This window comes from Porites lutea, chromosome 2, assembly GCF_958299795.1.
Source record: "Porites lutea chromosome 2, jaPorLute2.1, whole genome shotgun sequence".
NCBI classification, from domain to species: Eukaryota; Metazoa; Cnidaria; class Anthozoa; order Scleractinia; family Poritidae; genus Porites; species Porites lutea.
The window spans coordinates 49,760,789-49,903,387 of NC_133202.1; the positions used below are offsets into that span (position 1 = coordinate 49,760,789).

The 142,599-nt window shown below is 39.2% G+C and overlaps 13 protein-coding genes across 17 annotated transcripts in view; 2 read left to right on the forward strand and 11 right to left on the reverse strand.

The window, feature by feature from the left end:
• Window positions 1-17,387: 17,387 nt before the first annotated feature.
• Window positions 17,388-27,960, reverse strand: LOC140928928 (aquaporin-7-like). Its single transcript, XM_073378730.1, has 7 exons — window positions 27,843-27,960; window positions 23,293-23,385; window positions 22,108-22,234; window positions 20,405-20,542; window positions 20,163-20,281; window positions 18,829-19,046; window positions 17,388-18,415 (listed from the first exon to the last, which is right to left on the reverse strand). Exons 1-7 carry the CDS (start codon window positions 27,843-27,845, stop codon window positions 18,256-18,258), a joined length of 858 nt encoding a protein of 285 aa, XP_073234831.1. The 5' UTR covers window positions 27,846-27,960; the 3' UTR covers window positions 17,388-18,255.
• A 4,410-nt stretch (window positions 27,961-32,370) lies between these two features.
• Window positions 32,371-45,476, reverse strand: LOC140928926 (aquaporin-9-like). Of its 3 annotated transcripts, none has more exons than XM_073378726.1 (7): window positions 38,545-38,670; window positions 38,287-38,379; window positions 36,247-36,373; window positions 35,789-35,926; window positions 34,704-34,822; window positions 34,108-34,325; window positions 32,371-33,070 (listed from the first exon to the last, which is right to left on the reverse strand). In XM_073378726.1, the coding sequence occupies exons 1-7, from the start codon at window positions 38,632-38,634 to the stop codon at window positions 32,914-32,916; spliced, it is 942 nt and encodes a 313-aa protein (XP_073234827.1). In that variant the 5' UTR covers window positions 38,635-38,670; the 3' UTR covers window positions 32,371-32,913. The 3 variants fall into 3 exon arrangements, with proteins under 3 accessions (XP_073234827.1, XP_073234829.1, XP_073234828.1); XM_073378728.1 differs by lacking the exon at window positions 38,545-38,670 and adding an exon at window positions 42,244-42,364 and having other exon boundaries at window positions 32,374-33,070; XM_073378727.1 differs by lacking the exon at window positions 38,545-38,670 and adding an exon at window positions 45,388-45,476 and having other exon boundaries at window positions 32,376-33,070.
• A 2,345-nt stretch (window positions 45,477-47,821) lies between these two features.
• On the forward strand, window positions 47,822-50,558 carry LOC140928929 (glutathione peroxidase-like). The gene is made up of 2 exons (XM_073378731.1): window positions 47,822-48,281; window positions 49,686-50,558. The coding sequence occupies exons 1-2, from the start codon at window positions 47,829-47,831 to the stop codon at window positions 49,884-49,886; spliced, it is 654 nt and encodes a 217-aa protein (XP_073234832.1). The 5' UTR covers window positions 47,822-47,828; the 3' UTR covers window positions 49,887-50,558.
• Window positions 50,548-57,586, reverse strand: LOC140928927 (aquaporin-3-like). Its single transcript, XM_073378729.1, has 7 exons — window positions 57,466-57,586; window positions 55,355-55,443; window positions 55,132-55,258; window positions 53,997-54,134; window positions 53,578-53,696; window positions 52,198-52,415; window positions 50,548-51,128 (listed from the first exon to the last, which is right to left on the reverse strand). The coding sequence occupies exons 2-7, from the start codon at window positions 55,433-55,435 to the stop codon at window positions 50,954-50,956; spliced, it is 858 nt and encodes a 285-aa protein (XP_073234830.1). The 5' UTR covers window positions 55,436-55,443; window positions 57,466-57,586; the 3' UTR covers window positions 50,548-50,953.
• Window positions 57,587-59,305: 1,719 nt separating this feature from the next.
• Window positions 59,306-68,296, reverse strand: LOC140927149 (transcription initiation factor TFIID subunit 8-like). The gene is made up of 7 exons (XM_073376799.1): window positions 68,168-68,296; window positions 65,905-66,003; window positions 63,955-64,017; window positions 63,150-63,274; window positions 61,759-61,844; window positions 61,129-61,196; window positions 59,306-60,323 (listed from the first exon to the last, which is right to left on the reverse strand). The coding sequence occupies exons 1-7, from the start codon at window positions 68,292-68,294 to the stop codon at window positions 60,115-60,117; spliced, it is 777 nt and encodes a 258-aa protein (XP_073232900.1). The 5' UTR covers window positions 68,295-68,296; the 3' UTR covers window positions 59,306-60,114.
• Window positions 68,297-71,074: 2,778 nt separating this feature from the next.
• On the reverse strand, window positions 71,075-74,172 carry LOC140927150 (uncharacterized). The gene is made up of 3 exons (XM_073376801.1): window positions 73,910-74,172; window positions 73,316-73,677; window positions 71,075-72,189 (listed from the first exon to the last, which is right to left on the reverse strand). The coding sequence occupies exons 1-3, from the start codon at window positions 74,081-74,083 to the stop codon at window positions 72,096-72,098; spliced, it is 630 nt and encodes a 209-aa protein (XP_073232902.1). The 5' UTR covers window positions 74,084-74,172; the 3' UTR covers window positions 71,075-72,095.
• A 2,016-nt stretch (window positions 74,173-76,188) lies between these two features.
• LOC140927151 (uncharacterized) lies at window positions 76,189-79,732 on the forward strand. Its single transcript, XM_073376802.1, has 2 exons — window positions 76,189-77,192; window positions 77,616-79,732. The coding sequence occupies exons 1-2, from the start codon at window positions 76,199-76,201 to the stop codon at window positions 78,992-78,994; spliced, it is 2,373 nt and encodes a 790-aa protein (XP_073232903.1). The 5' UTR covers window positions 76,189-76,198; the 3' UTR covers window positions 78,995-79,732.
• Window positions 79,733-84,891: 5,159 nt separating this feature from the next.
• On the reverse strand, window positions 84,892-87,198 carry LOC140926354 (uncharacterized). Its single transcript, XM_073376107.1, has one exon. The coding sequence runs from the start codon at window positions 87,196-87,198 to the stop codon at window positions 84,892-84,894; it is 2,307 nt and encodes a 768-aa protein (XP_073232208.1).
• An 8,150-nt stretch (window positions 87,199-95,348) lies between these two features.
• On the reverse strand, window positions 95,349-97,643 carry LOC140926355 (uncharacterized). The gene has a single exon (XM_073376108.1). The coding sequence runs from the start codon at window positions 97,641-97,643 to the stop codon at window positions 95,349-95,351; it is 2,295 nt and encodes a 764-aa protein (XP_073232209.1).
• Window positions 97,644-104,644: 7,001 nt separating this feature from the next.
• LOC140928930 (uncharacterized) lies at window positions 104,645-111,140 on the reverse strand. Of its 3 annotated transcripts, none has more exons than XM_073378733.1 (2): window positions 111,015-111,140; window positions 104,645-107,980 (listed from the first exon to the last, which is right to left on the reverse strand). In XM_073378733.1, the coding sequence occupies exon 2, from the start codon at window positions 107,950-107,952 to the stop codon at window positions 105,718-105,720; it is 2,235 nt and encodes a 744-aa protein (XP_073234834.1). In that variant the 5' UTR covers window positions 107,953-107,980; window positions 111,015-111,140; the 3' UTR covers window positions 104,645-105,717. The 3 variants fall into 3 exon arrangements, with proteins under 3 accessions (XP_073234834.1, XP_073234833.1, XP_073234835.1); XM_073378732.1 differs by lacking the exon at window positions 111,015-111,140 and adding an exon at window positions 110,761-110,978; XM_073378734.1 differs by lacking the exon at window positions 111,015-111,140 and adding an exon at window positions 109,870-110,113.
• A 1,193-nt stretch (window positions 111,141-112,333) lies between these two features.
• Window positions 112,334-114,714, reverse strand: LOC140926356 (glycine amidinotransferase, mitochondrial-like). The gene is made up of 3 exons (XM_073376109.1): window positions 114,502-114,714; window positions 113,698-113,835; window positions 112,334-112,603 (listed from the first exon to the last, which is right to left on the reverse strand). Exons 1-3 carry the CDS (start codon window positions 114,688-114,690, stop codon window positions 112,334-112,336), a joined length of 597 nt encoding a protein of 198 aa, XP_073232210.1. The 5' UTR covers window positions 114,691-114,714.
• A 3,964-nt stretch (window positions 114,715-118,678) lies between these two features.
• On the reverse strand, window positions 118,679-121,107 carry LOC140928849 (uncharacterized). The gene is made up of 2 exons (XM_073378650.1): window positions 118,959-121,107; window positions 118,679-118,770 (listed from the first exon to the last, which is right to left on the reverse strand). The coding sequence occupies exons 1-2, from the start codon at window positions 121,105-121,107 to the stop codon at window positions 118,679-118,681; spliced, it is 2,241 nt and encodes a 746-aa protein (XP_073234751.1).
• A 5,587-nt stretch (window positions 121,108-126,694) lies between these two features.
• LOC140928932 (uncharacterized) overlaps window positions 126,695-142,599 on the reverse strand; it is a 17,439-nt gene continuing 1,534 nt past the window's right edge. Inside the window, exons 2-10 of the mRNA XM_073378735.1 lie at window positions 141,266-141,541; window positions 139,204-139,545; window positions 137,808-137,956; window positions 136,269-136,425; window positions 132,633-132,715; window positions 130,931-131,168; window positions 129,705-129,825; window positions 129,291-129,333; window positions 126,695-128,580 (exon numbers count right to left, since the gene is read on the reverse strand). Of these exons, the coding sequence (XP_073234836.1) occupies window positions 128,485-128,580; window positions 129,291-129,333; window positions 129,705-129,825; window positions 130,931-131,168; window positions 132,633-132,715; window positions 136,269-136,425; window positions 137,808-137,956; window positions 139,204-139,545; window positions 141,266-141,541 (1,505 nt within the window). The 3' untranslated portion in view covers window positions 126,695-128,484. The remainder of the gene's footprint in view (window positions 128,581-129,290; window positions 129,334-129,704; window positions 129,826-130,930; window positions 131,169-132,632; window positions 132,716-136,268; window positions 136,426-137,807; window positions 137,957-139,203; window positions 139,546-141,265; window positions 141,542-142,599) is intronic.

Sequence of the window (142,599 nt, forward strand, 5' to 3'; positions counted from 1 at the left end):
AAATGATGTGTTATAAAAGAGCATGACAAAACCAAATTCGTCTACTGTGTAATATCACAAAAACAAATAAAAAACAATACAGACAATAAGTATTTGCTGCACATTCGACACAGCTTCATCATAAAATGAGGTGTATAGATAAAAAGTAAGTAGAATTTATTTACACCGGGCTGTGTATTCAGTGACAAGTCTAGTATCCAGTGAGGTAATCGAACAATAAAAAATACAAGTAAAAAAAACCTGGAGCTAGTTTTGTTGCTGTTTTTCCTGTACATAAGCTTACATTGTCGAGCAAATGATACACAATGCGAAACCCTGAGACAAAAATTTAACAGATTTAAAAAATATTTTATCATCTATTTCATAACAAAACTTTGACACTAGACTGGTTTGTTGCCTTTTCGAGTACTCAAGACACAGCGTGCAGCAAATAGTATTTTACAGCTTTACAAAATATTTGGCTTCATTTGACTGTTGCAACAATTCTCAGCTCGCCATTTTTCACTTCGACTGAAGAGATCGTTTCATCACTGGGGACCTTAACAGAAACGATTACTAACTTACTAACTTTCCTGACCGGCTGTTACCTTGGCGTGCGGCAGTTTCATTAAATTAAAGGCAATACTGTCCCGTCCGCGGCTAGTAGTTTTTCGATATAAAGTTCGGTGGTAAACATTATGTAGTTCGGTAGTAAACATTATGATGCTCGAGTCCAATGTGTGGGGTGAAAACAGCTTCCTCTTCACACACACGACGTGGATAGGCAATGATTTGCTCAAAATTCGCAAATGAACAGGGCTGAACTTATTTTAAAAAACTGCATATTGGTCCGCCATTACACTAGTAGCTAAATACAGGAATTGCACCGACCTGTGATTGGAAGATAAAAATAGTATGTCAGTGGCGATGACGTGACAATTCGTTACGTTAACCGTTTCAAGAGTAACGGTTTTTATCACAGGAAAATACAATATAATATTCAGGCGCGGATCTAGGATAAATACTGACCGATTTCCTAAACGAGCGCCAAAGGCGCAAGTTTTAGGGGGGCCCGGAGCTTTTTTAGATTTTAACTCCCTAAAGTCGCCTTTCCTGCGTTTTCGAGTCATTCGGACAGGATATTGGCTAGTTCCATTCACCTTGGATGAAGCCCCCCAACTTGGAAAGTTTTGTTTTATTTATTAAAAGTATATCGATTTTGAAAAATCTGACCGATTTCCGTAAAACCGCGGAAACCGGTGTGGATCCGCGCCTGATATTAAATATTTCTCAAAGACAAACAGTGCAGTATTCCTTTGAAGTCGGCTGAAGTTGAAGTTCAACTATCGCAACTTACGTATTGAAGAAAAGCCATAAACAGAGCTTCAATGTCCACGTGCACCCGACTGAACCTCGGTGCGATTCCTGCAGATACCGCTGTTCATACTAAATGCAGGAATTGCACCGGACGCGTTCTCGTCCCCAGAGTTTTTTTTGTTTTGAAACCGCGACAAGACATCGATCCCTTTTCAATATAGTCTTGCGACAAAGGTCTGTATTAAAAAAATTAATACTGTTGTTGGAGGGCATGCAATGAATCATGCTAAAGTTTCTATTGGGAACACGAGATAGAGGTACCAGGGAATCACAGGGAACAACTGTGTAAGTGACATAACTTTTTATTTAACTTTGTAGCTAGTGTGCCGGGGGGGGGGGGGGGAATGGCAAAGAACAATCAGCCCGAGGTTTAGATGACCTTTAGTCAGGATCCTATAACCCCTGCTTCAGTATAATTTAACTTCGAATACAAGTGATGTGTTATTTCCAGTGGCCTAAGTCTTGTCCTATATCAAGCGAAAATCAAAACGCGAGAAAATCAATTAAAGTTTCCCGCGGCTATTTCATTTATGCCAAGTTGTGCATTCGACCAATGAGCGTCCGGTGTATTCTCGTTCCCAGAGCCCGTCTTTCTTGGTCACGTGCTCTTTTGTTACAACTTAGAGTGACTCTGGGGACGAGAACGCGTCCGGTGCAATTCCTGCATTTAGTATGAACAGTGGTATCTGTAGGAATCGCACCGAGGTTCAGTCGGGTGTACGTGGACATTGAAGCTCTGTTTATGGCTTTTCTTCAATATGTAAGTGGTAAAATCTAACATCAATGTGGATGCAGACAAAAGGTTTCATCTCAGAATCACTCAGTGAAGTTATCCGATTCGCGACAGTTGAACTTCAACTTCGATAAGACATTGACTCTTAGCGAGTCAGCCGACTTCAAAAGAATACTACACTGTTTGTCTTTGAGAAATATTTAATATTATATTGTATTTTCCTGTGATAAAAACCGTTACTCTTGAAACGGCTAACGTAACGAATTGTCACGTCATCGCCACTGACATACTATTTTTATCTTCCAATCACAGGTCGGTGCAATTCCTGTATTTAGCTGCTAGTGCCATTACTCTTGCCGCCATCTTGAAAACAAGATCTGCCAGACGTCTCGCCCGTTGTCTCCTTCCCGCCTTCCTTTGCGCGCACATTTTCATCAAAAGAGAGACGTCTGGGTACGAGCCAGGCCCGACACGTTCATCAACGCATTGCTAAACACAAGTATTTAGCTATCGGTAAACGTTAATGTTTTTTTAGAAGCTCACGGTGACAAAAATCTTCTTAAAAAGGACCAATATTTTCAAGTAGTGCCACGAAAAATTTGACTGCCTCATTTATAAAATGCTACTGACTCATCAAAGAACTGAGGCCTAGCCTTGACAGCCAGAGTTACTCCGCCAGTGCAAAAGTCTTTGACATGTTTAACTTGTAACATATTTTTATATGTTACTTTTCTTTTTCTTAATGAACTATAATAATTGTTTTTCTTGTATTTATATAACATACATATTTTATTTCTTTTTACTTGATAATGAAGTCCGGTAACGTCGAAACGTCGTGTAAGTTAAATTGCGACAAAACAGTTCTTAAAAACATTTAAGAAAAGTTTTGTCGCAACTTTTTATAGCTAAATGTTTTAAAAGTCGCTTTTTCTTAACAATAATGATATTAACGATAATGATAGTGATAATGATAATGATAAAGATCATGTAAAGAAGATACATTTACAACTATCAACCTATTATAAACAGTCTGGGAGCAAAGCATAAGCTATCCATACAGAAACAAGGTGGTGGGTACGCGGCTTTTGAGGGCTTCCAAGCGTTGAATTGAATAAACGTTATCATTTAGATAACTTGATTTTTTACGTATCACATCTGCTCAAGTATCGTTGAAAAAAAAATCGGTTATACTGGACCCAAACTTTCTAACTGACTTCCTTTAAGCCCCTACAGTGTTCACTATTTCATCGGTTTCACGAAACGTAAGTCAGTAGACAAGAAAATCCGAAACCAATTGTTTTGCTTCTCATTTGAATATAATATAGACACTCCCGTACACTGACTCTCCGAATTAGAAGTCTGATTTACACTCTTCACACAATAAATGAGTTGTTCAGTGTTGTTACATTGGTGTGTAGAACTTAAGTAGCTAGGCGCGACGACCAATGTCACACTTCATGGTTGCTACATGCAGTTGAATATAACATCCCACAACTGGTGAGTGAATCATTTAATGTTTCATGTTAGAGGGTCTCAATGCAGTTAACCGTCAGCCGTCGAACGGCTTCAAATCTTACTATTTAACCTAATGTTCACGGACTTCTGGCTCCTGAAAAATCTCTAAACCGGAAAAACCAGTTCTCGTGTTCTCAAGACCACTCTCTCTAGACACTAAAAGACACTTGAACTTGCTTATACCTGAAAATATTTCGAAATTTGATAAGTGAAAGGCCAATGCAAGAGAACCTCTAAACCACAACAGTTAGTATTTGATTAATACAGAAGTTAATATTTACTTACTTCCAATGAACCGAGTATCGTTAAAAGCTGTAAAGTTTAACCGTAAACCGTCAAATTTGGCAAAAAAAATATTTAATCGTCAGCCATCAAAGCTACCACCCCATTGGGGCGTTTATGCGAACCAATTTCAACGAAACCCTGCCTCATCATTTTGTATCGATAAAATTTTATTCTCGACCTCACGCGCACTTCGCAAAGTTTGTTTTTAACTGACTAATACGATGTATTAGCATTCTTTCCAAAAGGCTTACTTTTGTTATTTTCGAGATAGTTACATTTTTATATAATTAACAATTTTTTTTTGAAATCGAGGGGAATAGTGGCAAAATATTTACCGAGCCACGAAGTGGCGAGGTAAATATTGCTAAAGCCACTATTCACCGAGATTGAAAAGAATAATTGTTTTAGTATATACACAGGAAGTGATCGCAACAAAATTAGAGAGGAAACCATTAGAAAGTACGATTTGATTGACAGATCAGATCAGCTACTACGCGACAGTTTAAAAATAGGTCTTTGTAGAATTTTCAAACATAGCAATTCACAAGCTTATTACTTCGCAAACAACAGCGTAATGACTTAAATGGAACTGCTAAAAGTTTGAATTGTTTCCTTACCTGAGAAGAAAAGAAGAGCTTTGTTGTTTTCTGTTGATTCGCCAAGTTTATAGCCGCAAAGGTTTGTTGTGTCGTTCTTCGCATGAAGTGCTGACAAAAATGGCGATTCGGTTCCTCGAGGTAAGACGTCGTCTTCATGTAGCATTCTTTCTCCTGTTTTCTTGAAATGTAGAATTTCTGCAAACATTTGCTTTCAAATTTGTTTGTCATAAATAAACTTCGTTTTTGGGCCAGATTTTTCATGTTACGAAACGCTGAGTTCACCAAACGGCCTCTTCTAGGCGAATAAACGGGAGTTGTAAACAATCCATCGACCACAAAACTCAACAACAGTAAATGAAAAGACGCCGTTTTGAATCCTTCGAAGTCTTTTTTCGCCAGAAAAAAAGTCAACCCTAGGATTTTGTCCACTTTTAAAAGATCTTTCTCTAAGAAAATGGGGGAAAAAAAGGGCGCTCACACATTATCCACTCGCTGGGAGGTGAATATTGTTGAATAGTCCGAGATAGCGAACCAATCAGATTGCTTAAATCACCAAGATCACTCAGTGTGTATATACCAATTAGAATTATGACGCTTATTATCCTTCTTTCCTTTGTCCTTGGAACTACCATTATATCACGGATAACAAAAACAAGTAGTGACCAATTCATTCATCCTCACACAGGGCAGTCTTTTGTTGTATAGTGGCTGTTGAAAAGGAAACATTCCTTCCGATAACTAAGAGTATCTAGGTGAGCTACAACGGTCTTCAAGCGCTAAAAGGTATACGTATGACATTACAGGCCGGTTAAGCTAAATGCTGAGAGTTCCTTGAGCTTAGGTAAGTTTTATAAGAGCGACCGTCAAAAAAAAATCGAGCAAAATCTTATTTCGTGGCAAGAGTCGAACTGAAATAATTCAAAAATGAGGAACAGGTTTTCATAACTTTCTAAGCTAAATGCTGAGAGTTCCTTGAGCTTAGGTAAGTTTTATAAGAGCGACCGTCAAAAAAAAAAACGAGCAAAATCTTATTTTGTGGCAAGAGTCGAACTGAAATAATTCAAAAATGAGGAACAGGTTTTCAAGCTAATTCCTTGCTCCGAAGCCACACGGAAACGCTTGCTACGCATGTGGTATAACGCCAAATTCTCCTCAACCTAATAAATTTGGGCAAAGTTAGTTTTTAAAGATGTCTCCATGTTTATATAATTATTTTAAAGACCTGAATATTAACCTGAAGTAGGCGTAATAATCCAGTTACATTTCAGTGGTTGCTTAGCATATGCATGTGATGAGTAATTTACTTATTTGCAGTTTTTTTTTTTTGTTGGGCACTATACTGCACTGCACTAGCTGAAATGGACTATTTCCAGTCGAGAATTGATTAAATAAACTTTCGCATAACTTTCTAGAAGCATCTCCTCTCGAAGCCTGGCAGTGTATGGCAGTAATAGCAATGGGTATTGCCTGCATAGCAAGCGTTTCCGCGCAAGTTCGACTGGAAACTCTTGCTACGCAGGCTACAATGGGTATGAAAATGAAGAAGTGGCTGACTAATTCTCAGTTTGAATTACGAGAAAAATCTTAATTCTTTTAAAAAATCTATCAAGCGGTTTAAAATTATTCGCTAATTTGTTAAAAATCCTTCTTTCGATTCTAGCAATCAAGCAGAGCTACCTCCACGATCTTTCACATATGTTTTTAAAAAGATTAAAACCACTATGAGGTGAAATTGCAGTTCAAAAGCGCTTCGTTTTCTACAGATAACGAGCTTCGTTTTCTACAGATAACGACCAAAAATCAAGATTTTCCTTTTCTTACCGAATTTCTAATAATAAAAACTTCATTGCAAAATATCTCGATAACGCTCTTAAGGTTTTGCTTAAACTTCACAAACATCGAGGCGACCGTATTGGAGAAAAAAGCTCTTGTGAACGATTTTGTAAGGTTCCCGTGCCAAGAATCATTGCTGAAGTAAAATAGGTAATGGAGTTATTTCGTTGCTATGACATCTCCGATGTCATTGCAACCCTAATGTTGACAAATTTTCATCTTAATGCAACTGTGGTCGCAATTTTTCTGGACTGCAAAACAGTCGGTCTTTTTCTCAAAATCAGTAAAGAAATCGGTAACGCGTGGCGTAAGAGTCTTACGCGCGCGAAGCGCCCGAGCCTCCAGACCTTTTGTTTGACTGCTCGCGCGTACTTGAATACGCAAAAATACGGACTGTTTTGCAGTCTACAATTTTTCCAAATGTTGGTTTATGGCGACGTAGTTTATACTCAGACTTGGTATTGACCCTGAAAAACTGTATCGAACCACCTTCATATGCCAGGACGGCCTATGTTGTTGCAATATGGCCCTCATTTCTTTTCGACTTTTTCTTAAAAATTTGGGCAACTTGCGAGATATTTTTGGGCAAATGGTTTACCGCCCCCCCTGGCAAAAAATTTCCCGTACGCCTATGCATGTTGATCACTCATTTAGACATCCATCTTAAACATACCTGGGAATTAGCTTGGTTTCTTGAAGGAAATCTCTAATTTAAGAAGTGAGGAAAACAGTCAAAATGGGTCAATTCAGTAGCAGCGGCCAGCGGGAGTAACAGTTTTGAAACGCCGAACTCTACTAGCTGGCTGACGATCTGTTCCGTGACTGCCGTGACGTAACGTACGGTGCATTTAAAAGGTCAGTCACAGAGTAACGCAACTTAAGTCTATACATTTCGATGGCGATGAAACTCAACCGCGCTAGAGGTCTGGTACTTTTTTATGGAGAAAATAGGACTTTGACAATGGTAATTCACTAAGGATCAAGAGAGTAGAAGATATTTCGCTTTGTTCCTGACATTACGAAACAAGGAAACTTGGAGCCGTTAAATATTAAGCTATTTTGGCCCGGCTTCACTAAATTTGTCGGACTTCGACATTTCTTCTTGAACTTGAACTTGAACTTGAACTTTATTTTTATTTAAACACGGTAAATCTATCAGATAAAATAATAATAATAAAAAATTACAATCTACTTTAATCTATATAAACATGATCTAAAAATTTAAATACTAAAGATAGAGAAAATAAAGAAATTCTGCTTTACATAGATGCCGTGTGCGTTTTATCGATTCAGTCAAAGAAATCGCGACAACCATTTCGAAAAGATTTAAGTGATTTTGCTTGCCGCAATTCAGGGGACAAGCTGTTCCAGATAACCGCACCATTATAGCTAAAGCTATTTTTCAAGAAATTGGTGCGGGGCAATGGAACAGCTAGTTTGTTTTCAGAGTTCCTTAAATTATAAGGTGGATTATATTTAGTGAAAAGAGAACCAAGATAGTCGGGCGCAAGACCATGTATAAATTTATAGACCATGGTGGCCACTTGTATTTGTCGCTGAGTATCCAACCGTTTCCAGTTGAGTTGCTCAAGAGGAGGATCAGCGCTTGTGTCATAACTGGAGAAGGTTAGAATACGGGCAGCCCGGTTTTGCAACTTTTGGAGCTTATTCGAAAGACTTTTGTTACAATGCCCCCAGACCTCGCTGCAGTAATTAAAGTACGGTTGAAGTAAGGCATTGGCTTCGTGAACGTACCCTCTTACAGAGGGTACGTTCACGAAGCCAAGCAAATTCCCAGGTATGAGTCAGATGAATGTTTCGTGTGATTTAACTAGGATGAAGAAAATTTGGAGTTATACCACATTTGAACTATTGCGGTCGAAAATGAGTAATAAGTTTCAGTTTTCGTTATCGTTTTAAACCTACTCCTCTTTTTTGAGTTATCTAAGTTCGACGGGTCTTGCTATTCTGGCTATTGCCCTAAATGTATCTTCTAGTGAGAGAAAAAGAGTTGTTCCGTTGATGGCCTGAAGTGTCCCAATTTCTGCGAACGGCTTTGTTTGCGTACGTGAGGAAAAGTTGACGTTAACGAATTTCGGGTTAAAAATTAGACCATTTTTACATCGCGTTTCTCATCTACCTAAAACGCTCTCTATGGACAAAAATGAAAAAAGAAATCGATTTTTCAACTTCTGCCACTCAGTGCTCCATATTTCCTGACATTCGCTCTCCAAGTGTGTTGTAGACGCTAAACGTCTGAAAGCACGAACCTTGATTATCATAAAATTATTGATATATTTTTCGCTTGTTGGATTATCCGCAGAACTGCGGTTCAATAATGTCAATAATCACTCTGCTCTTTTCGGTGGCAGTTACGTAGAGTTTGCTTAATTTATGTTTCATTCATTGATTTACATGATCGCGGTTTTGTTTATATCAATTTTTCTAACTACTATTTCTGAAACAAAGTTTAAGAACATATCAAGAACATCTTCAGGCTGATTTCTCACTAAGCACCCAGTAAATAAGAAATAGATCAGCCTGAACCCCGAAATCATATGTTGTTATATGTGAAGGTTTACTCCGTGCATACGCTTTCAATAAATGCATAATAATGAGCCCAAGGTGTCCCCCGCGACCTTAATAACTCGTCTTAATTTTTTTTTTTTTTTTTTGTTTGTTAGTTTTTTTTTGTATGGGGGAGGCGTACAATACATTTGACCCCTTACGTTCTTTTGGTAAACGTGAATGTGGCAGTTCCTTAACGGACAGCTTATTGGAGAGGGGAAATTACCTTTAGTTATGGATCTGTCCCTAGGGCCTGAGGTAAATCCGTTAAGTTAATTACGAGGATACTGTTGTGAATTTCCCCACTATTCCCCGGGGGTTGGGGGTTCGGGGTTGTGCAATTGACTGGTGTACTGATACCTAGACCTTTTTCTTATTCTGACGCGAAAGCGGAGCTCAGGTCCTTCGCGTTTTCCTGTTTACTTCGGCGTTTTTTTTTTTGTTTTTTGTTTTGTTTTTGTTTTTTTTGTTCTTCTTTTTGTGTCTGTGTGTGTGTCTTAAGTTCAGTTTATTTACGTTTCCTCCTTCTATTTGTGTTTTCTTTTTCATTTTTCATTTTGGGTGCGCCAGAAGCTCAAACTTAGTCGCGTTTTCTTTTTTTTATTTGAGTTTCCCATTTTTTTAATCCCGTTTTATTTTTTATTTCCGCTTTCTCTTCTTTTCACCCTTTTTTGCGTTGTCCTTTTTTATTGGCGTTTACCTTTTTTTCTCTTTTGCGTTTTCCTCTTTTTATTTGCGTTTTCTTTTTTGTTTGCGTTTAATTGAGCCTTCTAGGCCACCGTAGGTTTATTAATGTTTATCTTAATGGGCTCAAATTATTATCCTCTTTTCCATTGTCCTTGTGACTACCATTATACCACGGATGACGAAAACAGTATCACCATACAGTGACCATACTTTAGCATCCTCACGCAGGGCAGTCTATTGTTGTAAAGTTGCTGAAAAGGAAACATTCTTTCCGAACCTATATCAGTATCTAGGCAAGCTAAAACGGTCTTCAAGCGCTAATCGGTACACAACAGAAAAGGAAGGTTAAAGCCAAATGCTGAGAGTTCCATTGAGCTAAAGTAAGTTTTCGAGTGTGCTGTAGATGCTTAACTTCTGATCAATATTAAATAATACAATCATTAAGATCCGCGGACCAATAATGTCAATAATAAATCTAAATATTTCGGGGGTAGAAGAGGAATCATTTGAATCTTGATATTCATGATTCCTGCCGTTTTTGCCTCGATGATTCATGATTCCTACAAGAATTTTCCTCCAGATTCATTATTCACGAAGACTTTTGATCACCTATTGACTTAATGATTTTCTCAGTGGCAACTTAGTCTCCTTTCGTATAGTTTCTTCGGTGTTCAAACTTCTACTGCATCCGGACTCGGTATCATCATTTGTTTGGTCTAGATATGAATTTTTTTTTTTCGTCACTGAACGTTAAGCACCAGATTACTGGACTGAACAAGCGGACTATCAGCCCCGATTACACGAATCGCCCAGCCTCGAATAAGCGCCCACCTCGAATAAACGCCCTCTCTCAAGGTCCAAAAATTTAATAAGCGCCCAGGGCGGTTAATAGAATAAATACGGTATATTTTGTAGCAACTACCATAATTTGCAGTCTGTCCACTTTGAATTAATAAGAAAGAGCTTTCTTTCCAAACCATTTTTCTATGTCCACACTTAAAGTCTTACACATCTCTTTCACCTTAACTTTCCCCATTTTCGAAACGTCTTTGAAAAACTTAAACTTTCAATTGTGAGGTCCTGCTCTCTGGGTGTTAGTTTTGACTCAAATTAACCCCCGAGACACGAGGCATTATGGGATCGTGAAACACGAGAATTGCCATTGCTGTGTGTGGTATGATCTTTTGTCGCGGCGCGGTTGTTTGACCAATCTCTGAAAGGCACGATCATCCGTAAATTCAATCGACATTCGACACTATCCGTGGCGTGATGAACACTAGAAGTATTGTAAGCGGCAGAAACGTCACCATCAGTAGCAAAGGTGCGATCTTGAGACAGACGATCAAAAAACCAGGACTGAACGAAACTACTCAAAAATAAATCTCAAGTACCTTTCATGGCAAAACTAAATGTGGCCATTTAGAATCATCAAGTACATACGCCTTCTTACTGAAATGAAAACATCAACGAGCAATTCTCTCTTGGGCGTTTTAAAAAACTGTTTTTCAAAAAACCGGAAATCGGTATAACGTAACATAATTTGTTTGTTATTTCATTAAAATTTATCTTGTTATTTAAATATTACAATTTTATACATACTGTAAATCATCCATAGAAAAAAAGGAAAAACAAAATTAAAGAAGGAAGAAAAAGATAGTCATAAATTAGGTACGCTTAATAAATCATGAAGCAGAAAATATCTTTATACAGGTAGTCTTACCTTACTTCAACTGAGTTGACATTAAATTGAAGTATTATACCGAGCAAAGCAAAAGGGTTTTCACGATTAACAAAATATCACTCCGTTATTAGACGTAATTTACATAGCTAATTATTCCTATTTGCCTCTTAATTTGTTAGGTTTGTATACTTTCTATAAAGTTACTTGTTAGTCATGCTATTTATTGTGTAGCGTCTGTGTGATATCTTAACTATTTTATCTACTCGATAAAATGTTAATGGAATAGCCCATTTAGCCTGTTCCAGGCGTTCACATGGTATAGCGCGGCGGTCAGTGGGGATCGAGTTAAACTGTGTACCAAGGAAACGGGGGGGGGATCTGAACGCCTGGAACAGGCAATAGCCCATTTTACAGTTGTGTACTCAGTGCCCTGGCCTTTGAATAGAAGCGAGGCTGGTGGTGACCTTGTTTTGTTACAAACCTTCCTGCTTTTCATCGGCAAATCGTTGTATTCTCATGCTAACAAGGCCGTGAACATGATCATTTACGTATGAAGTCTCGCTTCTATTCAAAGGCCAGGGCACTGAGCACACAACTGTAAAATGGCCTATTGTTAAGCGGAAGCCGTAACGTGTTTTACTTCTTCGTGAGTGCGCTGACCTTATTGCCTCTTCTGTTGGTTGTATTTCCAATCGTTCCATTACAATAGGTATTTTTCCTGAAGAATGGAAGTGTTCTAAAGTCATTCCACTCTTTAAGCAAGGAGAACGCTCCTACTTAAATAACTACCGTCCGATCTCTATAATTCCTGTCCTAGCGAAAGTCTTTGAGAGAATGGTCTATGATCAGTTCTATATCTACTTAACAGAACATAATTTAATTTCCAGTAAGCAGTCAGGATTTCGATCGCTTCACTCAACTGTCACTGCCCTGTTAGAGACTGTTGACAGCTAGGCTTTTAATATTGATAAAGGCAATGTTAATGGAGTCGTTACCATTCCATCATTTTAGTTAAATTATATAGCTATGGTGTTAGAAATTCTTCTTACAACTGGTTTAAGTCCTATCTGAATCTTCGGGAACAGAAATGTATTGTGAACGGTTCCCTCTCTGGCGATCAATATCTAACTTGCCCCCATACACACCCTATTCCACAGGTAATTCGTCTCGAGTTATTTTTAGAATCAGGATAAAGTTACCTCGCGCGCTGCGTGGACGTTTCGTGGAGGTTTCGCATGACTAAACGCCGTGCAAAACATGTCGGGCGAAAGGCAATGAAAGCGTTTAGAGATCGAGAGCATTTCTGAATATTGAAGGGAAATGAGTCGGCGCTCACCTGGGAAAAAGGAATCGCTGGACTCTTTGACAACCCGTGAAATCAGTTTAACTCAAAGTTGTCGTAACCTCAGTGCTTTAATAAAATGAGAAATTTCGCCGGTCTATTGAAACCGTTCGTTTGTACAATAAAGCAAGTAGGACGCCAAGTGTTATTTATGTTGAATAATAAAAGACTAATAAAAGAATAAATATCAAACCAGAAATTGCTCTCTTCAAACTGTAAATTATAAATGATTCTGAGAGAAGATTCAGTGTGTTAAGGATTTTCCTGCTGTACTGTTAGCTCTATACAAGAGAGGAAGGGCGATTCTTTTTTAATTTCCATTTCGCTGACACCGCTTTAGTAGAAATCTCTCTCTTTAGTCGTTTTCGTCGACAAAACGAATAGCAATATCGCTCTCCGCGTCTTCCGCCATTTTTTTCAGCGTCAATTTGTGAAGGACGCGTGGCTCTGAGCGTGGGTCATCCACGAGGAACACATTCGCGCTATGTGATAGGCTGTTGTCTAATCCCCCTTGGGATCTGTGGTCTTAAAAATAACTCGAGACGAATTACTTATGGAATAGGGTGTGTATGGGGGATGCCTTCTCTGTCCCCTTGACCCTCTCTTGCTTTTGACCACTTGTTCACTTCTATCGTTCGGACTTGTTCAATAGTTTAGCAATTTCTGTGACTGAATGGCCAGAAGACCGTAAAAAATAGATGCCTGAGAGTTAGCACAAACAGTGCAGGCCTTCATTTTCGTGAAAGAGTACAGAAAATAAAAGAAAAAGGCAAAACAAGGAAAATAAAAACGTACAAAATGGGCAGGGAAAATATGGCGGGAAAAAAACTCGCGTTCATGCACATTTAGGGCAAAACTCCAAAAATATTATAATTTCTTCAAATTTTAGTTTAAAATTGCTTTGAAAGGTTATTTAGATAAATTTCTTACCTGAATAAGTTTACATTTGCCTAAAGAAACATTAAAAAATTTTCGAAAAATACAATTTACAATCAGAACGGACTTTTGAAACACCCTGTAATGTTGTATAGAATCACTGAAGGACTGCGATCGAAAATACCGCAGATATGCGTAAAATCCATACGAAATCCCGCAAATTAACCAAACGTATCGCGTCACTTTAAACCGAATATAAATATGTAAATGAATAGATAAGTAAATAAGTAAATAAATAAGTAAAAAAATCAATAAAATATTTTAACCCCATAAATAGAATTACGTCTTTTTCATTATGTCTCCTGCAAGGTTAACAACTCTGAGGTTTTGGATCAATACATTGCCAGCCACTTCGAGAGAGTAGAGTCCGTTCAAAGATTGCACCAGAGCGGAAGTTATGATATCTTAGATGTCTACAACTCTGAAATTATTTCACGTCCGCGTGAAAACCTGAGGAAACTATGCAGCTTTCTGGAAGTAAACTGCGACAAAGAGTATATCGATGCAGTGTCAGCTATAATGTACCAAACGTCTTCCAAAACAAGGAATTCTGTTGTGTGGACCAGCGAACAAAAGGCAGATGTTGAAGAACTGATACAGAAATATCCCTTTTTGAGACCATTTACATTTTATAGCAATTGGAGAAGATTCATGTTATATCTGGTGGCGCTCGTTAGCGAGATTTTAGTACTAGCATATGGAAAATCTATGATGGAAAATCTACTAAAATTTCTTGATATGTTAGATTGCAAGCATGTAACTGGTTTATATGATTATCTGAGATAACTTATATGAGAAGTAAATTCCATACTCCAGTGTCCAAGGGTTATTTCAAGGTTTTTTCTGAGAAGCAAACAGTTTTACATGATTAAAAGGATTACATATGAATACTATGAGGAAGATCATAGGAGGCCCCTAAGTGTATACAAATACAAGGTCTGCAATGTGGGATTCAGTACCTTTGTTGGTCTCGATTGCTTTCAATTGCATGTTATAATTATTTGACAATGAGAGGCTTTAATACAAACTTGGTAAAGCAGAAGGACAGTGTAAACGGTCATAAAGGTGAGGAGGTAGTATGAAATCAGTATAATCAGCTGGCAAATCGGTGTGAGTAAATTGGACACTAGAGAGATTAAGATTCACGTTTACGCCAAACGGCAAACGTGAATTTGTACCACGTGACCAAGTTTTCCCCTTAGTTTTCGTTTACTGTTTATTGCTTCTACACAAAAATAAGTGGTTTTATGCCAGTTTTATCCAAAGGAATCGTTCTGGACTGTTTTTATCTGCTTATTTTCTATTTTGAGAAATTCTCAACTGACGTTTGCCGTTTGCCGTGTGCCGTAAACGTGAATCTTAATCTCTCTACTAACACTAGCAGCACGGCGAAATGACTACAAAACGTATAATACTCAATTATGAATTCATCATATTCCACACAGGCTACCATGATGCAGTGCCTTTTTCTTACAAAAAAGCTAGTCAGTATTAGGCTTAAAGCAAGACGTCAAGTCTATTAGGCTATCATCGCCCCTTATTTGCAAGTGGCGACTTTTCCGTTGGCAGCGCAAGTGGCTCAGCGTGGAAAAAACCTTAATTTCTAGTAGTGCAGTTGAAGGCTAAGCCATGAATTCTTTCGAAACATATACAAGTTGTTACAAATTATATCAGCAGAACGTGAGCGATGGCATAACACATTGCGCATACTTAAAAACTACTTGGCAGCGAAGATGACTAACGAGCGAGAATCCGCTGTACTTGCTCTGATGAACAATGCATTACGCAAATTGGCCTAAGTCTAGCGATGGACACCTTTGCACGGAAGCAGTCATGATGTATCCTTCTTGCTAATATATTAGCTGAGTAAACGGCAAATCACAAGACTACAATTATGATGTGCGTTTTTATTTAATGTATTCAACGATTAGCAACATATACATTTTTAAGTCTATCACACTATCTCTTCACTGAAAGCGAAAAACATGCTATTCGTAACTGTTATTGAAAATTTGTGCTCAGAATCACAAACGGAATTTCTGAGGACCTAAAGTATTAAAATTTTGCGGGAGAGTATCATATACCCCATGCTTTCCGCAGGCCATCTAGTCAATCTGGACAAAAGTACCACATTAGGAACCCCTCTATGCAAAAATGCTGGCTACGCCCCTGGTTTACGAAGTTAACATTATTAGGGACGTGCCATTGAGATTTTCGTAGGTGGGAGTTCAAAACAAAGGAGAAAGAAGCCAGGAAAAAATTCCTACATTGGCAGACTTCATGAAGGAATATTCATTCACTACATTTTGACAAAATATATATATATATATATGCAACGGAAATAATAACGATCCTTACACAGTAATTTTCAAGGAGTTATAATAACGGCTGCTCTAGTGGGGCTAATTTAACTCCTTACAGTGGAGTTATTTTTGGGGAGTTATTTTAACTCCAAAAAGGAGTTTAACGAACTCTTTTTCAGAGTTAAATTAACTCCAAAAAGAGTAAAAACAACCTATGTAAGGAGTAAAAATAACCCCATTTCGGAGTTATTTTAACTCCAGACTGGGAGCAAAAAGAACTCTTTTCAGGAGTAAAAATGACCCTAAATTCGGAGTTAAATTAGGAGTTAACGTAACCCCCAAAAAGGGGGTATCCTGTGCCTAAAATTTTTACTCCATTTTTGGAGTTATAATTTATAACTCCTTAAAAATTTACGGTGTACCTACCTATAACTTTGCTAAAAGTTATGTCTTTTTGTACGACGTATTATTCTTCCTATAACTAATTTCAAAAATAAACTTGAAACCTTTGCGAAGAAATCCACAAACAGAAGTAACTTTAGAGGCGTATCTGATTGACTTCTTGGCGAAGGCGGTAGGCGATTTTAGGGAAACAATTAGTAACACATAAATTAAAATGAAAATCTGCAATCAGACCTGGAACGAGCAGAAATTTTTGTTCTTTTACTCCTTGTATTTACTCCCCACAAATTAGGAATCAATTCGATCCACTGACCTTATCCCTGGCCCTTCACTGGCCTTTGGAATTACAGTCGACTCTATCCCTGCTAACTCGAACCGCCCGCTAACTCGACCCCCTGCTAACTCGAACATCCGCCAACTCGACTCCCTGCTAACTCGAACCTCCCGGTAACTTGAGCCCCTGCTAACTCGAACAAAATCGATTTTCCCCTCTGGATTTCCTTCATACTTTTTACCCTCTAGACAAATCCAGTCGAACCCTCAATTACTCTAAAATCCCGCAAACTCGAAGCTATTTTCCTTTCCCCACAGATCATTTCTTTATTGTAAGTTACCATCGATTCCTCGGAACCATTTTTAAGCAAGTGACACGTCGGAAAAATAAGCAGTAAACTACATTGAACTTCTTTCAAAACAATTGTGTATCCTTTGTCCTTACTTTTTTGTCTTTAGCCCTGTACTGATTCATCAAGCTCATTTGCTAAATATTCTTTTTTCAAAATATCGATACATTCCTTGCTGCCGTGGAAGTGAGGTGTGCATGATACTTGCAATCCTCCCTCATTCTATTTATTTATTTGTAGTTATTTGCTTCGAATTCCTGATAAGTCGAACTTTTTCCGATTTCCCTGGAAGGCTCGAGTTTTCGGGGGTCGACTGTATAAACTTTAAAGCCTAAAGCAAAAGGAAAAATTGAGCCTGGCCCACTCTTATCTTAGGGTCTCGATGAGTAGACCTCCTACCTCTTGGAGTGGTGCCCCACCTTTTCTCTCTTACAGGGAGCGTTAAATGAGGAAGTAGTCTCGACTGAGCAACCTGTATCACATTGCCTTAATTCATTTGTGCGTGACAAACTGCAAGAAAAATGTCTAGTCTAACTAGGTCTTTATTTCTTGTTTTGCTGATTGTTTACACAGTAATGTTATAAACAGTATGTAAGATATTCTATCATATACTTTGCGGGTTGTATGTCAGTATAGAAAAGGTCAAATAAAAAGTTTTTTTGCTTTGCTTTTTTTGCTTTGGTTTATGCTTTTGTTGTTGTTGCTTTTGTTTATTTTTTTATTGAGAATATCTTGCAAGTTTTTTAACAAAATTCCATCAAGAAAGTTCATTACTGCATGTGAACAAAATTTCTAAAACAAGCTTTTAATTATTTTCTTAATTGTTTACAGTTATATTTTTGTAAGTTACGTAACAAGAGGCTTTTAAGTTTAGAAACGGAAAATTGCAAAATATAATATTAGAGACATAAATCATATTTCTAATAACGCCGAAAATAGGTATGACATAGATAATAATTGACTGCCGCCACTCAGATCCAGTGACAAGCCTGGCGCTGGTTCTAGCTAGGACTAGCTAAACTCAATGCAACATTAATGCAAAACAGATCTAACCTGAAAGGTTAACCGAATAATCTCCGTAGCATTTTAAGTTTTCTTTTATAGTTGTGGGATTGCGAAAGTTGATTTGTCTAATGCTGTCAGCAAAACTCAGAAGTCTGCACCGTCTTTTGCACTATTATGTCAAATAAAAGTGCAGATATTTTATAAACAGTATATATTTTATAATGGCTTTGACTTGCCATGGAATCAAAAAAGTATACATGACTATAGACGATCTATAGTTAAAATCAATAGAAGACAAATATGATGCAAGGTTATATCTTCGTCAGGTCTCCCTGTCCGGATTTGTCCAACAGACTTGGAAACTTTTCCTTGTCGTCTGCAGTGTCTTTACTCACTAGTAATGATGCTCTCGAGTTCCATCGGCTTGGTCTCCTCTCCTTCCTCCAAATCGTGGTGCATTTCAATGAAGAAAACATAGATCAAGGCACCGAGGACACCGCCAAGGAAACATGCAAAGATTGGAACCCAAAACCAGTTATTGCTTGCCCTGTGAATTTAGGTTAACGAGGTTTTAGGCTCTAGTTCCATTTTGTCCAGGCAGGTTACCTTCGGTTGCCTGTGATCAGGCTCTCTAGTTGACAAGGGTAGGGATGGAAGAGGATAAGGCAAAAAGAAGTGAAAACGTGCGTGGTGACTAAAAGAGAGAAAGGGGAAAAAACGGGGGGCGGGGGCTCCACCTTATCCCAGTTTCTTTACTCCCCACTCATAACTCATTACATCATTATTCTGTTGTAAAAAAAATAATAATAATTTGTTGTAGTTGTTGTTTTTGTACTTTTTTATTATTATTATTATTATTCTGTTTTGTTTTCGTCGTTGCCAATTATGTTTTATGTTTTGCTGGATAAACAAGTCATGAAAATTTAATACTGTTCAGAAACTAATGCTCCAGTTACTCACGTGAACACTTCGCCGCCCCATCCTGCCATGGCAGTGAATATCCTTGGTCCCAGATCCCTAGCAGGATTAATTGCATAACCGCAATTGAATCCAAATGTTGTGCCGATGACGAATACCAACAGTCCGATAATAAAAGGTGCTACTCCTTTGTCGGGAGCATTATTTTTTTTGTCGGTGATGGCGAAGACACAGCCCACAAACAGCGCGGTACCAAGGACCTAATGAACAGTGCGAGTAAGTGGCACATTTTTATGACAAAATGGGAATAAATGTGATAGGAAAGTTTTATTTTAAAGCTGACTCAAAATCGTTAATACAGCGGTATATGCTAAGGAAAGAACTGTTCAGACCTTTTTGCATGACGTCACGGCGGCCATAATGCTGTACAAAACAATGAAACGGTGGCCATGTTAGGGCCTGTTTACATGGAGGTGGGGGACCTCATTTGAGTGAGGTAAAATGTGACGGGTCACCCCACCTATCATGTAAACGTGCTCAACAGGCTACTGAAATGAGAGGTTACATGGACAGGCGGGTTACCCCACCTAAGCGGGTTACCTCGTCTACCTGGGGTCCCCCACCTCCATGTAAACAGTCCCTTACTGTGCAGAAAACTGTGGGGACTTCTAATGTAAAGAAAAATAATTCTTTTGTTCCAAGAAATTTGCATGGCTGCAAAGCACGCGAGTGAACACAATCTAAAGGCGAATCCTACTAGTTTCTGGAAAATCCGTTTGGAAAGTAAATGGAAAACGACTTTTTAGCTCGTTCTTAAGGAAAATTTCCGGGAGCAACGGAACATCTGAAAAGGTTGTCTTGTTTGTTTGTTGTTTTTTTTTCGGATGAAACATTCAAACCAAGCCATCTTTGACACCAGTTCCACGCCTTCGCGGCCGTTTTTCGGTAACTGAAACTGATTTGTACAAATGGTAAACGCAATCCGGGACAAAATTAACCACTGATGAATTGCTTACCATTTGCCCACACCGCGAACCAACCCATTTAACCCATTTAAATGAATAACATCCCTTAATAGATTCTCTTGGAAAAACCCCAAACTAACTAAGCATGTATGAGCTGTTTTTGCTGCCCAGAAATTTCACAGTTTTTGATTGCTGCTATTTCCTTTGTTACTAGTTGCAAAGAGATGCAAATTGCATATACTGCTCAAATTATTAACCAGCTCTTTCATCTTTTGAACCTAGCTTGTACATACGGCGACGCCTTCTATGGGTTAATTCCTATGCTAATGAGCAAAAATGTAAACATTGACGTCAGCAAGGATTCGCCTTTTCATACTTTTCAGCTGCCCCTGTTTCGTCTCCCGTATTTACCTGATCACCGAAGCCATTTCCTGTTGATAAGAAGGGCTGAGGATAAGTCGCCCAGATCCCTGCTGTGCCTTTTGGACCAAGAACGTGACGAACACCACCATCGAATTCATTCAAGGCATCTGTTAAGTTTAGATACAGGAAATAAAATATAATTAAGAAATTTAAGAAAAAAAAACATTACTAAATATGCCAACAACTAAGAAGATAACAGTCAATCCATCAAATTATTCCCTTGCGCTCACCGTAATATACGCCATAAACACACGCTGAAGCCACAAACGCCCCTAGCACCTGCGCCGTCCAATATACGGGAACTTTCTTCCATGGCAATCTCTTAGCGGCCGCAAAAGCCAGTGTCAAGGCGGGGTTCATGTTAGCACCTGAAAGGGGTGCAAGGGAAAATGTTTACTATTAAAGGATGACCAGAATAGGTGCTTACGTACATTACTTCGCACATCGTAGCCTATTAACTTGAATCATTGATCACGGACAACTTGTCAAGTCACTCTTTTGGCACCACCAATGTATATAATTGTGTATATGAAAAACTCTTTTTTTTTTTCCTGTGTTTATTACATTCCAAACATGCGGAAGTAATATACCTGATTGAAAACCGTAAACCATGAACGATAAGGCTTTATGGTTATACGTTCATTAGCAAAGCAAATTCAGAGTTCTTTCAGCGAAAGTTAACATTGTTACGAGCTGCTCGGTGCAGATCCAAATCCCTTGATTATTAAGGCATGCAGTGGTCTTTTTATGTCTTTTCTGACGATTTTCAAGTGTGCGTTAGCGATATGGCTACGCTCCTTAACAATAGAAATCTCTGATGTGCCCTGCGCAGGTGAAGATGAGAGCATCCCGTCGCGAATAGCTTCGATAATATAAACTTTTCTGGAAAGAACTTTTAAATTTACAATGCTTATAAAGTTCTGCCCATGAATCTATGAGGTCCCATCGTCCATGGTTTATTCTTTTCAAGAGACAACGTTTTTTAAATCAGTTGTATATACTGTTAGATCATTTTTCACATCACATCACGGCAGCCTTTTTCATGTAGAAAACAATGAAACGGCGTCCATGTTAGTGTGAAAAGAAAACCCTGTGTGGATTGTTCTCTTTTCGCATGTAAAAATTTAATCCTCTTGTTTCGAAAAAATTTTCATAAATGCTGATCACGTGAGTGAAAACGATTCATATATGATGATTATCTATCAGAAACGCAAATTTATTTAACTGTGCAATGTATCTGATTCGCCAAATTTTAAAATTAAAATAGCAAACTGATACTTATAGCAGGAGGAGTGGTACAAAAAGACAAATAAAGAAAACAAAAATAAAATGGTGAATTTTATTTGCCCGTTATTTCGGTCCTTAAACGGGGCCTAAAAAAAGAAAAAATTTTATTTTTATTTTTTCCATCAAGCTTCCGGCCGTAAGGATCAGTTTACCGTTTCGATTTTAAATTTGGTGTTGAAGTTTTTACTTATCCAGGTCTACTAAGGATCTGGCTGACCCTCACTGGTTTCTGGGGGTGGTTTTCCCCAGATAACTAATATGATCCACGTGCTCGATTATTAACACGAGCTCCATTACTTGCCGAGCACGGTCAATGGAGACCGAGTAAGAATGGATTCAAGCTTGGTTACAACATATCGACAAATCCGGTACGTTTTCCCGAGGTACATTGTTTATCGCGCTTGTTTGACATGTCGAGCTCGATGAACCTGTATCGAGCTCGGTTGCCCACGTACTGCCAGATAACTACAGTACTATGATCCGAAGACCTCAATATTTCCATTCTCCAAATAAAAAAAAAATTATCCAATTCAGTTTAGTTGTTCAAGCCAGAGACACTGCCTATTAATCATATTTCCCGCACACACGTTTGTCCAGGCTTTTCTGATCGATAGAGTGTTTGTTACGTACAAGTGTATTTGCATACCTGAGATTCCCCACGCCCAGTAGCATCCCATCGTTACACCCATGCCCCCGCCGAGGTTAACAGAGAAGAAATTTCCAAACCTCCAGTCGCTTAGAGTCATCTGAGCTCCTGACCCCACAGCAAAGATCTGAAATATTAATTCGAACCGTTAAAACCAATGAATTTTTTTTAAAGTTGAAACTACTTTAAAGAGGGACTCATCTCTCTTGGGAGTCTTCTGGAGAGTACGAATTTGGGTTAATTAAGCATCATTATCTTCGATTTTTCAGGAACCAGGTTTACTATCCGATAATATTTTTGCACAGATGGCATACTCAGACTGAGGACCAGAAACATGCTACCCCATGAAATTGATAGTTGCGTTTTCTTACTTTTCTCTGCATTGTCTCTTTTTCTAACAAGTTAAGTTAAGCATCTATGCTATTCCAAAGACTCGAAAGCACGTGATAGTTTCTATCATTTCATGGGAAAGGCCCTGTTCGCACTACTCAAAATTTTGTTTGTTTTGCAAAACAAAATCTGTCAATAGGAAGCCATTTCTAGTGCAAAAGATTTTCTTTTCACCTAACAAAGTGTCACCAAACTTCAAAGATGCTGTCGAGATAGTTTGGAGGCCTACATGGCCAATCGAAGTTCCTTCAGTTGACGTTTCTGGTTTTACGAAAACTTTGTAAACAAGATTTGGAGATTACAAAATTTTCAAATTTTTTGCAGGCGCCAAACTCTATTTTTTGTCGTAGCGTGAACAGGGCCAAAGGCATCCATTGTTCATAAACAAAGAATTCCGGATCAGCAGGTTTCTCTCTTCTTGCAGTAGCGAAATAGCCGAGTAGATGTTCAAGACAAAAGTAAACCCATACGACGTTGATCACCCCTTCAACAATAACGACGACGACAACGACAAAACTTACAGCTGCACTAAAATATACGCCCCATTCTAAACGAAGCTAGAACACATGTAAAAGGTGTTTAGGTTTCTGTTTCAAACTTTCCTTTATCATGTTTTTCTCGTTAGGATACGAAAAGATTCCAAGGGAAGAGGCCAGTGCGGCTGCTCTTTTTCCCGCTGTATCCAAGTTTTTCTCCTCCTCGCCCTATTCACAGGGGCCCATGTGAACGCTGCCTGTATCTACGAGGTTTCGCCCACTTTTTCACGGTCACTTCACTTCTTTGTTGGATACTTACTACAAGGATAAATGTGGCCCAGAATTCCGCGGTGGCTTCTCTCATTAAAGGAGACAAGCGGAAACCCTTGGCCTTGGCAAGGAACTCTTTGCGCTACAAAAGGAATAAATGAAGTTAAAAACTGATAATCTGTTCCGTTATAACATGGTCTGGTTAATTATGACACGGTTAAATCACTTATAGAAGATTTTTTTGAAATTATAGGGAGATGAAATTGGAGCTGTTTTATCCCTAAATTCCCTTCGATTCAAGAAGTTGGCTAACACATAAATAAACCTTAACAATACTATTGATGTCATGATGACGTCATTTATTATTAAGAAAGGAATTGAAACCATCCGCATTCTTGTACCCGCCATATTGAATAAAGTAAATGTATTCCATTTTGCTAAAAATAAGTACAAAACGAGGTAGGTAGGAAATTTGATGTGAGTCCGTAAAACAATGAGAATGGAGTAAAAAATCTACAAGTTATGAAATTCCGAGAGAAATAAACAGTGGTGAAAATTAAACCCAGCGTCTGCCATTTGGTTATATCAAACTCATGTTTAATTTGTTCGTTTGTTTGTTTGTTTGTTTTTTCTTAAGTTAGTCGCTTAAAAGCCTGGATTTCATTTCCAGTTATAAGAATAATAATAATAATAAATCAGTACGGTAATAATGATAAGTCAATAAGTAAAAATAAAAATATATTTTGGGAGAAAAAATGCAGTTTTTGAAAAACATGGCTGTTTACTTTACACGTCACGCAATCTCTCTTAAGCGCTTCTTTCTTATTAAGTAGATTAAAATGGTAAAGAGGTGATATTTTTAATGGAATGGTATACTCAAAACTATTCTGATAAATTTCAAAATAAAAAACTACAAAATCGTGCAGCCCGGGTCCAAACCTTCTAGAATTATGATGCCGACGCATCACAACTAATGGATAACCTAAACTGGAAAAATCTTAGCACCCATCATGACATTTAAAAAGCCTTGAAGGTTTTCAAATCCCGAGTATTCAAGTTTTTTCATTAGTCGATCTGATACAACCCCTTATACGTTTCGAGATTCTGTAAATGAATTAACTATTCCATTACATTGCCACGGACAAATTATCGACGAAATAGTTTCCGCTACAGTGGTGCTGTTATTTGGAATAGTCTTCCTTAACCCCATTCAGATCGGGGGGGAGCTTTTGAGGCCCCCCTTCGCTAAAAAGTTGAATAACTTCAAAACAGTTCAAGCTAGGACCACCAAACTTAGCGGACTTTTCCTGAAATTTAACTGTGAACATTTTGATGTCGCCGTGACGAGTACGTCAAAATTGATGTTACCATGGCAACCGAGTTTTTCCAAATTTGCATTTTCTCTAATAAATAGGTGTTATTTCTATTTTTATTGACTGAATTATTACATTAAACTTAATTTATTTAATGAAATCCAGGCCTTTTAATGGCTAGTTTGAGAGAAAAACATGAGTTTAATATGACCAAATGGCAGATGCTGAGTTAAATTTTTAACGGTGTTTATTTCTCATAGAATTTATATACATGTATTTTGCTGATTTTTTGGCTTTCTAAGCATCCTCTTATACTCAGATTAAGTTTTCTGTTAAAAAATACCTCGATTTATCTTTAAGTAAAATGGATTGGATTTAAATAATTCAAATTAGCTAATCCAAGATGGCGAATGCTTTCAGTTCCTTTTTTAGTAATAATGACGTCATCACACCATCACTGCTATTGTTAAAGATCATTTATTGTTCGCCAACTTCCTTGTTTTATCAGATTATCAGAGACCTTACTATTTAGGTATTTAATGTCTACGTTGAGGGAAATTTGGACTCTGCCAGTAAATTCAACACTGTGACGTAGTAATGACTTCAGACAACGTCATTGTGTCAATCAGGTTATGCCCAGAAGTTGGAAATGATGAGTCCATTGTTGTGTGTAATTTTGGTAGCCATAGGATGAGCGGTTTTGAAGTTTTAGAGGGGGGCCTCCGAACCCCTTCCCGCCGGTGCGCAGGAAGCAAAAAAAGACCGGTCGGAATAGGCAGGCAGAATCTCTGACAAAATATGTTCAAGAAACTTTTGAACGATTACTATACGAATAACTAGAAGCACGGCATTCATGTAAAACAGGTTTTTTAGCTTTCGTTTTGGTGTATTAATGATAATAATGTAATTACGATTTAGATTCTGTCTTGAAACTAACTTGTAACTAGGTGTAAATATATTGACCCTTTTCTGTATACCTGAATGATTTTCTGCCGTGGATAAATGTAGATTGGTGTTGTTGTTATTTGTTGTTGTACCTTTACCGTTAAAAAATGGAGTAAGGGGTAAGGGCTTGGAACTAGGGGCGGATTCTCCCCCTATAGAGTCCAACGGGCTCGAAGGGGGGGGGGAGGGGGCGGAGGAACTGTACTTGAGCTTGACTGGTTAAATGGTTTAATTAATGATTCGCTATTTTAACGTATACGAAATTAACAAGAATGTTTCACTCCTTAAACTGACAAATAAGCGCAATATTATGATCCATTATGCTTTATCCAACAGAACTTGTAATTTACTACCTGGCTTGATGACTGACAGGATCGATCTACTGGCAACGGGCCGGTGTTCATGATTAAGGACTTTGTCCTTTTTCGCAAAATAATCTTGGTTTGGTGCGTGTGATAGGTGTTAGGTTTCAAGGCTTTCCGAGCCAAACACCTGAAACGCTATTAACTTGAAATATAATTGACTTCCGTAATGTTACAAAGTCCCGGTTTTTCACGTGAGCAAACACTATGAAATGTCATCTGTCTCTTTGCCCCACCCCTCCACTGGCGAAATATGCGAGGACGAAAATAAAAGGCTTTATTTCAGCAACAACAGCAATAGGCCATTTCCGAGTTCCACCGGGCCTTTGTATCAAACACTCACTGCTCCGCGACAACTAAAAAATGTTTGAGTGTGAAATCCACAGTTGTTCCCGTGCTGGGTAGAAAAAAGTACAAGGGTGAACACATCCATGAAGAGGCCCTTCCAGTTGCAGGGCCGGTATATATAAAACCATTTAGTTTCTATCAATGAACACCTCAGTAACAGTTGATCCCTAGCGTTCTTTATCTTTTTCTATGTATGGTGGCTGGTATCTCTCTGAAATGGGCGCTTGGTGCCATTCCCAAAGGTCTCCTTACTTAAAAGATCAAGATATAATTGATTGCATTGCAGTTCTAGACAGGTCTCATAAATGAGTCTCTGGAAACTGAGTACTGCATCCTCAGCTGCTCTTGCTGCACTTACGCTACCTGTTATAATTTCAAGCGTGGACAGGTGTATTACACCTATATTAATTTATATACACAGTAATCGATTTACCTATAAAACGCTAAGTATAACCATGGTTGAAGTAGGAAGCCTTCGATGCAGAGTAGGCTAAACAATTCAAGCTGGTTCGTTCCAATGATGATTGTCTGTTTGTGTTTCATTTTTTTGGACAGGTGTTACATTTTAAAGTTTCCGGGCCAGAAATGATTTACTTCAAAAATAAATATCTGTAGGTTGCAGTATGTCTCCACATCCTTTTTTTTTTTTTTTTTGGCTTGCGCTTCTGGTGGGAAAACTATTGAAAATATCGAGGGCCCAACTGCATGCTTGTAAAACCGGCTTTGTATAAGGTACACACTTATGAAAATCGAACGCCATACACTTCTTTGTACAGACGTACTCAGTTCTAAACCGCTTTAATGATTTAAGAACTCGGACCTCGTTCACCGACGGACGTGTACTCTAACGTATACACTTTTCTTTGAACTTGCATGGTATTGTTTCGGAATACTTACTTTGTTGACAACTTGAATTCACCATATTTCAAAAGGTCATAACACATTGGCGGGGGCATATAAAATTCGCGGCACGAAAGGGCACTTATCTTTGAAAGAACCATTCATCCGGCGACCAAAATTTTGATTTTAAGTCCGCTTAGCAAGCACGCTAGATTAAAACAAATAAAGTACACTTTCTGCCTATTAAAAGAACATGTAGGGTTGGTCCCTACCGTTCTTGAGCCATTTTCTTTTTCTTGAATAATTAATCAAGATGAACACTTTAAATGCCAGAGCCCCCCTCCTTTATTGCGCCCATTACTTCTAGGCGCCTGCTACGCAACCTTGTTCAGGCCAGTCTCATAGGTTTCCGTCTTTAATAGATCTAAAGAGATCTCACTCCAGTTCAGGGATGTCTCGATTGTTACCGTGCCCGGAAGGCTGTTTTAAGTTCGCTGTGTTTTAATTCAGGGTTTTAAATCCTTTGAAAATGATTTAAGCAAGTTATAAGATAAAGCAAAAAAATAGTCTGCACTAAAATACTTGAAATATGGTTTTAGGTCCGAAGAGTTACCAGGTCTTTAGAGAAACGCGCCCCAGGGTTTGTAATAGAGTTACTGCAGCCTCAGCCGCGCTTGCAGTTTAAGGTACATGCTTTCTCTATCTGTAAATATCCAGCGTGCGCACGTTCCTGAATAAAATGTACATCAATCTTTATATAATCTATTTATAATAAAACGCTTAGTACTAACCATTGTTGAAGTAGGAATCCTCTTATGCAGATCGATCGATATGCTAAAGTGTTCGTCCAAATTATGATTATGTAAGCCGGCTTTTTGCGTTTTTCAGTCGATTAGTGTCTTAGACAGGTGTTAGATTACAAAGCTTTCCAAGCCAGACTAACGTAAACAGGGGCGGATCCACAAAATTCGGAAAGCGGAAGCCGGGACACTTGCCAGCCATATAGATACTACTTATTTTACGGCCAATAAGTGTACGTAGTCAATGGGGGATACTCCGAGCTATGTACAAAGATGTTTCATGAAGATATCACTGGACTTTCAAAAAAGTCCCTAGGTCCGACGTTACAAGTCCAAGATACCACTTGCGTGTGTACTGGGCAGATGAGGTACAATGGGTGCACGTACTATGAATTGGCCCCCGGCTCCAGTTATATAATATAAAATCACCTTCCTCTCTATTAACACCTAACATTGACAGAGTTGGTCTCTGGCCAAGAAATTCCCTTAGCGAAATATGCGAGGGGTGAGAATTAAAGAAAAGGATAAATGCCTGAGGGCTTAAGCAGCAGCAGCCATAGATCCTTCCAAAGTAATTCAGTTAGTGAAAATCGGTCGACACCATTGAAACGAGATTACCGTTGTTGAATCGGTACAAAGTTTCTTTAATAGCTCGGCAAAGTCGCAAAATTCAGTATACAAGTTTGTATCGTGTTGGTGGTGGGGGGGTGGGGGGGGGGAGGCACCAACTTGCCTGTCTACACCACAAAAACGTCTGAAAAATTTCGCGACTTTGGGAAGCAATCTTCCCTCGCTTTAGACGGGTTACTTTTAAACTAATTTTCGCCAAATGACCGTCATCTAAACTTGAAAAAAAAAAGTGAAAGGGTCAATCGTTAAATCTTTTAAATGTTTGGTATCGTGTCGTAGGCAAAAAGAACAGATTTCAATGAGTCGATTCAGCCTCGGAGTACCCTGCGAGCAGAGGCCCTTCGATCTTCCTAGATAAGTCCCTTCATCCTCCCGACTTATCTAGGAAGATTGATGGGCCTCTGCTCGCAGGGTAGCCTCGGGGATATGGCGACGGACATCCCTCCATGTTCCATGAGATTATGAGGGTCCAGGAGGGCTCAAATCTGCATGAAGACCTTTAAAGTTCTGCTATTGACACTATCGCGAGGCAGTGTATCATTTTGTATACATTACTTGCCATTTCTTTAATAATCCCTTTCGATGTATTCGTTTGACAATGATGAAGAGTGAGTATTGTATTACAAAACGCAAGATTTGTTGGTTACCTTAATTGGTTTTATTTTTGCGCTGTAACCTTCCGTCGATTCTTTTTTCCTATAAAAGTAATTTTACTTTGACCGGGTATTCAAACAATTGACAACAATCAAAACAACAACAAACAATTCTGACCATAAAACCTATTGACAAACCAAGGCCATGTTGCATAATACCAGACCCCCTCGAAAAAAACCTTGGCACACCTCTTGAGAAAATCTTAGGCCTTTTATATATTAACTAAGTTGACTATACACGTTGGTCAGATACGAGCGTTTCATGTCCTCAGTTTCAGTATACCATTATCACCACAAAGACGAACCAATTAACCAGTGTTACTCATTGGGTAACAGCTTTATCCAAAGTTTTAACTTCTCAGTCTTAGGCAGCAGCGAACGAAAATTCGCTGCTGATAAGACTGAGAAGGTTCAGGTGGATGCCCGAAACAAAGCTTTTGCTCGACCAAGGTGCGTAGGCAGGAAGAAAACGCTATAATGTCTATATTAGCAATGGTAATAATAAGCATCCAACTCAAGAGGGCTCCATTATTGCAGTTTATAGAAACGGTGGGGGCAGATCGATGTGATGAGAAAGGAAACCGAAAGTTATAGAAAATAATATATACTCGAAAGGTCTCTAGCTGAGCCACGAACTCAAGGTCAAAGCCTGATATAACGTTTCAATATGTGATTAATAAAAGGCGTTTGACTTGTCAACACTATAATGGTCATTATGAATTGTGGCCAATCTAATAATAACCTTCAACTACCAGAGTGAATGACAGAGTCTGTGAAGGGGGTTCTATCAAGTAAACGTTCAAATTAAAGCTCAGCCTTCTGAACAGAATTTTTGAATCATTATTTTCTTATTCTGCCTTTTAAAAAAATGTAAATTCGCATATTTTTTTTTTGGCAAATTTTGAATTTGAACACATGTAAATGGGAAAATATTAGAAGGATGATAAGTCACTTTCGAGAAGGGAACTGGCGCCGAAATGGGTCCCGCAATTGGGTTTCTGGAATCGTCACTGGAGACACTCCGGTCTGCTATTGGCTTATATTTTCCCTACCTCTAAGTACCAGAAGTCTTTGCAAAGTTTAGTCGGTCCAGTTTCCTTCTCGTTTCTAAAGTGACGAATCCCGGGGGGGGGGGGGAGACTCCTACATCAAAAGGGCGGGGATGCTGGTCGTCTCGCTTAGGGATGTAAATTTCTGATTTTGGTCTCACTTAGGATGTTCTGGGCAAAACGCTAGTATATTTAGGGTTGCACGCGAAGAAGTATAAAAGTTATATATATACTTTCAATTCGCTTTATTTACTCGATTCATGTAATAAAAGTTTAAAATGGTCTCTTTTAGGGGTCAAAAATAGGTCGGGCCACTCTCAGATTGGTCTCCTTTAGGGGTTTAATTCAAAATTTCCGACGAGCATCCTTGCCCCTTTCATATGGGAGTCCTCCCTCCATTCCCAGGTGGCGAATACTATAACAAGCCCAGTCTCTTGTATGTAAGCGACCACCCAAAATGCCAGGATTTAGTGGTCGCTTACAGCGTGGATAGCTAGCTAGAGGCCGTCGTTCTTCCCTCAGAGCCACCCGCGGCGGGCAAAATTTAGAGATTGAGGAGGAGTACTCGCGATATACCGTACTCTCAAAAGTGAAAAATGAGAAAATGCTTGCAGTCTATTACGAGAGCTGGTCACTTACATGAATCGCACCACAGGGGGTTTCTCCGACTGGGTGGTCCCTTGTGGGAGGTGGTCGTTTACGAGAGGTGGATCGACTAGCATGCTTTATAAAAATTCTAAAAATCATTATTTTCCTCGTCCAGAGATGGTTCTTAAACCCGGATCTTCCCTTTTTAAAGTGAAATTTTGTTAAAGAATAAAGGCTTATTGTGTAAACTGTAAAAAACGTAAATAAAAGTAACTCTTGAGCAGTAAAAAAGCCAAAGCTTTGGTCGTTAACCGTACCAACCCATTGAAATCTTCATACTTTGTTTCATATGTTTTATTTTTAAATAAAATTACAGAGATGATTGGGTTAGCTGACCGTAGGAGATTTCTTTCTTTATACTTTAGGTTGTTAAACATAGCAAGGAATAGCACACCAGCGCGGTCGACAATGGTGTGTACTTAAAGACCCACAGTAACAATGCTAATCAAGAGGCCGCCTTGGCTAGGGTCGAAAGGTGCGTTGAAGACATTCGTAACTGGATGCTGAAAAACAAATTGAAACTGAACGATGATAAAACTGAATTCTTCATCATTGGCATATCGCAGCAACTAGCTAAAGTATCTATTAACAGCCTTCGTGTTGGGACTGCGACTATCACTCCTGTGTCGTCTGCAAGGAACTTGGGCTCGTGATTTGATTCCAAGCTGACGATGGCAATCCATATTTCAAACTATGTAACTCTGCCTTTCATTATTTGTATAATTCGAGACGCATAAGAAAATATCCATCTAAAGACAACACCAAGACTCTGATTCATGCCTTTATTTCAAGCAGAGTCGATTACCGTAACAGTCTTTTATATGGCCTGCCAGGGTATCAACTCAATAAGCTACACTGCGTATGCAGAACGTGTGTGCTAGTTAGATTAATATGCAATGAAAGTAAATATTGTCACATTACTCCTTTATTAGTAGATTTACACTGGCTGCCTGTAAAGTTCAGAATTGAATTTAAATTTCTGTTGATTGTTTTTAAGATTTTTAAGGGCTTAGCACCTTCGCACTTATAAGTTTTTTAATTACTGCTAAACCTGTATCCAAATATAATTTAAGAAATTCTAGCCACAGTACCCTACTTAGTTATCCCAATGTTAAGCCCAAGGCAACTCTCGGTGAACGGTTCTTTCTGTTTGCTGCACCTAAGTTATGGAATGCTGTGCCAAGATTTATCAGGGAATCCATTTCAATTGACACTTTTAAGAGAGAGTTGAAGACTCACCTTTTTAAAAAAGCTTTTTGTACCACTTAAATTATAAGATTGTATTTTTAGCTTACTAGATTATAAATAATTTTTAGCTTATAATTGTTAAGATTATGCTAACAGAATTTATCTTTTTAACTTTTAGCCATTAGTTTTTCTATTCTATATCTATATTATCATCTTATTTTATCATTTTCATAATCATAATTATTCATAATTATTATTAGTAGTAGTATTATTGTTTTATTTTTTTTACCTATGGCGCATTTTAATACATTTATATAGATATTTGCGCCTTATAAGTTTTTGAAATTAATTAATTAATTAAGTAAAGCTGCATGATGCGGCTTTAAGTCGGTAAAACCGAAGGCCAGCTTTGATCTCCAAGCATACCTACTTCATAAACCAACATTCAAGTTTAGCAAATGTCGTTTATTTTAAAAAATAGACGACATCCCTCGAAAAGGCAGGAACGATTAATGTAGCTAAATCTTAAAAATGACGAATGAAATGGAATTCTTCAGATAGTATGGACCAAACGAAAACCAAGAAAGAAGAGAGACTTTGAGGATAACATTTTTATATAACTACATATTTTTTATCATCATTTTTTAAAACATAAGAACTTAAAATTACTTCGAAACAAAATGTAAGATATGGCTTTTCACTTTTCCTATACGCGATACAGGCATGGAAAAAATATACGTACATACATGTAAATGCGACCGTTAAGGACTATACATCTAAAAGGAGTTCAAGGGAGATCGAAGGTGAATACAATAAAATGCTAGATTGTCGTCAAGTCTCTCTGTAAATCTGTCCCAGTGTCCTGGAAACTTTTCCTTGTCTTCTGCAGTGTCTTTACTCACTATTAATCATGCTCTCGAGTTCCATCTTGGCCTCGCTTCCTTCTTCTGAATCGTGGTGCATTTCAATGAAACAAACATAAATCAATGCACCGAGGACACCTCCAAAGAAACAACCGAAGATTGGGACCCAAGACCAGTTGTTGCGCGCCCTGGGAAAAAAGGTTAACAAAATGTTAGGCTCAAGTTTCATTGAAAAAAGTGCCATGAGACTAGGAGATGGAAAAGAGAAGAGAAAGATAGGGGGACCTTTCCACTAGTAGTACTTTCCCATTTTTTGCTCGGATTGCTTCGCTTGCCCCGCCACTTGTAGTATTTTTATAGGTCCTACATTAACTAAGCATGTTCAGCTAAGATAGCTAGCATGCGTAGCAAGCGTTTCCACACGAGTTCGTCGACAACGTTAGCAATGTGGGGAGTGTTGCCGCTGTGAAGAATGTTGTATGAAAATTCGAGCGGAAAGGAAAAGAGTCAACTGGCCTGAAATATCCATGTGGGTCAGGATGTTAGTGTCAGTCAAGGCGATCTGACAAAAATTTCTTGACTGGTTATCTTCTGGCCAACAGTTTTGGTCTTTCCTCTAAATCTGACATATATTAGAATCTTAGAAACTAAAATCACAATAGATAACAAATTATCATGATTATTATCATTATTATCATTAACATTACCATCATAATTATCGTCATCGTTATCGTTATCATTATCGTTATTATTATTATTATTATTATTATTATTATTATTAGTATTATTATTATTATTATTAATAATAATAAATCGGACTATTGATATGTTTCCTTACTTCATATATATCTTTTTATTTCATTATTATTATTACTATTTTTTTTGTTTTTTAGCAGTTGAAAGAAACTTTTGAATTTTAGAGGTTGACAGTTTTTTTTTTTTATTGAAATGAAAGTTTTTTTAATTCGAAAAAATTTTTCTTAGTTTTAATTAACTTTTTTTTTTTTTTAAGCTAAAATTAAGTGCTTTTTAAATAGACAGAAATTGTAAATAGTGTTTTTGAATGAATAGTTTTTTCTTTTTTTTAAGCGAATTAATTGTAAATAGGATTTTAATAGTTTTTTAATAAAATTGTCTATTTTATTATTATTATTATTATTATTATTATTATTATTACTATTACTATTATCAAAATTTTTCATTTTACTAAGAAACTAAAACTCACGTAAACACTTCGCCGCCCCATCCTGCCATGGCAGTAAATATCCTCGGTCCAAGATCCCTAGCAGGATTGATTGCATAACCGCAATTGAATCCAAATGTTGTGCCGATGACAAATACCAACAGTCCGATGACAACAGGTACCACTCCCTGGTCGGGAGCGTTGTTGTTTCTGTCGATGATAGCGAAAACACAGCCAACTAACAGCGCGGTACCAAGTACCTGAAAAAAAAGAAAGAGGAGAAAAACATTGTGAGTCAATGTATGGTGCTTCTACTTAAAAAATATTTGAGATAACAGAAAAATAAATTAAGATAATGTTATTTACTAAATATAGTTGCGAACTATAAATCATCACGCTTATAAATGCCCAGAGACTCAAAAATCGTTTTCACTTCAATTTGATCAACCTCGTTAGGAGCTTGATTCTTCACATCTCTTTCCAGGGCTTTAGCCTGAGTAACAGGCGTTGAGTCGTTTAAATAACTCTCTTGACTATCAACTTGATCACGAAAATCAAAACGTTGTCTAAGAAGTTATTTGGTAATGGGAAGTCGTTAGCCTTTTCACCTATACTGCTGTTTCGTCTCTCGTATTTACCTGATCACCGAAGCCATTTCCTGTTGATAAGAAGGGCTGAGGATACGTCGCCCAGATCCCTGCCGTGCCTTTTGGACCAAGTACCTGACGAACACCACCATCAAATTTATTCAAGGCATCTAGGAGATTCCAATTATAAAGCAATAAGAAACTTTCAAAGGGTTCAAGAAAATAAAAAAAAAAACGTTAATATGTCAATACCTGGAACAAGTGTGAAAGTGAAAAGGTTTTACTTTGAAAACAAAAAACAACACCAGCAGCAAATTATAATTGAAGGGTGCTTTTGCCAGTTTTTGTCAGATGACTATTGTATAGAAGTATAGAACTTGAAGTTAAGAAAGGAAAGCAAATCAGTGAAATATCTGATTAAAGAGATTTCCTAATCTGCAAGTTTTTTCGCCCATTATTGACTAAGAACATCTAGAAGGTAGAGTAACTGGGCAGAAAAGATCAAGTTGAAGTTGTTCAGAGCAACTACGGAGAAAATTTTCCTTCACGGGAGTACCACTTGGTCTTTGACAAAAGCCGAAGAAAAAAGCCTGGATGGAACTTATACAAGAATGCTGCAAATGTGGAAAACATATCTTGGAAAGACAGGGTTAAAAATAGCGAGCTTTATTGTAGTCTAGAAAACGTGACCTTTACCATTCAAAATAGAAGAATTTCTCTCTCTGGACATGTATTTCGTGATGAAATGAGTCAGAGCTCTCCAGCGCAATGCTAACACAGGTGCCTGCTCATTGAGGGCAAAAAGAGGATGTCCTTCAACTACATGTATTAACACACTGCTGAGGGATACTGGGCTGGCGAACGTTCGAGATCTTGAAAGTTGTATGAGGGTCGAGCCCTAAGGGGCAAGTTTTCTTCCCGTCATCTTTTAGGCGTCGACCGTGAGTAAATGAGTAAGTATTGACTAGCATCAAGAGCGGCTCTTGCTAGCATTTGATAGCAATTAATTCACTCTTGATCTTACGGTTTGTGCTTTCCAGGGGAGTGACATAAAAGACTCAGGCCTTCGAACTGCGATTGCTCCTTAAACCAATTCAAACGAATGTCAATCCATCAAAGTATGCCCTTGCACTCACCATAGTATACACCATAAACACACGCTGAAGCCACAAACGCCCCCAACATCTGCGCCGCACAATATACGGGAACTTTCCTCCATGGCAATCTCTTGACGACGGCGAAAGCCAGTGTTACAGCGGGGTTCATGTGAGCACCTGAAAGCGTTTAAGATAAAATATTTCCTATAGGAGACCAAAAGAAGTGTTTACTGTGAATAACTTCAAATAGTGGAGCCTGTGTGTAATATGTATTCAACAGAATCGTTTAAAACAACTCTCTGACTATCAACTTTAACTTTGAACATTGCTGGTACCACATGAGTACGTGGATATAAATCCAATTTGAAGTTTTTTTTTTTTTGCTAGCTAAATTATTTCCAATCATAGAAGTTAAAATAAAAATGAGGTCCTCTTCAGAATAGCTAACGTCTTTAACCATGCAAAGTAAATTCACCATCAATTAGTGTATTGCATACCTGAGATTCCTCCCGCCCAGTAGCAGCCCATTGTCACACCCATGCCCCAGCCAAAATTCACAGAGAAGAAATTTCCAAACTTCCAGTTGCTAAGAACCATCTGAGCTACAGACCCAACACCAAAAATCTGAAAATCAAGCGTACAGGATTAGCCCAATTTTGAGATTTAAAAACTGTTAAGGGACCGGTCATTATTTATCACCTGGGGGGGGTCGGAGGATTTTGGGGGGGATCACTTGATTTTTAGGAGAACAGAGGGGGGGATCAGTCGTAACTGAGAGCCCAAAAGGGGGGGATCACTGAAAATTTTGGAAGGATTCGGAGGGGGGACCACTAAAATCTGCTTGAAAAATGCCAGTTTGAAAGCATACAACATAAATGTGCCCATTCTGCTGGGAGATGATAGCATTTGCAATCTCAATTTGTTCTAACACAACTTTATTTAAAAAACGGAAGTCTGTCACACTGGCGAATGTGTGCATTTCAATTTATATCGAGAAAGCTTTGTTTTAAAGCTTTTGTATTTTTCCTTTTATAACGTGCTCATGACTTAGCTAATATTCGTCTTTAAACATGACAGGTGAATTCTAAATTGTGAACTATATAAACTTCTGATAACTGAAACATTGTAAAAAGCGTGTTTGTTTAAACATAAACCATTTATCGCCTCTCCAGGAATGGGCGTCCTGTGTCAGCTCTATACTAAATTCGATTCAACTGCTTCATCTGCCTCATCTTGAGCCTCATCATCCCATTCAACAACTTCATTTGCCTCTTGAGCCTCGTCATCCGATTCAACAGCAACATTTAGTCCCCTTCGGCAGGTTGACCCTGGACTTTGTGCCCTTAAAATGGCCGCTACTTGCTCTAGATTTTTTGCTAGGGTCGTGCTAAAAATACCCTTTTCTAGTAGCCATAGCAAAGGGTCTAGATGCAAACGCCTTGTTAGTTTCTTAGCAAAGTCAGCATTGATGCTATCTACAGGAGTAACTCTATCATTCTCTTCGATTGAACCGAAAATTTGCCCCGCGACCTCGATTGAGGTCAAGTTTCCTAAGAGATGACGTGCCCTCTGCTTGAGTCGCTTGTCCTTGGTTTTTCGGACCTTCCTCTTATTTTCCTTCTTTCTTCTTGACATTGTTGATTTTCTCGCGCACAAAGGAGACTTCTTTGACAGGTTAATATGCGCTGTTGTCAACTTGTTGGATGCGGACTGAAGTTCCTGCAGTGTAGTGATTCGCCTATGTGCTTCTTCTAAATAGGCCAACTCATCGCCTGCAAATGACTTTAGAGTGTGGTCCTCTGAAAATTGTCGCTAAATATGACCTGCTGATAGGGACTTGGCGGACTGCTATTTGGCACTCTAAAAAAAAGTAACTTTGCAGTTTCAAGCACTGATTGCAGTTTCAAGCACTTTGCAGTTTTAAGCAAGATTGCTTGTATGTCAACTGAATTCAGATGTCTGGATCCGGACTAGAAAAAGACACGGATCAAGAGACACTTTTAAAAAAAAGACTGCGCGATAACGGCTTTATTATGCTGTAAGTACATCATAGTTAGAAATACTACCTGTATATGAACGTTTAAAACACTAAATATACACGTCGAAAGGTGAATATGGGTACAAAGACATGGGGGGGGGGGGATCACGAAAGTTATATATAGTTATGAGGGGGGATCACTTCAATAAAATAACATTTAAAGGGGGGATCGGCTAAATTTCATCGTGTTTAACCCAAAATCCTCCGACCCCCCCCCAGGCGATAAATAATGACCGGTCCCTAAACTACAAGACATAGGGTGTCGACAATGTCGCCAACTTTCTACAAAAAAATACATTCTTGTGTTTGTTGAGCATTCATCGGTCTTTTAAGATACCGACTTATTAACGCATATCTATTTCGTATGGCCTCTCTTTCTTTCCGCCCCTTCCCCGTCTGCTCAATTTTGTTTTCTTTACCTCCTCTTCGCTCCTTTTTCCTGACTAGGTGACCGTACACAGGTTCATGTGAACATACTGTTTATTCACTTTTTACTTACCAGTAAAATAAATGTGGACCAGAATTCCGCGACGGCTTCTCTCATCAAAGGAGACAAGCGGAAACGCTTGACCATGGTGAAAGCTTCTCTGCACTGCAAAATCAAATAAATTGCTAACAATTTTTAACCTAGTTTTTCACAACAGCGAGACTTCTGGGTTTAAGTGACGTCTTTCCTGGTGTCTTAACCATCTTAATAGCTGATCTTTCCTAGCAATGAAACATATTACTTTGTATCTCAAAAGAATTGGATCCTTACTTTTCGAAACCTCTTTATTCGGACACCCTCTTCGAGCCTGTCAGTACTGCAAACTTTGTCAGCAGTATTCTCACGGTCATTGCTAGCCATGATGCTCAATGTCCCCCGCCAAGTTTGTGATCAAGCTGCAGATTCTAAGTCCACGATTTTGTTCAAGTGTGTGTTTCAAAGCCGATGCGTCACTACTGCGATATTTTGTGTTTGTGTTTTCTTTTATGGCGTTATTAACTCTTGAGGGGCTAATTGGCTGCATGGGACGTGCTTTTATTAGAAAATACGATGTAAGATAGATCTGGCAGTATTAGACGAATTGCCTCTTAAAGTAAGCAAGATTAACTTGCAAAGAGCCCGAAAAGGTTTGTAAAATAAACAATGTTTGCACGCATAGTAAACTTGTTGACCTGCCAAAGCTGAAGAACTAAAAACTACATGGGCAACCATTACGTGAGCCGTTTTACATCGATCATGAGAGAGCAAGAATCTGGCATGCTGAAATTCCGTTGGTCCTCACAGGTTAATTGTTTGCTCACGCCTATTCTTCTTTAAAAATGTAGTTAAAAAACCTTAAGGTTAAGATGTTGTAAGGAATTTATCTAAAAAACAAAAACAACAAGCCATACTAATAAGATGAAATGAGAGAAGCCTAGATTAACGACAATGTAAGAAACATCGTCAACTCTCTTCAAGTTTAGAAGCTGACCTTAAATAGCGTATTTACAAGAACGTACGTTTGAAAAAAAAAAAAAAAAAAGGAAACTGTAAATTCATCCTCGTTGTAAGTTTAGTTCCCCGACGAAATCTCAAATCAAATCGATTGGAATCATGAAGTCGAGGCAAAGTATCCAAGTTGAAGTTGGTCAGTCTCAGGCCGGCGCTTACCAAACGTCAGACCGGTCATCTTGAAATTAAAATAAGCTCTTTCTAAGAATTTTCTGGGGCCAGTATCTTTTTCCTGCATTTTGTATGACCGTTTGCACGGACGGCTTTTCAATTTGCCACCTTTCTCCAGACCTCAGTAGGCTTACGACAATTGTTATCATTCTTTTAGTTATAAGACAACATTCAGCTAACAAGATTAATTAAATAATGATATCAACAGAAGGTCTGGAATCAAATGAGGGTAAAGTGTCTACCCTCTAGCATCTCTCAATTCAAAACAAGCAAACAGTACTATGTTTGTGGAGTCATAAAGGGCTTACATTTGAATATATAAGCTATAGACGATTAACCACGATTAAGTGGAGAATTCAAGCACTTCTATTTTATTTTAGTCACATTTTTGCCGTACTGTTGATCCCACTACAAGAACATGACACCTGGGAGCTCCTACAGTTTGCAAGGAGTATCTTACTAACCAGCTTTACTTTGGCTTTAAGGCACTCAAATAATGCTTCACTTTGCTTGTTTGTCTGTTTGTTCGTTTGTTTTTTCAGCATTAACCGTTTTTTCAATAAGGATGGACAAGTCTGACAAGTGCATGAAGGTATACTCCTGAGTTTAACCGAACGAGACCCACTGGTCTCTAATGCTTCGATTTCAGACAAAATGCACATTTTATCCGGGGGAGTACTCAACAAATTTTCATACGGGGAGGTTCCACCCCGAGGTCCAGCCCCTTGCCCTTTTATATACCATTTTTCACGAAAAAGTTACCCCTTTCGTATACCTTCTATTGACAAATGGTACCCCTTCCATATACCTTGTTAACAACCTTGTATCCCTTTTGACTGGTGCAAATGAACTGTCTTCTAAAAAGGAATCAATCACACAAATAGAACGTTTTCTCGACTTTATAAAGCCATAACATTCATCTGTTAGCCCTGTGGGCTCTTTCACAGATTTCCCTACCCTTTCATATACTTTAGCTAGTGAAATCCCTACACGTTCATAAACCTGAAGCCTGAAAAAGGTGCCCCTTTCGGGCGGAGCCTCCCCGTATAGGCCAATATAGGGAGTACACCCCCCACCCAACCCGGGGCATTTGCTATCTTTCGATATCTTCAAACTAATTTTTCTGCACTTTTGAATTCTGCAGCACTGGTTGAAAATGGTCGTACGTGCTTAGTTTAATAATACTTCTTTTCGCCATAAGCTGATTATATACAACAATCAATTTCGCAAGTCATTACGGTGAATACTAGTACATGTACTTATGGGAACAGGTCAAGTCTCGTTTCTTAGGCTAATTAAGCTTTGTTCTGTGGATGACGCGAAATTTAGTCGATGTGTTTGCAAACACACAAGGAGAATCCAGTATTGGTCAATGAAGCAGTAAAAGTCTTCCTTTTACGGAAGACTTGGCAACCAGTTACAAAGGAATCATGACTTTACGTCGCATGACCTGAACAAATGAAACTGGGATTGACTTAACCAATGACTTACTATATCCGGACGTATATGACCTACATTTGCAGATTACTGGACCAAAATAATCTTATGAGATAGTTCTCGCTCAAAGACGCCGATTCCATACCCTAGCTTTACATGACGGAGAAAGCCAATAGGTGTCGATAACGCCTAGTGGCTGGCTTCTCCCGCTTAGTCCAACTAAAATAAACATAATGGACGACTGGGAACGAGATTGGGAACGAATTCTTTGGAGAAAGATGAAGGCCAAACACAGGGTCCTCAAAAAAGGTAGCCGGTGGAATGATCGACCTAAAGTGCAATGAATAACATTTGAGAAAGAAGTCAGCCGGAATTATTGCCGGTTTTAGTTCTTTTAAGGTATCATTAAAGCTTAGGTGAACGGGCCAATACCTAACCTGTTCGAAGACTTCGAAGTTGCAAAGGAATTATGACTTAACGTCGCATGACCTGAACAAATGAAACTGAGATTGAGTTAACCAGTGACTTACTATATCCGGAAGTATATAACATATATTTGCAGATTACTGGACGAAAATAATCTTATGAGATAGTTCTCGCTCAGAGGCGCCGATTTTTCATGCCCTAGCTTAACATGACTCGGTGTCGATAAAAAGCTTTTTAAAACTACGCCTAATGGCTGGCTTCTCCTGTTTAGTCCGACTAAAATAAACATAATGGAAGACTGGGAACGAGATTGGGAACGAATTCTTTGGAGAAAGATGAACGCCAAACACAGGGTCCTCAAAAAAGGTATCCGGTGGAATGATCGACCTAAAGTGCAATGAATAACATTTGAGAAAGAAGTCAGCCGGAATTATTGCCGGTTTTAGTTCTTTTAAGGTATCATTAAAGCTTCGGTGAACGGGCCAACAACTCTAGGGAACTCTTGAGACGTTCTTGTCATTTTTACCTCACTAGGTATAATTGAAGGCATGACTCAAGTAAGGCTTTGCGGTCATTTTGTGTCGCGGGCTTAAACGCTTATTACTACTATTAAATGAGACATACGACAATGAATTAAACTTATCCTGGACCCATCCTTGACCAGAGGTATAAAAGTGGATAGCAATGCTATCGTTCAGCAAGGCAGTAAAGTATTCAGACTCAACTTAATATAAACAAAACAAAGCATGAGAATTTTTTATGCTACAATAACATTGATGAATCGGAAGAAAGCTCAAGGTCCGTAAAAAGATTTACTTTAGCCTGATTTAAATTTCACCTCATATTTTACACCGTCTTGTCCCTTAGCAAGTTTTGTCACGCTCTAGGACTGGGTGCCCTTCTGATGTGGAGCAGTTAGAACTTACGTCTTATAAAGAGACTTACCTTCAACTAAACATCAAGCTACAATGAGGCATTACTTACAAACCTCAGTGAAGTTGGTAAAATACTAATTAATGTTGCGAATATTACTAGAATAGAATGCGTTTTATCATAAATATTATCAAATTGCGACAGCCTTCTTTCGACAGGCTGTCGTTAGTAAAGTCAACAAGGAGACTGTAATGAAGATTCCTGATTTAATTATACTAAACAAATTCATTTACAAGCTGCCCGCAATAAAGATCAGCATTTCAGCTCTGGAGGAGGGGGTACTCAACACAGGTTTCATACGGGAAGGCGCCGCCCTGAGGTCCAACCCCCGGCCTACCCTTTTATATACCATTTTTAAATGAAAAGGTACCCTTTTCAAATGTCTTCTATTGCCAAAACTTCTGAAAATGAACTGTCGTTGAAATACCAATAAATTACAAAATCAAAACGTTTTCTCGACTTTTTCCTAGCCACAAAATGCATCTGTAAACCCTTTCAGACCGAAATGACAGATTTTGCTACCAGTTCATATACTTCAACAAGTGAAATTCCTACCCTTTTATTTACCTGAAGCCTCAGTAAAAAAGGTACCCCTTTCGGGCAGAGGCTCCCCTTATAGGCCATTGAAGGGAGTCCTCCCCCCGGGATCTTTAATAGCCCAACATCTCGCCCCTCTGGCCGGCCGGCTGGCACACTCATAAGTGTCTCTCACTTTGCTCAGAAAGATGCACAGTTGTAAAATTAGGTGGCGAATAATGAAGAACCATCGTCGGAAGGATCCTTGCAAGAATCGTATTATATTCGGGTAATCAATTGCATAGCCTCTGCTGTAGGCGTTGGAAAGGGAAGGGAAAAGGAATTTGGCAGCGTGACAGCGCGTGAAAGAAAAGAGAAGAGGGGAACTTCCCTTCTTCCTCGCGCGCCCGAAATCAACTTTCGCTTCCCTTTTGAACGCCTGCCACGCAGCTATCATCTGTACTACAGTATACCCAGTGGTCTCAGTTGATGAAATTTTTTTCGGATTTGTGAATCAATCCTTGTGTTTTTAATAAAACAAGGCTCTCCCAGGAAGCTCAAGCAAAGCCTTTTTTTTTACAGACGCCATATCAAGGATTAGTTTAACGAATTGTGGTCAGTCGTTATTGATTTTTTCCGCATCGCTTGAGCTTAAAGGGAAACGCAATTCTGGTGACGAATTCATCAGTAAGGTAGTTGGCGGAAAACCTAAGGTAGAAAGATCCGTTTCCGATTAGTCGCAGCGCAAAACCAATTTTAACCCAGAGAGGCACAATACTGGCTTTACTGGTCGACAGACCTGCTGGGATGTTTGTTAAGGATTCTCATCATATCTTTCAACAGAAATGAAACCACAAGTGCAAGCCGATGAACCAAGTCACGAAATCACTGACGTAGACCATGAAGATATGTGCCGCCTTGTCTGACACACTATCTACCACCATGAGATTCATACTTAAAGGGCCCCCTCCCAATATTTCCCCAAAGATGATTTAAGCGACTCTCCACCCTTTTTTGGAATTCTTCACTTATCAGTCAGCCATGTAAGAATTTCTGTCCCGGGAGTACTGTACAGTACTCCCATATACCAGCCATATAGGTATGTGCCGCCCCAAAGGGTTTGACTTTTACGCCGTTTTGGTCTGAAAACGGGTCTAGATTTTGCCCATTTTGGTCTGGAATCGAGTATGATTTACGAAGGACTACGGTTGTGTATCAATGTGTTCGTCTTTTCAATTCGAAACGAATAAGAAAGAAAGTGTCTATATGCGAATTCGAAATGGATTTTAAATAATCTTTTTGTTGCGGTTTTAATCTCAGCAATAATGACATAATTTCTTTTTTATGAAAACCGAGTTTGATGTTGCGTTTTGTGACCACCTCCAGGTCTGAAAACGGGTATGAATTTGAGAGGCCAGGTCTGAAAACAGGTGTGGAAAATGACAATTTTTGGTCTGAAATAAGGTCAGGATTTGGAGAACTGAGCCGCACTCCCTCACCAAGAATTCCCAGGAGTACCCCCAGGGATTTCTGTCCCACATTTGTTTCCCTTTCTAACACATTTAACTAAGAATTGGCTGCTACTTTTTCGTTGCGTCGACTATTTACACCAGCCTGTTTAATTTTCATTACTTTTGTTCGAGTCCATGCTTAGTGGACTAAGTGATCCTGATACCTAGCAAGTAATTTTCAGGTGATCATGGAGTATCTTCATACCCCCCGGGTTAGACGTTTTTCAAATATTGACATGAATGCGGTGTAATGACCCACGAGGTTGGTAATGATCTACCGCTCTCCTTTATTAATTGGCTTAAAAGTATTCTTTGACACTTTTAAGACCCTTTTAAAAGTTGGTAACTAAGGTTTTTAAGTCATTTCCATCAACTCTGTGCAACGTGGTTCTCTTCATAATGGTGGATTTGCACTGTCGCGTAATTTTAAGGAGCGTTGGACCGCATATTTTACGCAAGTAAATAAAAAGAGGCTATGTAGGACTATGTATGAAATGTATGTACGTGTGACCTTTAATTGCATCGTTTTTTGTGTGACCTTCCATATAAATTTGTGAACTACGCAAAGGGTTCGCAAAGGGACGGCAGAGGGAAGAAGACGGCAAACCTTGTGTGAGAAGCGTGACAATAATTCTGTTTGAAAACAATTTCCGCCAAACTTCACCTTCCGTTTGAAAGATCTTTTTGTAAAAGATCAAAACACAGTTGTATTGATTGAACATCAACACAAACACGCAGGTAACAGGCCTGTCACGTTTGTCACACACAAGCGTTTTGCCGTCCTCTTCTTTGCGTCGTCCTGTTGCGTAAGCTTACTAAACTCTGTTTTATACGAGCGTAAAAGTAACTGCGTCGCTCGTGAAAATTACCCGACAGTGGAAATCCACCTTAAGATAGACGCTAGGTGCCAATCCCAGAGGTCTTCTTCTATAATAGATCAAGAGAGAGTTGACTGAAGTTCTATTCAGGTCCCTTGGCTGAGTACTTGTGGTAGCACTGCAGCCTTGCTCGCGTCCCCTTGCGAACCCATACTCGCGCTTTCTGTAAATTTCAAGCGTGGACGAGTTCCAGCATTTAATATATACTAGTCTACATATAACCTATTTATAAGACAACGTTAAGTACTAACCATTGTTGGAGTAGAAAGTCTCTGCTGCAGAGTAGGCTGAACAGTTCGTTTGAATGATAATTGTGTGTACAATTTGCGTTCTTGGAATAGTGCCTGGGTGTAAGATTTCAAAGCTTGCGTGTCAGACGAGACGATATGAACAACTTGAAAGACAATCACCCTTTGTATGTAATGTTAACATTCCGGATTTGATATCATTTCAGTTATTTTCATCTATATATTATTATTTGACTTCTTTAAAAAACTAAATTAAAGACAAGAGGATTTTAAAAAACATGTTCCTCAGATAGAAAAATATGCGAGGGTAAAAAAAGAGGCTCGAGGGCTTTCGCAGCAGCAGCAATTTGTAACTTTGAACAAAGGGAACAATGGGTTAAATGAGCATTTAAAATGTCAGTTACTTATGAATTGGGGATGGTGGGGTGGGACTGGGGGAAGACTATTTAGAGGAAGTGCTTCCCTTCACGATATTGCGAGGATTCATATAAAACCTTTGAAGACTAGGCAGGCAGGTCTTAGCGACCGATGGCAGCCGTGAAGCAATGCATGTCAGTGGGCAGTGTATGACATCTCGCAGTTTAATTAGATACGGTATGTTTTTCAAATCGAAGATATTTTATTGATAACAATGCTGACTATTAAAATCCTATTCACAATTAATTCACTTAAAAAAAACTGTTTCGTCAAAGCACTATTTACAATTCCTTTCGTTTAATAAAAACACTTAGTTTTGATTAGAAAAAAAATTCATTTCATTAAACAAAAATTATTCAAATTAAGAACTTTTCATTTCAATTAAAACAATTCATTTCGAATAAAAAAAGAAGAAACTATTTTCAAGGTCAATTGCATTCTTACTAACTAGAGACAATCACTAAAAAAATCACTAAAAAAGAAAAAAAGCCAGAGAAAAGCGCCCTGGGGACGAGGTTGGCCCAGGGCGAAGTTGGATTGGCGGCTTCACTTGCTCCCTCTCTCGCGGAGGAAACTTTCAACTGAAAAATCTCTGGGACCAGGGTACTTTTGTGCACTGCTAATATAAACCGATTTGAACTATCTTCTTTAAGTTGCGAGTTCCCACTAGTACACCTACGTCAGTATACCCGACACAACTGAACCTGAACTGCAAAGGTCCGCAAACGAAAATGTCGAAGGACGTAGGATCGATCTACAGGAGATCTGATCAGCAAAAATATATACCAAGTGGCAAGAGAGAATGATCTAGAGAAGTGGACATAAATCTGTTTATTAAAATCCGTTTTAAATCTGTTTGAACAGTTTTATGTTCACTTGGTATACCCGTTAGCCGTTCAGGGTGTTTCATGCAAGGGAGCTCAGTAGATAGAAGAAATGTTTTTTTTTTTTGTAATTCTCTTTCTCGTAACAAGCATCACCACAATCTGACCAGCTTGCTTTGATTACTTATAAAGGCGCCAAAATAAAAGCATTAAATACAGTTAAAGGAAAAAAGAAAAAAATAAATTTAACAAGTGCTCACAAGGATTAGGTCGACAAGTTTTACCAGTTTTAGCAGCATTCAGGGCTCTACATCAAGAGAGATGCCGGGGGGGTACTCCTGTGAGTTCTTGGTGGGCTTGTGCCCCCCGGTTGTCCAAATCCTGACCCTATTTCAAACCAAAAAATGTCATTTTCGACGCCCGTTTTCAGACCAGGCCTCTAAAATCCTTCCCCTTTTTCAGACCTGGTCTTAAGGCAGAAATTGTGTCATCATTACTTGTCTTACTTAGATTAAAGCGCAAACAGAACAATTCTTTAAAAGCAGTAGAATTCGCATGTTCCTCAGTTTCGTTCTTATTCATTTGGAATTGAAACGATAAATACAAAACGGGGCAAAGTGTATGCCCGTTTTCAGGCGGCCAAACAACCATACCCTTTGGGTTGGCACATACCTCTAGCTCTGTGGCTTATATAGGGGAGTACCCCCCCCCCCCCCCCCCTTACCCCCCAGGAGAAATGTCTAGATCTATTAGGTCCCAATTTGGGGGAGATTTTCCCTCCAAACAGCAAGAACTGAGCAGAAAGTTATTTTCGGGTTATGTTTTCCCCTGACCGTTGCACGGGCTCTTGGCAAGTCCACTAGAGTGACATTCCCGACAAGACAAGACATCTAACCTCCACATTGCAAGAGATGAAAGGCAACCCACTCCTCCCTATTCACAAAATCAAGAATAAAGCGACGCAGAGGCAGATAAGCGCAACTTTCGCATCCTTGATTTTTGGGGAGAGAATTATTGCCTTATTCTCTCTCTGTTTTGTTCCAATTTATTGTATTCGATTTACCCTTCACCAAAACGGATTGGATAAAACACAGGGGTGGGTGGGGGATATGATTGATTGCGCATTTAACAGATGTCCAACCGAGTGGTCATGAGTCGAGTTCCCTGTGACGTTCTGTGCGTCTTCACAGTCAGTCAGGTACGATGAAGCTCTTGCTGGGTTTTCTCCTATACCTCTTTGTAGGTTTTTCAGCTGCAAAGCCTTACAACTACTCGCAGTGTATGGAAGATACCAGCCAAACGCTGTACAGTTTTTCAACGAAGTACTTAAATGGAACTTCAGTTTCGTTAAAACACTTCCAAGGACAAGTCACGCTGGTCCTCAATGTGGCGACATTTTGAGGGTTCGCTATCCAGTACCCACACCTGAATGCACTCATGAAGAAATTCTCAGATGGAAAGTACAAATGTGGCTTCACTATCCTAGCGTTTCCTTGCAATCAATTCCATTACCAAGAACCGGGGGCCAATGCTCGAGAAATTATGAATGGTCTGAAGTACGTAAGACCTGGTGGTGGATTTGAGCCGAATTTTCCGCTCTTCCAGAAAATACAAGTCAACGGTGCTCAAGAAGATCCCATTTACACGTTCGTAAAGGTAACTTTTAAATATATGAACGCTATTCGGCAGGATGAGTGAGATTTTACTGGGAGAGAAGTGAATTGCGCTGGTTTTACTTGTTGTTACGTAATCACATTTAAAAAAAAAATGCACGAAACAACTGAAACGTCAGAAGGCAAACGAAGTGAATATGGGTAATATGAAAAGCTAATATTTTGGCCTTTCGAACAGATTCAGACGCGCCTAATGTCATTTTCGTCGGTGCCCTCAATACATATATACAGAGCTAAAAGCTTCGGGAGTGTTCATTCAGTCATAAAGTACTCTAAGACTTGAATCCTTCGTTTCGAAGTAACTTGTTTCCACGTTCTTAAAGCTTATTAAACGATCGGGCAAGGCGCGAGACGAGAAAAAAAAGAAAAGAAAAAAGCAACGAAAAGAAATTGTTCCGTCCTTCGCGTCGGTCTTTAAAAGGTCAAAAAGCGTACGGTAGTCTTTTATACCGTAAATTCTCCATTAAGCCCCCCCTCTCAAATGACCCCCCTCCCTCTAATAAGCCCCCCCCCCCCTTTCTCTCCTCCTCTAATTATTCTTCACTAATAAATATAGACTGTATAAATAATCACGACAGTAAAAATTCGTGTGGACTGATCCGGGATGGTTAATTTACCAAGTGAAGTTCGGATTTTACTCTCATCCTTGGCTGCATGACCTAAAACTTCTTGTTCTTAAGCGTATTCACTTTGTATTCTAATTCTTTATGGAGAACTGATACCATCGTCGTTTCTAAATTAAATAAGCGCCCCCCCCCCCCCCGTCGTTCTCAAATAAGCCCCCCGTCTCTATTAAGCCCCCGTCCCAAATGGGCTTGAAATAAATAAGCCCACCAGAGGCCTAATAGAGGATTTACCGTATTGACCGTTTTTTGGACAAAACAGATCCACCCCCAAGCATGATAAACCTGATCATATTTCAGTGAAACCGCTATATAACACCCAGGTATAACCAGTGACCTTTGCGCCCGTAAGAGTAAAATGAAGTCAAGAGCAGGAGCCGATTACCTCGTGTGAAGGTCGATGAAGTTGTTTAACCTCTTCGTCCCTATCAAAGCTCTATATGTCGGCGCCCTTAGGCTTTTCCTTTTCGTGAAAGCCTAGGACTGAGACCCTTCCACTACATTCTTGTCCCCAGCCAGAGCTGCGGTTCGTTTGGCCAGTAACGAGGGTTTAGAGCTCAGAGAAAATTCCAGGATCACGCGCAAGCGCAATAGCTTCAATCTTGTAATCGTTGGTAAGGTTATTGTTTGAGATTTCTGAGGCTTCGCCGCAAGACGGAAAACCCAAATTCCATATTCACAGAGCTCTCCATCCATGGCGCTGGCTAAAACGATCGCAGCTCTGGGTACGAGGATGCTTACCCTTGCGTTCCATTTACTTTCAGTCTCGCTGTCCCCTCCCTGGTGGAATTGTTAGTCAAGCTGCTACCCAGATACTTTGGGCACCAATCAAGAGTAATGACATCTCGTGGAACTTTGAAAAGATCCTGGTGAATCACAAGGGAAATCCTGTAAAGCGATATTTACCCAATACTGAACCGTTTGATCTGATCGACGACATTATCAGCCTCCTCCAGCAGTGTTAGAGAGTTCCGTTGCAAGAGTGGAAAGTCCATTAGCAACTTTTTACTCTACCTGTACTAGGCTTGCTGTATCCGTTTTCGTTCGTGTTTCGTAAAGTAAGAGGTCAAACGCGAAAACATCGGAGGATTGGGCGCTCTCTCGGTCCTCCCCGAGAAATCTGTTTGGGGGAGGAGCGCGGGCTCATTTCCCGAACAGCGGCTGGAAATCAAACAGTTTCTTTGTCTTCCTTCTTTCCTTCGCCCCTCCCCCATTGTTTTCCTGTTTGACCTCGGTTCAGCTTTTGCGCGGCTGTATCCCTTGCTTTTCGAAATTCAGAATACTTAAAATTGCATTGAGTCAGGGTGTAAGATATATAATTATTTGCTTTATTTTATATTTCCAGTATATTACCTGGACTTTCTAACGTCCTTTGTTTGGCCAAATCCAAATATAAATGTTTTATAATTATTTTCTAATTTTGTTAAGTTGTGTAGGAAGCACTGCATTTTTTCACTTCAAGGTTTCAACGACTCAAAAGCATGACAGACTGTTTGCAAACTGTTCACAACAGTGAAACGGTCTCGAAGAATGTTTCACTCTGCTCAGCTTTCGTGCATTCAGCTGTAACGAGTAAAGAAGCCTTCACTGAGTTTGTACCTTGAAAACAATGCTACAATAAAGTGTTACGTACCACATATTTCTTTGTCGCATTATTCGTCGGGTGACTTGAGATTTTCCAAGATGGAAGGGAAAATAATGAATTCAAAGCGAAATATAACTTATCACGAGTTTTTTAGCATCTCATATCCAACGCGCACTCGTGGAATAATTGTTAAATGTACATGAACCACTACTTTTTAAAACACTTTAAGCACTGCGGGAAACGGTGAAGAATCATGTTTGACTGTACAAACATTGCCATGTAACACACAATTTGGCCATTACTTTTTATTTGCTTTTGCTGCTGATGCTAGCAAAATGTAGTTTGACTTTAATTTAATACATTATGTTACGAAGGGCTGCGACACTGCCACTTACTATAGGAGAGAGCAAGATACAATAATACAAAGAGGGGTGATCAGTACAATCACTATAGTTGGTCCTCTCTCGCCGTATCGGAGTTTTGAATGGGCTCGTAATAACGATCGTCGCTGTTCTCAGAGAGTGTGTGATGAAGCTCGATGGTGACGATATAAACAATAGCGCCCAGGACTCCTCCAAGCAGACAGGCAAAGATTGGTACCCAGGCCCAGTGGTTAGCAACCCTAAATATAACGAAAACATGATTTCTATTTTCAAAGAGATAGGTAGCTTTCAGATACAAATCTGTCAGTGATTGCAATATAAAAAAAACTCATAATCGCGTTCCCAGGACCGTTTCATTGTAGATTTGCAGGGGGGCGGGAGAGCGTTTACAGTTCACTGGAATCGTTATTTGAGGACTTTTTAACTGGTGCTTATACATGTTTTGCTTGTAGATAATCTCTGCTCTGTGTATGTAATAGATTTTAGGAACAGTGTTTGCAGCAGATGCACGAGAGTAAGACAAAGACGATTGACGGCCGAGTAGTTCGAAGTCCAGTTAGCGACAATCCTGGATAAACTACATACAGATCATATGTGTTGTCAATGGTAACTAACCCAGGAATGGCGCTGGGCCCAGTAGTTCGAAGGCCGATTAGCGCTAACCCAGGGTTAAATTTTAATCCGGCTTTCTTTTTCTTTTTCTTTTGAACAACAGCATTTCCTCGGATAGTGTGTTCTACTCTTTTAGCATATTTATAAGCACCAAATTGTAGACGAAAAGAATTAAACTGAATTTGCTCTTTCAGCTTTTATATCTGAATTCAAATTTCTCACTAACCCTGGGTTATCTTAACCCAGCCTTGAACAAACCGGCCCTGGTTAACAAATCGACATAATTTTTATGCTCTATACTTTTAACGATCATAGAAAAGACGTCAAAATGTTCAGTACTCCAAGTTTTGAACATTTTGCGGACGTCATTTCTATCATGTTTCTATGGTCGATAAGAGTATATAGACCATGGAAAATCGCTGCCGATTTGTTTTTTTACAATAATATTGAAAGTTTTTAACCTCTTTTCGGAAAATTGCGCGTGAGAGAAAGAGCAGAGCAAATTGTACCACCATGACGTCATTTTCAAGGTCTGCACTCTTATCGACCATAGATCTCGACCAATCAGCTCGGTTATATTGTAAAATAGCCCGCGTTCGAACTGAAATGAACTGAAACTAAAGAACTGAGCGTGCATAATGAAGCATTTATCCTCAACGTTACTTCTGTAGTGACAACTTCAGTTTCAATACTTACGTGAATACATCACCACCCCATCCAGCCATCGCTGTAAAGATTCTTGGTCCCAGATCCCTAGCGGGATTGATAGCATAACCGCAGTTGAAGCCAAACGCAGCACCGATAACAAACACCACCAGTCCGATCATAACGGGAGCCACTCCCTGGTCAGGGGAATTGTTATTTCGATCGAGAATAGCTAAGATACAGCTGACGAGAAGAGCAGTGCCAAATAGCTTAAGGAAAAAAAAAACAGAAACCAAAGGATGAGAAAGAACATTGGTTGGAGGTAGGCTACTAGCTTATGTTTAATAAAATAGAGAAATCAAAGTTGTGAAGTATATACCATGGTTCCAGCTAAAATTTAACGACAAGTTACCAAACTTTAAACACAAATGTAAGCCTTCTCTAGACAATTCCCAGCCTGAGTCTCAGAGACGTTATCTTAATAAAAGGGACTTTAAGATCCAACGACGCGGACGGCAACGAGAACGTAAAAAAAACAATAGGTTTTCTAAGCAAAACAACAACTTTGAACGTGCATCACGCTTTTTGTACATTTCTTTGCCCGTTTTCGCACGGCTACGACGTGAAAATACCTAATTTCGCGTTTTATGGAAGACAAAAACAAGCAACGACGAAATTATATTTATCCTTTTGAACTTTGGTATGGTCCTTAAGAATTCAATTCTAGGAGGGTTCGCCTACATTTGACAAAGTAAGTGGTTAGGAATAACTGCGATAAAGACTGAAAGAACGCAAATTCACTTTTTAAGCTACGTTCTCGTTGCCGTTGCGTCGTTGGATCTTAGAGTCCCTAATGTCTGCGAAGCAGCGCCGAGAACCTTGTTCTGGGGCCCCATGTGGCCTCAACGAAATACCGGAAGTGCGTTTTGAATTTCCCTTCAAACTGATTGGCAAGTCGACAATGTCTTTTTAATAGGCCAATCATGGTGTAAACTCAAATCCTAGTACACAGGTGGGAGCCCAGCCAACAATCATTTGGGCGCTGGCTTGCTCACAGACTTAGCCAGAAGTTTAGTTGCCTCTGTCGCGCAGACTGAACAATTCCGTGGCAGGCAAAAAAGAGGGGGGACCCCGCAAAAAGAAAAAAACTAATATAACAGAACGGGTGGTTTCAATTTGTTAAATTTCTATTATTAAAGGATTATATAAAGCTTCCATTCCAAAGAACTGGATTCATAGATTTGTCACTGTCATGTTCATCACGAATTATAACTAGAGCAAATATCGCACAACGCTTTCAACCTCCAAACAAAGCTGGGCATTAACTACTCTCAACTGGTGAAATTCAAAATGAAAGTACTACTAACCGTCTTTCGGCAATTGACTAGAACTCTTATGAATCGGCTTCTGCAAAGCTTACATAATACTAACCTGATCAGCAAACCCATTTCCGGTGGATAAGAACTCTTGAGGGTAGGTTGCCCATATCCCAGCGGTACCATTCACGCCCAAAATCTGTCGAACTCCACCGTCAAATGCGTTGAGAGCATCTGGAGGAAAAGATGGACTAGTTCATTTTACTACCAGTTTTTGAAGTTAGAGACTGACTAAAAGATATATTAGATATTTAAGTATTTTTTTTAAATCAAATTACATTTCAAGTGACTACAATTTAAGCGGACACCCTTTAGTAGCAAGGGGAAGAAAAGGTTCCGTGAGTGTCCACTGTCCACTGTCTAACAAAGTTCACTGTACTTGTTTCAGAGTTCGCATCGAGGAAAATGAGGGCCATAGAAATTTTCTGCAAGTAAGCATGCCAGAAATAAATACCAAAATATGAAGGGTCCTACCATAGTAAATTCCGTACACGACAGCAGACGCTAAGAATGCCCCAAACAACTGAGCGATGCAGTATACGGGAACTTTGATCCACTCCAAGCGTCGAACAAACGCAAACGCCAGTGTCACGGCAGGGTTCATATGCGCACCTCAACAGAAACGGAAAAATGAATGATGAAATATGTTTCAAAAATCATTGATAAGGGCAGAATACTACTATAAGCGAATTTCGTATAAGTACACAAAATTATTCCATTCACGAACACAGCCTCAATTGTGACTATCGCGAACTACTTATTTATTTATTATTTATATAGAGTGATGAGTATGGCAAACAAGAGGACTTCCTTGCAGGAAACACTTCTTCACCGCAAAAGTCACAAAAGGCTAAAGAGGGAGAACAATTTACTAAAAGAAAAAACTTCAATGAACAAATTGGGTTCTCATTAAGTTAGGGTTAAGGTGCATTAAGTTAAGTTAACCAAAGGTAAAATCATGTCGGCGATACTGTCCTTAAACGAGACAATTTAGGAGACCAAAACAATTCACACCCCTGCCCCCATTCAAAGCTGGGGTAATCGTTGTTTCGTAAAGCTAGCTCGAACAGCGGCACAACATTGCATGGAAGGGGTGGGCAAATAAAGCTTTATTTTCCCCTTTTAAGTCAGCAAAAGCTCAGAAAGGCCATTTCTGGGAAAGTGTATCTACTGATATTTTGTCCCCGATTGATAGCATGTGAAAGTAGGTGGCTAGTCAATCGAATGCTAAATGCAATTTCAGGCGTTCACTCTCTCACCTTTTAGCTTATACCCCAAAAAGTAGGCGGCTCCAAATTCGAAGTAGCCAGGCTTTCTGGCTCAATGAGAACCCTGATGATAACATAGTTTAGAAGACTGGTGACCCGGTCTTCATACGAGCCAGCTGGCCCATCAGGCCAGAGCTTATCACAATTTCCGTAGGACAAATTGGCGATTATGAATATCCACAACATTTCTACTCCTCCCTGTATGGGATGCTTCTGAGTCCAGAGCAGGGTTATCCCCAAGTAGTATGTTGCTGGCACGGGCCATTTATACACAAAGCGGGGCAAAGTTTCTTTTCTACGGTGCAAGAAACCCATGTTGAATTAGAACTCAAAATACCTACCCGATATTCCGCCAGCCCAGTAACATCCAAGTGTAACTCCGATCCCCCAGCCGAAGTTGATAGAAAAGAACGTTCCAAAAGCCCCCCGGCTAAGAACCTTCTGGGCTACTGAGCCGACGCCAAAAGACTGGGAGGAAAATAATAAAAAGTAGGTGCTTCTCACTTAGAAGAACAATAGATCAATCCAAATGAAATTGAAACGTTCATTATAGTGAGTACTAACCACCAAGATAAACGTAGCCATAACCTCTGCCAATGCCTCTCTCGCTAAGGGCGATAATCGGCCTTGGAATCTGCTAGGCATTGTAGAACCTGCCGATTTCAAACAAAAACGTAAGCCTGCATCTCCCATACTTGCTCAACCCTTAAAATGACAAATCAAAGTGGTGCAAACTTGGTGCATAAATTACAGTATGTTTTTATACCGTTTTACATACGATGTATAGACTCGACGATGTATGAGAAATTCGATATAGATTTCAAAAAATATTGGTATAAATGTAAACCAAATCCTTAGGGCAAGTTACGCAGTGCCGGATCCAGAACTTGAGATAAGGGGGGGCGGGCGGTCCGGTCATCCAGACCCTTAGAAAAAGGGGGGCCCGGTCTCGAAAAAAAATTTTTTTCGGCACTTCGGGCCTCATTTTGGTGGAAAAATAAGGGGGGACCCGGGCCCCCCGGTCCCTCCCCTGGATCCGCAACTGTTAAGTCTCTCATCGCAGGCCAGGGTTCTATTTCTGGTCAAGCCTGAATTTTGTCAGGTTCTTTTTCAACCGCTTTTAGGTCGTTCATTGATCATCATACTCACTTTTGTATTTTTATCTGCAGTTCAAAAAATACAAATACAAAATACAAAGTCTATAATCGCTCGTAATATGCAAAACAGTATCAAAACATGCGGTAATATATGCACCTGGCTTGGGCCGCCTGTTGACCGAGGCCAGGGTCGAAAGTTACAAGTGATCAGACACTTCAGACACCTTTCATTTTTTTATAAGGTGGGGCGGGGCCATGGTTGGTGGGATTTGAAGGGGGTCCATGACAAAAAATGGCTTTAGAGGGGGGGGGTCAGACGAAATGCATGGTGTATAAAATAAGTGGGTAGGGGTAACCACAAATATACCAGTTTCAGCACTGAAGCACACCTACCAATTCCACGGTATGGCGTTAATCCGTCAGACGGGTATGCCATGATGATGAGCCCAAAGGGCGAGACTGCTGTTCATGGCTGCCACTACCCCGGTGATACGGTTGTGCGCATGAGTAAGGTACTGGCCATACCGCTTTGTTGATAGTGTGTAATTCAGTGCTGATACAGTTAATGTAACCAAAAAATACCCTCTAAATCCCTTGCGACAGCAACGAGAAAGTGAAAAAGTTATAGTTTTAGGGCCCGTTTACCTGGAGGTGAGGGACCCCAGTTAGGTGAGGTAACCTGCCTAGGTAGGGTAACCCTCCTGTCCATATATTCTCTCATTTTCGTTTACATGATACGTGGGGTGACCCGCCTCTTGCCCGGTCTGCCAGACCAGGTTATTTTTTACCCCACTTGAGCGGGTTATCACATCTACCTTGGGCCCCCAGAGGCCCTTACAACAGAGGGCACGGGACTGGGACGCGAGAACGTGCTGGTTGTATTCCATCATCTAGCACTTATCGTTGATCAACTATATGAACTCCATATTAGCTAGCAACTGGGAAAAAGTATTCCCTGATAGTGTAAAATGAGAACAGGGGTAAAAAATTTCGATGAACTGAAGGAGAAGGAACAAAGTCATCATCTACTTTTTTAATCTTTCATGTTTTGTGGTTCTGTGCGCGTCCGAACGTTCACGGGAAATAAGAGCTCTAAAAATGTATAGCGGTACACAGCGCGCATTTCCTTTGCCAAGAACTCTGACTCTCGTTGTTGAAGCGAAAATTCGCTATTTTTACTTATTTGAATGATATTTGGGTTCGTCTAAATCGGACCTTTTACCGCTATACCGTGAGAATTAAGCATGTTGTGTAAATGAAGTGGATTAACATAACAGTCGCAACAATGAGATCTGAGATTTATCTGCTAAATAGCTTGTACTGCGTGCAGTAAAATAATGATACTTAAATCAAGTAAACAGCCTTTTTCTGAATACTAATAGCCTGTTATTACTGATCATTGAACTTACAACTAGCCCAAACTAGTTAAAATTGTACAGAAATTGATATGGTCCGATGCAATTATCCTATGGCGGATTCAACTGTACACAACCATTGTCTCTTTCTGCCGTCGTGACACGTAAAGAACTGGATAGAATCTTGAAATGAACTGAAATGTGTAAGTGACATTTGTTTTACCTGATTTTTAACCAATGTTGGGTGGTCGATTCTTCTTTGGTTGAACGTGTTCGCTGTAAATCTAGCCTCCCACGCAGCCGTTTTTGTCTCGTCACGCAACGTTCCTCATGCGACTCATCAAGTGCACTCACGGAGAAGTCGCGTGTCCAAGCGGGTACGTCACGTCACACCCCTACAATGACAGTTGTTGGTTCTTGCTGTCTTCTTCTCTTTTGTTAGTTTGTGATAGTACCTTGCCCAAAAAGAAATAAAAAAAATGTGACTTTGAAAAACAAATCACACCGATGGATCCGCGTTTTGACATTACTGTAGAGGGTCTGCAAGCGGCTATATTTTAAGGTAATTTTTTGGCATTTTCCTAATAAGGAATTTATTGACTATTCACTGAATATATACAAGGCGATGTACGAAAGCCCCGCTTTGTTTCAACATTTCAGTTCCTATGAAATAACAATCAATAGGTGAAGTTTGGCAGAAATCTGCACTTGACGTGCACTTGGGGAGTTTTTAAGCCGTTGACACTCAATAGGTGTAATTATGCATATTTTATATTTTTTAAATAATATGGTAATGTTTTATCACTTTCAAATGTTTATTTTAGATTTCTGTTGTTCATATTAGATTTTATTGTAATTGGTATGTGAAAACCCATTTTAATTGGATGTGCCAATAAAGTTGATTTATTTGATTTATTTATAAATCTCACTGCAGGTTCAATTTCAGAGAAATTCCCTTAAGAAAAGGACTTTTCGGGTATCCAATCTTTGTTTAGCCTGTCCACAGACGTTGTCCGATCCCAAGGTAGGAACAACGGAGAATCAAACGGGCTGCAGGTCCTTTTTCATTTGCTTGTTTGTTTTACTTTGTTTGTTTGGAAAGGGTTCAGGGAAACCGGGGGGAGGCTGGTAGGGGTTCAAGTTACTTTCACAACAAGGACCAAGCATTTTATTCACACCTAAACATCTGAATGTCATGCCGGTTCCAACACCGTGTGTGACTATTAAACAACGTGCGCGCGGGTGATGTTGGCACATGAAATGCGCGCGTCACTAGTGATCAGATCGAGTTCATACAACACGTCATGTCAAGAGGAGCATCCTCGTCCCTAAACCTGCGATGTACTACAAACATGTTGTACTACAATCTTGAACAGACAAGCCTTCCCTCCTCCGAAAAATCGAGGGTGACGCAACGCGAGGGCCCAAAAGCACCATTTATTCATCCTTGATTTGTGAGGGGGGAAGGAGACTCTGCTTTATTTTTAGGGGGGACGATTACTCTGTTTATTTTCACTTTGATAGAACCGTTTGATCCCTTTCTTTTGGATCTAGAGTCACAAGTATGACAAACTGAAAATACTTAGTTAAAATTTCAACTCGGTTTTGACCCTTTAACTTTTTGTTGTCCGTTCACTTTAATTTAAGCGGTACTTATGATTGGTTAGTTGTAGCCTTGAATCGACTATCGACCAATCATAAATAACGCTCGCAATTGTCCACCCAAACGAACTCAGAAATCGCTGCACCCAAAGCTTGCACCCATTCTTCCTTGTGTTTATGGTGGGGAATAAAATCGTCCTGGTATGAGTAGTTCTGAATAGGACTATTGGTGCCACGACCTGTGTGGAAGTGATGATAACTACCACAACTGTCAACAACAATCCCAATTTGAAGTGGACATCACCACATACGACTGGGATCAAACCCTAATGCGATGCAGGATCTTTATGATAGCCATCACAAAGTGTCCACATGATTAAAAGTTCACCAAACTGCAGTACTTACAATTCGGTCAGACAAATATGAAGAAATATAGAAGTGACAGACAACCCAGACATATACGAAGTACTTAAAAAGAGAAATTTATTCCACTATTTCATGATAGTGAATATTTCTTGGGTACAAGATCCCTTTGATAACGAAGTGAACGCAATGGTAAATACCCACCCAGTCTTGAAACCGTAGGTAATGAGTTCACATTTCGCATTGCTTCAGCACGATTCCGTTCCGTGGTTTTCAACGCAGCTTAAAAGAAAATAATAATAAAATCCAACTATCTTCTTATTTAAAAAAGAAATATTCTTTCGCCACATGTACGGGAATCTAAGACAGTCTTGGATTCTAGATTCCCCGCCGTGGATTCTGGATTCCAGGTATTGGATTCCATCTTTGTTAGTGGGACTCGGATTCCGTATTCCAGTCGTTAGCTAGCCTATGTCACAGACAAAAGTCAACTCTGGTTAAGTCCGTCTGCGAAGCAGTGCCGAAATCCTTGTTCTGGGGCCCCACCTGTGTACCAGGATTTGAGAACATGCCGTGATTGGCCTCTTAGAAAAGATTAAAAGCCATTGTCGATTTACCAGTCAAAATGAACGGAAAATTTAAAGGCACTTCCGGTGATTCGTTGAGTCCGTTGGGGGCCCAGAGCAGGGATATCGGCGCTGTTTCACAGACGTTACTAACCGAGGTTAAATAAGTCTGCGACGCAAGCTAATCATTAGTGGGATTCCGGATTCTTTGAGCTGTATTCCCAAGGATTCCGGATTCCACAAGCAAAGATTTCCCAGATTCCGGAATCCAGATTACCTTACATGGAACGAATTCTTAATTTACTAACCACCAGTTGTGACAAAACTGGCTTTAAATAACATCAGCTTGGTTTTAATGTCTTGCGTATCCTCTTGGCCGGCCGCATGTAAGGATTGTCATTATTAAAAGATTCCGTGCTTGGTGCATTTGTGGGTAACATTCCACTTGACTGTGATTCTCTAAGCGCTGAGTCTTGCTCTGGAAGTTCAACTTCATCGAGATCTCCAACCGCTGGCAAGTAAGGCAACACGGGCGACTCATTCACAAGTACTGAAGAAAAGGAAAAGAACGGAAACGAATTACTGGAAATAAATAGAATTGGCACCGCGCATGCACGGACATTTTTTCTTTTTTAAATCCATAGGGCTTTGTTAAGAAGACATTTACATTTAACAAAATTGATACATAAGAAGGAAAAAGACAAAAGGGAGAAAGAAAGGATAGTACATGATTGCTATATAAAGTATTTATTATTGATATAGGGTATCACTCAGCTAAGGCTTAAAACAGAACCAAGAGCCTTTTTCGTCAAAGGAACAGAGAACACAGTGGAGGTAGCGGGGACGAATTACTGAAAACGAATGGATAAGGCATTAAGTTATATATTTATGCTTTTCTTCTCGCCAAAAGCAAGGTTTGAGTGGCACCGCATGGAGATCTACTACCACCTAACCCTACTACTACTCTTTGATTTTAAACCGAGCTGAAATAAAGTAGACTAACTTATGCATAAAGCAACCTGTACATACATTTGCAACCTTTTGTATTTACATTACTATTGTTTTTTTTGTTTTTTTTTGTTTTGTTTTTTTTTTTTTTCATCACGGGCTTTGCAGACCGTAAAACACTCGTATCAAGCAATCTTCTTACCATATTTTTCCTATAGAACGTTAAAACACAATCAGGATTTTTAAGACTGTTGATTTTCAAAAACAGTCGAAAATAAAAGTGTAATTTGTATTTTGACCTGAGTTGGACGCTCAAAGTGGAATGTCTGGTTTATCAGGAGTCCTCAAACACTTCTTGAAGACTTTTACAGTTTAGAAGCAAAAAGATCCGGTCAGAATTTACTTACATGGAAAAGACGGTGCATCTAATCCCTCGCAGATCCCAGAGCTGAGTTCCGCTGTCTTCGCTAAAAATCTGTGTAATCAAATTAAGTGCTATGTACGTGAAGCAATCAACTTATCGAAGAGCTAATTGAGAGAATTGTTAATAATAAGAAAAAAAACAGGGCCAGAAGGGAACACCCTATTCCTCAGATAATTCCATACCTAGGGAGGGTTTAACCATTTGCAGAGAAAGACAGTTCCTTGATTATCATTTACTTTAGGACCTTGAGTGCTGGTATGACCCCAGAGAACGCATCAGGGACCTCCATCTTTGTAAACAACTGGGTTAACCCTACTTACACCGGATAATCACAGCGACAGTACAAAGATACAGTGTTCATGTTCCGAACTTAAGAGTCCTGTCTAAGATACACTATCCAGACATTTAAAAAGTAACCATTTCTACAGTGTTATTGTCAACCAAGCATTCTCTACTGAAATAAGAATTCCATACACTAGTCTTAACTCAATGGATTACTAAATAAAATAACATAGTGAGAAAGGGAAATTGTCTTAAACCAGCTGTCAGACAGCAAAAAGTGCATGCACCAAGCTTACTCTTTATAAAAGAATGACTACACTGTTGATCTTACTTGGATAATCCTTCCTCAATATCTTTTCTTTGTGAAGCATACTTCTCTCGAACAGCTTGGTATTCTTTACTAGACTGCCTGAAAGCCTGACAAAAAAAAAATATTCAAAGAATGACCTTTATTTCAACTCAGTAAGAAAACATTTAGCAAACAAGTTGGTAGTTAGACAGCCACCTTGTAAGAATAAGCCAGAAAAGCAATCAGAATTTGATGTTTTGCCAAATAATTATGACAACTATACAATTAATTTTCTCCAAAATATAGTTAAGTAATAAATTCCACTAAATGCATCAGTAAAACAAAATGAATGGAAAATCCTCTTCAAGTACACCAGCAGCATCTGGGGCTGTGAAAAAGCTCAGTTGACATTAAGAGAAGACAGTTTAGTTAATTAGTGGCAGCATTTACCTGACCTACCCATCCACCCTACCATGTGAACAAGCACTCTTGACAGGGAAAAAAGGTGAGAACAAAGAAAAAAAGACAAGGAGGGGAGGGGGGGGGGGGAGGAGGAGAGGCCCGCCCTCTGAACCCACCACCCAACTTTAACTCTGCGTTTTTCATTCTCTTCAATTTTATTCCAACAAACAGGAGGATGTGCAAACAGGTTTCACCCATCCTTCCCTTTAAGATTTTAGTTGCCTATATATTTAAGGTCATACAGAGGATTTCATATTCCTACATGTAAATCATTAATGTTTCTTCTTTGTTTATAAAGCTCTTATTGCTCCAGTCAGCTAGTCAGCTTGATATAGCTTGTAGTGATCTCAGTCACCAGCAGTCATAGAAGTTGACCACATACTCATCCCATCAAGGAAAAAACACAACTAAAACAATGGTGGTAACAAGTACAGTGTATTTAATGTTTTCAAGGAGGACATAAGCAAACAATGACATTTTATTGATCTTGAATGCAGTCTCTAACAATAACTCTCAGAAAATTTACCTTCACCTGAAAAGTTAAATGGGTTTGAAATACCTCAAATTCATTTTATTAAAGATGTTTCCACTGCTGACCACATCAGCTCATCTGTAATTTTCATCATGTTTAATTAAAAATGTTGTTGTTGTTGTTGTTGTTGTTGTTGCAGTCATTGTGGTTGATTCTATGCAAGTTTATGTACAGTGTATACGCACCAGCCATCATAATCTATTTAAATGTAAACCATTAGCCATTTTGACACACTAGATGGATTATCCATCTCTTCAAAATCCATCAAAATTGATGGATGAACAGATAGATAAAGTCAGATGGATTAACCATTCCATTTTCACATTAAGAGGAATTATCCATCTGATGCAAGTTATCTAACAGATAACCTGCCTAAGACGGATAGTCCATCTCTAGTGTGAAAACAGCCATTTTGTACTAAAATTATTAAACAACCTACCGGTGTTTTAATGTAAGAATGTGGGTCAGGAAGTGGTGGAAGATGTGCTGGAATATGAGCAGGGCGTGGCTGTCTGGTACCAGCTGCTAAAGACTTAGGTGTGGGTGCAACACGAGATTTTAAAGCTACAAAAAAAAAGGACGCAGAGATTTTGATATAATAATAACTTGATCAGATTGTTTAAGACCTAAAAGTATTTAGGGTTTTTTCTCAGACACACTGTGGCCATTTCAAGTTAAAATAATAATAACACAAAAATGGGACTCGAGAGCTTAATTCAGTCCAGCAATGTTTACTAGAAAATCTTGAGCACCTGACAGAGCAAGAGAAATGTGCCATTAACTGTGCCACTACCATTGTCTACATGGTTACAGGTCAAAATTAAATTCAGGGTAAAATTTCTCAACCTAGGTTGATTCTCAATTTCCTTTCTATCCTATAAGCCCTAATTCATGAATAACCTTGGTTAAAAAATTTTAACCTATTACTTAATTTTGACCTGTAACATATACTCTCATACACAATACATGTAGCTCTCAGCTGATGAATGTGTCAAGATTTCTACAGCTACTGTAAATAGAGAAACTAATAGCAACAAAAAGTAGAAACGTTGCCTACTTTATTCAAATGTTTATTGATGAGAATAGATAAAAAGGTGACATTTTCATTATTTTGTTTTACTATTAAAATCAAAAAGCTTCATCCTAAGATCTGCCTGTAAGTACTGCCCATTTGTAAATGTATCTCATTACTGCTCATGCTGTAGGCATTATAATGTGCTGCTCTTATTTTCAGTGATACTCACGATTGTTTAGATGAATCCGGTTAGCACGTTTTCCATAAGATGGTAAAGAATCAAGGTCGGCACCTGCATGTAAACAGTGACAATAAGTTTTTCCTTTTTTAACAAACAAAGGAATGCCAAGAAAACAGACTCAACTAACTACAAGTTCTCATAAACTGAAAGACACGTACACTGCAGGAACTTTCACATGCACCCCATAACACCATGTACACATATACCAATAGTTGCTGTTTAAAATTCAGAATACAGCTGTAGGTCAGTAACCAAAGAAGTTTTAAAACCTTCAGTCAAAAACACTAAGGGTAAAAGCTCTGGGTGCTAATTGTAACACACAGCTTCCATTTTTGAGTATATCTAAGGAGTATTTGGCTTTTTGGGAAATTATTTTGGGTAGAGTAGCATACCTCAACTTCCCCCTACCCTCCTGGCAGACCCTGAACAACTTTTGTGACTCAGCAGACTGATGTCAGTATATAATATTTTTTTCAAGTTTCAATGTTAAAACTAGCTCCAAAGTCTGACTTGTCATCAACAACTGTGTTTTACATAGGCGTATGGGCCGGGGGGGGGGGGGGGGGGGGGGGGGGATGGGGGCAAGGGGGGCTGCAGCCCCCCCAAAGTCTGGGCAACTCAGATTTTTTGGGCAGCGAGAGGAAATTTGGGCAAAGCCAGTTTTTAAAGACGTCTCCATGTTCATTTAATTATTTTAAAGACCTGAATATTAACCTGAAGTAGGCGTAATAATCCAGTTACATTACAGTGGTTGCTTACCATGTGATGAGTAATTTACATATTTGCAGGGTTTTTTTTGTTGGGCACTATACTGCATTGCACTAGCTGGAATGGGCTATTTCCAGTCGAGAACTGATTGAAATAAACTTTCGCATAACTTTCTAGAATCATCTCCACTCGAAGAACAGTGTATGGCAGATAGCATTTAGCAATGGGTATTGCCTGCATAGCAGGCGTTTCCGCACGAGTTCGACTGAAAACGCTTCAATGGGTATGAAAATGAAGAAGTGGCTGACTAATTCTCAGTTTGAATTACGAGAAGAATCTTAATTCTTTAAAAAATCTATCAAGCGGTTTAAAATTATTCGCTGATTTGTTAAAGTAGACCGAAATGTTTACAAAACCGCTAACAAGAGTGTCTCGATACATACTAATCAAATCCTTCTTTCGATTCTAGCAATCAAGCAGAGCTATCTCCACGATCTTTCACACATGGTTTTAAAAAGATTAAAACTACCATGAGGTTAAATTGCAGGACAAAAGCGCTTCGTTTTCTACAGATAATGGCCAAAAATCAAGATTTTCCTTTTCTTACCATATTTCTAATAATAAAAACTTCATTGCAAAATATCTCGATAACTCGATATCTCGTTTTGCTTAAACTTCACGAACATCGAGGCGACCGTATTGGAGAAAACAGCTCCTGTGAACGATTTTGTAAGATTCCTGTACCAAGAATCATTGCTAAAGTAAAATAGGTAATGGAGTCATTTCGTTGCTATGACAACTCCGATATCATTGCAGCCCTGATAATGCCAAATTTTTTCATCTTAATACTACTGTGGTCGCAATTTTTCCAAATGTTTGTTTATGGCGACGCAGTTTATGCTCAGACTTGGTATTGACCCTGAAAAACTGTATCGAGCCACCTTCATATGCCAGGACGGCCTATGTTGTCGCAATATGGCCCTCATTTCTTTTTACTCTTTCCTAAAAATTTGGGCAACTTAGGAGATTTTTTGGGCAAATGGTTTACCGTCCCCCCTGGCAAAAAATTTCCCGTACACCTATGGTGTTTTAAGATCTAATTATTACACTTTAGTGGTCAATCTGTCTAATCTCTTGAGCCCTTACATCTGATGATCTCTGATTTCTCTCTTTTTTTTAACAACATGGGAAGTTATCCCTATAACTCAATGAGCACTTACACAAACTTACCCATGTCAATTAAAGCTACTTTCACATCACTAAGTGTTGGTTTGACACGAGCTGAGATTTCACAACTGAGTTTACAGCTATGACCAAGCTCACACAAATCTATATTGCAGAGCAGAAAACAAAGATTTAAACCTAAGAAAATAATGTTTAACCACAGGAAGCCCAAGCTCGAAATATGACCATTGGCACTGTTGAATAACATTCAAAATACAAGGAACTGTATGGGAGAAAAAGCAATTGTTTCTGTAGCCTACGAATGTGAAAAGATTTAACTAAAAATTGGTGAACTTCAGTTAAGTTGTGTGTTTCTTCTTTCCTGTGTGGTTTCTGAGCCAATTTATGGCCATTTAATGGGTTTGCTCTCTATAATTCTTCCCTGAGGTTGGGTACTGGATCAAAGCAGTCAAATGGATCAACCAAAGGAAGACAGCCTTAAAGTCACACCAAAGGCTCCACTCGCCTCCATATTACACCTATATTCTAGAAGATAGTTCTGCTTACCATTCATGATCTTCGTTTACGTGGCATTTGCGTAGAAGACAAATAAAAGGTTACTTCATTTGGAGCCATCGACAGAAGCTTTATTTTGATCTCTGTGTTCCCTCCTTTGGCAGATCCATTTTAGACTGCTTCGCTCTGGTACACTACCTTGGGGTACTCTCTCATATACCGTGGAATAAAATAGTTATTAATTGACCAATTAAACCCATTAACTGGCCATAAATCAGCTCAGAAACCACACAGGAGAGAACACACAACTTAACAGAGGTTAGCCAACTTTTATTTAGCCTCCCATGCAGACGTTCTTAACGGTTGGTCCCACGTTCCTGCCCCACAAACATCTGTTGAAATGAGAGGGGAAAACGTAGACCAGTCACTGCACACTTCCAGATCTGGGAAGTGCACTTTGGACCTTGAGAACTTTTGTACGAGATTTTAGAAAAGATCAGAAAGGTATACCTGCCAACTCTCATGCCTTAGGCGTGAGTCTCACGCCTACTAGTTGAAAACTTCGATCTCACACCGGCTCATGCTTGCGGGCCAATTTCTCACGCCTGATTGAAACATGTGAGTTGTCGCCGACTTGCTTGACACAATTTCCAAAAATATGTTAACTCAGACCCATGTAAGGAACGAAAACCATGTGTAAAATGAATAAATGACAATACCTTCCTCGCGCTCTCTGATTTTTGAAGTGAAAAGCAAGTGAAAACTTCTCCTTTGGCAGACTTCGGATGTCTTTGCAGAAGACTTTGGACCTCTTCGGGAATCTTCGGAAATGATCATGTCGTCTTCAAAAATCAAAATCTCACGCTCATATCTCAGAAAAAGTTGGCAGGTATAGAAAGGTCTCATGAAAGGTGGAGACCTTACACTCTTAGAACAAACTACTCAGTTAACTCACACACCTTCGTACAGAGAGAAATAAACAAAAAGCCTCTTGTCCGTAGCAAAACTCTTTGGTCACATATCACACTCTACCAAGCTTCTACGTTGTGTTTGGGTTGTCAACACTTTGACTTCAATAGCAGTGATGGGTTCTCTGATAGTCAGCACATGATCTCCAGCTAATATTTGCGAACAATGGGAAAATAATTTAACCGCTCTTTTCAGCCGATGTTTGTGGGGCAGGAACGCGTGACGAGCCCCTTAGAATGTCTGCGTGGAAGGCTTCTTTTTATTTAAATCCTTTCACATTCGTAGGCTACAGAAACAATTTTTTTTTCTCCGATACAAATCCTTATAATTTGAACATTACGCAACAGTGTCGATGGTCATATTTTGAGTTTGGGCCACTTATGATTTTAAGTATACTGGAAAGAAAAGGAATATTGAATGCAGTCGAACCTCCCGTAAGCGACCACCCAAAATGGAATATTTAAAGGTCGCCTACACATCATTTCTATGGACTACAAGAGTACAGAAAATGGGGCAATGTGATGTATTTGTTAAATACATTGTAATTAAATCATCTGCTTGCTACTCAGCTTTATTCTGGACATAGGAAGAAAAGACTTTAATGACAGAAAACACCAGGGGAAAAAGATCATAAAACTATCAAACGATCTCTCTCTCGCCTTTTTTTTTTCATTAAAAGCAACGTACTTTCCATTGCAGTCAAATAGGTATGAGTTCGATTTGGGGGGATGACCAGAATAAACAATGAAAATAGATCTTCCGATGCAATTGACTCTGTCAAATGACTTTATCAAAATTAAGCTTAATGATGTGCACATAACATAGACAAAATAACATTACTTACAGCTTTGAAGCATTTCAGTAAGAGTTTCCAAAGCTAACTTAGAAGCAGATGCGAATCCATGTTCTTTTAGTATGGCGCATATAGAAATCTCGAGAAGACGCCGGTTCGTAGCGCTTACGTCCGCCATCTTGTATTGGCAAAAACTACCCAGAATGCCTTTAGGATTTATTTACGGGGGAGGGAGGGGAGGGGTCTAGAAGCAATACGGGGGCAGGTGTCCCCAGAATAAAGGTGTCCCTGTGGATGGCGGTTGGGCACAGGTTTGTTACAGTGTGACTACTAAAACCGGGGCCACCTAGATAAAGTTGACCAATCAGATAACAGGAAAGAAACGATACATAGTATAGTTATTTTCCTATAATCTCATTGGTCAACTTTGTCTAAGTGGCCCCAGTTACAGTACCGTAGTCACACTGTAATAATAATAATAATAATAATAATAATAATAATAATAATCAACGAATAACATATTTTATCAAAAAAGGCATCTGCTCTTGCGGGCTACGGAATCTGCAGAGGGGTGGAGACGTATGACATTTCAGACTATCATTATTTCAAGCAGCTAGATAACAATCTCTGCGATGTTGTGTGTTGAATTCCACAAGAGCAGTACATTGGATTTAAGTGAATTAATTCATGTTTTGAAAGCTGTCTCTGTTGTGACTGGTGGACAGTTAAACTTATCAATGATGTTTGTGGACAGTCACTTTTTGATTGCCAAGGTGTCCGCTGAATGGTTAAACTCAGCACTCGCAACCCAAAAAAGGTGTCTCTTTCCCCTGAATAGAGGTGTCCCATCACCAGAGGTAACAAATTTGTACACAAAGATTATGTGAACATTTTTTCTGGGACCAAATTTTGTGTTCCCTAAATGGAGGTATCCCTTGAATAGAGGTGTCCTAAAGGAGAGGTTCCACTGTACTCAGGAATACAGCAACCAAATAAATAAAATTTACAAAAAATAAATACATAAATTTAATTAATAAACTAATTAATTTAAAAGTCAATTATTTACAAAAGGCCCTGAAAGAGATCCTAGTAAAATGTAAAATGAAATAAATTAAGTGAAATAAAAAAACTAACATACTGCAGTACCAGATGTGAGGAAAACAAACAAAGAAACAAAGCAAAAGCAACAACAAAACAAAGATAGTATTGGAATAATTTATAGCAATATTATTTTGATCTAGAATAGTTATATCGATAGGGCTTTGGCATGCAATTTATCAAAATTCAAACAGAGAGATAGAGCTGCCACTGAATTCAGTGAAACATAGAAAATAGCCGCTCAAAACAATTAATAGGGTATAAATGACAAGGCAAATACAAAAGAAGGCACAGGTGGATGAACTTGAAGACAATTAAGACAGATTGCTATTGTGATTTGTCAGCCTAACAGTTCCTAACAAAGTTCTTTTTTGTTGTATGTAGGCTTTAGGAGAAACTTGGTCATTGGTGAATAAAGATGTGTTACTGGACATATTAACCCACTGAACTAGACAGCCATGACACAGCCCCATTAAATGGAACTGCAATAGAAATTACTGACAGGGCTATAAAACACACATATATACATTCTACTACTTAAAAAAAATTCCAGGACTTTTACAGGGTCAATAAGCTATTGAGCCTATGGTGACTCTAAATTCTATGGTGGGCACCCTGGATTTTACAGGTTTAGAGCACTGGGCTCCCTTCAATTTTCCTTAGAGCCTAGCCTTACACAGTGCATGTATAGAAGAAGCATGGGTGTTCCAGAGAAACCCACTCACTACTGCTTATAGGCTATGGCAGATGGCAATGAAATAAAAAATTTTCAGTACACAAGTTTATTTATTTTTCAATTTATTTATTTATTTACATTTTTGTACATCACAGGGTCAAATGGAAAGAAGGTTTAATGGGATATGTACAGTTGTACAATATTTCTAAAACAAAATATAAATGTAATTTCTTAATTGTAATTACATGAGTAAAATAGATATAATAATTATGAAGTAAATCTTTCATGTAAAAAATGACTGTAACTAGCAAATAAAACTCAGACAAGTTGTGCTTTAATAACGTAGATGTATATTTTTGTAGTGTTATTGGTGTCTCTCTCCTCCACAGAGACTCGCAGAGAGGGAGGTAACAGGTTCAGTTCCAGGGCTGGACCATTAGCTGGGCTCTCCAAAATAATTACTGAGAAATGAAGGTACTTCCTTTGCCCTGCAAATGGCCAGACCTTCATATGGATTGTTTTGGAAGACGACGTAAAGTGGTGGTTCCGTCCCCAGTAAGGGACATAAAAATAGTGTTCCCATTATTAGTACCTTAGTGCTAAATACATTGACACTCAAATAACACTATATCTATAAAAGGTCAAGGGACCTTCATGTAAGCTACATGTATTTCATCACAGGTCATTTTAGGTTTTACCACCCAAGCAGTACCAATCCACAATTTTTATTCTCCAAAAGGTATGACAAGCACCCCTATCATTTATGGGAAGTACATGTATGGAGAGGTACTCCTCCAAGGGCTAAATTAAGTCCTACACTTCACATGGACTGGAACTTTAAGCAAAAACACAATAATTTATAGCATAACCTACATGTATAATATTATGTTATTTACATAATATCACATAGCAAAATAGCAAAAGGGGGTTGTGATTTATACAATATTTTGCTTTAAACAATATTTTTTAAAAAATTATATTTCCTAGGCAGGATTGGCTCAGTCAGTAGAGCACTCGACTGCAGAACGGGAGGTCCCGAGTTCAATTCCAGGGACCGGACCAACACTCAGGATCTTAAAATGACTGAGAAATGGAGGTACTCCCTTTGCCCTGCAAATGGCTGGACCTTCACATGGCTCTGAGGACCACATAAAATGGCAGCCCTGTCTCCAGAAGGAGACATAAAAATATAGTGTCCCCAATTAGTGCTTTTGTGCTAAATACATTGACACTCAAATAAAGTGCCTTTTTTTTTCTTTTTTTTTTTAGTAATGTTATTTCCAAGTGTACCTGAAAATTTTACAGAGCTGGTTTCTAGTAAAAATAACTTGAAATACATGCATTAAGTAAACCTTCCAGGTAGTGCATACAAAATAAAATGTACATGTATTATCAAAAATTAAATACAAGTAACCAGATGAATATTTTATAGACATTAATTTGTTTTAAGAGAAAGGGAGCAAAACTTCTAAGACATTATTTTTCATAACTGGCAAAGCAGTGAAAGTTCACATAGACTGTTAAAATGACCACAGGGGCATAAGAAAGAAAATGTGTCAACAAGATTTTCAAGTAGAGATTACTTACAGTGTACATGACTGTATGGTTAAACAACATTTTATCAAAAAAATAGTGTCAGATTATGATTTTTAACTGGTTTAACACAAAAATAATATCATTACTTCAAACCATGCAAACTATATCGATACTTAATAATTCAGCCACATTACTTCCATGTTTGTATATAATATACTGTGGACAAAGTGCATGTAAGATGCGTGAGTTGGCACAAAAGTAAATAGGGTGCAATCTGAGAGGAAAATATATAGAGACACATCAAGCCATGTTCATACTGTACACTGAAGCAAACTTGGAGATGACTGAAGAGAATGCCACTCATGGTTATCTCTAACTAGCAACTAAAAGAATGCAAATGTGTAAGTACTGTACATTACATAGAACTGAATAATGAACAATAATTAAAAATGATCATGATATCCCAAATAGACAAGTTCTTGGGAACAAAACACCTCTCAACAGGGCATATTGTTCATTGTATTGCGAATTCGTTACAAAATATTATTATTAATTTTTATTACTGAACAAGACCATAGACCAAACTTGGACCATAACTAATATACAGGTGTATATTCATGAATCTATTCACATTAGAAGTCACTCATGCCAGTGTCTACCCAGAATCATCTATAGTCCATGATAAACCTCTAACATGACATCCCATAGCCCTCCTGGATGGCAGTATGATGGAATACAGTGCATCTGGTACTCAGGCCTGTGTCTGTAATAAAATAGACACCTCATGGTTTTGTCATTGGATCACAAAGCACTAATCATATTAACAGTTTTCACTCTCTTAGCCCCTCAGCTAAAGCAAGGTTAGTGGTTTGTACAGATTTTTCAGGGCTGTAACTAAAAGCCAAGGGCCGGGGATTTTCCGCGGCTAACATGAGAGTGACTACTCTTGGCTTCTCTTATGGGAAACAAAAGGAAAATAGAACCAAAAGAACTTCCTAGCTGTGCAATTTCCCTCCTACTAACTGCAGCGACAGCTCTGATTTTTGGATCCCAAATACAAGACTTCCTCCAGACTTTTTTCTAGAACAATACTTTCTTTTTCCAGACTCAAGGTTATCAAATATCCATCTTATGTTTGGAATGATCTTATACTCATGAAACCACTTGTAATAAACAAACAATTTCTGTCCTTTTACTAAAGAATGAAATGAAATTTTATTGATTGAAGGACAGCAATGCATATCCTTTTCACATCTTTATTTGCAGTAAGCACTTGCTGCTGGTACGTGACTACAATAACATTGTGGAAGTGGCAATGCCACTCAGCAAAATCTGAGCTGTACCAAAAGAGCTACACTGTAACTAGGTGTTAATTTAAGGTGTAGAATATTATGGCATAGTGTTGGCCACAAGCCTACGATAAGGAGATCTGCAAAAGTTAGCACGAAATACAGTCGTGTTTATAAGGGGAAGGGGTATACATTGCTATACAATGGTGAATGACCATTTTTATACTTGAGGGTGCATTATCCGTCCAAACAGATAATGTGTATACGGCCACTTTTATACTTAAGTCCCATGATCTGTCTGGAAGAACTTGAGCAAACATTTTGTAGTCAGTGTCTGGTTATGTGTCTCGAGTTGAAAGACGGACATAAGGGACACTACAAGACTAGACCAACTATCCTTGTGATATGTCAAGAACAAAAGGAAGCCCTCACACTAGAGATGCATAACAAGATGAACAACAAAATGTTTCCCTAAATGATATCTCCTTACTATAAATAGGCTTACGTCTCTTTCAATGTGGTGGAGGGTGGGGATGAGTATTTCTGTGGCCTTTTACACATCAATGACAAAGAAGAAAATTAATGCCTTTGCAGACTAACCTTTGCAAAAATTCTCTTGCAGGTGATCCTTTTGCTGGAGAATTTTCATCACTGCTAAAGCTCTCATTACTCATGGCGTTTGTCACAACATTCAAATTTGGCGGGCAAGTTGCAATTTGACATTGACCACATTCAACATCCATTCCTGAGATTTCCTCGAGTTCGCTTGATGCTTTCCATTCCAAATTACTTTGAAGCAAAGAATCAGTTCCCATAACGTTTTCATTTCGAGCTTCACTGGGATAAACAACAGAGCTGTTTTTAGTTTGGTCATAATTTAAGTTAAACTCGACATTTCCGGAAATCTGTTGTGCGGCTTCCACTTGATCACTGGTAAAATGTCCTGACAAACGTGGTCTTTTCTGTATATAAAAATCAAAAGAGTTGAATATTTACAACGTATTGGGGTTGAAATTAGCTTAACTTTTAACTTATTTCCTATTTTTAGTGCTGAAGTTTACAGCGTACATTGTATGTCGAAGGTGAAGATCAATCAACTCTATCAAAGTACGTGCGGTGGGGAACAACTTCTTGTGAAAATATTTTCTGAGAAGACAAAAGCGGCCTCAAATCAATGGCATCGAAGCAACCTACCTCGCTTGTGATACAATTGTCCTGCCTTTGGGTACACAATTCGTTATCCATCGAGGTAGTAAAGCCATTTCTCTGGTCGGTTTCGAGTTTTCTCTTCAAATTATTTGCAAACATGTGTTGATAGTCCTGCTCGGCCGACAAACTCTGCTCCGAGATTGTACACTGTGAGAACATAACTTATGTCATGTATTTCTGTGACAGGAAAACAACTTCTAAGAAAAAATTTCGAGTCAAGAACGGTTGTAAACTATTTCTTCCCTTAAATAAACAGCGTGCCGTGGTTTGAACAATAGTAAATTGTGATTTCCCGCCATTAGCATTTTTCCGCTTTTTGTTACTTTACCCCAGTGCTCTGGCGACTAGACATTATCTGTTCCCCCACCCCTCCCTGCCCAATTAAACCATTTGTGGCCGGATGCGGACAAAATCGAGGAAAAAGTGGAAGGCAAGCCCTTCGTCGGGGCTGAAATAACCGACGAAGGTTTACAGTTACACAGTGATGTTTTGTCAGCTTTGCAGGAACTAATTTTTGAGATTCGTCTGGAGTATAGACTCCTTAATTTCCTGAAGGCATGAAAACGATCGATTGTTCTCACTCAGACTTGCAATTTTCAACTTTTAATTGCGTTTTCAATATTTGAGTATTAGCTCTTGCGGAGAAAAAAGGCGAATAACAAAAATGTCCCCTTTCCCTCCAAGGGTACGCGGGGGAAACCTCTTGCACTATAGACTACAAGTAGTCCCTCACACCACACCAGAGAGGCGAAACGCGGGGTACATCTCCTCCAAAACGTTTATTTTAAACGAATGTTTACGTCATGTTGAATAGCCTAGTGCTCTGCTGATCTCCACTACAGGTTGTACATTCCACCTACCAACTAATAATTACAACTCCCACCGAATTGTGTGACCGGAAATAAGAAATTAAATCACGCCTGCTAGACGGAGAAAGATTGCGTAATATCTGCGTGGGGTAAAAAGCTCAGGTCGAGCTTATTTCAAGGATATGTTTGTGTGACTGAGGTTCAGCGTAGGGAAATCGCTACTGAGGTGAGATTTTGGAGATTCGGGTACCTCTTATCCTTTTACAAGCTCCAACCCTAGCCTGAATTCCATCCGATTGCCTAGTGTCGCGGACAGGAGGAAACGACTCGAAGCAATCGGATGAAATTCAGGCTAATGATTATCCGCATAGCCTGTGAACAGGTTACTAATAAGTATTATTCACACGGTTAGAAGCGATTTTGTGCTATTTACAATGAGTTGCCGAATCGTTTATTACCACAGTGCACCTTTGAACAATTTTAAGGTAGGGTAAAACGGGCAACAAAAAAAACGTGCAACTTGTCTGCAACATTGATGAATAGCGATATTGCGCGTTTTACCACTTACTTTCAAACCTGCCTGGCAACAAATAACGTTGCAAGGTTTGTTTTCGTGGATTATATTAAACGTATATTAAAAACGCGCAATGTTGCCAAACAAGTTACACGTTTTTGTTGCCCGTTTTATCCCCATTAGAATTTATGCAAACATAAACGGATATTTTTTACATTGTTTAATCACGCAATCCCCTATAATACCGTCTGTTTGCCCCCTCCCTTCAACTTAAAATTTTGCATAAACAGGAGAGAAGCATAAAACTGTTGTTTTCAGATGCAACTGGGAGGACTGCATATTCGCTAAAGCATTTTTAAATACAATAACATATGCAAAATTTGGGGGGCACGAAAACCATCACGTTTATTAAAATCAAACGTTTTCGTCACGCAATTCTGGGAAAATCTCTTGCCTTTCACTCCAATCTTTCGTAATCGTTTGGAATTAGTTCAGTTCAGTTTCAGCCGTTGAATGTCCGTCGTTGGACGTAGACCTTCGCCATTTAACCTGAGAACAGGTTTCGCTTCATAAATGAAATTCTGGCAGGAAAGGCGAAACGACCACGTAGGAGAGACACATTGACCTCCACTGGACCACGTTTTGCGCAGCACCATGCTAGTGTTTTGCTGAACGATCTAAGTTATCCCTCCATCTCGTCCTTTGTCTTCCTCGGTTCCCATTCAAGGTGTCCCCGGGGCGTCGCAATGAGGGTTGTCCAACAGTTGTCTGTTCTTCTCGCCCAATTCCATTCGGGTTTCGATCGTTTCTATGATATCTCGTAGTTTGTTTTTTTTGTCAGATCCATTGAGATTAACCAAACGACAATTATCTCTTTCATAGTTCCTTTCCCTATATATAACGAAACTCATTTTGTGTTTTACTTGCCGTCACTCAACATAGCAAAAAGGTATGTATCGGAAACCATTTTGCTCAAGACTTGATTTTGACCTGGTGCAAGCAGCTAAGAATGTGCTGGATTTTTTGAGACAAGTTGACGAGTATCCTGCGGACCTGTACAAGGGCCCCTTCCTTAAGAATGCGATCAGGCGATATGAAGTTTTCTGGCTGCCACTGGCGGCGAAGGAAGGCTATGGGAGCAGATTTCTAGCAGCTCCACTAGACATTGCCTGGGTGTGGCATGTACACATGTTGGCGCCATATAACTACGAGCAAGACTGTATTAACTGTGTATCTAAAATAGTTGATCACGCGCCTTTAAGAGGAGTCCATCTCGAAAATGGACTTGAAAGAGCAAAGTCCCTTTGGGAAAAAGAATACCCAGATGAGCCTTTTGACGTTGACCCCAGCCAATCACCAGACCTATCAAAGTTTCACAAGACGAAAAGCAAACTCCAACAATACGATTTGGAGGAAGCGAGTTACCGTCAATCTAAATTCTACTACCAGATTTCTTTACCACATTATAAAGATACACAATTTCTGGAGGAAGCTGTTGAGCGTTATGAACACCATCTTCATTTGACGAAAGAAAATCCAGGAGTATTCATTGTCCCATGCTATGATTTTGACCTCATTTGGCACGCTCACCAACTTCACCCTGTAAATTACAACCAATCAACAACACAGTTCCTGGGATGTCTACTGCATCATCATGATGCGGTAAAGAGCTGCAGCCCAGGGTCCAAGTTGCAGGATTGTGAAGCAGAGACACGAAAAGTGTGGAAAGCAGCTGGGTTGCAGTTTACCAAATCGGGGGCAATGCGCAGAGGAGATCCACCAGACCCACTGCCACCTAGACCTTTGTGGCTGTACGCTTCTTTTGCTCGCTGTGAATACACCGTGGATGTCCTACAGGTAGAAACGTTCAACATGGGCAAGAGAACCTTCTATATTCAACTGGTCGGTCCGGAAGAACAAGATATTTTGTCGCATTCTTTCAAAGGTAAGTTTTTGTTTTGCCTGTTCTCGGAGAGGACTGACAGAGCGACGGAAATCGAGCCTAGTAGCGACGCTTTCTTCATGCAGCCTAAAACCGTGTTAGGGAAGTTTTCGGGCCACTTTTCGTTACGTGTTACTACCGGTGAAAATACCGCGAAGCATTTTACTCGAAGAAAAAAAAACGTTTAAGCACTTTTTTTGGTTTCGAAAGTGAAAAAAAGGACCCTCGATTCATACGCTTACCAAGTTGGTACAAAAACGACATTTTCAAATTCCCCCCTTTTTTGTTGCACGTTTTACCGCACCTTAACACGGCAACAGGGACCTTTTTTTTAGCAAAACTCCATAATAAATAAGCAACACAGCCACAAAAAGTAAATTTAAAAAAAGGCCATTGACCATTTTACCATTTCTTTCCTCCTTTAAGGTAACCGTGCAGTCAAGGATCTGAACGCCACACCGTTTATTGTTGACAATGATAAAAGACACACTATCACAGCTTTGATTTATCAAAGGAGCTTATTTTTCAAAAGAGAATTTGTGACAAAGTCGTCTGTAAGTTTGTTGTCGTCTCTTGAGGATACATCAGTGAACGACACAACGACTAGGTCTGTAGGCATTTTGTTTGGCAACGATAAAGTCCAATACACAGCACAAGTAGCAATTAAGATACATCCACCTAATCTAAAGAAATACAGCTTCAAAGTGAGCGTCGGTACGTTTTCCCCTCAAGAACACCCATCTGCTTATCTCCGCGATCCACAGCTTGTCCTATCTCCAAGTGATCTCTCAAAGAAGTTCTTGCCTTGCAGTGTAGCTACACAGAGTGTGCTTGACTGGAGAAAAAGAAAGGCATTTGAATATCGCATAGTTCACTCGTCAGCAGGCCTGGTGTCTGCTGTTGAAATTATTAATCTGTATCAACAGGTTGATGCCTCTGCTCACACAATCAACTCGGCTTCTTTGCCAGACAAAGATGCCATTAGAGATGCAAACACGTGTATAGTACTGGACCCAAATGAGGGGGAGAGAGCCATGCTCATTCGGGGTCAAAAAGATTGGGCTGTCTGCGTGGCCAAATGGGATCACCAAATAAAGCCAGGATTTTGGCCTTACAGACATTACGAGGACTTCGTTAAAATTAAAGTTTTTAAACTTTATGACAAACCCAGTTGGTGTGCGGTAAAAAAGTCGGCATTCGGTAAGTTCGTGATAAAAATGGATCGCAACACTGTGATCCGCTTGGACTTGCGAAAGAGCAAGATCTTTCTTTCCCCGCAAGCTCAAGCCATCCCTGAAGCTATCGCCCTCGCATTGTCCGTAGCAGTTCTCCATCTTCTGTGCATGCCTTACATAGCAAAGCGGTCCATGGAATCGTCTCCCAGTGACCAAATTCGCGGCACAGATCGGATTTCACCGATTTTTCAGACTGCTGGATATTTATGCCACACCGTGCCAACGAATACGTACATTGAGTGCGCGTCTCTTGAGTTCCGTCCTCCGTACAGGTTTGACGGTAATGTAAGCTATGATTTTGATAAAGATGAGGTTTGCTATAATTGTAATGCGGGACCAGAGCAAGCAAGTGAAGATTCTGATGATACGAACGATACTTGGGAAAGCCTTGCTGGCGGGGAAACTGATGATGACCACAAAGAAGTTGATGGCAGCCTTACCCATGAAGGAGGCTGCGAAGGCGAAAATATTGGTTACGTTGGTGCTCGAGGTTATTGCGATAAAGGGGTTGGTAGTGTCTGTGGTGCCTTTGGAGGGTATTCAGGTGGTGATGGCCAAGGTTCTTGTTGAGTTGGTCGAACGGAGTGGAATCGGTCAGCGATGAGTTGTATTGACAAAAATGGAGGTTGAGTTTTAAGCTTCTTTAAATTTTGAACTCTTCACTAGTTTTTCTGTTGGATTTCTTTCTTAAAACTGGCAACAGAGTAAGGCATGTTTAAAATAGGATATAGGAAAGAAAATACAAGACCTTAATTAAGGCACAGATCGATTCTCTGTCGGACACAGTTAGCCGGCTACAAGTAAAAGTTGATCAAGATTATCGTCTGAAGCCAACGCTAGCCCTCTTCTCGATGAAGAATTCCGGTCAGGCAAGGAAACTTGAAATGCGAAAACTCCCGAGAACTGCTTTGGAAAATGTATATATATAAAATATCGAAATCTGTTTTTTTGAAATTTTTAAGAAAGTAATAGACCTTGTCACGGTTTTCGACGCCATGTTGACGAGTAGGCAAACGTGTGAGAAATTACAGTGTTTGTATGAGAATCTAATGTCGAATAAGTTCCGTAAAACTGCTGTTCTGAAAAAAATATCAATTGTAACCTAAAGTTACAAAGCAAAGGATTGTACTTAAACATTTTGGGGGCGTACCTGTGCTTAAATTTCTCCAGAGGCTTATTTTAGATTTTCCATATATTTGTCTCATTTTACAAGAGCCATAATGGGACCCATTATGGCTCTTGTCATTTTATCAAGACTCTTCCCAGAAACCAGAACGTATTTCCCCCCGTAATTATCTTCAGTTACCAATATCCAGACAAATCCAGGTCTGGAAATTTAAATCCGATATACCTGAGTAATTTTGAATATGAAGAGACTTGCATTGAACAAACGGACAGGTCCCAAGTCTTATGTCACTTGTCAAAGTAAGATTCTTCGAGTGGGATAATTATTTTGTTACGCGTGTTTATTTCAGTTAAAAAAAAAGGGGAAGAGGTGTTTTGCAGCCCTCATTTGGGACACCAGAGTGATTCGATCTCTGTCTTGCTACTGATGGATTCTGAGCTTTAATTGGATCTTACTGTCCTCTTACTAAATACGGTATGGTTAGCGACATCAATTCATTTGTATCTAACATAACCCTTTTTATCTAATTATTTTCATTTCCTAAGACCACAATAAGATGGCTTGTATATGGTAATAAGCATCCCAAATTATGCATTTATTCCCTACTTTTCAAAAAAGTGTCATATTTGGAGTTTGGACACTTTCTGTTATGGTCATCACTTGCTGAGTTTTAAAATCTCTATTTTCGATTGAGCGCCTAAAAGCGAAAAGTCGACGGGCGTTAAATTTGCCGAAGGTTTCACTATGATTCTTGAGCTAGGAAGCTCTCAGAAATCTCTTCGTTCATTAGCCTTTGAAAAAAAGCTCCTATTGTTTTCTTGGGCTTTTGGGAATTGGACGGGCTATTCATGTATTGTCTCTCAAGTAAGTCTGAAAACAGCGCCTTCTGAGTGCTTCGTGGTGACGCTGATCTTTAAGTGAACTCATCATGTCTCTGAATGCACATTTGACCAACTGCAACGCGATTAGACTGTTCACAGTCCCCTATTTTCCCGTAAGATCGTCGAGATCGAAGACTTTCTGTTACGGGCGACCATCTTGGATGAACAACGCTATCTGCATTGTACACATTACAGCGCTCTAATAATTATCCTAAAAGTACAACGAAACGTGTTTTTTTTTTGCTCATAGAGGGTATTTAAAGGACGTTCTGAGGTAATCCCCTCCACTTTGGTTTCAAAACCACTTCTCTCAAACCCTAAGGATTCAATAAACAGTTAAGAGGAGATTGAAAGACGAGCGTCAACTTGCGGCTAACATAGAGCTTTAAATTCTAAGACGAGGACGACAACGAGAACCTGGTTTTCTCAATATTGGGTATTGCGCGCGAGCGAACCAACGTCATTTTGCGGGAAAATGTGATAGCCATCGTAATTCTACCACGAGTTTTACCGAGGATGTCGTAGTAGTGAAAACAAGTTTCAAATGTTAGGAATTTTATCATTTAGTAATAGGGAAAGGGCTTCACCTCCTTCAACGGAAATAAGCGTATTAACTTTGTGGTGAATAAAAGTACAATGAAGCTTCCCGGTATTTCTATTTTCAGACAATAGGCGAGAAAACTTAAAGTTAAATGTAGGGCTCCTATTCGTCCTTGTACTCGAATATAAAGCTCTCTAAAAGTTCCCTGGATGATGACTTGGACAAAACGTTTTAAGAGTAAAGGCTGAGCTCTTAGATAGTTATTTTTAATACAGTGCAACCCCGTTAATACCGTCACCAATGAGACAAAAAAATTGGCCGTACTAACGAGGGTTTTTTTACAAGACAATGTATAGCCGTTCTGCCGGGCAGCCAAAAAAAGTGCCCGTAATAACGAGGTGACCGAATTACCGAGGTGGTTGGCCGTAAGGCGGGGTTTCACTGTACATGTATGTCTAAACGTTCAAGTGTGAAATAACGTTTTTTTCAACGAACCTGAAGAACTACAGGCAGGTCTAAACTTTAACACTCAACTGATCAAGGAAAGGTTATCACTTTCGTCATACAATAATAACCCTGCATGGCAGGTCGTTTTGTTTTACTTCCACAGCGTCATTTCGCTGTTACACTTCCGGTCTATCGCTCGAATTGCCATTTTTGAGGTCAATCGAATGGACCCTATTACGGGCTAGCGAAAATAGGGAGGACAAGTCCGTGCCTCCCCCCCTTCCCCCCCCCCCCCCCCCTTTCCACAATACACATATCAGTAAAATTTCTCTACTTATTGAATGAAGCAATTTCTTTGCTCTCTTCTAACCTTATCACCTTCAACTTGGTTAGTTACCATATTTTAATGCCCTCTTTCCAGCAGCGTTGATCGGTGGATATTCGCTTACTGCTCTTTATCAAAAGTTCCTGAAAAAACCGTGGGAGGGTCTATTCGACGCCTTAAGTCATCTGAGTATGTCTAATCAACGCACTTAACAGACTGACGTTTTTAATTCCTCTAAAAAGGTTAAGTCGTCGCTAGTAAGAGACGAGAGAGAGTTTTCAGTGACTGGTCTATATAAAACAGCCAGGGCCCGGTTCCTCGAAAGACGGTTAAGTTTAACCCAAACAAGATTAAGCCAAACTTAAAGCAAGGTTTTCTTTTCTAAGAACGTGCAACTCGAGCTTACAAAATACTGTTGGGTCTTTACTCCGAGATACAAAAATGATAACATAAAATGTTACTCTAAGCAACACATAGGGAGGTAAAATACAAAAACGGAACAAAATTTAATCCTGGATTAGCGCTAATTCGCCTTAGCTTTCAGGAACCGGATCCTGACTTTTCAGTCCGTCCAGTAGTCTTAGACATCCTCTGGTATAAATACTCTATAAGATCATGTGATACGGAGCAATGCGACAGAACCTACATGGCCAGAGATTCTAGGGCGCTTTCTGTTTGTCAGAACTGACCGGCCAGACCATTCCCGTCGCAATGATAATTTCTCTTTCAATCAAAACTGTTTAGCCAGATCAGTCAAATCCTAAATATTATGCACGAAGGAGATGGTTTTTCGGCAAAAACTCTTCTGTCTGATCGGGCAATGGTCCGGCCGGCCAGTTCTGTCAAATGGAAAACGCCCTTAGACTTCTTTTTAACCCTTAATGGACCATCCCCTCTAGGTTCCAGAGGCTATTTTTTAATCTCATTCATGATGGTATTTCGAGAACAGACCTCTGAAGCCAGGGTAGGACCATCCCAGCTAGAATCAATAAAAGCGTAGCCTGTTCCAGGCGTTCAGATCATAGGCACATCGCAAAGAGATGTGAGCAGAAACAAAAACGAGGGGGTGGGGTGGGGGTGATCGCCGAACGCCTGGAATAGGCTGATAAAAGCGCGGTGTGTATATCATGATGTATGATATATGTACTTCCCCCCAGGAGAGATAGACCACCACATCAGGGACTACTTCCCCTACTCGTTAAGGACAGTGGGTGGGTCCTTTAACGTCCCACAAAATTTATATGTGCAAGGGTTGTGAGACGGGGCCTACGGCTTATAGACTTGTCAATTAAATGCTCACCTTAACTTTTCCAAGGCACAGTTCCCACCATACGGCTAGTGGAATACCACTATCCAAATATACTAGAAATACGTGTATCGCAGAACTTTGTGGACACTTTGTTTTCGCGAAAAGGACGCCTTGGGTACATTTTAGTAAACTCTTTTAGACAAATGTTGCCAACAGTCAAAATAACAAGTACGTTTTCAAAGTTGAATTCAATAAACTTCGTTTCCATCACAATGTACTAAACTTTCGTTACAAAAAGGCTAGCTCAGTGGGGATAATGGTCTCAAGCTGCGTTTTGACTGTTGTGTAAGTTGCCATACCGCATTTTCTCAAATAAAAGCTCCCCGGGTCATATATCAAACAAGCGGCCCTCTCGAATAAACGCTCCCCTCCCTCAACTCCTTTTTCTGGAACAGGAGCAATGCAAGAGGAATGCGACGATCTGCATGTCACGGACGAGGATGATTAGATAATCGATATTTTGTATACATGCACCGATACATTACTTTGAAAAGTGAGTAAACTGTATGAGGATTACGGAAGGCTTGATTTCCAACAACTGTTTCAACAGACGAAACAAAAAAATTTAAAATATTGACTTAGGGATTTTGAGGATAATGTTGTAGTTTTTCTCTTGTTTTTTTATTAAATATTTCGACAAAGTAAAATTACAATCCATTTGTTAAATTAAGGGCTCCCCTTGATTAAGTGACCTCCATCCAATAAGCGCCCCTCCTTTAGCTGAATTTGAAATAAGGGCCTAGGTGCTTATTAGAGGAAATACGGGAAGTCTAAAAAACCAAAAAAAAGAGAAAGCACGATACTTGGAATTTTAGTATAATACTTTTCAACTTTATGACGCAAAAGACCAAATTAGAGGGGAGAGCTAAGACTGTATGGGCTCCCATATGTCCAGAGAGAGACCATTGTTGATTATTAGTTTTTAGTTAGGAGAGGGTCACAACTTTTTGGCGCCTGTTTTTGAAATACAGAGACTGGCTCTTAAAACATAACATATACGATATACGACTGCTTGACTGTGAAAATAGACGGATCGAAACGCACCAATTACATAACGAGTCTTCATAGCCAATAACATCACGGCTTAACTGACAGACGACCAATAACATCGCGACATAATTGACCAATCAGGTCAATAACCAGAGTATAATACCATCAACTGACGTGATGCCACTCACTTTGACTCTGAAGATGACTACTGCATGGGTTGTCGAAACGTCCGTCACTGTCAACAACAACAATCCTATTCAGGAATACGTTCATCCGGACGATCAAACTCAACCTACTTTTGATGAGACTATATACATACCAACCTTGCTTACATTGTAAGATAACCCAAAAAGGGATATCAGCTATTTGATTATAAGGTAAAAATTGTTAAAACTTGAATGACTATATAAATACCAACCTTGCTTACAATGTAAGATTACCCAAAAAGGGATATCATCTACTTGATTATAAGGTAAAAATTGTTAAAACTTAAACTATTTACTACAATAATCCCAGTAATCTTTCTCAGGGATTCTGACACATTTCAACATGCCATGTGCACTTATTTGGGTAAGATGTTGTGCTTCTCTAAACTTTTGATGTCTTGAAAGTGTTAGTATTTTTTGTTTTCTGACAGATATAAACTTAGTCGGTTAAAATAGCAACATTATCACCCAATTAAAACTCTTTCCTTTGGCAACATTCAATCAGTCTATGTTCTGTTCATTATTCAGGTCAGATGCTTGGCCTTCCTACACTTCTGATGCAGTAAAATAGTCAACTGTGCAGAAGAATGTTTATCATCTAAGCTATGTAGGTAACATAGGTAAACATCCGTTTCTCCTCTCTTAACACCCACCACCACCGCCGCAACCTCCTCCTCCTCCTCCTCCACCTCCTCCTCCTCCTCCGCCACCTCCTACTCCTCCTGGACCACCACTTCTCATCCAGCTCCCAGAACTTTTGGTACGTTCCTTTTTGGTCGGGAGTTCGTAGGGCACACCGCTCATATGATACCACAATAATGCTTCCGGTTTTTTCTTGATGAGCTCTATCATCCAATCGGGACCAGATTCTGAATCAAGATCGTAGGTTCCCGCACCGTCCAGGGATGGACCTGATGCTGAAAAGCTCTTAATGCTTCGTGAAAGGTAGACATTAGTTGGAACTATAGAGCTTTTGTATCCAGCACCAAGAAGCATAGGAGTCACCTTATCTTCTTTGGCTTTCTTGTGAAAGGATGGTGACGAAACGTTCGCCGCTGTCGGATTGTAAGGCTTGCAGAGCAAATAGAGAATGGACATCGAGAAGGCAAAAGCAACGATTTCTGGAACATCTTGTGCCAATGGAGAAAACACAAACAATCCCCTCTTTAAGTCCACGTAAACAAAGACAGCTGGCTCCAGGTAGACCAAGTAAAGGCCACCCTTGAATTTGCGTACTTTACACCAGCCTCTCAGCCCCTTGAGCTTGAAAAATTTGATTTCCACTTGGCCCGCTGCACGATTGAACATTTTTCCTCTCTGCCATTTCCCAATGCAGATGCCCCAGTCCTTTCGACCTTTAATAACCATCGCTCGCTCGCCCTCCACGCAGTTTAAATAAGCGCATCTCGTGTAATCTTCAATCGCTGCTTTTTCGGGAAGAGCGTTGAGATCCATTGTGTGAGCAGATGCAACAACAACACCGTGAACACTGATGATCTCCACCGCCGATAGCAAACCTTCAACACTGTGGACAACACGACACTTGAAAGCCTCCCGCCCTCTGCAGTCCAACAAAGTGTGAGTTGCACATTCGCAAGGCAGGTACGCTTTTGCAAAATCTTTTGGTAAGAACATCGACTGTGGAAAACTGAGTACAAAACAAGGATGGTTAACGTTTGCAAAGTAAGGGTCTGGCTGAACTTTGAATCGATACCCTTCGATGGACGGAGGGTCCAACATGGCTGACAGCCTCACGATAGCTTGTGCAGCAGCAAAGGGAACATCTATCACCCAAGGCTGTTGAGGTATTCCACCGTATGTATATGCATCAATAAAGGACAGCAAATTCGACCCAGATGAACCAATAGACCTTTCGAAACCAAGTAGTGCTTTCTGGTGTAAAGATACCGTGATCGTGTGACGATTTTCGTTGTCAATCATACACTGGGACATTAAATTAAGACGGACTCCACCTTGAATCGTTGTATCCACTTTCAGACCGCCCATAGGATCATAAATTCGGACAGCAAACTTTTTGCTCACATCCACATTTACCAGCTCTACTTGCAATATTCTCATGACATAGCGGAGCCTTCCCAAGGAGGAGTAAAGCCCATTTTGTCGTGGAGGTCGGGGTTGAGGTGGCTCACCTCTGTACCCGGTTCCTGGTTTGTCATACTTGAAACCCGCTGCAGAAGATACAGCCCTCGTACCAGTCTCAGAATCGTCCAAAGTTAGTCCAAGGCTGAGACTTGAGTCATAGATTCCAGGATAGACTACTGACCCGAATATTTCTGAAGTTACTTCTTTGTAGTTCAGCGGGTGATGAAGGTGTGCGTGCCAAATCAAGTCCATATCGGTGCACGGGACCATAGGAACTTGTGGATTTTGGCTCTTGAGATGCAAATGGTGTTCGTATCGCTGAACAGCGCTTTCCAGAAACTTGTTATCGCTAAAGTGTGGGAGCGATACTTGATAATAGAACTTGGATTGGTTATAAGATGCTTTTTCGATGTCATAACGAATTTTCAGTCCGTACGGCATAGTAAATGGCGTAGGATAGTTTAGGTCGACCTCAAACCATTCTGTAGGATATGCGTCCTGCCACAAGTATCGTGCGTTTTGAAGACCTCGTTCTCTTTCATATCTGTTCATGGGCAAGTGGTCAACAACTTGAGAGACAATGTTCATGCAGTCCTGTTCATAATCTTGTGGTGACAACATGTGAAGATACCAAACCCAAGCAATGTCTAGTGGAGCTGCAAGAAGTCTACTGGAGCTACCCTCTCTGGCTGCCAGTGGGAGCCAGAACATTTCATATCTCCTGATAGCATTTTTGAGAACAGGACCCGCATACAAACTGGGAAAATCATCTACCAAAGCAAGAAAGTCTAGCTCTGTTTTAGCCTCTTGGATCAGATTTAAGCGAAATCTCTGTTTAAATGCCATTTTGCTTTCCTGATTTCATTCTGCAAAATATACATTACATTTGATCATGAGCTCAGGCCTTAATCATCTGTAGTTGCACAAAAATGCACAGGCACAGCGTGGGCGAGAAGAGATAGATACTAAGTTTCTTTAGTTTCCATATGTCATTGTTTGAAAGCAATGGCGCTGTAGTTTATGTTGAAAGCTCCGTGACCGAGCACAATCCTTTGTTTTTTGTTCAAAAATTGTGACTGAATAAATTAAATCAATGTTTCTATTGGTCAGTAAGTTCAAAATGATAGGAATGCTTTTGAACGTTGTGCACAGTCAAGTCCAAAAAAGCTGACAAAAACATAAAAAATAGTCTTACGGGTTACATAACCATTCCACTTTACTAACTATGATATGACTAAGGAAAAAATAAAGAAAATTAAAGAGAAGATGGATAAAAATAAGGCACGAAACGTTTCTTTTAAAGATGGCCAGGGCTCTGCTATCGTGGCAGACTGGGAGTAATGCCAATGTTCTATTTCTTAAATTGACCGCAAAAATAAAATGAAAGTAAAAAGTTTGACTTACTATCTACAACCATTTTTTTAAGATTATGATCGATAATACTAGTTTCACATATAAGGTCTGCTATTGCTGAAACAACTTAAAAAGATTATTGCCCAGGTCCTCTTCCGCTATTCATTACGTCAGGTAATCATAAAGACTTTTATGCGTGAATACGTGATATTGAGCAACATAGTAACGTAGTGTCTGTACTAGAATTAAATCACATGCCCTTCTTCTAAAATGTTTCTATTTAAAATGCTGAATTACTGAACAGTCCTCTGATCCCTGTACAATAACGGCACTCAACGGAAAATCAGAGATTGTTTGCCTTTCTTGTACAAAAAAGATATGTATGTAATTTATCGCGAGTCAAGAAGGTTTTAATTTTCTCTATTTGCTTGATAGAATCTACAGAATGTCCTGATAAGGAGAGAAAAATGAAAAAAATTTGGTATCGATTTTTCTTTCTCGTGGTTTCACGTACCAAAAAAGTGAAATTCCTCTCCTGGTGGGGTATAAATTCGTGCAACTAAAAACTGGAGAGTGGGAATGATTGTGACGTCATTTCAGGACATAATGTTTCGCGACAAAAAACAACTGAGAAATTTGCTTGCCACGAAACAGAATGTCCCGTAGAGGCAGCTAAGGACCTTGGTTGCGTAGTGACAGCAGTTATAACTGCGATTATCACATAAAAAAAGTAATATCCTCAAGCTGTATGCGTATTTATAAGTTGTTTATAATCAACCGAGTAAAGCGTTTCCTTGACAAAAAACACACACGTTCTTCAAAACCATTCCTTTGTATTTGCCAAGCTATTTTACTGTTCCTCGGTGTGAACTACCTCAAATTAAAACATGATGAAACTGTAATTAGTCCAAATCTTCGCAGCTAGCATAGTTCTTAGTTTGGCTGGACGTTCCTCTCAAGCTAGAATTTAACGATTCTGAACTGTACAAATATCTTAACAACAGCGCATGAGAAAAACTGAGATACATGGCAGAACCACAAGGCACTGCACCACAAGGACTTGGATCTGTTCAAATACAGCATTTCCTTCAGTATTTCCCCTGATACCACACCGATTTTTTCTGTCAAGTATGAATTAAGAGCTTGACTTAATGTTTCTTCCGAAGAACTGCTTATTTTACTACAGATCTAGTGAGGCGCAATCAAACCTCATTAGCAGCGAACACATTCAATTCAATACATTTTTTCCTCAGGAGATCAAATAATTTCTCAGTTTAAGTGAAATTGTAAAACGCTTACCTTGGCGGATTACACAGTTATTTCCTTACTATCTCGGTCCTTGCTGTATGTAGTAGTCAGAAATTTGCTTACTCTAACGAGAGCAGCCTTAATATAACGGAAGAAGTTATTGCTAAAAAGTAACTTTACTTAACGGTTTACTTACGTCAGTTAAGTAACTTTACTTAACGGTTGGCTGACACTATATTAAAAAGGTCTGGGAAGTCAGGGAATTGTTCAACAACCACGAGACCCAATTTATAAATTAGCCCTTCAACCATGATTTATTTGAATTATTGAGCTGACTTTCCGCGGGATTATTCTTGATTATGCTAAAACAGTTTAGCACGATTCGGTGTATTAGTAAAATAAAAATTCTCCGAAGCACATATTTTGCACCCTAGTGTATTTATAGTTCGTCCGTCTTTTATGTCACACCCGGATGTCACATACCTATTTACAATTTAAACATAGTACTCGCTTGCTAGCTAGATGCAAAACGTTTGCCCAAACAGCAAAATTGTAATGTCAGAATAAAGGTAAAACCAATAGAAATTCAACATAACCTTCTTTCTAAAGTTACGAATAATCAAAACCACACGGAAAAAAACATTAAATGTGACGTCAAACCAAGACCTGACTCATCATGACCGCCGTTAATTTCTGCAGTGCTGCACTGAGATTCCTTTATTGCTTGGTGATAAATGTAAATATAGTTATCTTTTAGTCGCTGGGCATCAATACAAAGTGATATTCATATTCTGGTTTTATTGAGTGATGTATGGAAGCTGTTATTAAAGGTGACCTGACTCGGTTTTTCATTAACAATACCTACTCTCTTTATTTGAACTCAAAATACGAAGATATTACCAGAAACAAAGCAGGAAATGAAATATTGTATCGCATATTTGAATAGTGGTATGGCTTGAAGTTTCCAAAATTTCGAGATCGATGTATCCATGTCAACACGGTGACGCCATTGCTATAATTACTTTTCCATAATTTGTGATAAAACTAGACATTCCCTTTTGAAGCTAATAAGACTTATAGCGCACAAGAGCTTGTATTTCATACCAACTGTCTTGAGCTGTATCAATTTTTGTCATTTTAACGAAAGAGTTCTCGATAAATCTCTGTTTGAAATTTTTGGCTGCTAAAACGGAACAGCAATTGCTCGAGGCCGTAGGAAGTAGTCACTTTGGCCTCAAACTGTTTTAGAGTTTTCAGCTATCCTATATATGAAGATGGAAGAATTCGCTTCATCCGATATCAAACAATGCAGCTGATAATGTAAACGTAAAAGGCCATTTCCGAGTTTCAAAAATTCTCACCTTCGAAACGTGCTCCGTCTTATTGGTTTTGGTATAAAAAAATTAAAATGGTTTTGATATAACACAATGAATATTTCAAGACATGTGTGGCACTGAGGTGCAGTGGTCGGAACGGCGATTTTGGCACGATTAGTGTAAGGTAACTTTATGATGACGTAATGCAGAACATTAGTTTATGATTACGTTAAGTTTTAGAATACTTATCTATATAAAGTCAGTATTTCAAGGTAATTTTCGGTTATGCAATCGATTCGAGTTCGATCTATTTTTCGTTAATTACGGTAATTCATGACATTTCTGAAAAAAATTGAACAGCGCGCGCATATAGGTAAAATCTTCGCTCGTTGGCAAGTAGAGATAGCTTTAACTAGTCAATTTAGAACAATTTAATTGGTTATATAAGATCGCAGGCTAGATTATAAGGTGGGAAATATCTACAGGGTCATGAAAAACCTTTTTAATGTATTCGCAAAACTTAGGAGACAATGGCTGCATAATACTATGTCCATATTGAACTAAAATTGACAAAGAACCAACAAAGAAAAAATTAAGATGTAACTTGCTTCGGCTCGTCCTTTCAGCAAATGAATCGCAATAATTATTGCATCTTTACAGCAACAGTCATATCTTGTTCAATCTCAGTACCATGAATGCAACTAAAAATTTTCGTAATTTTTTTTGTATGTACGCGCAAAAAGTGAGGGGGAGGGTAAGGCCCCCCACCATCACCTTCCCCTGCGCGGTCCCTGACTTTTAGGGATAATATTCTTTGAAGTATTAGGGATGAGGGATATCTGTTTTAAGAGCTAAAGGCATAAAAGGTAACAAGACACCCCCCCCCCCCCCCCTCCACCCCCCTCCACAACAGGGCCTCCGGTTATGATATCTCATAAACATGTCGATATGAGTCGTTGTACTTTTGCGCTAATCTCCTACCCAGAGTGAGATCTGGGTACGAGATTACTTAGGCGCATTGTACGCTTTAAATAAATGCATAACAATGAGCCCAGGGTGTCCCTTGCGACCTTAAAATCGGTAAATTGGCCAAGTTTGAAAGCGATTTGTTGAAAACTAATGATATAGCCCTGCAAGGTCGCGGAATTTTACAGACATTTGTATGCTGGCGGGTAAATTCGTAGCAGGTCCACTATACAAACATCTGTTTTTCTTAGTAATTGACTATACTTTAAGGCCCTCTTTCTAGTAGTTTTGATGGATATTCGCTTAGTGATCTCTATCAAAAGTCGAAAAAAACCTTGGAAGGGTCTATTCAACGCCTTAAGTTGTCTGAGTGTGTCTAATCAACTCACTGTAGAGACGTTTTAATTCCTCTCAAAAGTTTAAGATGTCGCAAGTAAAGAGACGATAAACTTTTCAGAGACTGGTCTATATAAAACAACCAGACCTTTCATGGGTCCAATAGTCTTAGATATCGTCTGGTATAAATAAGATCATGATACGGAGCAATTCGACAAAACCTACACAGCCAAAGATCTAAGACTTTATCGCACCCTGGCTAGGACCATCCCAGCTAAAATCAATGAAAGCGGGGTATGTATGTCGTGATGTATGATGTATGGTTTACCTAAGTTTTTTTTTCATACTGGGTACGGAAAGGTCATCGTCGAGAACACGGGGAGGAGTTTGTCGGTCTCAGGGGAAAGACGGATTCAATACAGGAACAATTTTAAGAAAGCTCACTGAGTTAGAGATTGTTGCCCTAAATCTCGATATCTATAATATATAAGTATATCTAGCTGGATTTAAAAAAACTTTATCGTCAAATAGACCTCTTTTCTGGCCAAAAAAAGTAGCCAAGATGATATAAAAAATCAAGAGTGCAACCAGTGTTTATTTTTTCTCTCTCTTTCTCTTCTGTTCCTTCCTTCTTCTCGTTATTACAATTTGTCCTATCCTTTTCCTTCGTTACAATTTTTTTTGGCCTGATCGGACGCAAGAAATCCACGCATTTTGACCGGTTTTTCCACCCAAATGGCTGCAAATTTTGCTACGCTCTCAAAAAGCGGCTAGATGTAGAAGGAATAGCCTATATCCAGACTTTTTAGTTGCAAAAAAATGCCGTACAAAAGTAACATGAAAATAAGGATGTAAACACCGAAACTTTTACCTCGAGACTGGCCATAATTATTTCCAACCATGGCTTCTTACCGTTTAGCTCTTGAAAAACGACTTCTCAACTGCTTACCCTAACTTTTCCAAGGCACGTAAAGGTCCCACCGAACGGCTAGTGGAATACCACTATCCGAATATATCATTTTGCTTTGTACACTTTGTTTTCGTCAAAGGGACGTCTTGCATACTTTTGCGGTCATTGCACGCGTGCTGAACAAGAATGCTGTATAATGACAGACTAGAAACAATAGACAACTCCCAAAGCACAAACTCAGCCAAAACGCTAAAAATCTTCAATGTTTACTCAAGTTTGGGCTTATAGAAGATAATGTCACAGTTTTTCAATGACCATGAAATTCAGAGTCCGGGTAGTTAGTTAATCAATTGTGGCCCTGAAAAAATTTGAAGGAAAAAAAACTACGAATTTTTAAGAAAATGCTTTTTTCGTGAGAAGGACTCTTAAACGCTGACAAACGTCAACAAATAGCGAAAACTATAATTTCTATATGTTTGCTTTGCTCGAAATCGCGCGCATTTACAAGGCCCTAAAGCGTTTTGCTGACTTGCAAGGACCCATCTGTCATAACGATGCCCAAAATAAAGAGATGAATCTCATAGTTTATTAGATATAATCCCTGTAAAGTTTGCTTATCGTTTTCGCATAAATTATGACCTAAATTTGGAAACCGCTGAACTTCTCGAATTGGGTCTTTGCGACTTTGTTGAAACTCTGTTCAGCGCAAGGCACTAATGCGCACTATGTGTAGCCGAGAGATTTTCATGAAAAAATGCCGGCAACAGCAGATTTTCGACTCAGACCTCAAAGGGGCGTGGCATTATAACCACGTGACATTTACTCCGATCTCCAAAAATTTTATGTTATACTGTAGATTGATCTATATGTTATCCATTCTATGTGTTAGACTTTCGATAAAAGTAAAGGTGGGGATACCAGAGAGCCTCAAAGTAGGATGGTACCCCCCCAAAAAAACTGGGTCGAGTCACCTTAAGTTTCCTAATTGCCCACGTCAATCCAGAGATTTTGAATATCACTAATAAGGACGAACTTAATTATTAGCTCAGCAAATTCGTCGTCGAAGTTTAAATTGGTCTAGAGGAGGAATTTTATGTCGTCAGAAACAGCAAAGTTGAATTGCAATTAATTGCAACGAGAACTTTTATGAGAATTAATTTCTATTAATTTTTTCGTTTTGGGTTTTTTTTTATAAAATCCCTCAGTCGAGGGATTTATCTCTATAAAGATAAATAACTCAAACGAGGGATTTATACAGATGAATTCCTAATTAATAGTTATGAATTCAACTCATCAGCCCCACTAACTCACTATTACCTCCCTCCCTCCCTTAGGGGACCACCAAGTGGGGGACCACTAAATCTTTGCATGTTGGGTTGTCGCCAACAGAAGGTTTCACTGTATTATCCTAATGACACAGCACACACAGTGTTAATATTTCTCTTATCAACGGTGCACTTTCCCAAACAGCCTTCCCCGGCCCTTCCCCGGACTTTCAGTTTGTTGAATATTCAAGAGGGTGATACGTTAAATAAAGGTTGTTAGTAAGTAAGTAAGTAAGTTATCTTTATTTATGCACGGTTGTACAGATTCATCAGGCATAAAATACAAAGAGTTTTATAAACCTTAATTACATTTACTGGGTTTCGCTAAATAGTCTGAGTAATAAAATTATTCAATTAAGTATATACGAAAAAAAAGCCTGTTTTGCATGAATGCCGTGCCTTACTTGATATCAGTATAATAACTGTGCAAAAGTGACTTAAAATTACGTAGGGATTCTGCCTGCCATAAAGTTTCATGAAAACTATTGCACAGAACAACACCAGTGTAGCGAAAACTATTACGGAGATAATTAGTGCGTAGCTGTGGAATACTTAATTTATTTACAGAATCTCGAAAAGTGTATGAAGTGGTATTGGATCGAGCAATAACAAAAGAAAAGGTGTGAGTCATGAAATAAGTGTGTATAAACCAACCTTATTATTCATTTTAAAAAAAAATTTCCCCGATTCTGATTGGCTAAAAGCAGAAGCATAATTCACCGTAACCAGCTACTGATGACCAAATTTGGAAGCACTTTGCGATTAATGAACCGATGACGTCAAAAGTGCAGCGTCCTTGCAGGTTAATGCACCATTAACGGCGAAGACCTGGTGACGGGGTTGAGTTGTTTTGGTTGTGAAAACAAAAATGGCGGACATTTCACTCGTTTCAAGAGTAAACCCTAGGTGAAATAATAGCTAAAAACATGGCAAGATCAGCAAGAAGACAACTCCAAGGGCGACATCTGCTATTTGGAGAATATTTGCGGAGCTGAACAATTTTAAACGTGCACTTTCGAAGTTGAACTTAGCATCGATGGAGGTAAGCATGTTTTAGCTATGTTTTTAAACAAGGAATTGTTTTAAATGAATAATAAAACAATTATTGAATTCGCTTTCGTATCATAAGAAGAATTATGGAGATCTCGGAGCTCCTTGATCTCCATAATTCTTCATAAGATACTCATGTAACACTATACAAAAGCATATTAGCTACTTAATTATATATGAAGCAAAAATAGCTAAATTTGAATACTTATTACAAAACTACAGTAATACCAGCAGTATTTCTCAGTGATTCTGCGACATTTTAACATTCCGTGTTCACTGATTTGGGTAAGATGTTGTGCTTCCCTGCACCTTCGTGATGTCGTGAAAATGTTACAGTGTTTTCTTTTTGAACTTCTAACAGACCTAAACTTAATCGCTATACTAGTATAGCAACATTATTATAGATTTAAAACTCTTTCGCAGCCTACATTCATGCTGGCACAAGTCCATATTTCGATTCTTTACTAGGCCAGAACATCCGTTTCTCCTGTCTTAACACCCGCCTCCGCCGTCACCTCCCCCTCCTCCGCCGCCATCACCTCCTCCTCCCCTTCCTGACCCAAAAAGGAAACTTCGTCCCGAGTTCCTGGAGTTGCTGCTACGTTCCTTTTTAGTCAGAAGTTCGTAGGGCACACCGCTCATATGATACCACAATAATGCTTCCGGTTTTTTCTTGAGGAGTTCTCTAATCCAATCAGGACCAGATTCTGAATCAAGATCGTAGGTTCCCACACCGTCCAGGGATGGACCGGATGCTGAAGAGCCCTTAATGCTTCTTGAAAGATAGATATTTGTTGGAACTGTAGAGCTTTTGTATCCAGCAGCAAGAAGCATAGGAGTCACCTTATCTTTTCTGGCTTTCTTGTGAAAGGATGGTGACGAAACGTTCGCCGCTGTCGGATTGTAAGGCTTGCAGAGCAAATAGAGAATGGACATCGAGAAAGCAAAAGCAACGATTTCTGGAACATCCTGCGCCGATGGGGAAAACACAAACAATCCTCTCTTTAAGTCCACGTAAACAAAGACAGCTGGCTCCAGGTAGACCAAGTAAAGGCCACCCTTGAATTTGCGTACTTCACACCAGCCTCTCAGCCCCTTGAGCTTGAAAAATTTGATTTCCACTTGGCCCGCTGCACGATTGAACATTTTGCCTCTCTGCCATTTCCCAATGCAGATGCCCCAGTCCTTTCGACCTTTGATAACCATCGCTCGCTCGCCCTCCACGGGGTTTAAATAAGCGCATCTCGTGTGATCTTCAATCGCTGCTTTTTCGGGAAGAGCGTTGAGATCCATTGTGTGAGCAGATGCAACAACAACACCGTGAACACTGATGATCTCCACCGCCGATAGCAAACCTTCAATACTGTGGACAACGCGACACTTGAAAGCCTCCCGCCCTCTGCAGTCCAACAAAGTGTGAGTTGCACATTCGCAGGGCAGGTACGTTTTTGCAAAATCTTTGGGTAAGAACATCGACTGTGGAAAACTGAGTACAAAAAAAGGATGGTTAACGTTTGCGAAGTAAGGGTCTGGCTGAACTTTGAATCGATACCCTTCGATGGACGGAAGGTCCAACATGGCTGACAGTCTCACGATAGCTTGTGCAGCCGCAAAGGGAACATCTATCACCCAAGGCTGTTGAGGTATTCCACCGTATGTATATGCATCAATAAAGGACAGCAAATTCAATCCCGATGAACCAATAGACCTTTCGTAACCAAGTAGTGATTTCTGGTGTAAAGATACCGTGAGTGTGTGACGGTTTTCGTTGTCAGTGATACACTGGGACATTAAAATAAGACGGACTCCACCTTGAATCGTTGTATCCACTATCAGACCGCCCATAGGATCATAAATTCGGACAGCAAACTTTTTGCTCACATCCACATTTACCAGCTCTACTTGCAATATTCTCGTGACATAGCGCAGCCTTCCTAAGGAGGAGTAAAGCCCATTTTGTGGTGGAGGGCGGGGTTGAGGTGGTTCACCTCTGTACCCGGTTCCTGGTTTGTCATACTTGAAACCCTCAGCAGAAGGTACAGCCCTCGTACCAGTCTCAGAATCGTCCAAAGTTAGTGCAAGGCTGAGACTTGAGTCATAGATTCCGGGATAGACTACTGACCCGAGCATTTCTGAAGTTACTTCTTTATAGTTCAGCGGGTGATGAAGGTGTGCGTGCCAAATCAAGTCCATATCGGTACACGGGACCATGGAAACTTGTGGATTTTGGCTCTTGAAGTGCAAATGATGTTCGTATCGCTCAACAGCGCTTTCCAGAAACTTGGTATCGCTAAAGTGTGGGAGTGATACTTGATAATAGAACTTGGATTGGTTATAAGATGCTTTTTCGATGTCACAACGAATTTTCAGTCTGTACGGCATTTTAAATGGCGTAGGATAGGTTAAGTCGACTTCAAACCATTCTTTAGGATATGCATTCTGCCACAAGTATCGTGCGTTTTGAAGACCTCGTTCTCTTTGATATCTGTTTATGGGCAAGTGGTCAACAACTTGAGAGACAATGTTCATGCAGTCCTGTTCATAATCTTGTGGTGACAACATGTGAAGATACCACACCCACGCAATGTCTAATGGCGCTGCAAGGAGTCTACTGGCGCTACCCTCTCTGGCTGCCAGTGGGAGCCAGAACATTTCATATCTCCTGATAGCATTTTTGAGAACTGGACCCGCATACAAACTGGGAAACTCATCCACCAAAGCAAGAAAGTCTAGCTCGGTCTTAGCCTCTTGGATCAGATTCAAGCGAAATCTCTGATTAAACGTCATGGTTTCATTCTGCAAAATATACATTACATTTGATCATGATCACAAGCCTTAATCATTTGTTGTTGCACAAAATGTACTGGACAGCGTGGGCGAGAAGAGATAGATACTAAATTCTCTTGAAAATACTTTTAGGATATTTCTGTGGCCAGATATGAATACGTAACAGCTCCAAGAGTTTCAGCTGGATTAATTCTCCAGGGAATGCGATAAAAATGTTTTAATAATATGTTTGTTAATATTAAGTTTCTTTAGTTTCTAGAGAAAATGTCATTCTTTGAGTATGATGAAATGTGCCCATAGAAAGTAGACGAGACTGATTAGGAAAACAACGGCGCTGTAGTTTATGTTGGAAGCTCCCTGACCGCGCACAATCCTTTGTTTTTTGTTCACAAATTGTAACTGAATAAATAAATACAATATTTCTATTGGTCAGTAAGTGCAAAATGATAGGAAAGCTTTTGAACGTTGTGCACGGTCAGATCCAAAAAAGCTAACAAAAACATATAAACAAAGAGTCTAACGGGTTGCCATTCTACTTTTATTAATAACTATGATGCGTTTAAGGAAAAAATAAAGAAAATTAAAGAGAAGATGGATAAAAATAAGGCACGAAAAGTTTCTTTAAATCTTAGGAGTAAGATGGCCACGGCTCTGCTATCGAGGCAGACCTGGATGTTCTATTTGTTAAATTGATCGCCAAAATAAAATGAAAGAAAAAAGTTTGACTTGCTATCTATAACCATTTTTTTTAAGATTATGATCGATAATACTAGTTTTACAAATACGGTCTGCTATTGCTGAAACAACTTAACAAGATTATTGCCCAGGGCCTCTTCCGCTATGCATTAAGTATGGTAATCAAAGACACTGTTATACGCGAATACTTGATATTGAGCAACATAGTAACGTAGCGTCTGTACTAGAATTAAATCACATGTTCTTCTTCAAAAATGTTTCTGTTTAAAATGCTAAATTACTGAACAATCATTTGATCCCTATGCAATAAGAGCACTCAATGGAAAATCGGAGCATGTTTGCCGTTCTTGTACAAAAAAGATATGTAAGTCAAGAAGGTTTTAAGTGTATATCACAAAGTTTCCTTTACTTTCTTGATGCAATCTACAGAATGTCCTGATAAGGAGAGAAAAATGAAAAAAATTTTGATATCGATTTTTCTTTCTCGTGGTTTACGTACCAAAAACGTGAAATTTGTCCCCCGGTGGAGTACAAACTCGTGCAACTAAAAACTGTAGAGTGGGAATGATTGTGACGTCATTTAAGGACATTATGTTTCGAGACAAAAAACAACTGAGCAATTTACTTGCCGCGAAACAGAACGTCCCGTAGAGGTAGCTAAGGACCTTGGTTTGTGTAGTGACAACAGTTATAACTACGATGATCACATAAAAAAAGATAATATCCCCAAGCTGTATGCGTATTTATAAGTTGTTTATAACCTTGACAAAAAAACACACACGTTCTTCAAAACCATTCCTTTGTATTTACCAAGCTATTTTACTGTTCCTCGGTGTGAACTACCTCAAATTAAAATATGATGAAACTGTAATTAGTCCAAATCTTCGCAGCTAGCATAGTTCTTAGTTTGGCTGGACGTTCCTCTCAAGCTAGAATTTAACGATTCTGAACTATTGTACAAATATCTTAACAACAGCGCATGAGAAAACCTGAGATACATGGCAGAACCACAAGGCACTGCACCACAAGGACCTGGATCTGTTCAAATACAGCATTTCCTTCAGTATTTCCCCTGATACCACACCGATTTTTTCAGTCAAGTAGGAATTAAGAGCTTGACTTAATGTTTCTTTCGAAGAACTGCTTATTTTACTACAGATCTAGTGAGGCGCAATCAAACCTCATTAGCAGCGAACACATTCAATTCAAGACATTCTTTCCTCAGGCGATCAAGTAATTTGTCAGTTTAATTGAACTTGTAAAACGCGCTACCTTGGCGGATTACACAGTTATTTCCTTACTATCTCGGTCCTTGCTGTATGTAGTTGTCAGAAATTTGCTTACTCTAACGAGAGCAGCCTTAATGATATAACGGAAGAAGTTATTGCTAAAAAGTAACTTTACTTAACGGTTTACTTACGTCAGTTAAGTAACTTTACTTAACGGTTGGCTGACACTATATTAAAAAGGTCTGGGAAGTCAGGGAATTGTTCAACAACCACGAGACCCAATTTATAAATTAGCCCTTCAACCATGATTTATTTGAATTATTGAGCTGACTTTCCGCGGGATTATTCTTGATTATGCTAAAAAAGTTTAGCACGATTCGGTGTTTCTCCGAAGCGCATAATTTTGCGCCCTGGGGTATTTGTGGTTCGTCCGTCTTTTATGTCACGTACCTTTTTACAATTTAAACATAGTACTCGCTTGCTAGCTAGATGCAAAACTTTTGCTCAAACAGCAAAATTGTAATGTCAGAATAAAGGTAAAACCAATAGAAATTCAACATAACCTTCTTTCTAAAGTTACGAATAATCAAAACCACACGGAAAAAAACATTAAATGTGACGTCAAACCAAGACCTGACTCATCATGACCGCCGTTAATTTCTGCAGTGCTACACTGAGATTCCTTTATTGCTTGGTGATAAATGTAAATATAGTTATCCGTCAGTCACTGGGCATCAATACAAAGTGATATTCATAGCCTGGTTGAATTAAGTGATGTATGGAAGCTGTTATTAAAGGTGACCTGACTCGGTTTTTCATTAACAATACCTACTCTCTTTATTTGAACTCAAAATACGAAGATATTACCTGAAAGAAAGCAGGAAATAGAATATTGCATCGCTTATTTTAAAAGTGGTATGGCTTGAGGTTTCCAAAAGTCCCTCTTTCGAGATCGATGTATCCATGGCAACACGGTGACGCCATTGCCATAATTACTTTTCCATAATTTGTGAAAAAACTAGACATTCGTTTTTGAAGCTAATAAGAATTATAGCGTACAAGAGCTTGTATTTCATACCGACTGTCTTGAGCTGTACAAATTTTTGTCATTTTAATGACAGCGTTCTCGATAAATCTCTGTTTGAAATTTTCGGCTGCTAAAACGGAACAACAATTGCCCGAGTCCGTAGGAAGAAGTCACTTTGGCCTCAAACTGTTTTAGAGTTTTCAGCTATCCTATATATGAAGATGGGAGAATTCGCTTCACCCAATATCCAATAATGCAGCCGATAATAACAACAACAACAACAACAACTTTATTGACTTTATCTTCGACATGAACATTTCAGTACCAAAACAATAATAAATAAAAAAAGTAAAATAAAAGTTAAGTAAGAAAGAAAGGAACGATTGAATATTATCATAAAAGAAAAATTAGTTGGCTATGTACGGCTTCTACGCTACTCGTATGGTAAGAAAGTTTAATTAGAGTTCGGATCCCTAACAATTTAGAATATTTTCAATATAAGAGGCACTGAGATTTATGATGTTTTCATCGCACATAGACATGATATATAAAAATAGTGCCTTACAAGACATATTCGTAAAATTACTGTTTATCGAGTATAGGCTCTCCAAGAAGATACCCCTTATATGAGAAAGTGATGAGTGGGTACATTTCAACAAATAGTGGAATTCATCACCAATTTTGGATCTATTACAAAGGGGGCAAAGCCTCTCAACTCTGGGTATCTTCTTGTAAACCAGTAAATAAGGTAAACCAGAAATGGGTCATTTCCGCGTTTCAAAAATTCTCATTATTATTACTATTATTATTGAGTGTAAAACTTTTCTTTTATTTGTATGGGAATGAAATATTATTTTCATATCAATAGCTTTGTACTAAGCCCCGCTCTGAAACAGATTCATAAATGGCCTGTCAAAAGTTATATTCTTCTTGTCTCAACTGACGCTAATAAAAACTAAACTATTCAGGCAATTTGTTTACGTCAAACACCGTTAGCCTTTACTTTTTAAGAATTTGACATGACCTCCGATTTTCAGGGGCGTTGAGATACTTTTAGATGGGCAACATACTGAAATTGATTGAGTCAGGTAGCTTGGTGGCGTTGTTATAGTGAGCCGCAGATGGGGTTTGCTCGTCACAAAAGGATATTGTATTATTTTCTCCGTACACGTGAGATTTCAATCGCTTTTGCATGCGTTATTATTAGCTAGATGGCCCTTAGAGAAGCTACAGAAATCATCAAATGGTCAAACAATAACTGATTTAATGCAGACTTGGTAAGTGCAGATTATCGTTTAGCAATATCCCGGGGGGGGGGGCACTTGGGTATTTTTTGGGTGGGTATGTGCCCCCCGGGACTCCAAATTGGCACCCCGTTCTAAAAAAAATTCCCCTAAAATTGATACCCCGTTCGAGAAATGGGCCAATTTTTTATACCCCGTTCTAGAATTCGCCCTAAAACTGATACCCCGTTCTAGAAATGGGCCAATTTTTTATACTCCGTTCCAGAAAGTTCGTAAATTGAAATAGCCCTGTTTTTTAAAAAGATATTTCTTTATTTGTTCGACTTATACATCAAATAAATGCTTCTTCATAATCAGCAACAATTTTAAGCAGAAGATAAAGCCGTGATCCACAATTTTTTATACCCCGTTCTAGAAAATGCCTCTGAAATGGATACCCCGTTCTAAATCAGGAGCTTCAAAATCACTACCCCGTTGAGCGGCACATACCCCTATAGGTAATGTATGGGAGTAACCCCCCCCCCCCCCCCCCCCGGCGCAATATCCAGTCAAAATCTGGCTGGCACGCGTAAATCTTGCTATGCATTTTGACTACTACTAAAATTCTAAAATCCTTAAAACTAATTCTGTCAATTCTTAACTTCTCAGGCAATAATTTACTCGAATTTACACATGAATAAAAACTTAAATAGTACCTTAAGATAATAAATTATTTTAAAATATTAAATCATTTGAAAGCTAAAATATTCTGTCAATTTTGAAACAGTCAGGCGTGAATTTACACATGAGTGAATCAAAGAAATTTCTTTTGAACTTTTTTACACCAGAAGAGCAGACTCACTGATCATTGTCGCTGACATTATCCCACAGTTTTGTTTAACTGCATTGTAAAAGAACCCGCTTCATGCTATTGGTACGGGTAATAGGAAGGAGATAAGGCAAACGAGACCTTGTATCATGAGACTTGTGGTATTTCAAAGGTAACAGTTTCTCAGAGAGGAATAAATAGGAACTAGGACTGGAATCCACTGAGACGAAAGTTAATATTTAGGAGTGAAGACTAGGATTTAGTTCACCAAGCCCACTCGGTCAACCGCTCCGACACGATGTTCCATGTGAATGAATGAGTTGTTCCAGTTCTGTGGCCGCTGCTTTTCACAAACAAAATATTGCGCACCGCCAGGGAACTCCGAATATAACCTGCAGCACCATTAATCAAAATTGGTTTTCATTTTCTCGGGTTTGATAACCAGTTTTCCCTACAAACTATATCAACCTACTAAAATACTAATAGCAATAACAAGGACCATACAAGATCGACTAATATGAGTATAGGGGCATAAGTTTTCATCACTAGTCAGTACAAAGAGAGAATTTTCTCTCTTGTCTGCAATTGAACTGTAAACATGTGAATATGTGTATATATGCCGAATGAAAATTCGCCACTTTAGAAACCAAAAGGAAACTGGGACGAGTTAACTTTGCAAAGACTTCTGGGACTGTTAATAGGGACAGGGGACAAGTAAGCCAATAGCTGAGCGGCGCGTCTCCAGTAACGATCCCAGAAACAATTGCGGCACGCATTTCGGTTCCAGTTCTCTTCTGTAGTTTCTTAAGTGTCGAATGCAGGTGTTAGGGGAACATAAATTAGGGAAAAAGACACTTTGGACCTCATGCCATGACCTCACATGTCAATGCTTTACCCAGTAAACAACTATTTTGTAAATAGAGAATGAAGTTTTCCTTAATGCAAGCCATTAATGTCAAAAATTTTAAGAGTGTTTTAAACAGAGATTCAAAGTTGTCTTAATGCGAGTTATTAACGTAAAATATTTTACAGTGTTTTAAGAATTTCAGTTCAAAATAGCATCTAGTCTCACCGCCAATTTCAAAACATTTGAATTAAAGCAAAAAACAATTTTATTGTTTTGGTGTTCACAAGATACTATAAGACAAAAGTGGAAAATTAATTTCCAATGTAACTCCCACACGTGTCGATACTAATTGATGCACTTCGTGAATTCGCTTTAATTTAATCAAGAATTGCAGGTTGATAAGCCTGACGATGCTCTCGGCGACCTTAGAGCTCCTTGAAAGACTTGACTGATTATATACTCAACCAGTCATTCAAAGGAATTTTATTATAGGATCGAACAAAAAATGAACAAAAATAATTAATTGAATAATGTGTTTTGCTGTTCCATGGCCGGGTTCATAACGCAAGTTTTCAAATACTTCCTGGAGTAAGTTGAGTACGGTAAATCCTTAATTAAGCCCCTCGGCGAGTGGCGGGGGGGGGGGATATTCATTTCAAACCCACTTGAGGGGGGGTCGTAAAAGAGACGGGGGACTTATTTGAGAGGAGGGGCTTGTTCAATTTAGCAAAGACGATGCTATCAGTTCTCCATAAAGAACCAGAATACAAAGTGGAAAAGCTCAAGTACAAAAAGTTGGAAGTCACGCAGCCCAGGATAAGAAACAAATCCGAACATCCAGCTGGTGAGTAAACCATTCTGGATCAGTCCACACAAAGTTTTACAGTCATGAATGGTTAATACAGTCTATCACTTATTAGTGAAGAATAATTAGGGGAGGGGAGGGTGCTTATTAGAGAGGGAGGCTTCATAAAAGATTTACGGAATTTTAAAGTAGGTTAAATGTAAAACTAGCCAAGGTCTGATTTAGGCTGCACAGCGAAGCATGTACAGACCAGCAATTAATCAATTAACATATTAATCATACAAAATGTCATCTTGATTATAAAGTCAATCATAGCTCAATAACGATATTAATATTCACCAGCAGTTAATCATTACTCATTTCCTTTATTTATAGTTGCATCTCGATTATGGCATGTAACAAATACAAGGAGATTAACAATATGTATTATTAAAAGATAAACAGGCTAGATCTAAAGCTGGCGCTTTGGTAGGCCAACTACCAATCTACTACTGGCGCATGACAACACAAGTCAATTTATAAAGGAAACTATAATTTTGCAAAATTTCAGCAAAAGAAATTTTTAAGAGAAGAAGTTGCAAGGCATGAACTTTACTCGTATTGGCGAGCACATGAGAACACACTTTCCACTCTCTTACTACCTATAATTTAAATGGCTTTCTTTTTTGATATGCTATAAAACTAATGGTTCAACGGCACAGTGTTAAATATTTAACAATTATTCCTCAAGCCCGAAAGGGCTCTGAGTCAATAGCCCATCAGAGGCCATGAAGGCGAGAGGAATAATTGTTTTAGTAAAATCCAACTAGTTGGTCAAAAATACCGAGAATAAGAAACTTTTAGCGAATTAAAGCTAGACTTTAATCCTTTTTTTGCCGCGAAAAAGCCCGCGCTTTTCGCTACTAGTGGGGTATAACATATAGCCTAGTAGTAGCTCAACCAATCAGAACGCAGCATTGATAATAGACCACTAGTTGAATTTTACTAATAAGTTTTATACAATGTAGTAAACACTACGCGCGCTTTGATTGTCCTTTTCGCGTGGGTGCACTTGAGATGTTTGCTAACCACTCTAGAAACTGTGTCGAACGAGACGATAGCTCTTCTATCGTGCTTAGCAACCTCCCAACTAAATCTATAACTAAATACTGTCAAATTACGGGATCCTCGCTATTTTAAGTGACAGTAAACCGGCCCCACAAAACGGACCGCAGCGAGATCCCTGGCAAAAATTAGGGACGTTCGAATGACGCAATCTATTACGGACTCGCGCTAATGAGAACAATGAATTACGGTCCCGAGAATGTCCAACGATAGATTCTAAAACGTAATGAGATTACGGTTTCTTTACTCTCGAGGTTGATTTAATCAATCGTTTCGTCCTCTCAACACTGACTTTTGCTCCTTTCTCCGCCACCTTACAAGGTAAAGGAACTTCCATTCGTCCGGCGTAAGGTGCTGTTACCTTCCTTTTCGGATGGAAGTTCATAGGTCACACCACTCATATAATGAAAAAGATATGCTTCCTGTTTCTTTCTGATGAGTTCTCTAATCCAATCAAGACCGGATTCTGAATCCAGATCGTACGTTCCCGCACCGTCCAGGGATGGACCCGATGCTGACGGGCCCATTAAGCTTCGTAAAAGATAGACATTCGTTGGAACTGTAGAACTCTTGTATCCAGCAGCAAGAAGCATCGGGGTCACCTTATCTTCTTTAGCTTTCTTGTGAAAGGATGGTGACGAAACGTTAGCTGGTGTCGGATTGTAAGGCTTGCAGAGGAGATAGAGAATGGACATGGAAAAAGCTAAAGCAATGATTTCTGGAGCATCCTGCGCCGATGGAGATAGCACAAACAATCCTCTCTTTAAATCCACGTAAGCAAAGACAGCTGTTTCTAGATAGACCACGTAAAGACCACCCTTGAATTTGCGTACCTCACACCATCCTCTCACGCCTTTGAGCTTAAAAAGTGTTATTTCAACTTGGCCTGCGGAACGATTTAGCACTTTCCCCCTCTGCCATTTTCCAATACAAATGCCCCAATCTTTTTTACCCCGGATAAGCATGGCTCTTTCGCCTTCAACACGGTCTAAATAGGCGCATCTTGGGTGATCTTCAATTGCTGCTTTATCGGGAAGAGTGTTGAGATCCATTGTGTGGGCAGATGCAACAACAACACCATCAAGACTGATGATCTCCACTGCCGATAGCAAACCTGCGGTACTGTGGACAACGCGACACTTGAAGGACTCCCGCCCTCTGCAGTCTAGCAAAGTGTGCGTCGCAGATTCGCAAGGCAGGTAATTTTTTGCCAGATCTCTGGGTGAGAACATAGACTGTGGAAAACTGAGTACCACGGATGGATGGTCAACTTTGGCAAAGTAAGGTTCTGGCTCTACTTTAAACCGATAACCTTCGATAGACGGAGGGCTCAACTTGGCCGACAGTCTCACGATAGCTCGTGCAGCACTAAATGGAATATCGATCACCCAAGGCAGTTCAGGTATTGCTCCACCATATGGGCATGCGTCAATGAAGGACAGCAAACTCGTTTCAGATGAACCAATGACCCTTTCGAAACCCCGTAGAGCTTTCTGGTGCAAAGATACCGTGAGCTTGTGGAGGTTTTCGTTGTCAACAATGCACTGGGACGTCATATTGCGACGGTGTCCACCTTGAATCACTGTATCCACCACCAGACCGCCCGTAGGATCGTAAATTCGCAGCGTGAACATCTTGCTCACATCCACATTTACAACCTCTACTTGCAGTATTTTCATCTCGTATTGAAGCCTTCCTAAGGAAGCGTAATACCCATTTTGTCGAGGAGGAATGGGATGAGGAGGGTCACCTCTGTACACGGCTCCTGGTTTGTCATACTTGAAACCAGCTGCAGACCATACAGCTCTCGTGCCAGTCTCAGAATCGTGCAAAGTGGTTCCCAGGCTGAGACTCGAGTCATGGCTTCCAGGGTTCACTACTGCCCCGAACATTTCTGAAGTCACTTGCTTGTAGTTCAGTGGATGATGAAGGTGTGCGTGCCAAATCAAGTCGATGTCAGTGAACGGGACCATGGGAACTTGCGGATGCTGCATTTTGAGATGCAAATGGTGTTCGTATCGCTCAACAGCGCTTTCCAGAAACTTGATATCGTTAAAGTGCGGGAGCGATACTTGATAATAGAACTTGGATTGGTTATAAGATGCTTTCTCGATGTCGTAACGAATTTTTAATCCGTATGGCATAGCAAATGGCGTAGGACAGTTCAAGTCGACTTCAAACTGTTCCGTAGGATAAGCGTTCTCCCACAAATATCGTGCATTTTGAAGACCTTTTCCTCTTTGATTTCTGTTCTTGGGCAAGTGGTCAACAACGTGAGAGACAATGTTCATGCAATCCTGTTCGTAATCTTGTGGTGACAACATGTGAAGATACCACACCCAAGCAATGTCTAATGGAGCTGCAAGAAGTCTACTGGCGCTACCCTCTCTAGCTGCCAGTGGGAGCCAGAACATTTCATATCTCCTGATGGCATTTTTAAGGATAGGACCCGCATACAAACTGGGAAAATCATCTACCAAAGCAAGAAAGTCTAGCTCTGTTTTAGCCTCCTGGATCAGGTTTAAGCGAAACCTCTGGCTAAAAGTCATCTTTGAGGTTCACTTTTCGATTTTGACTCTGCAAAATACAAATCACAGTTAAGTATGAGCTCGTCTTTTAACAAATTCTTGTTAGAGACTATCTGAAATGAGCACAGACATGACAAAAAGTATAATTTGACCGCGGCATATTCTGGACACTGCATTTTCTTTTTCTCTTTCCTTTTTTCTCTTCTTTTCTTTTCTTTTCTGTATTTTTTTTTAATTAATCCAAATTTTCAATCAGTGCCATTTATTTGCATGGTTCACCCTATAGTTCCAGGAAGCCTATAGTTTATAAGCCCCCGGCTTCGTCTTCTTTTTACCACTCTGAACATTTGATCTTGTAAATAATTTCGTTAGAATATTGTATTAGTATGTGTAATCAAATGGTGACGAGTGAAATTAGGGAATAATTTCACGCGCGTTTTGTCCAAATCCTAAAATTTCCCGAGCCTTTAGGCGAGGGAAATTATCAGGATTTGGACAAAACGCAAGTGAAATTATTCCCTCATTTCACGAGCATACCATTTGATTACCTATTAATATCATGGGTGACGAATTACGTTGGCAATCTTGGATTTTTGACATGTTTATCCTGGATCGTATCGATCGAGAGCTCCTGCACTCTCTCGAACGTTTAGAGCTTAAATTTGGCTTAACTCCAGAATTTTTAGACAAAATACCTGTTAGAATCCTTCTTGATGTGCTCTTTCGTGTGTTCAGGTTTTCTAAAGCGTCTTTTTCTGCCCTGACATCTTCATTCATGACAAATTACAGGCAAATATATGGAAAATCTTAAGCAAGCCTCTGTAAGTACGTCCCAAAAAAATTTTAGTACAATCCTTTGCTTGTAGCTTCAGTTTGCAAGTAATATTTTTTTCAGAACAGCCGTTTTACAGAAATTATTCGACATTAGATTCTCATACAAACACTGTAATTTCTCACACGTTAGCCTACTCGTCAACATGGCGTCGAAAACCGTGACAAGGTCTATTTTGGCCAATAAGTTCACAAGTTTCTGTATTATTCGACAAAATACCTTTTAGAATCCTTCTTGATGGACTATTTCCTGTGTTTAGGTTTTCTAAAGCGTCTTTTAACGCCCTGAAATCTTCATTCATTTTAAACTTGGACGCCATCTTGCCAGTGAGACGAACTAAACGTTGCCATGGTAATGTTTTCATTTCATATGTGAAATTATAATTTTACGCTGAAATTTCGCGCCAAAATTGAGTAGTAATTTGTCATCCATGATATGTACGTAATACCTCGTGGGATATATATTTATATATATATTTATTTGACTGAATGCAGATAGAGAAAAAAACTAAACTCTGATCAGATCCATAGGAAAAATAGAGCCAAACAATTTCGTTTTTTAATCTTAAAAGTCTTATGGGCTTATAATGGAAGGGACTCGAAGTAACAATGCACTTCTTTCTTGAATAAGCCTCTATAATGAAACGAAAATGTTGGAATGCTACCTAGAACTACCATTTAGGACTTTTATCGATAGCAAGTTTTACACACACGATCTCTTATTAAGGAGTATTGTGAGGACAACAGAAAATACACAAAGGAATTTTTACCCACGCACTGGACCCATAATGTATTACAATAACATATGATAATTAGTAGCCCTTGCGTGCATGAATACGTGATGTTAAGCATCGTCGTAACGTGTCGCCAGTAGTAAAGCGAAATCACTCTTCCTGTTTCCGTAATTTTAGGAATGGAAATACGTTAAGCTTTTGTGCTCGCCTAACTTGAAAGACAAGACGATTACTGTGTCATTTTGAGCGCAAGGACTCGGGACATTTAGTCGCTGGAAGTATTTTACATGAGTATTTTTTGTATAAATATGGGAAGGAAGAGAAACTCTCATTGCGAAGAAAGTAAGCAGTAAAATACGAGGCTCCAATTTACCTTCAAGCTGTGCAAATGATTGACGAACGAAAGGGTTTTCAGCTAAAATTTGATCCAATACTTTCACAAACCAATCCGCTCGTTTCTACTTTCCCTGAAGAGCATTCTTAAAAATACACTTACGGCCACGACATAGATATGCTAACAATGCATCGTGGTTGAGCGAATATATTGACAAACTCCAATACCGTGCTAAGACGAAGCTTGCTATTTAAAACGCTGAATCACTAAACAGTCATCCTTACCTAGCTGTTCAATAAAAGCAATCAATAGATAACCGATATAATCAGCGAATAATTGCTTTGCATGTACAGAATGCGCCCGTGTGTAATTTATTTCTAGTCATGACTAAGGTTTAAAATTACATGCAAGACGTCATATCAATAAGTGCAAGCAAATTTTGCAATGTGGATATTATACGCTACTTTTGTGTTTTGATGTATTTTTGGCCAAAATTTTATCCTTGCGATAAATAATTTCGCTTGAACTTTCTTTTAAAATTCAATAAAAGAAAGCTTTAAACTAAGGACTTTTTCGCATAAAACATAGAATGTAAATCGAACGTAGGCGGTATGATTTTTTAATAGGCAAAACACTCGGCGGAAAGTTTCAGAAATATTGAGCATTTAGTTTTCAAAGTCACTAAAGAGTCTCATGATTTCGATATACTGCCAATTTCCTACGACTAAGCTCGAAACACATTGAACGTTATTCTTATAAAACCGATTCAATCCTTCTAAAATGGAAATACGACGATAATAAACAACCAACTGCACAAAATCATTTTCAAGGGTTGCAAAACAATAGTAGAGCATATGAATGCGAGTTACATCCGTTCGCACTGGCAGGGTTCATCGAAGAAACTTCGGTATATTTTTTTTTCAACCTTACCTTTGAAGTAAAAGAGATTGTTTTCCTTTCTGAATCAGTTTGAAGTAAGAGCTTGACTGGATGTAACAGTGATATTAGACTTTCCCGTAGTACTGTTCACAGTGACTACACGTCATAAAGCGAAATCAAGTTTGTAGTGAGCTCATTAAATTGAAAATGTGTGAATAGCTACGTGCCATGGTAAGTGTTGCCCTTTTAGCTTTGTCAGCTTGAATTAATTATAAATTGTTGTTTGTAAACGGCTATCAGCTTACCTTGCCGGCTCACTCTGATATTTCTTCGGTATCTAGACTCTTGCTATTTCTGGCAGTGAGATTTATTTACCCAAACCAAAAGACGCCTAAATGATATTGATATGTTATTAACGACAGAAGTTATTAATAAGTAACTTTACCAACAGGTTATTTATATTAAAAATGCGAATGACGTATTGAACAACTCATTGACTAGTGATATCAGAACGCTTCCTGAAACCAAAGCGGAAAGACTGGTGAATTTTTTCATCCTTCAAGAACCCTAACATGTATTTAATGTATGTGTCTAACTGACTTTCTGCGGGAAAATAAATTGCCGTTATTATGCGCACAGTGATTGTTGAGCATGATTCGGGGTCGGTAAAGTAGAGATGTTTATGCATCGTATGAGATATTTTTATTATACAATTTGAAAAAGAGCTTGCTTGCTTTCTAGACTGCAAAGCTTACGTTAAATTAAAACAGCAAAATGATAATAATTGCAACATAATAGTAAAACTTAATCATTTCATTCTACGTGATCTTCTCTCAGTCTTAAGTAACCACAAAAACTTTTGTAACTTTTATAACTCAAGAAAGATGTTGAAAAATCCTTAACAGTTTCCTATCGGTTAACTGTGGTGTAAGTTCATTGAATATAAACACAATAAGGCTACACCAAATGTGACGTCAATCCAAGATTTGACTATCTGAGTTATTTCGGCAATGCGGCATTAATATTTCTTTATTGCTAAGCACCAAAAACGGAACCATTGAGGAACTCTATGGTCTCTCACTTAACTATTTTCTGTGTCATTTGAAGCATGTATATCCATTACCAGAGCGATGCTGTTAATAAGAATTTTTTCAGTCAGTGATAGAGGCAGCTGTGAAAACACCCGAGTTCTAGTCCAGATACCACGCACTGAACTTCAGGAAATGCGTAGGAGCTAAGTAAGAACATTAAACATTCTTGTTTCCTGTGTTCTGGTCTGGAGATTATTTCAGTTGTTTGAACAATGAACGGAAATTAAGTGGAGTCAAATAAATTCCTTATGTAATACTTAAGCGGAGAACTGATTTGCGGGCTGACATGTATCGTATCACGTATCAACCGTTAAACCATCAAATAAGGTGATTATAAAATGTTGTACTAGATTAAAGTGGGCGGGACTTTAAAAACAAAATATACAGGTTTTTAAAGATAACTGGCATACCTGAGGCGGAAGAGGAGACAGGGATATGGCACTTCGCTGTGATACACTCAGGAAAGCGATGGATATTTTGTCTGAACATTATCCATAAAGCGTTTATGGCTTTTGGAGACTTCTTCTTCATCATCATCTTCTTCGTCTTGGCGCGTGAACGAGAAGCGAAGCCGATTTCCCTTTCGACCGTAACGGCTTTATTACTGTCCAACCAGCCTCGTAAAATATGTCGATCTGATGACAAGGCCTGTCAGGATTGGACAGCACTAATCCGGGTCCGATTATGTTAAACGTTGCGTCGATGTGCATTGGATTTGGATCGTCAAATAACAGCTTGTGAACTCTATATCCTTGTTTACCCAAATGACGTCGCATCCATTCGATACCTAAGTTGTTAGTCACCTGAAATATGAACGGACAAAATGAACGATGCTGTGTCTTCTAATGATATAATGAAGCTTTAGAAAAGACGACGATAGTAACGAGAATAATATCCATGCACGTACTTCACCCTTTATATACAAATGTTTCTGTCAGTTTCCATTCAAGACTGTGACGTGAAATCCTATAACGCAACTTTTCATCTGTTTTATAGACGACGTAAAAACACAATCTCGCTTTTTTTTAATCTTTCTAAACTTAAGTGCGGTCCCCATGAATTAAACTCAAAACAAAACCGCTTTGACTTAACAGGCAGGTAAATCGGAAACTGAGTAGCAATGAAGCTCAGGGAGTGAACGAAAATTAACTTTTTAAAAAGTTAAGTTTTCTCTACCGTTGTTGTCGTCGGTGCTTAAGCTCTCTACAATAAAAGTGTTAAGGAACCATTATTTCCTGGCTCAGTAACGATCACTCACTATAGAGCGTTTTCACCTACGTGACCAGTGAATTAGTTAGTTTTTTGGAACAAAAGAAAGTTATTGCACGAAAAAGAGTTTAAATGCCACAGGACTGGATTGGTACACCAATATGGCCGCGGGCAAGTTTCACTACCGTAAAATTCCGAAAATAAGCCCCTCCATGTATAAGCCCCTCGAAATATAAGCCCCCCAAACTGGTAACGCAAAAAACCCTCCGTTAAATCGCCCCTCCAAATATAAGCCCCACGGGGGGGCTTGTACTTGGAAATTGCCCTCAGATAAAAGTAGAACAAAGCAAAAACGGTAAATTTACTTCCAACTATAAGGCTAGCCCAATCAATTTTGAAACGCAAATTTCCCTCCATAGATAAGCCCCACCAAAAATAAGCCCCTCAAAAAGGGCCTTTGAAAAATATAGGCCCCGGGGCTTATTTTCGGAATTTTACGGTATTTTGGAAAAGCAAAGTAGTCGACGTGAAATCCCATAAAAAACGCTCAATACTAAGTTCTGTTGCACACGACCATCGTTGAATAACCGTCCAATGAATTTCAATGGCATTATCTACCTATCGCTAACATACATTGAAAAATATTGCATGGTTCAAGAGTAGCAAAGCCAGCTTAAATTTTTTATACCTGACTTCTTTGGACGAAAATATTCAGCCCTGCTCGAGTGAAGTCCGCAGCGTCAAAACACGGTTCAAACTCAGTGGTAACAAACTTTCCTTCGGCTGCCAGCTGATGCCTGTCCTCAACTGTCTGTATCGGGTAATCCTGAGGACATAAATGTAAAAGATAAAAAAGTTTACTTATATTTTAGAAGTTATTTGTTAACTTAAGTTGGAAACAAAATTTTTCAAAAACCGAGTCAAATGGCCCAGACATCTGTCAGAAAATAAAACTGCCCCCACCCCCTCATTTCAAGTTAGCTTCTTTGATGTTTTCTTTACCGGCAGCTTGAACGGCACCACAACATTGTTTGGAAGGGATTGGTGGACGGAAACCTTGCTTATTCCCTTTTGAAGTGAGAAAATTCTTGTATGGGATCTGTATAATTGTATGATCATGATGATAGAAGATCAGAAAATAAGAAAATAATATCATTCTAAAAAGGTTAATAAAATGCTTACGTCTTAAAAAAAAGAAAATTAATGGTCAAATTTTGCGATGCTTAACATTTTTTTTACCACCTGGTAAATCAAAGGCCTTTTTAGCCAGCTTCTTCACTGACTAAAGGACTGGCTACGAATGCGAGTTTTGCTATTCACACTTGTCTTTTGTTCTCAGCCTCCACCTGTTCCTCGTGCAGTCGGCAAATTAAAGAGTAAGGCTCTTTGTTAAAGTTAAAAAGTGGTTACGAGCGATTAGCTCTAAATCATTTCTGAGCCCTGATAAAAAGCGACCTGGATAGGTGAAGGTGTTAAAATTCAAGATGTTTACCTGATCGTACAGGTCGTCACTCATAAGTGGCTTAGGCGCAGTAGTCCATTTGGCACCTTGTTTAAAGTACTCCTTGAGAAGGGGCCTGTAAGCGCGGTATTCAAAGAACCGTGATCGCCAGGCCATGGGGGCCTCGATGATCTCATCGCCGACAACAGTCAGAATGTCTCGTGGCATAGCTGCGTACATCCCAGAAGACGTAAAATCTGGAGTCGTGTATGACGATGCAAAAAAAAAAATCGTTAGCCATAATATCAATGACGCATAGGAGGATGCATTGATAAAGAACGGGTGATCTTTGTGTCATGCAAGGGACAATCTGTGGAAGCCACAATCGTGTTTATATATATACATATATATTGTTTTTCATTCAGAATATTTCTCCGTTTCTGATTGGCTAAAATCACACGCATAATTCATCGTAACCAGCTATTGTCGATCAAGTTTGGAAAAATTTTGTCATATTGAACTGGTGACGTCAAAAGTGCAGCAAAGTTGCAGACATTTTACTCGTTTCACCAGGAAGGAATAGGCGAACTATTGGCTAAAAACATAGAAGAACAGCATGAAGACAACTCGAAGGGTGAAATCTACTATCTGGAAAAAATATTTGTGACGCTGAACAACCCTTTAACTCCTAAACTTACCGATTAACGTGCATAATCGAAGATGAACTTAATTTCGATGGAGGTAAGCATGTTTTAGCTTGTTTATAAACTAGGAATTATTTTGACAACCTCGTTCGAGGTTGTTATTTTGAATGAATAATAAAACAATTATTGAATTCGGCTTTTTCGATGTTCGGGTGTGTCACCCCAATGCAGGCTCTTACACAGACTTGGCCCGTAAGGCAGATGTTCAAAAAGCATCGGAACGAGAAGAGGCAGTATGCGGAACGGAGTAATGGAGATCGAACAGGGAACTTTCACTCCCCTAGTTTTCACGACCACAGACGGGATGGCGGATGAATGTGTTAAGTACCACAGCAGACTTGCGGAGCTGATCGCAAACAAGAAGGGAGAAAGTTACTCAAGCCGCAATTTTCCTGGATAAGAGCTAAAGTGCATGTCTTTCGCCATCCCACGCTCTGCGATACTATGCTTGGTCATGAGAGGCTCAGAAGACGGCAGCTAGACTTTGTTGACTCAGATTTACAGATCGAAACATTACGGCCTGCATGAATTAAACTTTTTTTTTTCAGGAACATTTGAAAGAATTAGGAGTTTAGGAATACGAGATTTTATTCTTTTTAACTTCTTTCTTTTTAATATCAGAGACAGATAATTTTCTTTTGTCATGACTTTATAATTTAATTTTAAGAAATTGAATTCGGCTTCCGTATCATCTGAAGACTTTTATTAAAATATGGAGATCACAGAAGGTCACCCGTGTTATCCGCCTATGAAGATATCGGAGGGTGTTATCCGCTGAGGCCGTACACCCTCCTCGATTTCCATAAATCTTCAGACGATACTCATTCAATAATTGTTTGTTATATAATTTTTTGGGCGTAAATTGGCGACCATGAACCAGTAAAAAGATCACAAGCTACTAAAATGTCTATCTTGATTTTCAGTGTGTATTCACTATGCTTTTCATATGTAGTTCCAAAACTTTTCAAATAAATCATTGTACTCAGAAAATATAAATTCTGGGCTTCTCAGTAGTTTTACCTTTGAGAAGTCGATTGCTTCAGGACCACAGGAAAAAATAACGGATTCCCATTTTTGGATATTTTAGGGTATTTAAAGAATACCCATAAAAATCCCAAATTTGGCAAAGTGAGACAAGTCCCAATCAGGCAATTCCCAACCAAGTTCCCTAATTGGGACTTGTCTCACTCTTCCAAATTTTGGATTTTTGTGGGTATTCTTTAAATACCCTAAAATATCCAAAAATGGGAATCTGTTTTTTTTTCCTGTGGATCGACGCCGCACAACGACCCCTTCGTGCCGTAAAATCTTACAAAATTCCTCCACTTCGGAGTGTGCTTTCCTAAGATGTTCTTCAGGGAACGATCGACCTCCAAACCGACGGAAGAATGGCCAGTTCTTCTCATAAGTGTTTGCTTTCACTTCAGCAGAGAACTCCGGTACGGTAGCTCCTGAGACAAAATCGGTATTTTAAATTCAGTTTGTTTAAATTACACAGATGTAAGCTTGGGGAGCTGAGCGTAATTTAGGCATAGTCCATAGTCATGAAGAATCCAACCGCTGAACTTCGGTCGAAACCTTTATCGTGATTTTATTATTCCCCCAGTTAAAAGGTATTGTAACCCATTTTAATTTTATCCTTCAAAGATGTATACAAATACGTGCTTATATTAGCTCTTGTAGTGACTGAGGGTGATAGTGTACTGTATTTTTAAAGTAAGGGTTTTTGCGTTTGTGAAATGAGAGTTACGTTTCGATTGTATATGCACACTTGTAAACAAGCATTAGACCGTCTTCCGTTATTACAAATGTCTGTCGATCGCGTTACAGTTTCTATACACCTTCTATAAACAGCAAACCAGACTGAGGGCTCGCAAGATCGGCTTGAGGCGACGTGCCGTGCGCCAGCGAACATATGGCTTGCGTTTACTGATTTATAACAACAAAGTCGATCTGGGTCAGATAAGAAGCAAAGAAATCGTTTACAGTAGATTCATAAAGATCCCATTGGGCTAATTAATCTTGCTAAGGGACAGGTATAGACATTTTTTAAAGTGACACTTTAAATAAGTAACTCATTTCTTCACACGAAACTCCTCTGGACCCTGTGCGATAACATGGTCGAGCGTTTACAGAGAAGTGCTGCGAGAATAGTTTACTTCTCTTCTGGGGCGGAGCTGTCTACGGATGAAATCATTATCAAATTGGGTTGGGAGCCTTTAAACAAGCGTAGAGAAGCCCATGTCCTTTCTCTCGTCAAGATATGTATTAGAAACAACGCACCTAGCTATCTTCGAAATTACTTTAAGTTACGCAACTTTCACATTCATAGCTATAACACAAGAAACAGTGAAAACGTAATTTTGGTAAAAGTGAATTTTAAGTGCACGCAGCAATCAGTCTTTTACAAAGGGGGCGAGGATTTTTAATAATTTTAATAAGTCTTAATTCGTATTCATATTATATAAATAGTTTTTATAGCATCAATTTTAACTTTTGTGATTTGTGTAGTGTTCTTGTCAGTCTTCTTTTTCCTTTTAGTTTTTTAGACAGATTTTAATTAGCAGGACCTGCATTAACGGCCACCAGTTTTTCTAAACTGACGCAGTCATCCTGGGTAAACATGTTTTTTATTATGCAGTTAAAACTTTTGTATGCTATATACAGTTAAAATAGTGTGACGGGGCGCGTAAGCGTAACCCGTTAACTATAGCGAGAACTTGGTACAGAAATATAGATTGAAAAATTGAAAAATATATATATAATTATCACTATAAATAACGCTACATAACATGGATGTCCATAAGGATGTCTACTATCAAGTTAAACACAGATGTATATGCCTTGGACACCAAGCTAGTAATGCCATGTCATTACAAGAAAACGGCCAATCAGAGCGTGCGTCGTCTTGTAGCCATAGAATAAAATAATATCTTACCAAGGTACCCAAAAACTAAAAAATGTAAGCAAATTTATTCTCAAACGAAAAAACGCAATAGGTGGTGACGAAATGAAAGAGGTTAAAAATGGCCAAAACTGAACAAGAAGCGAAGTAAATCGAGCTGTGTGACGTTGTTCACGGTCGGTTACATTCAATAACAAAAAAATTACTAAGAAACGCTTGGTATTTGGTACAGGAATAACTTGGGGACACCCCACTATTACCGGCCAACTCGCTAACATAAACAGATGCTGAATCCACGGAAAACTACGTACGTTTGACTGCAAAAAAAAACTCCTGTTACTCTCTTATGTCTCCATTACGGACTTGGGCACATTTCTTGGTGCCGATATCACAACAAAGTTCGACATTTGCTTCTCGTTATAACCGACATTAAGCACCGTCTTCAGTTAGTTTTGGGCTTTTTCCTGCACATATATAGCTCAAAATTCTTTCTTTTTAAAGCGTCTGTTTGTATTGCAGTCAGTAATTTATATCCAAATGCATGTCACCACTCTTATGCACCTATGTTCCCAAAAATAAAGTTAGTTACTTTTCGCACCGTGCGCGGTATTACAGATTCTTACCACTGCGGCGATAACAGCAGTCTAGTATAATCAGCTCCAACCAAAGCAGCATGTCTTTTTATCTTGCATTCGTCCATTGTAAAAGCAGCTGTGAGACTGTAGAATGTTTGAAGTGTACTATAGTTAGTTAGTCACCACCACCACCACCCCCTCCTCCTCCACCCCCACCTCCTCCACCCCCACCATCGCATCCACCTCCACCTCCTCCACCACCGCCATGGCATCCACCACCACCACCTCCTCCTCCTCCTCCACCACCACCATCACCTCCACAACCCCCTCCTCCTCCACCAACATCGCAACCACCTCCACCTCCACCACCACCGCCATAACCACCGAAACCACCACAACCACCATCATCACCTCCCCCAATCCGACCTCCTCTACCACCACTACTGCACCCACCTCCACCTCCATCGCCAATAAAGCCATCAAACACAACAAAATTTTCCAGATCACCAATAGCTCTAAGGCGACCGCCACCACCACTTTTAGTACTTTTGAGAATTCCGGTTGTGTTGAATCCTTTGTCGCTTGTAGCTCTCTGCTTAGAGGATGGCACAGATTTCTTGCAGGGCGTTGATATATATGGTTTGCAAAGGACATTGACTGCAGACACAGAAAGCGCTAAGGCAACGATTTCTGGAATATCCCGAGCCGATGGGGTAATGGAAAACACTCCTCTATACAAATCAACATGCAATGACGTACCCGAGTCAAGACAAATTAGGTACAGTCCACCCTTATCATTGCGTACTTCACACCACCTACTTGCACCGTGAATCTTAAAAAGCCTGATTTTCACTTGACCAGCGGATCGATTGAACATCTTTCCTCTTTGCCATTTTCCAATACAAATACCCCAATCCTTTCTACCTCTGACAAGCATGGCCCTTCCACCCTTCGCGTGGTTCCAATAAGCACATCTTGTGTGATTTTCAATCGCTTCTTTATCGGGAAGAGTGTCGAGATCTATTGTGTGAGAAGATGCAACAACAATACCGTCAAGACTGATGATCTCCACTGCCGATAGCAAACCTGTAGAACTGCGAACAACGCGGCACTTGAATACTTCATACCCTCTGCAGTCTAGCAAAGTTTGCATAACAGATTCGCAAGGCAGTTCATTCTTTGCAAGATGTCTAGGTGAGAACATCGTCTGTGGAAAACTGAGTACCACAGACGCATGGTTGACCTCCGCGGAGTTAATTTCTGGCTGAACTTTAAGACAATGATGATGGAAATTCAACTGAGCTGTCAGCCTGACGATAGCTTTTGCAGACTTCACAGGGATATCGATCACCCACGGCAGTTCAGATATTGTTCCGCCGCATGGAAATGGGTCAATAAAGGAGATCAGGCTCGTTTTAGATGAGCCAATGGCACTTTCAAGACCATTTTTTGTCTTTTGGTGTAATGATACCGTTATATTGTGGAGGTTTTCATTGTCAACGATGCACTGAGATGTTATATTGCGACAGTGTCCACCTTGAATCGTTGTTTCCACAATAAGCCCGCCCGTAGGATCATAAATACGGACAGTAAAGGTCTTCTTGGCGTCCACATTTACAACCTCTGCCTGCAAAATTTTCATGACATACGGCAGCCCTGGAGGTCTGGGATGAGGAGGTTCACCTCTGTGCACGGTTCCTGGTTTGTGATACTTGAAACACCATATTGTCCTAGTGCCAGTCTCAGTGCCGTACGAAATGATTCCCTTGTTACGATTTGACTCTTGGCTTCCAGGGATCACAACTGCCCCAAAAATTTCTGACGTCACTTGCTTGTAGTTCAGTGGATGATGTAGGTGTGCGTGCCAAATCAAGTCGATATCGGTACACGGAATCCTCGGAGCTTGGGGATGCTGACTTTTGTTATACAAATGGTGTTCGTATCGCTCAACAGCACTTGCCAAAAATTTATTATCAGTGAAGTGCGAGAGTGATACTTGATAATAGAACTTGGACTGGCAATAGGACGCTCTCTCGATGTCATAACGAATTTTCAATCGGTGTGGCTGAGTAAACGAAGTAGGATAGTTCAAGTCGACTTCAAACTGTTCTGTAGGATAGGTTTTCTCCCACAAGTATCGTGCGTTTTGAAGACCTGTTCCTCTCTGGTATCTGTCCATAGGCAAGTGGTCAACAGCTTGAGAGACAATGTTCATGCAGTCCTGTTCATAATCTCGTGGTGACAACATGTGAAGATACCACACCCAAGCAATGTCTAATGGAGCTGCAAGGAGTCTACTGGCGCTACCCTCTCTAGCTGCCAGTGGGAGCCAGAACATTTCATATCTCCTAATAGCATTTTTGAGGACAGGACCAGCATACAAACTTGGAAAATCATCTACTAAAGCAAGAAAGTCTAGCTCTATTTTAGCCTCCTGGATCAAGTTTAAGCAAGATATTTGACTAAGTGTCATTTTTCATCTCACCCTGCAAAATATATAAAGTATAGTTCATTATGAGCTCTAGTCTGAACCACCTGTTGTACATGTTGAGCACTATCTGTGTTCAGCACAGCGTGTCGTTAAGGTAATATCATGTGACCACTCATCTGAAGTCTCTTTTATTCTTTACTCTTATTGTTCTCAATGTTTGCAGGCACTATGATTTTCCCACATTTGCATATGAAATAGAAATAAGTATCTCGTGTGTCACTCAACTTAACCCCTGCCGGACTTGATTAGGAACTGGGTGGATGACTAGCGTTCAATATCCTTTCGTGATGACTCCAACTTTTTTGTCTCTCTCTTGTCTTTTTCTTTTCTTGTTTAATTGTCTTTTTTTATACTTCAATGCTCAGTGGAAAGCATTTTTAGATTCATTTCAGTCACCGGATTGGGAAAAGGGCAAGTTGGCTCAACGGTGCCGATCGATTTACGGAGCTGAGTCCAGTCTCTGATCCATCAGAGGAGGAACCAATTTATTGTGGGTTTGCTTGGGTGTAACATGAATTCAAAGGTAGATTTTAGGGAAAAAGGTTTTCACGGTAAGAAGCCCAACTGAAACGAACCTTCCAACAAACATAACCCACGATATAAGCAAACTCTTCCGCGAAAAGACATCCACTGACAAATAATCTCATCTCAAGAAGATACTGGTCCAAATTACTTGAATTTTCTCTTTAAAATAATTTTACTGTCGAAGTTTATCGGCAAATGATTTCTTGTTGACCAAAACGGCCCCAATGAGAACAGTCATTTTGACTCAGTGTTGCATAAAAACGAGAGGTTTACTGAACAGAGAGCCAACAGCTTATAATAAAAGAAATTAATCAATCAAACCTATCCCAAACGATCCACGGGCATCATTCAACCGATTGCATTGAGACTATAAATGGATGGTAATCTTAATTTAAAATGTTAACATTGTAGTCGAAACGAAAACGCATTTGTCACAAGATAAAATGTTACGTTTAAATTTTTTTTTCCTTTCGTTTCTTGTTCATGGAAGACAATTATCCTATTGTTTACTAAACTACAGAGGAACGCTCTTCGCAGTCCCTGGGTGACTAAAGACTGAACTACTGAAACTTCAGAACTAATTTGATAAACAAATCACTTCATGGTTGGTTTGCTTCTACGATGTTTATTCACTTTTTGCGAAAGATCGCAAACGAGCGAAAGAGCGAACGAGTGAGACCTAGATAAGCTTACATAAACACAACATTTTTCATCATTATTTCCAATGTTTAAGGTTAGGGTAGCTAGGGTTATTTGTACACGTCCTAAGTTACTGCTTACCTTGAAGACTTACTCTTCTTCGTATCTCGATCAAGTAGCTAGTGAGATTTAATTAACCAACCGAAAGGCACAAGCGATATTTATATGTTGCCGACGGTCAAATACCAAGTCATGAAATTTACGCACAGTTTATTTACTTTACTAACTTACGTTTTCAAGTAAAGTTACTTTGAGGGAACTTTAAACTGACTTCTAACTGCGTATGCCTAATTGAAATAGTGACGTCAGGACATTTCCTTTATACTTTAAGTACCGAACAAGATTCATTGAATTTCTGCAATTGACTTTCCTCAAACTCAAAATGTCGTACGAACTCAGTCGTTAAAATTCGCACTCATTCTTGAAAAAACCTTCGTGTAGAGAACAGCAAATAATATCAAAAATTTAGGATTCTCTTTCAATTGATTGTATATGAAAAGGGCAATCCCTTGGAAAATGTTTTGATATCTTCAGGAATTTTCTGAATACCACATGTATACGGAAAACGTTTATGCTCATACACGCTTAAATGCACAAAAAGATTAAATAAAGATGGTGATTGCATGTCATGTCTCAAGGAACGTTCGTTTGTGGGTGTGATAAGTTTCCTTTAATTACAATCTTGCTGCGTTTGAATTTTTTTTTTTAATTAACACTGTCACATACCCTGCGAGCATGCGAAAAGTAGTTGTCGGCAGGGGCTACTTTTCGCACGCCTGTTCATACCGCGAAAATGTAGCCTCTGCTCGCAGGGTAACTGTCACACTTCCGAGATCAGAAATACGGCGAACATAATCCTTTGTTGCGGTGTACACAAAAGAAGGAGGTATTCGATTGCTTATTTTAAATTTTGTTGAAAATATTCAGCAGCTTGCGCTCAAGTACTTGTTTGTCGACGATAAAGGGATAATTCTACTCCTTTCGCGTGACTGACTTAAAGTAAAGAGGGTTTGTTTCGTCCGTTTGTTTCGTAAGCAAAGACGACGGCGACGTTAGCGAGAACGGCAAAAAACTAGATTGACAAAACAACAACTCTGAACGTGCATAGCGGTTTTTTGGCATTTCGTTGCCGTCACTGCACGACTACGACGTGAAAATGCCTAATGTCAAGTTTTGTCGGGGCAGGGGGGGAAGGTGTGAACACAAGACAACGACTTTCTTGCCAAAATTTGAGGAATAAAGCGTGCAGGAACAAAGTTGGAAGCAGCGCGACTTCACTTGTTAAGTGACGTTTTCGTAACATCGTAACAGCATCAATGGTCAGCATTAGTGAAAATACTATCAGTTCAATTCTGTGATGCTGTTCGAGGAACCGAATATTTTTTGGCATGCAACTTGAATTGACAGAAACTAATATCGAGAAATCCACTCTCTGGGGTCCAGGTCCTATGATGACCGCAAAAACCGCAAAACTGGGGGTAACTTCAGTCATGAAGGTCATACAACTTGATCTCAAGTTTTTACCTACCTTTGCCGTCACTTCTCAAAATCATTAATACTTCAGGAAATAATGGCTGACCACTTCTTTCCAAATGAAAATGATTTTGATATTTTCTCTCGTGTTCGGCAGTATTTTAACATCTCTAGTTCTCAGTATGACGCCAGTCATCTAAATTTAATGGTCATTTTAGAATAAGAACAATTGACAAGGAAGACTGAAACGTGGCTTAAATCCACTAACATGTATTCCGTAATTACTTGAATACTGATTTTACTCATGCACATTCGACGTTTATCGGAATTGAATTAATTTAGCATAACTCAAAACTGTGGAAGGAGAAACGACGAAACTTTTAAATGAGTGCAACAGAAAGAGAAAAGCAGTGAGTCATGATTGAAAAGCACGGAATTCGAAATTGAGTGAGGTTAGCACATTCCCCCCTGGTCCTCCAGTAACCGCCCGTGCGGATCCACGTCCCTTGCATTGCTTGTGACGTCATCAGCTTGAAAGGTTAAGGACAACTTTTTAAAGAAAACTCGTTCGACATTTAACTTGTGCAAGCGCATCCCATACCAGAATCAGTACGACCCAGTTGCTTAAACGGAATTTAGCCAGTGTTTAACAAAACTGCGTTCTTGGCCATTTTCAGTTTGCCGAACGCTTTTTAGCCTGCGAAAACAACCGTTTCTCCTCGCTCTTCGCCGCTGAGCACGTTTCGCGCGGAGGAACGTCTGCGACTCAGCGACAGAAATTCCATACTGCTGACGCACAATCTGTCCGGAATCCGGTCAGAAGCGCTGATTGGTCGACGGAGTAGTTACATTAGTCATTGTTTACGAATGAGAGACAAAAGACATAAGGCCACACAAGTCAAATGTAAACGCAATGAATCTCTAACAAAACAGTCAATATTTGTGGAAAGTAGTCTTCTCTAGAAGAGGCATTTGAGTTTTGCTGGAGCTTGTTCGCACACACTTTACCAAAATCGACCAGGAGAAACGTAAAATTGAACAAATTTTGCGTTTGGAACGACCGGATTTATTATGAAATAACAAAACAATAACAATAAAGTCTTTATTCATCAGAAGATTAAAAATACATATCTTTTGTTACAATTAAGTGTAAAAAATTTTGAAAAAGATAAAAAGTAAGAATTAAAAATCTAGTATATTACATAGCTTATTCATATTTAAAAACTAAACGGTTAATAAAAGGGTTTTTAAAACGCATAGTGTTAATCTTGGGTTTAAAACAAGTTTCGTTCCTAAGGGCCTGTTTACACGGAGTGGGGGACCCCGGTCTAGTGGGGCTGGTTTCTTTTGTTTTCACGCTCTGGGGGACACAAAACAAAAGAAACCTACCCCACTAGACCGGGGTCCCCCACTCCATGTAAACAGGCCCTAATATTGTAACTGGACGGTTTAACACGAGGCATAATAGATAAAAGTGGATGCCTTTAGCATTTATTTAGTAACTTGTCTGAAAATTCTACGGTCTTGCCTCCAAGAAATCATAATCACTTACAGGCTTAGACGTATATTTCCTTTTGAAACAGCGGTCTAAGAAACATTGTACAGGTGTAATATCGGTCTCGGAGGAGGTGTAGACAGATAATGCGTAATTAATATTAGGTAGAACTATTGTATTAAAGAGAAGGTCTATTTCTGACTGATTGTACCCCTCTTTGCCCAGCGTTCTAAGGATATGTAGGGATTTGTTAGCTTTAATAAGTTTGTTCTTCACGTGCACTGATAATTTGCTTTCACATTGGAAGGTGACGCCAAAAATCTCAACTTCTTTACAGCTTGGTATCATCCTAACAGGTGAATAGAGATCGTGGTTGCCTCTCTTTTTGATCGTCAACTCTTTACATTTGCTTGGATTGCAAGACATTCCATTTGTATTCGACCAATCTAAAACACGGTGACACTAACTGATCGGAGTAGTCTACCTCCTTCCATACAGGAGCAATAATTGTATTTTGTATTTTTTTGTATTTTTTATTTCGACCTTTTCTGAACAACAAGACAAAAGATGCTAATCCAATATTCCTTAAAAACAAACATAAGGATGGCATTATTGAAGATCAAAAGCAAGTTGCTGAGACTCTTGCCAACTGTTTCTCCACTATTGCATCTGATATCGGTGGCAACCATGTGATCAGTTTAACTGAAAATGAATTTGACAACCACAGTAGCGTTCAAATGATCGAAACCATCTATAGTAACTCTTCATTTCAATTCAAACATGTAAATACAAAAGACGTCCAAGACTTATTTGAAAACCTCAATCCTAGAAAATCTTGTAGTGACACTGGACTAATGCCTAAATTGATGAAGAAAGTTGCAGAGGGATTGCATCATCAGTGACGAATCTTTACAAAAGATGCATTGAAACTAGTACCTGGTCAGCTATACGGAAAAGGGGAGAACTCACTCCTATTTTCAAGAAAGGGGACAAGCAAAATGTAGAATTATCGACCTATCACTATGCTTCCGATTATTGACAAGGTTTAAATCACTTTTTAGCAAACAAATAACCCATTATTTTGACCCAGCCTACTCTATATCCAAGATTGACAGCATACAGAAAGAATCACAGCTGTGAAACGACATTAGTAAGACTTAAAGAGGACTGGAAACATGCTACTGACAGAAAAGAATCAGTGACCATTCTATCTAAAGACATGGGTAAGGCTTTTGACTCGCTCTGTCACAACTTAGTCCAACTTTGGTCCCTTAGCCTGTTCCAGGCGTTCAGAGAGTGGGGAGCGGTGCGAAGTAAACCCCTCTACTTTTCATCGGTTTCTTTACTTCGCACTGCTCTCCACTATCTGAACGCTTGGAACAGGCTATTGGTCCCTTGAATGTTACATCGACAAAACCCACAAATAACAGAGTTCTACAGTCAGAAAACCTCGCTAAAATGAACAACGTAACCACAGTATAACCAGTAACATTCTTACCTTCCTCTGTTGCAAAGCGCACGGAACAGGACCTTGATTTAGAGCCCCCTTGAGGGAGGGGTGAGGGTGGTTTGTACGTCCTTAATAGTCTGAATTTCAAAACCTTTCGCTCCACGTATCGAGGACAAAGTCGTGTCCCCGTCCGCAGTTACTTATTGTATCTGCTCTTGCCATCGTCACTGTCGCAGTTTTAATGTATCTTTGTGTCGTTCGTCGCCACAGTCCCTTGACGCCTATGTGATATCGGAGTTTTCAACGTAGTTTAGAAAGTTGGCAAAAACGTCCGCGAACTCCACTCACGTTATTCAGTATGGTGTATTTTATAAGCGTTTGTGGGACGTGTTAAGAGTAAAAGAATTCATTACCCAATCTAAATTTACTGTATTACTAAAAAGTAAATCTCGGGTAAGGCGCAGTGTTCCATCTTCAGAAAAAGTAAATTTGCAGCTCATCAAATGTAGCCCAGAAGATGTACAGTTGAATATCCTATTCAGTAGGGCTTCAGTAGATAAAGTAGGCAATCACGTTCAACGGGAAAATCATTTCTACAGTATTTTTAATCCTCTTTTTTAACGTTCAACTGTTATCTAGCCTTACGATATGGATCAATTACCACAACATAACTGCCATAAATAGAACCACTCTTTTAAGCAGTTTCACGTTTTTAGAAACTGATCAGTATACTACCAAACAGCGACAAAGGTGTCGTGGGTCAGGCACCATTAAAACATTACGAGAAGCACGACAAAGACTGCAAAACCCAAAGGGCCAGTTATTTAAATGGAGTTTAGCCAGTGTTAAATAAAACCGCGTTCTTAGCCATTTTCAGTTTGCCCAATGTTTTTATCTTAACACCATTTATCGTAAAAGGTCCATGAAAGCATAAGGCGTAGACTGGAACAGGGTTCCAAAGATTTGCAAAACCGCGGTCTAAGTTAGACTTCGTTTAAATAACCGACCCAAAGTCTTTTGGTGCACTCACGTCTCAAGTTGACAGTTTCAACTGGGTCTTGGCCTAAACTAGTCTGCTACACAGCGGTTTTTATTGTCGTCAACCAACCATCATCCCAACATGGGGAGCTGTGATTGGAGGAGTCACTGTACCGCAAACAAGGCGCGAACACCTTACAGAAAATGAGAGATGAGTTCTAATTGGCTAACCGCGGGAAAGGAGTGTTGTTCGAATGTGAAGAGCCGTTTTGGGGGAGGAGCGTTGCGTGACGACTGTGTAGCAGACTAGGCCTAAACTGGCTTTGATATCTTTGAGACTGATGGATAAGATCAAGTCTGTGATAGCCCGATGTCTCTTGGTTGGTGCAATGCAAAGCGCAGTCGAGGGTAAGCTTTTCTGAAGCTTGTTAGATGGTGGTGCAGTGTCCTCCCTGGTTGTCAGTTGGCGAAACTGGCCCTGAATTTCCAGGGGTCTGCTTAGCATCAGTTTTAAGGCTGATAGACGATACGATCGCTGGCAAAGACTTTGGGAGCCCACTGGATCTTGTTTGGTGCAATTGCAATCACAGGAGCATGGCCAAAACTGGTCCTGAATTCCCGGCATCTACAACATCCGTTATAAACTGGCAATAGCTCAGGAAACCCCAGGAGATGATAACGGCGGTCTTATCATCAACATTTGCAGAGACGATAATGCTGCTTTGCCTTTGCTAGGCTGTCAGGTGTTTATCATTGAGAGGGGCACTTCGTAATGGTTGTCCACCAAGGGTTCATCAATTTCGTCATAGCCATGAACTGCAGGGGACATTTCACCCTGTCAAGAGTGGTGAAAGAGTTTAATGAAGGTTTGAAAGCCATGTTTGACTATGTTACTCAATTGAATTGATTCAAGTTCTTTCCACATGCATTTCTTGTCTGTTTTAACAATAAACATAACAGCTCTTATCACCCACAGTAAACTTTTCAAATGATTAACTTATAATTTCACATGTGAAATTACAAAATTGCCAAGGCAACGTTGCGTACGTCTAAGTCCTAAGGTGGCGTCACGGTTTTTTTTAAAAATGTTATGAATGAAGACGTCAGGGCGCTAAAAGGCGCTTTAGGAAACGTAATAACACGAAAGAGCACATCAACGAGGATTCTATAAGGTAGTTGGTCACAAAGTTCTGAAAGTTATGAACTTAAGTCAAAATTTAAGCTCTAAACATTTTAGTACGTGGAGTTCTCGATCGATACGTTAAACATGTCAAAAACCCACGTTTGTGAGAGTAATTTGTAACCGACTATATTAATAAGAAATGGTACAGTAGGTATACTAGTGAAATAAGGGAATAATTTTCCTTGAGTGTCGTCCAAATGTTAATAATTTCCGAATTTGGACAAAAAACGAATAAAACTACTCAATAATTCACTCGTCATCATTTGATTACACAATTTACTAATTTCACAATAAATATGGTGCAAAGGTGTAACTTGAGCGTACGTTTTTAATAACATAGAGGACGATGTTGCCTTGCTTACCAGTATATTTGCCAGTGGCTGCACCTCTCTTTCCTTACGTCTTCTACAAATATAACGTGCAAAAAAGCAAATATTTGCTTTTGATCAGAACCAATTCACAGTTATTTTCAAATTGCGTGTAGAGGAGCTGACAAACACCTAGATGCTTTTACGACGTACGAATGAAAGGAAAATTACTGGAAGGAACATTTATTATATTTTATTCTTGGATTCGCACCACTAGATGTCCAGTACCAATGCATGGCGTAAGAAATTGTGACTAATTCATGTTTTTTTTTTTGCAAGTTAAAAAACTGACTACCTTTAGATCAACAGATATAACTACTTCTAAGTCTAAATCTATGTGCCTAGTCATTTCGTGACCTTCTGGCGGGTAGCATCCTACCGTCAATCTCTACCTTAAGCATTTCTCACCTCCAAACACATATGGCGGCAAGGAGAACCAGTACTATTCCACCTCCTCCCCCAGCCAAACTTATGAGCACTGTCTCTGGAACACTTCGCTTGGAATCCCGCGAGGCCAACAGCTTTTTTTCTACAAAAAGAGGAGCAAAATTGCCATAAAATGACAGGAATAAGGGATCGCCGATGTCCAAAATTGAAATCCTGGTCCCATTTGTTTACCAGGTGGATAACGCCATTAGTTCCACTAATACTCATCCCTTGGGTAATGATTTATATATCCGGTGGATAGTGATATCCAACGTTTGACCAACCCAGGCCTAGGGCTGGGGGTTACAGTAACAAAATTAATTTGAAAGAGCGTCAAAAAAGCACGCGTGAACAAAATCATCTAACTATTCAAACTAAATTTTTTGGGCAGTGCTCTCGCAAGTTAACATTTGACTTGCAGTATTTTGCAGAACGGAATTTTGTACCTTTCTCAAAATGTGAAGGTGGATACAAGTTTTAAAAAAGTGAGGATTTTTCTGATTCCTCTCTCCATCGCATTTTTTAATCCGAAAATTTTAGGTTTCCTTTTTCTACAAAAAATAGCTTCACTTGGGGACTGAGATGCGACAAATTAAACTTAAGAAAATCGTAGGGAATTTATTACATATCCCACGAAAATTGAACAAGAGTGGAACGGTCATCGAGAAATTATTAGCCTTCCTCAAGCTATAGAAAAATCTAGGCAACTTTTGCTTCTTCGAACAGATATTTTACAGAAAACAGTCGTTGGGTGCCCCTGTTTCTTGAAGAAGATCTGAATCCCTTTCTGCATTTTATGGTTAAACAAAACGTTGGCTACACGTATCACTCTTCCTATAGTTATTGTTAGCTAGTAACAGCACTTCGTATAGTCCACTTTTATCTGTTATCATACTTAAATGGACAACGTTGTTTAACCAACCGTATGAAAGTAGACCCGACTAGACTCCACTCAAGTCGACTTATAGTATGTCTACTTAAATACAGGAGCTACCTGAGTGATAACAGGCTCTCCATATTTCACGTATTCATTGCATTTGGCCATTTGAGTTGGTAACATTTTAGCTGAACTTTAAACAATTGATTTGAACAACAAATGGCTTTAAGAAAAAATACACGTCAAGAATTAGTGATAGAGTTTTATATAATAGAGCGTGCTATCTTAAACAACTCATCTATAGTTATGTGACGTCCATTCAATGATTCACCTTCTAGTTTTCCCGGCTTAACACAGATATTACTGATGGCACTGCAGAGCTGTGGTCCATTACAAATCCTCATCCAAACATAGCATTTATCGGTTGCTTGTATGCCAGGTAAAGCCACACTTCGAACAGTTGAATTAGTCAGTGAAACTTTTCTTTCTGTTTTACGAGAACCTCTTTGACAGCGGTAGCTGATGTTCGTGTACTTCAAAGGACCATTCCAATATTTGGAGCGTGGAAACTGGTTTTTAAAAAAACTCTTCTGTGAAAGAATGCAAGCTAAGTGTCTCTTGAAACGATGAATATTTAGCGATTATTCCTCGAGCCAGAATGGGCTCTGAGGCCGAATGGGCTATTGACTCAGAGGCCATGAGGGCGAGAGGAATAATTGTTTTAGTAAAATCCAACTAGTTGGTCAAAAATATCGAGACAAAACAACTTTAGCTCGTTAAAGCTAGACTTTAAGCCATTGTTTCTGGTTTTCAAAGCCGGCGCTTTTTGCTACTAGTGGGCTATGACATATAGCCTAGTAGTAGCTCAGCCAATCAGAACGCAGCATTAATAATAGACCACTAGTCGGATTTTACTAAATGAAATTGGTTTATATTCATCATTTCATCTTCATCCTAGCTTCCCGGGTATAATTATTACCATCCAATATAATGACCAGCTCCCATTTGGCTTGCTAACTTAGTTGGTTAAAGCGCTGTACAGGTATCGAAGAGTTCAGGGTTTGAATCCCGGCAAGCCTGAATTTTCAGGCTTTCTTTTCGCAGCTGCATAAGTTGCGTATTTAAATGCGATGATAGTTTCAAGTCCGTAGCCCATTTTACAGATGCAGTTTTAATTCTGGCCCAAGAGCGAAGTGGGCAGGCCATGAAAACCAAGATAAGATATTTTGCAAAACGGATCCAGAAAACCTATTTATTGCTGCACAAAATAGGCGCATGAGAAAGGATTTTACGGGCCTCAACGTATTTTCATTGAAGTAAGCATACAAATTAAAAGCTTATTACAAAGGTCTTTAGAAATAACTGAACTACACTTTGATGATGGGTTTTTTTTCATACTGTCTTTACAGACATTTGTAGTTGCAAAATTGAAGAAAAAGGAAAGATAATTTTGGTTTAGACTTGGGTTCGTACAGTCTAACTGATAAAACCACACTGACCAATCACAGAGACATCATGAATAGTTTAACTAAGACCAGAAGTCATGTCAATAGACCTTTTTACCGATACGGCGGCCATATTGAATTAATTGATTTAAGGAGTGTTATGGGATGCCTAGAGGGCATGAGCACGATTCGAAGTACTCGCATAAGTATTTACGCGCGCTTTTCGGGCTAATTTTTCTTTAAGTTTTCCTAAAAAAAGATTGTAATGGCAAAAAAAGATCGTTGCGCCGTGTTTGGATATAATAATGATCGCTTTTTTCCCGAGAAATATAAATTAAAGTTCCCCTTTTACCAGAAAAGCGCGCGTAAATACTGAGCGAGTGCCCCCTGAGCATCTTGTAATACTCCCTAAATCTAATAAATTTAATATGGCCGCCGTATCGATAAAAAGGTCTATATAGGTGTACCCCGGGTGCCACAGACTATTCATGGGCGATTTCCGGTTTCAGTCAAGTCTCCCTTAAGGCCAAAACCGCGAAGCATCTCCAGGGTAATGTAGGTGGGATACAATCGCAGTACTTTTCTTACCTGCCATGTGACTATCATGCGTGGATCACTGCTAGCGTTCCTCCATTGACTGCAGTTTATAATTGTTGCATGACGACTTGGAGCTAAAATGTACACATTATTACATATAATGCTCTTCTTGAATAAGATAAACTTCACCACTTTCACCAGGCTGGAGCCTTGTGGGATTCCCACAAAAATAATACCGTATTTACCCGTGTATAATGCGCGCCCGTGTATAATACGCACCCTAATTTTTGACCACGTTATTCTAAAAAAAAAGATTTCAAGATAAACGCCAAGAATTAAAACTTCCATGTTTCCATTTAATTAACAAGAGCTGGGAGTTCATTAATGACATGTTTACATGTTTACTTACTTACTTACTTACTTAAACTACAAATATCGCATGCACCGAGCACCTATTTACACGCCTTTCTATGTAATAAATGTCAAACGTTTTACAAATCTTGTAACTTGAAGTCCCTATTACCTAGTATACTTAAATTCATAAATAACAGCAATTCATAAACAGTACCGATATTTCTCCTCACAGCTCTACTGGTAGCTTGAGTATCATTACTATATTGCATTCGATTCAAGTAAAATGTTCAGTGTCTTTAAACAAGGCATTCCTAAACAGCGAAACCTTCAAATTCGGACTCAGAGTCTGATTCTAATAGGTTTTCGATGCTTGAATCATCAAGTTCATGAGTGTTCTCGGTTGAATTGTAAACCAGTTCATCTTCTGATCCATCCAAATTGTTTGTGATGCCACACTTCAGAAAAGAGGCAGCGATCATTTCTGATGGAATGGCATTCCACGCTTGCGAAATCCACGAACAGATCAGTTCCTCCGAAGCCTTCTTTTGTCGTCCAGTGGCGGTAAATTCGTGAATTCCGTCAGCCATCCACTGCATCCACTGCTTTCGGACTCCATCTTTAAACGGTTTGTTTAAAGATACATCGAGCGGTTGGAGAAGGGAGGTTAACCCGCCAGGAATAACAGCAAGTTCAGTGTTCTCGCGTTTGAAGGACGCTTTCACAGTATCTGTCACGTGAGCTTCAAACGAGTCGTAAACAAGCAAGCTCTTTCTTCTCCCCAGGCCACCGATCCGTGCACGCCATACTTTTTCGATCCACACTTTCATCTGCTCTGAATCCATCCATCCTTTCTGTTGGGCTGAAACAACGACTCCATGCTTGTTGTTGATCTTAGGGATGGTTTTCCTCTTGAAGATTAACATCGGTTTCAGTTTTGATCCATCGCCGCAGCACGCCAACACAACTGTTACTCGATTCTTCTCATTCCCCGTGGTACGTATTTTGATGGTTTTCTCGCCGGTGTTGTTTACAGTACGATTCGGTGGCATGTCGAAGGTCAATGGAGTTTCGTCCATGTTAGCGATGAGATGCAGTGGGAAGTTGTGTTCTTTACGGCGATCAATGATGTAGCGATGAAATCGGACTATCTTCTCCTCGTAATCATCTGGCAGACGTTGTGCTAATGTTGTTTTCTGTCGAAGTGACAGACCGTTCCTCTTCATGAAGCGCTGACACCAGTGATTGCCAGCTTTGAAACTTCCTTCAGGAATTCCGTACTTCTCGTTCTTGGCTAGTTCGAGGGCTTTCAGTCGCACAATGGATGGCAGAATGGCAAGACCGTTATTTCTTTTCTCGGTAATCCAAGCCAGCAGATCGACCTCCAACTCAGGCCAGCTTTCTTTCCGCGGTTAGCACGCTTCAGTCGAGGCATCTTCTCGAGGTTTTCTTTACTTTTTCGCCAGAGTCTGACATTACTCTCGGAAACACCAAACTCACGCTCGGCAGCACGATTGCCATGTTGCTCTGCAAACTGGATTATTCTTAACTTGTCGGACACAGTGTAACTTTGACGTTTGACAGTGGTAAGTTTCGTAGCCATGATCGCTATAGTGACAATCTCACATGTTGTTTTTCTCGATCAGCTGTTTCTTAAATAGGCATTTTAATTTATTCATGGATCGAAATTGAAAACAGTTCATTGGTAGTTTACTTTACTGCGTTTATTAAACACCAATTACTGCAAAGTTTTTGTCTTCTTTTGTTTTCTTGACCAAACAATGGAATCCGTGTATAATACGCATCATCTTGGCCAAACAATGGAATCCGTGTATAATACGCATCGTAAATTTGAAGGTCGATTTCAGGGAAAAAAAGTGCGCATTATACACGGGTAAATACGGGGCTGCATGCACAGGGAAGCTAATAGCCAAATGTAGACGTTCAGAAGAAGGTCAAGCAATTTACATTTTGCAAAAGACTACTGTACTCTGTATTTAAGTTTGTTTTATTTTAATTAATTATGATCCAGCAACTGAAAGCAGCTCATACATTTATTGTTTTATCAGTGACACACTTTCTACTGGAGATAGGGAAACTGCATTAATGTGCAGTAAGACTAGCTGTCCGCCGACTTTTTCTGAGGGGAGGGGTCAGCTGTACACAGGCTAGGCAAGACTTGACAGACTGTCACCAGCCTTTCATCCTTGTTCACAGTTAGTGGGGATGAGAGTGACATAAGTAACATTACAGTGGCTTAAATGGTCCAAAGGGTGGGTTGAGTCTGCACTCTATAGTTTAGTCAAGGAGGTCAAACATAATTCTCTTGAACCAATCGACCAACAGTAGGAAGGCAGCAGAGGACAAGCAACAAGCTTATTTGCTGTTGTTGTTGTTGTTGTTGTTGTTATCATTACTATTAATATTAATTTTCTTTTGTCATGACTCAATTTTAACAGCACTGGACTGTGTGCAAGAGATAATGATCCCATCTGAGATGCAGGGAATGTATTTGGGAAATTGTTATCGACACAATGATTGTATTTTTATAATTTATATAATTCTGAATGTTATATAGTACTTAATTCTTACTTCAAATTTTTCTGTAAATTATGTACATATTTTGAAAGTTAAATAAAATTACTTTTATTATTCCAAAAATATATATTATTATTATGGCAGCACAAACGTCTGGATGCCCAAAGTAAAAAAATTAAAGCTTAAGCTGGGTGGCAAACCGTAACCAGCTGCAGCATTGACCAAAATTTGTAGTAAGAATTACACAATAATTAGTGCAAAAAAAAAAACTGGGTAGAAATGATTTGATAAAAGTGTCATAAAAAAAATTAAACAAGCTTTCTGAACGTCTTAATTATAAAATAAAAATGTTCATAAGTTAAAAATCATTGTTCATATAGCTGCAGTCCATTAAATAATGAGAACGTCTAAGGTATGTCAATAAAATTTCGATAATGTGCAAGATTAAGTATCTGTTAAAATAGGTGTCCAAAATTCCTGTAGATATCGAAGCGCTCAGCTTGAACAATATGTAATGAACTAGACAGGATTGCCTTTTGCATTTGGTGCATAACTGATCCACACTTGTCTCCTACAAGCTCTTTTATATTTTGCTCAACCTCTTTCGAGGTTATTTTATTAGTTTACTTACTTTGTTATTGTTATTATTGTTATTATTATTATTATTATTATTATTATTATTATTATTATTATTATTACTATTATTATTATTATTATTTCTGTTCATTTTACCAAGTGAACTGGGATGAGAAGCACATTGTCCGAGCCATTTGTGGCCAAACTTACAACTTCACTCACCTAATATGCTGGTCATAACAGTTTGCACAGCAGCTTTACTGTAGGTTCCAAATGTAGTTGTGTTCCCATATTGCACTAGCAAGTAGAAGTAGTAACGCGTAAATCCAAACAGACCATGTATCAGGACAGAGACTTTTGGTGAATGTAAAATTAAGCTCTGCAACAGTAAATTTATATAATTATACCACATATTATTTTGTGAAGTTTTAGATATTTAGTTAATATTTCAACCATAACTAAAGTAACAGTGTTGCCTAAAGAGCACTTAGATTTCTTCCACAAATGTGGGCTAGGTTCACAGGCAGAGACAACAGGACATACATGTATACAGGTTGAGTTCATTAGTGGTTCCTTGTTCTTGCTGTGAGTGGATTTTTTTCCTCGTTCTCCATGCAGTTTTTCCCTCCTCTCCACTCAAAACCCAGCACTTCCAAATGCTATGGACGAACTTAGAGGAGGCTGTCAGGGAGTTGTGCAGCCCCCTTTTCTCTAAAAAGTGAATATTCAATAAAATCTATCTTCGAGAACCTTAATTTCTGGACATAGATGCTCTCAGTTGCCTTTAAGCAATAAATAAATAGTGTGACCATCCATATAGCTGCCAAGTGTCGTAGCCCCCTGGATCCTCTCTCGAATGTCATTGATAAGGGATTTATTTCAGATGAACCACATTACTATAATTTTTTTTTTTGGTATATTAGTAGTATCACTACTAAAAGAACTAACTAAGCCAGGTTGTGGCCCATTATGGCCTTGGCCCTGCCATTTAAACTAACATGGCCAGGAAAGCCAGCCTTAAGTGGCCATTAGGTTGCTACTTTTTCCTGGTAAGTCAGGCCAAAAGCCTTTAACGCCCAGCCTGGCCAAGCTTGGCAAGGCTAGCCAGGCTTTTGACTGGGCTACAGATGCGAAGGGAGAGGGAAAAAATAGTAAATCATGTGTTTGTGCAGATCTATACTGATAAAGTTTCCCTTCACTTGACCATAAAGAACATTGTTCTACGAAACCTTTAAGTCATAGACCACACCAAGTATAATCTGCACAGTTCCATTTAATTTTCCAGGGCAAGAGATTTTTTAACTCAATCACTTTGAAGGAACAGAGATATGCTATTGAACATATAAGCAAAGCTTAACCTTGCAGGGTTCTCCAGAAAATGTAGAGTAGAGGGAGAAAAAAATACAGTTGGTGGCAATAGATTGGATCAAAAGGAGTGGAAAGCCTTTCGCATGGCTTAGATTTACATTTGGTAAGGTTTTGCTGGAGGGTTGTCCCCTACACCTGGGGAGATTTTTATTTCGGGGGTCCCAAGTGCGTTTTGAGCGATCAGAAATAATTTTAGCCATTTAGATGGTACCTTCACCTACCTACATTCCCTCTTTTACGTTCCTTTACATTGAAAAAAAGTGTTCAGAGAAACAAATATCATGATTATTATATTACCCTCTTAAAAAACCCTTTTGGAAGTTATAGCTAGTCCTTCCATAGCAACTATACCCCAATTTTGGCCTGCTGCCCGAGCTTCTGAAGAACACTGACCTTGTTCTGCTTATCTCCATCCTCATGGTACAGAATGGTATATTGAACCACAAAGAAATTTAACTCTCTGGGATCCTTCCATGACAGTTTCACTGTTGTAGCTGGCTGTACTTCCTTAGCAGTAAAGGCTTTAGCAGGTTGTGGAGTAGCTGAGATGAAATGAGAATAGATATTTAGCTATTATTGAATAAGACTGAGTATGATCTGAAGAATTATGCAGATCGAGGAGGATAACTCCCTTCAAGATTGTACATAGTTCTTCATATACCGTAAAATTCCGAAAATAAGCCCCTCCAAATATAAGCCCCCCAAACCGGTAATGCAAGAACATCTCCGTTAAATCGCCCCTCCAAATATAAGCCCCCAGCTGCAGGGGGCTTGCACTTGGAAAATTGCCCTCAAATACAAAGTAAAACAAAGCAAAAACGCTAAATTTACTTCCAACTATAAGGCTATCTATAGCCTAATCAATTTCGAAACGCAAACTTCCTTCCATAGTTAAGCCCCACTAAATATAAGCCCCCCAAAATGGACCTTTGAAAAATATTTTCGGAATTTTACGGTATCATACAAAATCTGCATAGAATAATCTTTTATTAGTCATTCAAAATGATGGTGTACCTTCTTTAACAAAAGGCTTACATGATTTATTAGCTCATATCTTCATTTGCCTGAATCTCAGCAAATTCAGGATAAAAGGAGATGTTTAGTACAGCAGATTTTCTTCAAATACATGTAGCAGTTGTTCAGGGCTGTTATAAGAGGCAAGGGCCAGGGATTTCCCTTGGCGACTATGAACGTGGTGTCTGGCTACTTTCAAAGGAAAATTGAAGAAGAATAAAACCAAAAGAAATCCCTAGCTGAGCTGTCTGATTCCCCACCGCTTGTTTTATTTACCCAGCCACTCAAAATCATCGTAACAGCTGGCCCTGGTTGTCATCTGTCAAGTTGTATTAATTGTTGTTGTTCTTGCTACATTCTTGGGTAGTAGTTCAGCTATTTCGTCTTGACAGACTGTGGGAAATTCTTTGTTTTTTCTCCAGCTCTACCAAAACAACTGAGCCGCTCAACACAACCTCTTCACCAGGTTTTTGTGCTATTTACTGGCGATAGCCTGCACGACCATTGGTGTCATGATATTACCCTGGATATCACTTAATGTCTACACAAGCTGGGCATGATTTGCGCCAATCAGAAATGAAGAAATATTTTGAATGCATAATAACATTAGTGGGAGTGGGGGACCAGCCTGCAAGGGAGTTACAGTTCAGGGAGTCCAGTTCATGGCTATCCCCAGTGGGCAAGTCTTTTCCCAGTGAAGCTACAAAATAGCATGGCACGTACATATAAATAATATTACTGATAATATTAAGTAACTGGTTGTAAGTGTACTCACTTAAAAATATTTCATACTTGTTGGCTTTGAATTCAACAGGACTGCTTGTGTTGAAACCCAGGGCATTTTTAACTTCAACAATGGCTTCATAGACAATACCCTCCAGAGGAGAAAATCCATTCAGTGTGCACATAAATGTATTTACATCTGTACCCAAAATAAGATGTTTTTGACATAGACTGCAGTGAGGGTTATCTGATCTGGTATCATTCTTGCACAGCAATGGTTCTTTGACAACATAACTAAGTGGCAATCCTCCTGGGTGTTTTGGAGCTGTCCAGTGAATTCTTGGTTCGAATTCAACATTATTTATCCACACATTTTGAGGTGAACTGGGAATATCTAAAAGAAACCAGCCAACAGCAAGTTTCAGACATACATGTATCATGTCAAGTTTCAGTAAAATTGCTTTTCAAAAATACCTCACAATTTGCAAATACCAGAGCAGCAATCGTACGTTAAAATTATTTTTCTCTAAAGGAAATAAATGTGGTATTATTAATTAGTAAACGTTATTAATAATGTTCATTTTCAGTGATTTTGTTACAATATTATATTTTATATTCGCTGATTTAGAGTCGGGTAAACAGGATACCATCCTCAGGCTGGTCAATGACATTCTGCCCAATAGCCTGGTGTAGTGGATTTTCAGGGCTGTCATTAAGAGGCACGGCCGGGGATTTCCCCCGGCTGCTATGAATGTGGATCCCCCGCTACTTGCATGGGAAAATAAAAGAAAAATAGAACCAAAAGAAACCCCTAGTTGTTTTATTCCCAACCTACGTATTTACCTCTCAACAACTTGAAGTGACATCCCTGGTATTTTGCCATTGGGCTAGTGAATTTTGTATTTATCTTTACTTGCCCAACAGGCGAAGTTTTATTGGGGAATTTAAATTGCTCGAGTATTAAATAAAATTCCTAATAAATGTAAAAACTTTTTTCAAGCTAATCTGAGGAAATGAAATCTGCAAAAACGAGTATCAAAACAATAGGCCACTAGATAGCTTGCAAGTTCCAAAAACCCTCACTTTCAAAACAAGGCCAAGTGCACAACCTTTCTTTTGAAAATGAGTTTTATTTGCACGAGAACAAAAAATGATTTCCATATCAAAGGCTGAGCTCTTAACCTTGTTTTGATACAGAGGCGCAAGGGAACTCAAAATGGCTTATTGTAACAGTACATTTCATGTCAGAATAGATGTTGTGTGATATGCACAATCTTCAGGTAAGAACAATTATTTATTATTAAAAATACCTGAGAAGAAAGGATCCTAAGGCTCCAAATTCTATTTAAAATCATAGCTTACTACCAGGAATTAATAAAGCATTAATGATTAAATAAATTAACTAATGATGTAATTGTAGAGCATCTGACTAAAGTGTCTGGAAGGGTTCAATTCCCATCTAGTACTCAGAATTCTTTTCTGAATTTTTCTCTCTATATAAATGATGTAATTAATTAATGAATACTGATTATTATTCACCCTGTGTGTCAAAAATGTTTCTTGGCTAGTCAACATGACACTTGGACTAGGTCATTCTGGCTACAGCTTACCCAAAGGACTGATTTTCTTTGCACCATGCTTTGGGGTTACGTGAATGCCGGATGCAGGGGTAACAAAATCACTGTTTCTGTCAAACTTAGAAAACTGTGTTACGCTGTATAAATTTCTATCAGGACTTAATCATGCAGTGAATTTATCACAATAAAGTTCAGGATGCATGAGCAAACCTAAAAACCACAAATTAATTTGCCTTGCTGTTCATGGTTTTGTTTACTCGTGTGATTGGCTTTTTCCTTGCAACAAAACTATATTCCATAAATTATTTTTCTGTTGGTCATGTTTTCCTGAGTTTCATTAAAATAAGCTAAAAAATAAAACAAGAATGCTGAAAAATAGGGTTGTTTAAAGGTGAGCTAAACCTCTGAGTTCTAAAAAAATTAGGGAGCAGCAATTCTTTTGCATGCATGCATACCACAAGGGCAGAGGCAGAGAGCTCAAAACACATCTTCAGATAAATGGAAAATATGTCAATGCACAATTTGAAGAAGACCTACCGCCAACCCTGACTACAACACTTCTGGGCTGAAGACCACTGTTAGCAGTTTCTTTACAAAGATAAGTTCCATTGTTGTTCCAGTCAACAGGATCAATATTAACTTGAACTGTGTTGTTTCTCAGCTTTGCTATCACATTTTCTCCTAGTTTCTGTTTACCATGATACCATGATAATTGATATTTAGAAGAATTATCAGCTCCAACTACAGTACAGTTTAGGTGGAGTTGTTCACCCACTCTTACTGTAACATCACTCGATGTGATCAAGTGCACTCCTGAAACAACATCAATTAGGAGTCATAAATACAATGATGGTGTGGGGATACTTGAGCTGCCAAATGCCCCGCGGTGGGGATAACGGTCAATGACAGTCAAGTAATGCCACTTAAGCATTTTTATGTGTGATTATTCGTTTCAGTTAAGGTGTGCCCTTATAATCGCACTACTCTAATTAAGAGTTGACGCGCGACGACTCCACTTCATGATTCTTATCTTGTTGTTATTCGTCTGGTTTTAAATAGTCCATTAGTGTAAATCAATTGACATTAAAATTACCAGTGTGCCAATAAAGTTATCTGTTCTAAATAGTTGAATAATATGAAAGGAAACTCTCCAAATATCATAGTTGCATGTAATCATAACCACCAAATTTTATTCAAATCCTAGATCAACAGAAATTTTATTCAATATAATGAAAAACATGCGTTGATTCACTTCGATAGGTCCAAGATTTGCTTTGTAAGTTCTTGCTTGATAAGCAATGAAGAAATGCAAGCATAAAACTGAGAGAACATACCTTTATTAATTAAAAACAGGTTTTTTCCTATCTTTAACAGATGAGCCAATCTGCCAACCTAATTGTGTTTTCATTAAAACCCTCCATGTTAAGTTATTTTTTGATAAGAAAACGTGTGTGTCAAAAGCTCAGTTGGCGGGGGGGGTTTGTTGGCAAATATCCAACCCCTGAGCCACGCAAAATTGGCGGATGCCCCATGTCCGGGACCCACAAGGCTGGAAAATGCCCCACAGTAGAGCCTGCGGGCGATGGGCACAGTTGGAATTGATGGTGCATAATTTTATATGACAAGAGAATCAGACTAAATCAAACTAGAAACACCTAATATTATTTTTAAAAGAACTGAACTAGTACTGGTGATCAAGTCCTATAAAGTAACTTCACAATATAAAAAAAACTACTCCCCGTACACAGTCACTGATTTTGACAGTTTTTTATTTTTATTTTTCTGAAAAAAACCTAAAAGTTTGCTTGTTTGTAAATTTAACATTAATTCCCCCCTTGTAGTACCCGAACATCCACATGCTGAAAATTGTC

Coding starts and splice junctions, on each gene's coding strand:
- LOC140927149 (XM_073376799.1), bottom strand. CDS start 68,294: ATGGCGGACGTAAGCGCTACGAACCGGCGTCTTCTCGAGATTTCTATA. Junction 63,275..63,954: donor CCGGATTCATCTAAACAATC/GTGAGTATCACT, acceptor TTTTTTTTGTAG/CTTTAAAATCTCGTGTTGCA. Junction 60,324..61,128: donor AGATGCACCGTCTTTTCCAT/GTAAGTAAATTC, acceptor CCTTTTCTTCAG/TACTTGTGAATGAGTCGCCC.
- LOC140928927 (XM_073378729.1), bottom strand. CDS start 55,435: ATGCCTAGCAGATTCCAAGGCCGATTATCGCCCTTAGCGAGAGAGGCA. Junction 54,135..55,131: donor CTGGGCTGGCGGAATATCGG/GTAGGTATTTTG, acceptor GTTTCTGTTGAG/GTGCGCATATGAACCCTGCC. Junction 52,416..53,577: donor GAAATGGGTTTGCTGATCAG/GTTAGTATTATG, acceptor TTTTTCCTTAAG/CTATTTGGCACTGCTCTTCT.
- LOC140926354 (XM_073376107.1), bottom strand. CDS start 87,198: ATGGCATTTAAACAGAGATTTCGCTTAAATCTGATCCAAGAGGCTAAA.
- LOC140927150 (XM_073376801.1), bottom strand. CDS start 74,083: ATGTTCTCACAGTGTACAATCTCGGAGCAGAGTTTGTCGGCCGAGCAG. Junction 73,678..73,909: donor ACAATTGTATCACAAGCGAG/GTAGGTTGCTTC, acceptor TTTTATATACAG/AAAAGACCACGTTTGTCAGG. Junction 72,190..73,315: donor GCAAGAGAATTTTTGCAAAG/GTTAGTCTGCAA, acceptor ATTTTATTACAG/ACACAGGCCTGAGTACCAGA.
- LOC140928849 (XM_073378650.1), bottom strand. CDS start 121,107: ATGACACTTAGTCAAATATCTTGCTTAAACTTGATCCAGGAGGCTAAA. Junction 118,771..118,958: donor TGTTGGTGGAGGAGGAGGGG/GTTGTGGAGGTG, acceptor ACAGTCTCACAG/CTGCTTTTACAATGGACGAA.
- LOC140926355 (XM_073376108.1), bottom strand. CDS start 97,643: ATGACGTTTAATCAGAGATTTCGCTTGAATCTGATCCAAGAGGCTAAG.
- LOC140928930 (XM_073378733.1), bottom strand. CDS start 107,952: ATGACTTTTAGCCAGAGGTTTCGCTTAAACCTGATCCAGGAGGCTAAA.
- LOC140928926 (XM_073378726.1), bottom strand. CDS start 38,634: ATGGCTAGCAATGACCGTGAGAATACTGCTGACAAAGTTTGCAGTACT. Junction 38,380..38,544: donor GAATAAAGAGGTTTCGAAAA/GTAAGGATCCAA, acceptor TTGATTTTGCAG/TGCAGAGAAGCTTTCACCAT. Junction 34,823..35,788: donor TGTTTATGGTGTATACTATG/GTGAGTGCAAGG, acceptor GGAATCTCCTAG/ATGCCTTGAATAAATTTGAT.
- LOC140927151 (XM_073376802.1), top strand. CDS start 76,199: ATGTATCGGAAACCATTTTGCTCAAGACTTGATTTTGACCTGGTGCAA. Junction 77,193..77,615: donor TTTGTCGCATTCTTTCAAAG/GTAAGTTTTTGT, acceptor TCCTCCTTTAAG/GTAACCGTGCAGTCAAGGAT.
- LOC140928928 (XM_073378730.1), bottom strand. Junction 20,282..20,404: donor TGTTTATGGCGTATATTACG/GTGAGCGCAAGG, acceptor TAAACTTAACAG/ATGCCTTGAATGAATTCGAT. Junction 18,416..18,828: donor TGGGGCGGCGAAGTGTTCAC/GTGAGTAACTGG, acceptor CTAAATTCACAG/GGCAAGCAATAACTGGTTTT.
- LOC140926356 (XM_073376109.1), bottom strand. CDS start 114,690: ATGTACGCAGCTATGCCACGAGACATTCTGACTGTTGTCGGCGATGAG. Junction 113,836..114,501: donor GTGACGACCTGTACGATCAG/GTAAACATCTTG, acceptor TTATGTCCTCAG/GATTACCCGATACAGACAGT. Junction 112,604..113,697: donor TTTTCGTCCAAAGAAGTCAG/GTATAAAAAATT, acceptor TTCATATTTCAG/GTGACTAACAACTTAGGTAT.